General features: G+C 45.9%; 5 protein-coding genes, 1 long non-coding RNA gene and 1 pseudogene across 9 annotated transcripts; 4 read left to right on the forward strand and 3 right to left on the reverse strand.

Moving 5' to 3' along the window:
- The first annotated feature begins 28,483 nt into the window (after positions 1-28,483).
- LOC125551017 (protein ZINC INDUCED FACILITATOR-LIKE 1) lies at positions 28,484-36,042 on the forward strand. Of its 3 annotated transcripts, none has more exons than XM_048714164.2 (17): positions 28,484-28,731; positions 31,140-31,180; positions 31,369-31,429; positions 31,558-31,660; positions 31,786-31,888; positions 31,960-32,013; positions 32,098-32,160; positions 32,234-32,283; positions 32,362-32,437; positions 33,202-33,402; positions 34,003-34,090; positions 34,591-34,676; positions 34,764-34,871; positions 35,037-35,081; positions 35,166-35,254; positions 35,417-35,460; positions 35,580-36,042. In XM_048714164.2, exons 1-17 carry the CDS (start codon positions 28,542-28,544, stop codon positions 35,681-35,683), a joined length of 1,506 nt encoding a protein of 501 aa, XP_048570121.2. In that variant the 5' UTR covers positions 28,484-28,541; the 3' UTR covers positions 35,684-36,042. The 3 variants fall into 3 exon arrangements, with proteins under 3 accessions (XP_048570121.2, XP_048570123.1, XP_048570122.2); XM_048714165.2 differs by lacking the exon at positions 28,484-28,731 and adding an exon at positions 28,943-29,964; XM_048714166.2 differs by lacking the exon at positions 31,558-31,660 and having other exon boundaries at positions 28,582-28,731.
- LOC125551016 (uncharacterized) lies at positions 35,577-47,512 on the reverse strand. The gene is made up of 4 exons (XR_007302158.2): positions 47,184-47,512; positions 46,966-47,067; positions 46,682-46,850; positions 35,577-38,517 (listed from the first exon to the last, which is right to left on the reverse strand). It is a non-coding gene; the product is annotated as an uncharacterized LOC125551016 (long non-coding RNA).
- LOC125551014 (protein ZINC INDUCED FACILITATOR-LIKE 1) lies at positions 40,413-46,411 on the forward strand. 2 transcript variants are annotated; one of them, XM_048714162.2, is made up of 17 exons: positions 40,414-40,707; positions 41,108-41,148; positions 41,864-41,924; positions 42,059-42,161; positions 42,255-42,357; positions 42,452-42,505; positions 42,593-42,655; positions 42,744-42,793; positions 42,873-42,948; positions 43,543-43,719; positions 43,796-43,883; positions 44,732-44,817; positions 44,902-45,009; positions 45,267-45,311; positions 45,393-45,481; positions 45,855-45,898; positions 46,049-46,411. In XM_048714162.2, the coding sequence occupies exons 1-17, from the start codon at positions 40,509-40,511 to the stop codon at positions 46,150-46,152; spliced, it is 1,491 nt and encodes a 496-aa protein (XP_048570119.2). In that variant the 5' UTR covers positions 40,414-40,508; the 3' UTR covers positions 46,153-46,411. The 2 variants fall into 2 exon arrangements, with proteins under 2 accessions (XP_087374139.1, XP_048570119.2); XM_087518013.1 differs by having other exon boundaries at positions 40,413-40,707; positions 42,452-42,655.
- Positions 47,513-47,647: 135 nt separating the features above from the next.
- LOC125551015 (protein HEAT STRESS TOLERANT DWD 1) lies at positions 47,648-51,952 on the forward strand. Its single transcript, XM_048714163.2, has 13 exons — positions 47,648-47,823; positions 47,923-47,985; positions 48,177-48,283; positions 48,383-48,461; positions 49,147-49,323; positions 49,446-49,544; positions 49,778-49,946; positions 50,096-50,199; positions 50,289-50,428; positions 50,513-50,585; positions 51,140-51,255; positions 51,357-51,474; positions 51,601-51,952. The coding sequence occupies exons 1-13, from the start codon at positions 47,773-47,775 to the stop codon at positions 51,751-51,753; spliced, it is 1,449 nt and encodes a 482-aa protein (XP_048570120.1). The 5' UTR covers positions 47,648-47,772; the 3' UTR covers positions 51,754-51,952.
- A 15,674-nt stretch (positions 51,953-67,626) lies between these two features.
- LOC147975133 (uncharacterized) lies at positions 67,627-69,508 on the reverse strand (annotated as a pseudogene).
- Positions 69,509-70,671: 1,163 nt separating this feature from the next.
- LOC125548020 (uncharacterized) lies at positions 70,672-73,877 on the forward strand. Its single transcript, XM_048711732.2, has 4 exons — positions 70,672-70,871; positions 70,988-71,351; positions 71,460-71,573; positions 73,739-73,877. The coding sequence occupies exons 1-4, from the start codon at positions 70,799-70,801 to the stop codon at positions 73,872-73,874; spliced, it is 687 nt and encodes a 228-aa protein (XP_048567689.1). The 5' UTR covers positions 70,672-70,798; the 3' UTR covers positions 73,875-73,877.
- A 58-nt stretch (positions 73,878-73,935) lies between these two features.
- LOC125548011 (CBL-interacting protein kinase 32) lies at positions 73,936-79,288 on the reverse strand. The gene is made up of 15 exons (XM_048711726.2): positions 79,089-79,288; positions 77,715-77,979; positions 77,310-77,372; positions 76,973-77,044; positions 76,732-76,839; positions 76,577-76,657; positions 76,357-76,410; positions 76,142-76,267; positions 75,970-76,059; positions 75,612-75,734; positions 75,386-75,496; positions 74,946-75,059; positions 74,758-74,814; positions 74,602-74,676; positions 73,936-74,413 (listed from the first exon to the last, which is right to left on the reverse strand). Exons 2-15 carry the CDS (start codon positions 77,883-77,885, stop codon positions 74,339-74,341), a joined length of 1,320 nt encoding a protein of 439 aa, XP_048567683.1. The 5' UTR covers positions 77,886-77,979; positions 79,089-79,288; the 3' UTR covers positions 73,936-74,338.
- Positions 79,289-143,541: the final 64,253 nt, after the last annotated feature.

Genomic DNA, 143,541 nt, shown 5'->3' on the forward strand with positions numbered 1-143,541 from the left:
CTGTTTATACTATGCATTGGCCTTTACTATGTGTGCATGAATTGTTCTTTTATGACATGCCGATGCATAGGAAAAGAGTTAGACTTCGTTGTTGCATGATATATGTTACTTTGTGCTCACTACTAAATCAAAAATCATTGTTAATTAAAATTGGCTTTGATATACCTTGGGATCCGGGTGGATCCATTACTTGAGCACTATATGCCTAGCTTAATGGCTTTAAAGAAAGCGCTGCCAGGGAGACAACCCGGAAGTTTTATAGAGTCATTTATTTCTGTTGTGTGCTTTTATAAAATACAAATCCATTGTATTATAAAAATAATGTGCCAAGATTTGCCTTTAGGATGTTTACATTGCTTGTTGGTTTGTTCGGTGCAAAACAGAAACTTTGCCTGTAGTCCGCGATTTTACATTTTTTATTGGAACGTCAAAAGGTTCTAAAACTTTTTGAAATGTTTTACTATAATTTTTTTTATTTTTTCTATTTCAGAATTGTTGGAATACCATAAGCATGGTGAATGTTTAGATTACTACAGACTGTCCTGTTTAAGACAGATTATGTTTTTGATGCATAGTTTGCTTGTTTTGATGAAACTATCAATTTCTATCAGTGGATTAAGCCATGGGAAGTTATATTACAGTAGCTACAATGCAAAAACAAAATATGAATTGGTTTGCACTAGTACTTAGAGTAGTGATTTGCTTTATTATACTAACGGATCTTACCGAACTTTCTATTGAGTTTTGTGTGGATGAAGTGTTTGAAGATCGAGGATGTCTCAATATGAGGATAAGGAGGAGAGGAAAGAGCTCAAGCCTGCGGATGCCCAAGGCACCCCAAGTAAATATTCAAGGAGACTCAAGCGTCTAAGCTTGGGGATGCCCTGAAAGGCATCCTATCTTTCTTCAACAAATATCGATATGTTTTCGGATTCGTTTCGTTCATGTGATATGATCTTGGAGCGTATTTTACATTTAGTTTTCACTTTTCTTTTATGCAACATGCTGGTATGAGATAGTCCTTGGTTGATTTATAGAATGCTCATTGTGAAATAAATATGCCCTAGAGGCAATAATAAAGTTATTATTTATTTCCTTGTATCATGATAAATGTTTATTATTCATGCTAGAATTGTATTAACCAGAAACAGAATACATGTGTGCATACATAGACGAACAGAGTGTCACTAGTATGCCTCTACTTGACTAGCTCGTTGATCAAAGATGGTTATGTTTCCTAACCATAGACATGAGTTGTTATTTGGTTAACGGGATCACATCATTAGGAGAATGATGTGATTGACTTGACCCATTCCATTAGCTTAGCACCTGATCGTTTAGTTTGTTGCTATTGCTTTCTTCATAACTTATATATGTTCCTATGACTATGAGATTATGCAACTCCCGTTTACCAGAGGAACACTTTGTGTGCTACCAAACGTCACAACGTAACTGGGTGATTATAAAGGTGCTCTACAGGTGTCTCCGAAGGTATTTGTTGGGTTGGCGTATTTCGAGATTAGGATTTGTCACTCCGATTGTCGGAGAGGTATCTCTGGGCCCTCTCGGTAATGCACATCACTCAAGCCTTGCAAGCATTGCAACTAATAAGTTAGTTGTGGGATGATGTATTACGGAACGAGTAAAGAGACTTGTCGGTAACGAGATTGAACTAGGTATTGAGACACCGACGATCGAATCTCAGGCAAGTAACATACCGATGACAAAGGGAACAACGTATATTGTTATGCGGTCTGACTGATAAAGATCTTCGTAGAATATGTAGGAGCCAATATGAGCATCCAGGTTCCGCTATTGGTTATTGACCGGAGACGTGTCTCGGTCATGTCTACATAGTTCTCGAACCTGTAGGGTCCGCACGCTTAAAGTTCGGTGACGATCGTAATTAGGGTTTTTGTTTTTTGATGTACCGAAGGTTGTTCGGTGTCCTAGATGTGATCATGGACATGACGAGGAGTCTCGAAATGGTCGAGACATAAAGATTGATATATTGGAAGCCTATATTTGGATATCGGAAACGTTCCGGGTGAAATTGGGATTTTACCAGAGTACCGGGGGGGTTACCGGAACCCCCTCGGGGGTTATTGGGCCTACATGGGCCCTAAGGGAGAAGAGGAGGGCCGGCCAGGGCAGGCCGCGCGCCCCCTCCCCCCTAGTCCGAATAGGACAAGGAAGGGGGGGGCCTTTCCTCTTTCTCCCTTCCCCCTTCCTTTTCCAACAAGGCAAGAGGGGGGAATCCTACTCCCGGTGGGAGTAGGACTCCTCCAGGCGCACCCCTTGGGCCGGCCGCACCTCCCCCTCTCCCTCCTTTATATATGGGGGCAAGGGGGCACCCCATGACACACAAGTTGATCTTCGTGATCGTTCCTTAGCCGTGTGCGGTGCCCCCTTCCACCATATTCCACCTCGGTCATATCGTAGCGGTGCTTAGGCGAAGCCCTGCGTCGGTAGAACATCATCACCGTCATCACGTCGTCGTGCTGACAAAAACTCTCCCTCAACACTTTGCTGGATTGGAGCTCGAGGGGCGTCACTGAGTTGAACGTGTGCAGAACTCGGAGGTGCCGTACGTTCGGTACTTGGATCGGTCGGATCGGGAAGACGTACGACTACTTCCTCTACGTTGTGTCAACGCTTCCGTTGCCGGTCTACGAGGGTACGTAGACAACACTCTCCCCTCACGTTGCTATGCATCACCATGATCTTGCGTGTGCGTAGGAATTTTTTTGAAATTACTACGTTTCCCAACACATTGCACTTCACTTATATTTTTTGAGTATGGCTTTATAGAATGCTTCATGTGCTTCACTTATATCATTTGAAGTTTGGATTGCCTGTTTATCTTCACATAGAAAACCACCATTTGTAGAATGCTATTTTGCTTCACTTATATTTGTTAGAGTGTGGGCATATCTTTTGTAGAAAGAATTAAACTCTCTTGCTTCACTTATATCTATTTAGAGAGATGACAGGAATGAAGGAAATATGCCCTAGAGGCAATAATAAAGTTGTTATTTATATTTCCTTATATCATGGTAAATGTTTATTATTCATGCTAGAATTGTATTAACCGGAAACTTAGTACATGTGTGAATACATAGACAAACAGAGTGTCACTAGTTTGCCTCTACTTGACTAACTCGTTGAATCAATGATGGTTATGTTTCCTAACCATAGACATGAGTTATCATTTGATTAACGGGATCACATCATTAGAGAATGATGTGATTGACTTGACCCATCCGTTAGCTTAGCACGATGATCCTTTAGTTTGTTGCAATTACTTTCTCCATAACTATACATGCTCCTATGACTATGAGATCATGCAACTCCCGTATACCGGAGGAACACTTTGTGTGCTACCAAACGTCACAACGTAACTGGGTGATTATAAAGGTGCTCTATAGGTGTCTCCGATGGTGTTTGTTGAGTTGGCATGGATCAAGATTAGGATTTGTCACTCCGATTGTCGGAGAGGTATCTCGGGGCCCTCTCGGTAATGTACATCACAATAAGCCTTGCAAGCAATGTAGCTAATGAGTTAGTTACGGGATGTATCATTACAGAACGAGTAAAGAGACTTGCCGGTAACGAGATTGAACTAGGTATTGAGATACCAACTGTAAGTGCATCTAGTGCCACCCCTAGTTGGTTTTGGAGTATTGACGACAAACCTAGTTGAGGGACTAATGTGTTTGTGAGAATTGCAGGATAACACAGGTAGAAGTCCCTCATTGATTCGGTTTTACTACCAGAGATGACCCTTAAAAATGTATGAAGACATTGAAGTCAAAGGTGGTATATGAAGATATTCACATTGAAGACTATGACAAGAGAAGACACGATATGAAGCCTATGGAGCTCGAAGACTTAGATCTTTCGTAGTTCTTTTTCTTTTGTGTTGAGTCATAGGAACCACCGTACTGTTAAGTGGGGTCCAAGAGAACCAGTCAGAATGAGTGAAGTGATGCCTAAACCAAAAACCTATGTCTTCGAGTGAAGACTATGAGAGCGAATCTTGTCCAGAGTCGGACAAGTCAGCTTTGCTTGTAGCCCAAGTAAAGTTGCCGTGTGAGTTTGAAATCTGACCGTTGGAACACGTGTCAGTTCCTTAGTGACCCAGGGTCATTTCGGACAAATCAGGTCGGGTTGCCAAGTGGCTATAAATAGCCCACCCCCTACAACCATAAACGGTTGGCTGCTCAGATTGAAAGTACGGCTTTTGTCATTTGAGAGCAACCCACCTCGAAGCCTTTGAGAGAGAATTCCTTGCGAGGATAAAGCCCTAACCACCAGAGCCAGAGAGAATTGGGCATCACTTAAGTCTTCTTGTCTGTGTGATCTGAAGACTTATTACACTTGAGGACTGTGCATCCTCCAGCCGGTTAGGCGTCGCGTTCTGAGCATCCAAGAGACATTGTGGATTGCCGGTGAACGAAGTCTGTGAAGGTTTGGGAGTCTACCTTGAAGACTTACCAGAATGATTGGGCGAGGTCTATGTGACCTTAGCTCAAGGAGAATACGGTGAGGACTGGGTGTCCTGAGCTGCGTGTTCAGGACTGGGTGTCCAGGACTGTGTGTCCTAAGGTTTAAATACCTAGCCGCTCCAACCAGACGTACAGTTGTCACAGCAACTGGAACTGGTCCAACAAGTCATTGTCTTCAACGAGTCACTGGTTTCATCTTCACTTCCCTTTACTTACTATTACTCCTTGTGAAGTCATTGTATGTTTGCACTATCATTTGTCTTCACTGAGTGACTGCGTGTTCTGTTTGGCTTCACAATATCTTCCTACCTGATCCTTACTACCTAGCTGCTATTAGTCTTTGCTTTCACTTCATTGAATACTTGACTATGGTTTGCCTAGTGTAGTCTACCTTCCGCTGCATGGTAATAGGTTTAATTTTATCGTTCGTCTTCAAAACTTCTATGTTCTGAAGACTTTCATAAAAATTGCCTATTCACCCCCCCCCCCTCTAGTCGATATAACGCACTTTCAATTGGTATCAGAGCAAGGTGCTCCCTTGTTCTGTGTGATTCGGTTTAACCACCTGGAGTTTTAGCTATGTCGACTCCAGGGATAACTAAAGTCTCCGTTGCGTGCCCCGTCTTCGATGGAACTGAATATCCCTACTGGAAAATAAGATGCGCATGCATCTTGAAGCCATTGACGTCGACCTATGGTATGTCGTCGAGAACGGCGTTCCCAAGGATGGAGAAGGTGTCACTGCTACTGATGTCAAGAAATTCGTTCAACTGGACTCTACTGCCAAGAATATCATCTGTGGTCATCTAACCAAAGGACAGTATGGCCATGTGAGTGCTTTGAAGACATCCAAGCTGGTCTGGGACTGGCTCTCCAAGGTCAATGAAGGCATCTCAACCCAGAGAGATCAGAGAATCAGTGTCCTTCGCAACCTCTTCAACCGCTTCAAGCGAAATGACAATGAGAATGTCCAGCACACATTTGACCGACTCACTGACGTCACAAATGAGCTTCAAGCCCTCGGCGCCACTAAGATTACCAAACACGAAGTCGTCAAGACGCTGCTGAGATCACTTGATAGTTCGTTTGACATCCTGGCCCTGATGATTCAAGAACGTCCTGATTTCAAGACACTCGATCCGTCTGACATACTTGAGAGGCTCAACACACATGAGTTTCAGCTTTCGGAGAAAAGAGATATCTATGGTCCAAACTATGGGCGAACTCGTGCCTTGAAGGCAAAAGCTGTCTCCTCATCTGAAGAAGAATCTGACAGCAGTTCTGATGATCCTGAAGACATTGGAAGGGAACTTGCTATGCTTGTCAAGAAGTTCCAAAAATTCACCAAGAAGAAAGGCTTCAGAAAGTCTTCCCGATCAAGTTCAAGGAATGATGAAGCTCCTGCTCATGACTACAAGAAGAAAACATGTCACAAGTGCAAGAAACTTGGCCACTTCATCTCTGAGTGTCCACAGTGGGACAATGAGAACAAAAAGAAGAAGAAGAGCAAGGAATATGACTCTGACGACAAGAAGAAGAAGAAGAAATACTCAAAGTCTTCTTCCAAGTCTTCCTCAAAGTCTTCATCACACAAGAAGAGCTCATCTGGCAAGGCACGTGCGTTTGTTGGCAAGGAAATGGATTCAGAGGAGGAGTCTGCTTCTGAGGAGGCGGAGGTGGAGTCTGAGGAGGAATCCGACTCAGGCGTCGCAAGTCTGGCTACAGCATACGTTGCCAAGTCCATCTTCAACACTGAAGACAATGACTTCATCACCGACACCGATGCAAATGACAAGGACTACTCCGCTTCTACCTACTGCTTCATGGCACGCGGTGCCAAGGTAAACACACGCACTACTCACTATCAAACATCTAGTGACGATGACTCTGATTGTGGTTCAAAACCTAGCTACAAAACACTTGCTAAAATTGCAACTGAACAACAGAAAGCTATGGAACATATTCAAAAACTGTTAGACAGAAGCGATGATCTGTTAGGTGCTGAAATGACTCGATCTGAATCCTTAATTGAAGACATAAAAAATCTTCACGTTAAGTATCAGGAACTTGAAAGTCGTCATGAAACTCTCTCAACAACTCATGAAAAGCTTTCCTATGATTATCTTCAAAGGAAGCAAGATCTTGAGAAATTGAGAGCGGTTCATGAAGATCTTCAAACGGAAAATGAGTCACTTCGCGCCAAACAGATCAGTCCCGCTCAGGAAGGATTTGAACCACCATGTCTTAAATGCATTGAGCGTGATAATGCTACTTCTGTTGCTGAGTGTTCTACGGCTACTGCTGTTGCAATATCTTCAACTGTTGATGTGGTAACTAACCCCTCTGCTGAGGATACCACCGCTATTGCTGATGAGAATGCTAGGTTGAAGACATTGCTTGAAACAGGGATGTACAAAAGTCTTAAAGGGCATCAGACGCTATGTGATGTCCTGAAAAAGCAGATTCTGAACCGAAACCCTAGGAAAGAGGGTGTAGGGTTTGTAAGGAAAATGAATGCAGATGGCTCTTACTGGAAACCTGAGCAGTACCCCAAAACCATGTGGGTTGCTGCAAAGGAACCTTCAGCGGATCCATCCAATCTATCTGGCTTCACTTGTGCTAACCCCATTATCATTGATGAATCCTTTGATGCAAACTATATACTGTTTAAGAATCAGAATGGTGAAGTGTTTGCCAGGTACATTGGTACTAACTGCAGGAATGGACCGCCTATGAAGAAGATCTGGGTTCCGAAAAGGTGTCTGGAGAGTCTTCCTGTGAATGTCATCATGACACCTCACGTGAAGAAGACAAACCTCAGACCAAAGGCTTCATATGGTCCAAAGGCTTCATACAGATAGAGGACTCACCTGAGTCGCACTAACGCAAATGTTTTGCAGGGAAACCATACTCAGGCATATGAATATGAGAGCGGTTCATCAAACCGCCATGTTCATAAGACCAAGAACTATTCTGCTTATTCTTATGAGTACTATGGTCCGCCTGCAAGACTGATTGCTAGGGCTTCAAAGCCAAAATTCTCAGATGCTGCACTTAGACTTATTGCTTCTAAGCCACCCTTGAAGATGTGGGTGGCTAAGAAAGCTTAACTCTCTTTTGCAGGGAAAGGTCTCCAGCAGAAAACCAAAATCGTCTGACGCTATTGCTGGGGACCTTAAACATCTTGTAGGGCACAAGATCAAATGCCAAAAATGGTCTTACTATGTACTTCGTACCTGAATCGCTTGCTACTCTCCCTATTAGTCCTAACCTGGATCTAAGCTTTCATAACCCACTGGTTCGTCAAATGTTTTTGCTTCACAATGCTCTTGGTGAAGCCTATCCCCCTAACTGCACTGTAGGGTACGACACCAGCGTCTTCAGAATGGATTATTGACAGTGGGTGTACAAATCACATGACTGGCAAAAGAAGTCTTCTTATGGACTCAACCTTACGTCCATCCGACAAGAGCCACATCACATTTGCTGACACTGGTAAAAGTAAGGATCAACACATGGATAAAGTCATGCTTGTTGAATCCCTTGGCTTCAACTTAATGTCTGTCTCAATGCTTTGCGATTTGAACATGATCGTAATGTTTGGAAAATATCGTTGCCTTGTACTAATGGAATCTGACAAGTCTCTAGTGTTTGAAGGGTATCGAAAAGATGATTTGTACGTGGTAGATTTCTCAGCAGGGCCACAACTTGCAGTATGTCTTCTAGCAAAGGCTTTAGAATGCTGGCTCTGGCATCGGAGGCTTGGACATGCTAGCATGAGGAACCTCCACACCCTTGCGAAGAAGAAGCATGTCATAGGCATCAAGGGCGTCAAGTTCAAGAAAGACCACTCATGCGGTGCCTGTGAAGCAGGGAAGATGACAAGGGCCAAACATCCCTCGAAGACAATCATGACCACTACTCGACCCTTCGAACTGCTTCACATGGATCTTTTTGGTCCCACTCATTACTCAACTCTAACTACTACTGCTTGCCTCTATGGCTTCGTTATTGTTGATGATTATTCTAGATATACTTGGGTGCACATAATCCTTTACAAGACTGAAGTGCAGGATGTATTCAGACGCTTCGCCAATTGAGCTATGAACAATTTTGGCGCCAAGATAAAGCACATCAGAAGTGACAATGGCACTGAATTCAAGAACACTGGCCTTGATACATATCTTGATACCTTGGGCATCACACATGAATTCTCAGCCCCATACATGCCACAGCAGAATGGCGTCATCGAACGCAAGAACAGAACACTAATTGAGATGGCCAGAACGATGCTAGATGAATACAAGACCCCAAGAAAATTCTGGCCCGAAGCCATTGATACTGCATGCCATACAATCAATCGTGTTTATCTTCACAAGCTACTGAACAATACATCTTATGAGCTCCTTACTGGCAAGAAGCCAAATGTCAGTTACTTCAGAGTATTTGGCGCAAGGTGCTGGATCAAGGACCCACATCACACCTCAAAATTTGCACCAAAAGCACATGAGGGTTTTATGCTTGGATATGGAAAGGATTCGCACTCCTACAGAGTCTTCAATCTCTTTCATTACAAAGTGGTTGAAACAGTGGATGTGCGGTTCGATGAGAGCAATGGTTCACAAAGAGAGCAGCTGCCAAATGTGCTAGATGAAGTTCCATCCAGTGAATCAATCAAGCTAATGGGAACTGGAGAAATTATACCTTCTGAAGCTCATCCTGAAGAAGAACTTATCATTTCAGCACCTGATCAACATGAAGACAATGCTCAGCCTGAAGACATTCCTTCCAACAACGACAATGAAAAGCAAGAGCAAAGTCTTCACCCTGTACATCCTCGCGTTGCCAATGAAGTGCAGATTGAAAGAATAATTGATAGCATCAATGCACCTGGTCCACTCACTTGTTCAAGGGCAACTCAACTAGCAAATTTCTGTGGGCACTTCGCATTCGTCTCAATATCAGAACCCAAGAAAGTTGAAGAAGCCTTCATGGAACCTGAATGGATTCAAGCTATGCAAGAAGAGCTTCAACAGTTTGAGCTGAATAATGTATGGGAACTGATTAAGCATCCTGATCCACGGAAGCACAATATAATAGGCACCAAATGGATATACCGCAACAAGCAAGATGAGCACGGTCAAGTTGTCAGAAACAAAGCTCATCTCGTTGCTCAAGGATATACTCAAGTGGAAGGCATTGACTTCGATGAAATATTTGCTCCTGTGGCTAGACTTGAAGCCATACGCATACTGCTGGCCTATGCAAATCATCATAACATACTTCTGTATCAAATGGATGTGAAGAGTGCCTTTCTCAATTGCAAGATTGAAGAAGAAGTGTATGTTGCACAACCACCTGGCTTTGAAGATCCAAAACATCCTGACATGGTATACAAGCTCAACAAGGCACTGTATGGCCTCAAACAAGCCCCTCGGGCCTGGTATGACACACTCAAATACTTCCTGAAGAGCAAAGGCTTCATACCTGGTTCCCTAGATCCCACTCTTTTCACGAAGACATATGATGGTGAACAGTTTGTGTGCCAAATATATATGGATGACATTATCTTCGGCTGCACCAATCAGAAGTACAGTGAAGAGTTTGGATATATGATGCAAGAGCAATATCAGATGTCCATGATGGGGGAGCTGAAGTTCTTCCTTGGTCTTCAAATACGACAACAATGCAATGGCATCTTCATATCTCAAGAGAAGTATCTCAAAGATTGCCTGAAGAAGTTCGGTATGCAAGACTGCAAAGGCTTCACAACACCAATGCCAGCCAAACATCATCTGGGTCCTGACGACAATGGTAAAGAGTTCGATCAAAAGGTATACCGCTCCATGATTGGTTCTTTACTTTATCTATGTGCATCTAGGCCAGATATTATGCTTAGTGTTTGCATGTGTGCTCGATTTCAAGCGGCACCAAAGGAGTCGCATCACTTAGCTGTGAAGCGAATTCTTCGATATTTGGCTCACACCCCAATTCTAGGATTATGGTATCCAAAGGGCTCAGAGTTTGATCTGGTTGGATTCTCGGATGCTGATTATGCTGGTGACAAAGTTGATCGCAAGTCTACATCAGGCACATGTCACTTTCTGGGACGATCACTTGTATGTTGGTCTTCAAAGAAGCAGAACTGTGTATCTCTATCCACTGCTGAATCTGAATACATTGCTGCTGGATCTTGCTGTGCTCAGCTTCTGTGGATGAAGCAAACACTCAAGGACTATGGCATTTATCTGAAGCAAGTGCCACTTTACTGCGACAATGAAAGCGCCATCAAGATTGCCAACAACCCAGTTCAGCACTCGAAGACAAAGCACATTGAAATTCATCATCACTTTCTCAGAGATCATGTTGTGAAGGAAGACATTGATATCATACACGTCAACACTGAAGAGCAATTGGCAGATATCTTCACCAAGCCCTTGGATGAGAAGAGGTTTTGCAAGTTACGGTGTGAGCTAAATATCCTGGAATCCTCAAATGTCCTGTGATCAGGCACACATCCTAACCCTTATGCATATTGATGACTTAGATGTGCAACACACGAAGTAAAGTATATCTTCAATCAATGAAGACATACATTCTAAGTGTGAATACATTAATGTGGAATTTGACTTCGGAGCGCCACGATAATTGTGCGCCGTGTCTGGGTCTAATACTTCCTATACGGTGGGTAACGCCACCACCAAACGTTCTATTTTGAAGTGTTTCACTCATGGCGTTACCTTGCAATGTCTTCACATTTGGTTTGGCTTCGATCTCAACATATTTTCATGATTATCTTCACTATGTTGATTATATATATATATATGCTAGTGTTCTGTCCTCTACAGCATTCACTTATAGCTATGTCTTCGTGTTAAATCTTTTGAACTAAGTGAATGTGATCGAACCCTAACCTCTCTATGCTTTCTATCTCAAACTCTATCTCTCCAAGTCATATGCATTCTATTGAAACTGCCGAATGTCTTCTCTACGTCCTTGTCAGCAGAAGATACAGACACAACCATTAAGTCCGTTTTCAATGCTCATTCCTCCACATGAAATCCGGAGAAGTAGGAACGACCACCCGACAATCCAGGCATGCGTGGGACGTGGAACAAACCCCAAAATTCCGCATAATGGCCACGTGTTCCTCAGATGCGAATCGCCAGGGGCACCTGAGTAATAGCACAGTGCCGCCCATGTACCTATAAATACACACTCACAGCGGTCATTATCTCTTCTTCCACCCTCGCACGAACCCTAGCACCACCACTAGCCCTCGACGACGCCGGCGACGAGGCGCTTCGCTGCCGCAACCTCTCCGACGCCGTCTTCACGCCGACCGCGGACATCGTCCTCTCCGCCGTCGCCATAGGTGTCCTCCGTCGCCAAGTTAGGGCACGGAAGATCGAACTGCTCGGCCTCATCTTACACTCCGTCTAGCAGTTCTTAGTGTGGTAAATAAAACTTCCTCTTTTTACAGCACCATTGATCCTATGGATTTGTCACTTTCTACCACAAGCAGTTTCTGTTCACACAAGCTAGATCTCTCTCATACTGCATCTCATAACATGCCTAGTATATTCACTTGTGCTTCACAAAGTAGTTAGATTCCTCACTTGTATTGATCTGTGGATTCGTACAAATATGGAACCAACTTCTTATCTATGAGTGAATGTCTTCGCACGATGAGGTCAATGTCTTCTAAACTGATTTATCTTCAAAATCTTCTAAGAATGCATATGACCTCTTCCCCTTCCCTCGCACCTTAATGCTATCACAGGTACATGTCCGTGGGAGAATCCTTTGGTTCTCATAGTCTGCATTCATTTGCAGAATTCTTACAGCATCACATAAATTCTCCCGAAGCCAGTTCCTATTGGTCCAGCAAACGAAAACCTTTGAAGCCTTTGAACGTCTTGAAGCCTTTCAAGTTAAAGTTTATGGCTTCAGAGAAAGCAGCAAGGAAGGGTGGCAGAAAGCATCGTGGTGAGACCTCCAGAGATCTGCCAGATGAACTCTCAGAAATGTACAAGACAGATCCTGAAGAGGATTACAGTCAGCGCAAGACCCGAATCCAATGGATTCGAAGATATTGGGCAGAACAATGGTTCAAATACAGATTTGTGACCCAGGAGTATGCTGAGAAAAACGCCATCAAGAGACCGTGGGGAGACATCCTATTCAAGAATCTTCTACCCAGGTCCAGAGATGAAGTCATTGCTCAAGGCTTCTATCCATGCATGGTCCGTGGACCACAGCCTGCTGATGCACACTCGTCGTCACTGCTATGGTGTCATGACGACAATCTGTTCAAGCGCAACTTCCAGTTTGCTCAGAACTTAGTGAAGCAGAACAAGAAGACTTTTGGGTTAGACTTCAACCCTGGTCCCTCATCTCCAAGGGCAGATGGCACACGACATGCAGAACCCAATGTCATCGGTCCTTTCGCCAACCTTGAAGGCCTCATCACCTACATCTTGGTTCAAGGGACTGCAGTGAATGAGCCTGCAGCTGACACTGCGTCTGATGACGCGCCTGCAGTGCCGAAGCCAAAGCAGTTGAAGAAGCCAAATGCTTCAAAGCCGGCCCCTTCACCAAAAATCTCAAGGGCGAAGCCATTGGCAACTGCACCTCCTGAAGACAGTGTGCAGTTTGAAGACTTATCAAGCGTCTCCAAGCCCCAGAAGGCCAAGATGCCTCTGTCTCATACTGGCAAAGAGCTAACAGCTGCTGCCATTCTGCGCAATGATGACATTGATCTGTCAAGTGATGAAGATCTTGCAGATGACGCTCTTGAGCAACTCATCAAGAGCAAAGAAGAAGCAGAAATCTTCAATGGTCTGCCTCTCTTTGATGTCACCATCATCCACAACTTCATTGACGAGTGGTTTGACACGCCAAACATCAGCTTTGAAGATCTGCAGCTACCCATTGGCCTCAGTGTTGCCTTCCAAGGCGCCATTGCTTCAGAACTTGCTATTGCCCAGCGCATTGTTGAACTGAAGCAGAAGATTGACTATGAAAAGGCTCAGTTCAAGAAGCATATGGCCAAGCTCAGCGTGCAAGAAGTGAAGAACTTCAAGACAATGATGCACGAGCTCAAGGAAGCCTTTGTGAAGAAGTGTGCAGAAGCTCAGGGTTCGCGTGAGCGCATGAAGACTCTGGCTGACAGATGTGTGCAAGCCTATAATGAGGCTGAGAAGCGTAAGGCACTCGGGCGTCCTGGCATCGACCCCAGGATGGCCACAAAGAAGAAGAAGAAGCCTGCTATGGCAGAACCTGATGCACCAAGGCAAGAAGCAGTTCCGATTGTCTCCCAACTAGACTGACTGGCTCGAAGCCAAAAAGCCTGTCAACAGCTTCAGAGCTCAAGAAGACAAGGACTGCTGAGGCTGAAGCCAGGAAGAGGAAACACTCTGAAGCCTCTCCTACTGCCCCCTCCAAGAAGAAGAGGAAGACCAAAAAAGCTCGGGCTGCTTCCACAGAGCCCTTGGTAGTTGAACCCATTTCTATGGTCTATCCTGAAGCGGAACGACAACTGACAATTCATGAGCCTGCTTCCACAGAGGCTCATGAAGCTGAAGACATTCCAGCAGCTGATCTCATCGCTGCTGAAGACATTGGTCAACATGACAATGTAGAAGATGATGCAGTCCTTCCTCACCATGAAAACAGTGAACTCATCAGCATTGGTCGTCCACTGACGCCAATTGCACAGGATGCTTCATGGGCGAATCGCCCACAAGAGGAAGAAGACTATAAGGCCCAGCCCACACCAACTCCATAGGCGTCGTCTGCGTTCCGCAGGCTTCGCAAAGGTCCAAGGCCTCAAGTCTCTGCTGAAGACATTCCAGCTGCATCAGTCGCAGAAGAAGGAGTCCCATAAGATCCCACTCCCCTGTCCCACCAAGAAGCAGTTCTCCAGGAGAATGTGCTTGTGACGGACCCTCCAGCTAGTCAAGTGGAGGATGAAAATCGTGAGGCTGCCACAACCACCAATGAAGCTAATGTGGAGCCCTCCCTAGCAAAAGCTTCAGAAGACAGCGAAGCCACTGATCCCGCCACTTCTGTTCCTGAGTCTGCTGCCGGTCCCCAGTTCAACTATCATGTTGAGCACAGGCCTCAGGTCCAGAAGCCAATCCCAAGACTGCCAAGGTTTCCAGGTCCTGCATCAGCACCTGGCTCCTTCAACATCAATGGCTTCAGGGCAGACAACACGTTCTTCACTAGCTCCAGGAACCCCTAATCAAGGGAAAGGATATCATCTGATCGGTTCTGGAGCTATCCTCAGCGAAGCTATTACTCTTGCATTCTTTACAACCAAGGTCGCATCTTCCCACACAAGCGCCTTGACGTTGAAGCTATAGCTGGTCTGCCCTGTCTGGAAGAAGCTTTAGATTGCTTCAAGGAAGTTGGACTATTGCAGTTCATTACTGACGAAGAGCATTGGAATGAGGAGCTGTTGCTTCAATTCTATGCCACACTTCACATCAGAGGGTACAACAGAGATCCGAAGACTTGGGTCCTGGAGTGGATGACTGGCAACGTTCATCACGAAGCCAATGCTTTTGACATCATTGAGCTCACTGGCTTACCCACTCCTGGCGATCTCTTCGAGCAAGGCTGTCAGCTGCATGCTGAAGCTATTGAGAGCATCTTTCAGCGGCCAGAACCTGATATGAGTCAAATGCTCAGGATGATGAAGCCATTGCCCCAAGATGCTGCTTAACCCACAGAGTTCTTCATTGAAGACCTTGAGTACCTTCCCAGAACCATCTATCACATCATCAGGCGAACTCTCTGGCCTATCAAAGGGCACTCTCCAAATGCCAAGCTTCAGGGTGCAATGAAGACTTTGGTCTTCTATATACTTCATAGAAAATGCTTCAATGCACAGGACTTCTTCATACGCCAACTTGCTGCATCAGGCATTGATCTGTTTGGTTTGAAGTTCTACGCCCCTTGGGTCATGCGGCTGATCAAGCTACACTCCGCCATCTCGTATCAGCCCTCAGCCCGCAACCATCGGATCTTCTTGCCTGATGTGGACATGTCTACTGAAGCCATTTATTCTGAGCCTGCCAAGCAACCTCTAAGTCTTCAGAATGCAGAACATCAGAGTTTTACTCAGAACGTTGAAGGCGTTGAAGCAGTTTCTCGGGTGTATCCTTTGGCTGGCACTACACATGCACCACACCCTGCTTCCACTGAAGCCACTGACAGTGCCACTACTCCAAGACCCAAGAAGCGCACTCGTGTTCTCAATGACCGATAGCTTCTTGTGGCTCTACATCAGAAACAGGATAGGCATCATGACTGGCTGAAGCGTCAGATGAAAAGCCTCTTGGTGGATGTTAATCGCACTCGAAATCTTGCCACCAAGAATGCTTTCATTGCCCATGAAACATGTCGCCGCACATGGAAAGGGCTCACGATGATGTGTTCTGAAGCTGATCTTCAAGAGGATGGCTTCACTGAGAGATTCAAGTTTGACTCCACACCTCCTCGAAGGGCTGTGCTGCTAGGAACTCCATCCCTTGAAGACTCTGAGTTCTCTTCCTCTGCTGCCACAGTGACTGCCAGAATTATTGAGGAAGAAGACGATGCTACTTCACCGCCACCTCCTTCAGCACCTCCAAGCTCTTCTGCACCGCCAAACAACACCAACAACCCTGCTACTTCACCTACTCCTCATGGGAACGAGTAGAGGCTCTATGTCTTCAAACCTTTTTGGTCATTACTGACAAAAGGGGGAGAAGCATATGAGATTGATAGTCTTCAAGCAGGTCCATATGGGCGGGTGCCTTATATTTTGCTTCGTGCTTACAACTCTTGTTTTTGCCACATTTGGTTCTTATGAGTTCTAACACTTAAACTAGATGGTCGTCTGCTACTTATTTGCCACCTTGTTTTGCGAAGATAAATTCCTCATGTGCGACGATAAATTCCGCACTTAGCTCATTCTGCAGACGTCCATTTTCCATTATGCATGTCATTATCTTCATATACTTTCACATGCATAGTGGATTGTCATCATAAGTTGAAGTGGATCTCCACAAGCACAAACTGCCATGTGCATTTGCATTCCAAAAGCAAATTAACTTATATGCACATCTTCAGGGGGAGCCCTTGCAACTTATGAAGACAATTCCTTATCCTTTACAATTTCACAGATTATATTCCCCGTTGAAAACATCAACTAGTTTGTCATCAATCACCAAAAAGGGGGAGATTGTAAGTGCATCTAGTGCCACCCCTAGTTGGTTTTGGAGTATTAACGACAAACCTAGTTGAGGGACTAATGTGTTTGTGAGAATTGTAGGATAACACAGGTAGAAGTCCCTCATTGATTCGGTTTTACTACCAGAGATGACCCTTAAAAATGTATGAAGACATTGAAGTCAAAGGTGGTATATGAAGATATTCACATTAAAGACTATGACAAGAGAAGACACGATATGAAGCCTATGGAGCTCGAAGACTTAGATCTTTCGTAGTTCTTTTTCTTTTGTGTTGAGTCATAGGAACCACCGTACTGTTAAGTGGGGTCCAAGAGAACCAGTCAGAATGAGTGAAGTGATGCCTAAACCAAAAACCTATGTCTTCGAGTGAAGACTATGAGAGCGAATCTTGTCCAGAGTCGGACAAGTCAGCTTTGCTTGTAGCCCAAGTAAAGTTGCCGTGTGAGTTTGAAATCTGACCGTTGGAACACATGTCAGTTCCTTAGTGACCCAGGGTCATTTCGGACAAATCAGGTCGGGTTGCCAAGTGGCTATAAATAGCCCACCCCCTACAACCATAAACGGTTGGCTGCTCAGATTGAAAGTACGGCTTTTGTCGTTTGACAGCAACCCACCTCGAAGCCTTTGAGAGAGAATTCCTTGCGAGGATAAAGCCCTAACCACCAGAGCCAGAGAGAATTGGGCATCACTTAAGTCTTCTTGTCTGTGTGATCTGAAGACTTATTGCACTTGAGGACTGTGCATCCTCCAGCCGGTTAGGCGTCGCGTTCTGAGCATCCAAGAGACATTGTGGATTGCCGGTGAACGAAGTCTGTGAAGGTTTGGGAGTCTACCTTGAAGACTTACCAGAGTGATTGGGCGAGGTCTATGTGACCTTAGCTCAAGGAGAATACGGTGAGGACTGGGTGTCCTGAGCTGCGTGTTCAGGACTGGGTGTCCGGGACTGTGTGTCCTAAGGTTTAAATACCTAGCCGCTCCAACCAGACGTACAGTTGTCACAGCAACTGGAACTGGTCCAACAAATCATTGTCTTCAACGAGTCACTGGTTTCATCTTCACTTTCCTTTACTTACTGTTACTCCTTGTGAAGTCATTGTATGTTTGCACTATCATTTGTCTTCACTGAGTGACTGCGTGTTCTGTTTGGCTTCACAATATCTTCCTACTTGATCCTTACTACCTAGCTGCTATTAGTCTTTGCTTTCACTTCATTGAATACTTGACTATGGTTTGCCTAGTGTAGTCTACCTTCCGTTGCATGGTAATAGGTTTAATTTTATCGTTTGTCTTCAAAACTTCTATGTTCTGAAGACTTCAATAAAAATCGCCTATTCACCCCCCCTCTAGTCGATATAACGCACTTTCACCAACGATCGAATCTCGGGCAAGTAACATACCGATGACAAAGGGAACAACGTATATCGTTATGCGGTTTGACCAATAAAGATCTTCATAGAATATGTACAAACCAATATGAGCATCCAGGTTCCGCTATTGGTTATTGACCAGAGACATGTCTCGGTCATGTCTACATAGTTCTCGAACCCGTAGGGTCCGCACGCTTAATGTTCAGTGACGATCGGTATTACGAGTTTATGTGTTTTGATGTACCGAAGGTAGTTAGGAGTCCCAGATTTGATCACGGACATAACGAGGTGTCTCGAAATGGTGAGACGTAAAGATTGATATATTGGAAGCCTATGTTTGGACATCGGAATGGTTCCGGGTGAAAACGGGAGTATACCGGAGCGCCGGGAGGTTACCGGAACCCCCCGAGAAGTATATGGGCCTTATTGGGCCTTAGTGGGAGAGAGGGGAAAGGAGCAAAGAAGGGGACGCCCCCCAAGCCCAATCCGAATTGGGAGGGGGGCCGACCCCCCTTCCTTCCTCCTCCCTCCTCCTTCCTTCTCTTCTAAATCCAACAAGACAAGGGGGGAATCCTACTCCCGGTGGGAGTAGGACTCCCCTTGGGGCGCGCCTAGGAGGCCGTCCCCTCCCCCTCCTCCACTCCTTTATATACGGGGGAGGGGGCACCCCATAGACACACAACTTGATCTTTGATCTTTAGCCGTGTGCGGTACCCCCCCTCCACCATAATTGTAACACCCACGATGCGGCTATATCTCCCACATGTCGGAGCACGACTTAGAGGCATAGCCGCATAGTAGGCATGTCGCAAGAGGGGTAATCTTTACACATCCCATGTACTGAATAAGAAAGGGATAAAGAGTTGGCTTACAATCGCCACTTCACACAATACATAAATATAGCATTACATCAACCAGAATACAATTAAGGTCCGACTACGGAACCAAAATAAAAGAAAGACAACCCCTAATGCAATAGATCCCCGATCGCCCCGACTGGGCTCCACTACTGATCAACTGGAAACGAAACAACACAACGAACACGATCTTCATCGAGCTCCTCCTTGAGCTCGGTTGCGACACCTGCATGGTTATCGTTGGCACCTGCAACTGTTTGAAGTAATCTGTGAGCCACGGGGACTCAGCAATCTCACACCCCGCGAGATCAAGACTATTTAAGCTTATGGGTAGGAAAGGGGTACTAGGGTGGAGCTGTAGCAAGCACTAGCATATATGATGGCTAACAAACGCAAATAAGAGCGACAAGAGAAGCAATGCAACGGTCGTGAACTAGAAGTGATCAAGAAGTGATCCTGAAACTACTTACGTTCAAGCATAACACAAGAACCGTGTTCACTTCCCGGGCTCCGCCGGAAAGAGACCATCACGGCTACACACGCGGTTGATGCATTTTAATTAAGTTAAGTGTCAAGTTCTCTACAACCAGACATTAACAACTTCCCATCTGCCCATAACCACGGGCACGACTTTTGAAAGTTCAAAACCCTGCAGGGGTGTCCCAACTTAGCCTATCACAAGCTCTCACGGTCAATGAAGGATATTCCTTCTCCCAGGAAGACCCGATCAGACTCGGAATCTCGGTTACAAGACATTTCGACAATGGTAAAACAAGACCAGCAAAGCCGCCCGAATGTGCCGACAAATCCCGATAGGAGCTGCACATATCTCGTTCTCAGGGCACAGCGGATTTTCCAAACTTCCGGTAGGCCACTGGTGGCCACCGGCGGCTGACAGGTTGGACCAACACTCAAAGGAGCACTGACCCAGGGGGGTTAAAATAAAGATGACCCTCGGGCTCCGGAAACCCAAGGGAAAAAAAGGCTAGGTGGCAAATGGTAAAACCAAGGTTGAGGCTTGCCGGAGGAGTTTTATTCAAGGCGAACTGTCAAGGGGTTCCCATTATAACCCAACCGCGTAAGGAACGCAAAATCAAGGAACATAACACCGATATGACGGAAACTAGGGCGGCAAGAGTGGAACAAAACACCAGGCATAAGGCCGAGCCTTCCACCCTTTACCAAGTATATAGATGCATTAATTAAAATAAGAGATATTGTGATATCCCAACATATCCATGTTCCAACATGGAACAAACTCCTTCTTCACCTGCAACTAACAACGCTATAAGAGGCGCTGAGCAAAGCGGTAACATAGCCAAACAACGGTTTGCTAGGACAAGGTGGGTTAGAGGCTGGACATGGCAACATGGGAGGCATGATATAGCAAGTGGTAGGTATCGTAGCATAGAAAAAGAGCAAACAACTAGCAAGCAAAGATAGAAGTGATTCGAGGGTATGGTCATCTTGCCTGGGATCCCGCAAGAAAGAAGAACGAGTCCATGACGAAGACAAATGGACGAAGTCAAACGAATCCTCACAAACGCGACATTATCGGAACTAACCCGAAGAAGCAACACCGAAAAGAAGCAAACAACATGGTAAACAACCACCACATGAACATGGCATGATGCACAATCAAGTATGATGCATGTTCGGTTTAATGAGGCATGGCATGGCAAAGTGCACAAACAACACTACAAGTTAAGTGGAGCTCAATATGCATCGGGATGCATATTGACAAAACACCACATTCCATTATTTAGTTCAATCTCGTTATGTACCCAACAATATTAAATGTTCTTAACATGGCAAGGGGTGAAGCAAATGAAAACTACCTATCTAGGCAAGTTTAAATGAGGCCGGAACAACAAGCAACAAGTCCGAAAAAATCCTCATGAGCATATTATAGATTTGGTACTGTTCTGCCCTAAACACAATTTTAGTGTTATTAAACATGCAAAGTAATGACACCATGTCAAACTAGGCATTTTTCTACCCCATTTACATATAAAGTTTATTAAATTCGGAGCTACGGTTAATTAGTTATGAATTAAAACATTTTAGCATGTTATTAGAGAAAATAAATGCAAACAGCATCTTAAACATGTCAAACATGATTGAAGGTTGGATATTATTAAACTAGATGAAATTCTAGTCAAGTTTCATATATAATTCATTTTAAACTGATGCACGGTTATTAAGTTATGATATGCATGATGTTTGAGGGCTAAACTGCAAAACTGGCAAACACTGGATAATCGCAAAATTCACAGATCTGGAAAAAAACACGCGGGCCGAATCTGGCTGGCCCGATAGTGCTTAGAGGGACGACTGCTCACATTGGGCCATGGGCCTTGCTGGAAGAGTGTAGCCCACGCGAGTAGGGAGGCCGCTCGGTCAAACTGGAGGGAGTCAACCCGCTCGTCTTCACCGTAGAGGAAGCAGGGGCGCGGCGGCTGGGAGCAAAACTCCGGCGAGCGGGGCAAAGGGGCGGCGAGGCGAGGGACTACAGGTGCGGCGGCCTGGAGCGGCAAGAGGTGGGGTCCACGGGCTGACAGGGCGCAGACGCGGTCAACGCGGGCAGACGAGCGGGCGAGGCACAGGTTTGCGGGCGCTCCTCTGCTCAAGAAGAAGCAGAGCAGCGGCGGCGTCTTGGCATGGCTGCAGGCGGCGCGGATCCGGGCAAGGACGGCGGATCCGGTCGCAGACGAAGATGAGGCGGACGGGTCTTGCGGTTGGCGGCGCTGAACTCCAATGGGCGGCCATGGATGGGACATGCGAAGCACCGTGGCTGCGGGGTGAGGGAGAGGAACGAGGGGAATTGAAAGAAAAACGGGGAAGGGAGAGGAACGAGGTCACCAGTGGCGAGGTTCGGGCCAAGGCGGGAGAAGGAGGGCCGGGGAGGTCCTGGTGTTGGGTTCACCGGCGGCGACGGCGCCATGGAGGGAGGAACAAACAGGAGGAGGAGAGAAAACAAAGACGGCATGGGAGTTCCTGGCTGGTCGCCGGTGCTGGGTAGGGGCGGTGTCGTGCTCGAGGACGAGCTCGGGCGCTGCTGGGTAGAGGAGCTCGTGCTCCTACGGGATCGAGAGGGGGCTGGTTGGTCTCTGCGATTTGGTGGAGGCGCTGGATGGATCGGGAAAGATCCCAAGGAGGAGGTGGCTGGCGCTGAAATCCATGGAGGAAGAGAGTGGCGATGGCGTGGGAATTTGGAGAAGGTGGAGGCTTGGCTGCGCTGAGATCCCGAGGAAGATCTTGGAGCGGCGGCGGCTGGGAGGATGGGACAAGGTTCCTAATTTTTAGGGTTGGACCTTGTGTATATATAGCAGGTGGATTAATTTAGGGGCTATCGGATCCCTCCGATCATAATCGTACGATCAAGAATAAAAGGTTAGAGGAGTCCAAATAAGAAAATGGAGACGTTTTGTAGATGTTTGGAGATGATCCGGACCCAACGGTGACGACTGTCCGGGTTGGGTTCGGGGAAGTTTCGGACATGCGCGCGAGGGGGTTTGTGCACTGAGCAAAGAGGGGTTTTCGGACCGTGCGATCGCATCGGACGGCTCCAGCCGTGAAGAGGAGTAGGCATGGGCCTAGGTGGACTATGGAGAGCGGGTTGGTCTGAGAGAAGAGGGGAGAGATGCAGCCCGACATAGTTTCCGGAGACCGAAAATGTCCGACGAAAAGACCGGCTATACTGCCTCTATAGTTATCCGTTGGGGCATCAAATAGACTCCAAATGCGATGAAACTTGACAGGCGGTCTATCTACACTATAATAAGACCACACGCCAACTTTCATTCCATTTCGAGAACATTTTCCGGCCACCTATAAAATAATATTTCGGACGTGCCGCGGGCGCGTGCAAGTGTGTCTGGGCTCAGAACGGGCAACGGAAAGAACTGAGAAACCCAGACGAATGCAAGTTTTGAAAAACATGATGATGCAATGCACATGATGACATGGCAAGATGCAACACGCAAGCAAATGACATGGCAATGACAACGAATAACTGGAAGACACCCGGCGCAACGGTCTCGGGGCGTCACAATAATCCACCTCGGTAGTATCGTAGCGGTGCTTAGGCGAAGCCCTGTTCTGGTAGCAACATCATCACCGTCATCACGCCGTCATGCTGACGAAGCTCTCCCTTGAAGCTCTACTGAATCGTGAGTTTGCGGGACATCACTGAGCCGAACGTGTGCAGATCACGAAGGTGCCGTATCTTCGGTACTAGATCGGTCGATCGTGAAGACGTACGACTACATCAATCGCGTTGTCATAACGCTTCCGCTTACGGTCTACGATGGTACGTAGACGATACTCTCCCCTCTCGTTGCTGTGCATCACCATGATCTTGCGTGTGCGTAGGATTTTTTTGAAATGATTGCGTTCCTCAACAAGGAATTGGTCATTCACATGGTTAGTCATAAAATCCTACATAAAACTTGTAGATCACTGAATATTGTTGGGGAACGTAGCAGAAAATAAAAATTTTCCTACGGTTTCACCAAGATCCATCTAGGAGTTCATCTAGCAACGAGTGATTAGATGCATCTACGTACCTTGTAGATCGCAAGCGGAAGCGTTCAAAGAACGGTGATGATGTAGTCGAACACGATGTGATCCAAATCACCGATGATCAAGCACCGAACGGACGGTGCCTCCGCGTTCAACACACGTACGGAACGGATGACGTCTCCTCCTTTCTTGATCCAGCAAGGGGGAAGGAGAGGTTGATGAAGATCCAGCAGCACGACGGCGTGGTGGTGGATGCAGGGCGTCACAGTAGCAGGGCTTCGCCTATACTACGAGAGAGAGAGAGAGAGACGTAACGGGGAGAGAGGGAGGCGCCAGGGGCTGGTGTGTCAAGTCCCTCCTCTCCCCCACTATATATAGGAGGGCCAAGGGGGGTTGGTGCGCAGCCTAGGAGATCCAATCTCCTAGGTGCGGCTGCCAAGGGGAGGTTTCCCTCCCCCCCAAGGCACCTAGAGGTGCCTTCCACCACTTGGACTCTTCCTTTAAGTGGAACCCTAGGCGCATGGGCTTTTGGGGCTGGTGCCCTTGGCCCATGCAGGCCAAGGCGCACCCCCTACAGACCATGTGCCCCCCCGGGACAGGTGGCCCCACCCGGTGGACCCCCGGGACCCCTCCGGTGGTCCCGGTACAATACCGATAACCCCGAAGCTTGTCCCGATGGCCGAAACAGCACTTCCTATATATAATTCTTTACCTCTGGACCATTCCGGAACTCCTCGTGACGTCCGGGATCTCATCCGAGACTCCGAACAATATTCGGGTTACTGCATATACATATCTTCACAACCCTAGCGTCACCGAACCTTAAGTGTGTAGACCCTACGGGTTCGGGAGATATGCAGACATGACCGGGACGACTCTCCGGTCAATAACCAACAGCGGGATCTGGATACCCATGTTGGCTCCCACATGCTCCACGATGATCTCATCGGATGAACCACGATGTCGAGGATTAAACAACCCCGTATGCAATTCCCTTTGTCAATCGGTATGTTACATGCCCGAGACTCGATCGTCGGTATCCCAATACCTTGTTCAGTCTCGTTACCGGCAAGTCACTTTACTCGTACCATAACGCATGATCCCGTGATCAACCACTTGGTCACCTTGAGCTCATAATGATGACGCATTACCGAGTGGGCCCAGTGATACCTCTCCGTTATATGGAGTGACAAATCCCAGTCTCGATCCGTGTCAACCCAACAGACACTTTCGGAGATACCCGTAGTGCACCTTTATAGTCACCCAGTTACGTTGTGACGTTTGATACACCCAAAGCACTCTTACGGTATCCGGGAGTTACACGATCTCATGGTCAAAGGAAAAGATACTTGACATTGGAAAAGCTCTAGCAAACGAACTACACAATCTTGTGCTATGCTTAGGATTAGGTCTTGTCCATCACATCATTCTCCTAATGATGTGATCCCGTTATCGATGACATCCAATCTCCATAGCCAGGAAACCATGACTATCTGTTGATCAACGAGCTAGTCAACTAGAGGCTTACTAGGGACATATTATGGTCTATGTATTCACACGTGTATTACGATTTCCGGATAATACAGTTATAGCATGAATAAAGACAATTATCATGAACAAAGAAATATAATAATAATGCTTTTATTATTGCCTCTAGGGCATATTTCCAACAAATATGATATGCTTGATTTCTTGCAATAGTTTTGCGATATAAAGATGATGATATTAGAGTCATGCTAGTGGGTAGTTGTGGATTGTAGAAATACTTGGTTTGAAGTTTGTGATTCCCGTAGCATGCACGTATGGTGAACCGTTATGTAACGAAGTTGGAGCCTGAGGTATTTATTGATTGTCTTCCTTATGAGTGGCGGTCGGGGACGAGCGTTGGTATTTTCCTATCAATCTACCCCCTTAGGAGCATGCGCGTAGTACTTTGTTTCGATGACTAATAGATTTTTGCAATAAGTATGTGAGTTCTTTATGACTAATGTTGGTTTCATGGATTATATGCACTCTCACCCTTCAATCATTGGTAGCCTCTTCGGTACCGTGCATTGCCCTTTCTCACCTTGAGAGTCGGTGCAAACTTTGCCGGTGCATCCAAACCCCATGATATGATACACTCTATCACACATAAGCCTCCTTATATCTTCCTCAAAACAGCCACCATACCTACCTATCATGTCATTTCCATAGCCATTCCGAGATATATTTCCATGCAACTTCCATCATCATCATATACATGACTTGATCATTTATTATCATGTTGCTTTGCATGATCATAAGATAGCTAGCATGATGTTTTCATGGCTTGTCCGTTTTTTGATGTCATTGCTATGCTAGATCATTGCACATCCCGGTACACCGCTCGAGGCATTCATATAGAGTCATATTCTGTTCTAGTATCGAGTTGTAATATTGATTTGTAAGTAAATAAAAGTGTGATGATCATCATTATTAGAACATTGTCCCATGTGAGGTTATCAAAATAAAAGTGGCCAGAGAAGCCCCCCCACAAAAAAAAGAGAGAGAGAGGCCAAAGAAGCCTACAAAAATAAATAAAGTAAAAAAATAAAAAATGAGAGAAAAGAGAGAAGGGACAATATTACTATCCTTTTACCACACTTGTGCTTCAGAGTAGCACCACGTTCTTCATATAGAGAGTCTCTTGAGTTATCACTTTCATATACTAGTGGAAATTTTCATTATAGAACTTGGCTTGTATATTCCAACGATGGGCTTCCTCAAATGCCCTAGGTCTTCATGAGCAAGCAAGTTGGATGCACACCCACTTAGTTTCAGTTTGAGCTTTTATACACTTATAGCTCTTAGTGCATCCGTTGCATGGCAATCCCTACTCCTCGCATTGACATCAATTGATGGGCATCTCCATAGCCCGTTGATTAGCCGCGTTGATGTGAGACTTTCTCCCTTTTTGTCTTCTCCACACAACCTCCATCATCATATTCTATTCCACCTATAGTGCTATGTTCATGGCTCACGCTCATGTATTGCATGAAAATTGAAAAGGTTTGAGAACGTCAAAAGTATGAAACAATTGCTTCGCTTGTCAGCGGGGTTGTGCATGATTTGAATATTTTGTGTGATGAAGATGGAGCATAGCCAGACCATATGATTTTGTAGGGATAATTTCTTTGGCCATGTTATTTTGAAAAGACATGATTGCTTCATTAGTATGCTTGAAGTATTATTGTCTTAATGTCAAATGATAGACTATTGCTTTGAATCACTCGTGTCTTAATATTCATGTCATGATTAGATTACATGATCAAGATTATGCTAGGTAGCATTCCACACCAAAAATTATCTTTTTTAACATTTACCTATTCGAGGACGAGCAGGAATTAAGCTTGGAGATACTGATACGTCTCCGTCGTATTTATAATTTTTTATTGTTCCATGCCAATATTATACAACTTTCATATACTTTTGGCAACTTTTTATACTATTTTTGGGGACTAACATATTGATCCAGTGCCCAGTGCCAGTTCCTGTTTATTGCATATTTTTTGTTTCATAGAAAATCCATATCAAACGGAGTCCAAATGGGATAAAAACTGGCAGAGATTTTTTTTGGAATATATGTTATTTTTGGAAAGAAGAATCAACGCGAGACGATGCCCGAGGGGGCCACGAGGCAGGGGGCGCGCCCTGGGCCCTCGTGGCCACCCCGTAAGGCGGTTGGTGCCCTTCTTTCGCCGCAAGAAAGCCAATATCCGGATAGAAATCGTGTTAAAATCTCAACCCAATCGGAGTTACGGATCTCCTGAAATATAAGAAACGGTAAAAGGGCAGAATCTAAAACGCAGAAACAGAGATAGACAAAAAGATAGATCCAATCTCGAAGGGGCTCTCGCCCCTCCGCCGTCATGGAGGCCATGGACCAGAGGGGAAATCCTTCTCCCATCTAGGGAGAAGGTCAAGGAAGAAGGTCAAGGAAGAAAAAGAAGAAGGGGGGCTCTCTCCCCCTCTCTCCCGGTGGCGCCGGAACGCCGCCGGGGCCATCATCGTCACCGCAATCTACACCAACACCTCCGTCATCTTCACCAACATCTTCATCACCTTCCCCCATCTATCTACAACGGTCTACTCTCCCGCAACTCGCTGACCATGGCCCTCCGCTCTCCTAGGTTTGGTTTCGGTTTGTAGGAAAAACGGCGGTGCAGACTGCTTCGTGGACCGATGGGGGATGACGTTGGATGGCCTGCAGGGTCCGGACAACTACGTCCGGTCGGATAGAGAAGTGCTATACACACGACGGTTTCTCACCCGATACATGCACGACACCGAGCCGTGTCCTTTGATCGAACACGAGAAGCAAATCTGACGATACATGACAACGTCGGGTTGGCATCGAGCACAGAACATCGTGTGTGAAGCAATTTTAGGTCGGATATGGACGGTTTGGGTTCCGCGTAGGAGACGCCCTTAGTTCCTGTAACGGTAGAATAAGTGAGTCTCCATGATGTTTGGTGCGGAGGTGTTTTGCTTCACCACGACAGAGAGTATACGTATAATGTAAGGTGACGTATATTACGTGTCCGTTGTGTGTTATGTAGTCATGTGGCCTATTGCATTGGGCTATGAACGATGATACCGGTTTGCGTGTATGTTTTGCTTCGCGTTCTTCCTTTGAGAGAGAGAGAGAGAGAGACAGTTGAGCGTACATGCACTGTATGTTTATGGTGTTCCGTTCCAAAAGGAGACGTGGCCGTGCTCCCTCCCTCGCACGTGCGGCAGGCAGGCAGGCATGCTTGTTTTGGTTTATACACTGGTCGATACCGATTTTGTTTCTGTCTTGGCCGTGACGGATCTGGTCGGCATCGGCATCGGCAATTGAAACTTGATTGCCACGGAAGCACAGCGAAATCAATTCTCACCCATCTCAAGCACGTGCAGTATCATTGTTGGGTTCGCATCACTACATATAGCCATAGCTCCAACAACCTCCCTTCCCCAGTCCCCACCCTCCCTCCCTCCCTCCCTCCCTCCCCTCGTTCAGAGACCGCGGCCGTAAATATGGAGGAGCAAGGCCGCAATGGGCGGGCCGCGGCGGCAGAGTCGTCGGTGCCACTGCTGGAGAAGAAGGCGGACGGCGTGCTGTACGTGGAGGGCTGCCCCGGGTGCGCGGTGGACCGGCGGAAGGCGGCGAATCCGGGCATCCCCTACGGCACCTTCATCTACGTCTGGACCGTCACCCTCTGCACCGGTCAGTACTCCACAACCGTTCATCCCCGATCTCCGCCATGATATATTAATATTTTTTTGCGAGGGATTAGTTAATCAATTAATTGGTTGCGCAAATGCATCAACGCTTGGTCGACTGCTTGATTTGATTTGATTTGATTTGATTTAACTCTCCATGCATCACCGTCATACTACTACGAGGGAGGGAGCAGTACTCATGATCCGTCTGTCCTGTCTGGAGAAAGGCGCAAGTAGACAAAACAGGCACGCACCTGCACTGTCCCGATCACATGATCCCGTAGTACTAGTAGCGGACAAGTAACCCAAGCTTGAGATGAGAGCATCACTTGAATCAGAATCAAAGGCGGAAATGCAGGATGCTGCACTGCATAAGATTTGGGACAACCGGACAAGTAACCCATTCTTCTTCCGATTGATTGAATCAGCTGTTTCTGGACGACGACGTGCACGTCTTGGGCCACGAGATCCACGAGTTTTCCTTTTTCTTTTCTTCGGGGGAGTTATTATTATTTTCTGAGGCTGGCAAGGGAGGGGAGGGAGTTCCACGAGTTGGATTTCTCATCCTCTCGGCGTCCACGAGTTGGTTCCAGTTCCGTTTTTCTTTCATCCGAAAATCCAAGCAACCCCCTTGCCGTAATAATTGTGCAACGGAAATTCCAGTCCCTCCCTCCACTTTGTTGTCATCTCTGACCGTCAGGGAGGGGACGCGAGGATGCGACACCGAAACGGACCTGCCTGCTTGGACCCTTCCTTCCTTCCTTGGCTTCCTTTCTTTTTCTCTATCTATTCGCGCCCGCGCGTGTGGCAAGCAAGCAAATTAAAGCGGGAATGGCATTGCCACGCCACGGACGGCAGCCGCTGCGTGCCCGATTTCGCTTTGCCCTTTCTCCATTCGGGTCTCCCCCCGGCCCGCGGAAAGGCGGCGGCATTGCGCTGATTGGCCTCTCGCTTCCCAATCCCACCTCCGCTCCTTTTATCTATCTATCTATCTATCTATCTATCTATTGTGATTTGTGAGGGGTGGGGAGGGTTCCATTCCATTGCCTTGCCTGCCTGCAAACAATGGCGGCGGCCAATGGGGAGGAGGAGGGGACTTCGCCGCTGCTGAGCAAGGAGGAGGAGCGCCGGTACCACCCGGGCTGCCCGGGCTGCGACCACGACCGGAGGAAGGAGCTCCGCACCGGGCTGCCGTACAAGGAATTCTCCTACGTTTGGATGATCTGTCTTACCACCGGTACGTACGCCCTCCTTTCGGCCCCTCAAACCTCAAGCCAGATTCTTCTTCTGGAGACAAACGAAAATGAAATCAGCGGAATTTTCTTGTTCGGTGAGGTCACTGTTGTGCAGTACCAGGATCATTTAATCGCTCCTATCGTTTTTTTGGGTCTGCATATCGCGCCGAGTGCTACCCCCAGCCCCCAGGCCTTCCAGATCATTGCTATCGGGTGGCACTTCAGACACAAGCCTTTAACGATCATGTCCTACCTGTTCCCCGCATGTCCACATCCGTAATCATGAATGGAGCTGTATGAGGAGGCATGAATTTTCCTCGCCCATTCTGCATCATTTCCTTTCTAATCATCTTACTCCACGGTTCCAGTATTACAACATATCACTTCCTGTCTCTTATTGTCATAGCAGCAGCAGTCTGAATTCAACCGCTTCAACTCAAAATAAGTGAACCTAGCTCACTTGGTTGGGGAAGTGGATGTATAATACCACCACCTAGGTTCAACTCCTTGTGGACACGCGTTTTGTTTCCTGTTTCTGCTGCCGGGGCCTCCCTAAAACAAGCCCTGAACTTATGGGCTGATTTATTTGTGGTGCAAATTTTGTTGTTCGATTACAAAAGCACCCGACCTCATGGGCTAGTTGTTTCACTGCTTGTGTTTTTCATTACTACCATTTCGTTCTACCTGAACTCATGTGCTGAAAGTGAATAGATTCTTGTATGAAGCTGGACTATGTAAATTCCGTTTACGTGATATTTATTTGTGAAGATTCACATCACTCAATTCCCTGTGTCAAACAATCATTGTTTACCCAACCTGAAATTACCCATGTTTTTTAGATCACTGTAATTGAGCAGCAGTTCAGGCATAATCTTCTTTTTTAGTACTCCTGCTCTTGCCTACGTGAGTTAGTAGTGTTTAGAGTTTGTTTTTGAGAAGGTTTGGACAAATTTAATTGAGTAATATGAAATGTCTACGAAGTGGCTCCAAGTTGGCATTGTAACCTAATAAATATTTACATCAGCACTTCTGGATCTACAAAATTGTCAAAACATGAATGAAGATTGTTATTAATGTTGTCATGTACCTCGTATCGTCATAAAATTGTTCCTTTTCATGAACATTTCCCATTTCATAATGCAATTGTTCTAATATTTCCTCTGATCTTTCTGTCCAGCTTTACCAATATCGTCACTGTTCCCCTTCTTGTATTTCATGGTATGTATATCCGTTTCTCTTTTTTTCTAATTATTCAGGACACGTAGTTAGATACTTATATGAACAAAATATAAATGTTTTTTTAATATTTCAATCTTCGTCAGTTATCTTTTCATATCCGTGCATACGTCTATCTCTGAAGTATCTGTTGATAATGAGTCTTCATATTATCTCCTTCTCCTTTACAGATAAGAGATTTGCATGTTGCAAAAAGAACAGAAGATATTGGGTTCTATGCTGGGTTTGTAGGTGAGTTCCGTATTAAATGTTGATTTGAAACTGAGATGGTTGAGTACTTTGAGTTTGATGCTTATACCAATGGTGAACACTTTGTGATTGTCTGATGTGATTTTTTCTGTATTTACTGGATTTTTTAGGTGCTTCTTTTATGTTTGGTAGATGTTTGACTTCAACTCTTTGGGGAATAGCAGCAGATCGTATTGGGAGGAAGCCTGTTGTTATGTTTGGCATTCTCTCTGTGTTAGTAACTGTTTGCCTCTTCTTTACATAACACCAGTGCATATTAGTGTGGCTGTACTTACTACTGTATTTCAACCTCTTCTATTTTATCAGGTGACTCAACTTAACTCACGTTAATTTCACAGGGTAATATTTAATACTTTGTTTGGGCTTAGCGTCACATATTGGATGGCAATAGCTACAAGGTTTCTCCTTGGCGCTTTAAATGGCTTACTTGGACCAATGAAGGTATGGCGAACTTGAAAGCTTATTTTTGTTAGATTGTGTATACCTGATGAATTTGTCCCTGACTTCTGCAGGCTTATGCTATTGAAGTTTGCCGACCTGAACATGAACCTCTAGCACTATCACTTGTAAGATAAACACGCCTACCGATGCACTACAAGTTCTCCTCTTTAAGTGATTTTAATTTTTACATCACTTTCATGTGATCTTAGGTCAGCACGGCGTGGGGAATAGGTCTCATCATTGGTCCTGCTCTTGGAGGCTACCTTGCGCTGGTAAGAAAAGAGATTTCTCTTAACAACTTTATGCTATAGTCGGCCTATGCTAACCTTGTTCCTTCGATGGCAGCCTGCAGAAAAATACCCAAATATATTTTCGCCTGACTCATTATTTGGAAGGTATGTGTTATCCAAATAGAGTATCCTAGATAACTCCTCTGTATTACATAATACTTACCTTCGATGGAAACTTGCCAGGTTCCCGTACTTCTTACCATGCTTATGCACATCAGTCTTTGCTGCCATTGTTCTGATAAGCTGCATATGGATGCCGGTATGTGATATTTCAATGGTGTTAGTTTCCTTGATTATGCAACCAGTCTAATTGCCAGTTCATAATTACATTTTTCTACCTATATTTTGCTATTCTGTATGTCCTGTGGGGAACCATATGACATTGGCATGAACAGAAACTTCCTAGATCCATAAATATGCCTGGCTGAACCTTGGCACTTCACAACTTCTCTGTGTAATCTTAGAACCAAACGTTCCACTTCAGAATACTGTTCAGAGTTCATGCATAATTAACCTTAAAATTAGATAGCTCAGGCAGTGGCGGAGTGTGAACCAAATTTTAGGGGGTGCCAAATGAGTGTATACCATAGAAAAAGATATGGTGATCAGAGACGCCGGAGAATTAGTAGATTGATTAACAGAAATACAAGCTTATTTGGCAAAAAAATATCTAGGAAGGGGTGGCCAGGGCCCGGATTTGTCCCGCCAACGCTCCGCCGCTGAGCTCAGGTATACTGTTCAGAGTTAAATAAATACCCCCCTTGTGAAAACGTCTTATATTGTGGGATGGAGGGAGTACATGCTTCGGAAGTTTAGATACAGTCTTTTTTTTGCACAGCTGAAATGCCTTTTTACTTTATTATCTTCAAGTAACTGGCGGCATGAGTAAAAAGAATTAAAATGAAATACTGGGAAAACAAATTGTGTTTAAATTATTCTGTCCTCGTTGATCGACCGTTTATTTTTGTTGGAAGAGTTAGTTCTTCCTCCTTCTATTATTAAATATCTCTAAATGCATCTCAGGAGACGTTACACAAGCATAAAGTCAGTGATGATGGAAATCAAAGTGTTGAAGCTTTGGAGGCCCATCTGATTGATCCAAAAGAGGAGGTTGGACAAAGTAATATTTCGAATACCAAGAAGAGCTTATTCAAGAATTGGCCATTGATGTCATCTATAATTGTTTATTGCATCTTCTCCTTCCACGACATGGCTTATACAGAGGTATTAATTTTCTATTTGTAGGTTATGGCATCAAGTATTCCAGAAAAAAAGCGATGGCTAATTGTACCCAATACTCTTACAGCGAATGGCAAAATGAAAAATAGTTATTAAGAGTAGGAATAGCGAACCTGCTTATTCATAGATAAGAATAGACCTGTTGATCTGGGAAGGTGCTCGCTATGGTATACCCGTTGTATGGGCAGATTCTAGAACTGTGAATATCAATTTTGAGCACTGAGCTAAGCTCTAGAACCATTTTGTTTGACATAAAAAGTGATTTGTCGCGCAAAAACAGATTTTAGAATCAAGAGTTCTGCTTAGAGTAGAGAATATTTGATAACTAGTAATGGTGATCTGGATCAGGAGTTCAGCTTAGAGTAGAGACTAGAGAAGGATAACTGGTAATGGCGATCACTAGAGCAAACTTTGTGGAGAGTTGCTCCAATTCATAAATTGGCTCTACTTTCTGTGTTAGCATATGACTTATATTTGTCGTATTTATCGTATATTTGGTGACAGACAAGTTCCTATGGATTTCTGGTAGCTAATACAATACATGTTTAATATAAACTTTAACTTGTTTTTTTAAATAAACTTCAGGTGTTCTCTCTATGGGCTGAAAGTGAGAGGAAGTATGGTGGACTGAGTTTATCATCTGAAGATGTAGGTCAAACACTTGCAATTACAGGTACCTTTTTGTATGTGTTTTTGCCAGTGTTATTTTATTTTTTAGTGGGAACTGGGGGGGGGGGGGGGGGGGGGGGAGCACAAAATGATCAGAAGTCTGGAATACTGCATGCCTGCATCCTCATTTGTACTTTATGTCTTTGCTCGCAAAACTCATGGATCAACACAATTTGGAAAACCCAGTTTGAATACCCCTAATCCTCTGTGTCCAAATATTCCAACAGCTCAAAGTAGCTGCCAGATTTTCTAGGCAGGCATGCAGTATTCCAGACTTTTGATGTTGGTTCCCTTTGTGAAGCACATATCGTGTGTTGATTAACTTGAGCTGGTTGGGATTTGTAGACTCGAAAACAATTGTTAGCCATAGCCAACATACCCCAGAAGCTGAATAAACTCTGCCAATGATGTCCTTAATCCACTTCCATTGTTTGCAGTTCTTTCGTATTTTGTACACTAGTATTTGTGATAACAACAGACAGTATTCTACCTTCTCAATTTCAGGTGCCAGTCTTCTTGTGTATCAACTATTTATGTACCCATCCATCATTAAAGTTCTTGGACCTATCAAATCTTCTCAGATCGCAGCTGTGCGTGAAAGCTGCTATCCTATTGTTTAATTGCTGAAGTTATTCCGTTCTGTCTGCATGTCTGAACTATTGTGATTGACCTTGCAGGTTCTGTGCATACCTATTCTCTTTGCCTACCCCTATATGACGTACCTGTCAGGACCTGGATTATCGATCGTACTGAATATTGCATCAGTCATAAAAAATAATCTTGGTGTGAGTATTTTTTTTTTAGTTCCATTTTAGAATCCTTGTTACCTAAAGTTTGAAGATTGACCTAGTACATAAATCATGGATGACAACTATGTTACTTTCTAAAATCAGCAGTAGTGTTTTGCCACCACTTAGGAGTTATAGTTTTCTATTTTAATGTTTTATCAGGTTACCATCATCACAGGCACTTTCATCCTTCAAAACAATGCAGTGGTATGTAACCCATAAGTCCATCTCAATGTTAATGTGTTTTATAATAGATCTCGAGTGACTGATGAGCATGTAACGTACTAACAGCCTCAGAACCAAAGAGGAGCAGCAAATGGATTAGCCATGACTGGAATGTCCTTTTTCAAGGCAGTTGCCCCTGCAGGTGCTGGCATTGTGTAAGTATATATACTCCGCTCCTCATAGCTTCTGCAAAAATATTTCATGCGTTACAAGTAAAAACAACTTTAATAGCTCGCACAGCTACTTTGGCAACCACAGTCCATCTAAATGAAATGCTCTTGAAGCTCAGAAGTTGACACGATTTTTCACAAATGCAGGTTCTCGTGGGCGCAGAAACGCCAGCATGCTTTCTTCTTTCCAGGTAAACTTTGTTATCCTTTTCTAAGGAAACTCCTTATTTGATGTCCCAGTTCAGCTAGCTGAGACGTGTTGTGAGTTTCTTGCTGCTGTATAATTGGTCTCCACATTCCACTGATGCAGGTGATCAGATGGTGTTCTTTCTGCTGAACATCATCGAGCTCCTTGGACTTGTCCTCACATTCAGACCCTTCCTGGCCGTGCCAGAGCAGTATGAAAGAAACTAGCCTTTATTATTATAGAATTTTTTTGGATTATTAATGAGACGATGACGAATCATGCGGCCCGGCAGCCGCGAGGAGAAGGGCTCAAGGGCGCCCTTGCACCAGGATAAGAGGTGATTACCTGTGCTTGTGTGTAACATATAGTATGTTGTAGCAGCATCTCAGAGTGGAGGTGGTGCATATATATATATATATATACACACACACATGTTGTCTGGTATATAGATGGTGGTGGCCAGTCAAGTTGGTTGTTTGCCATTAGTTAGGAAGCAGCAACATTTGTAAAACCAGTGTACAATGCAAGACACTGTACTGGCTGGGAAGAAATAATCTGGTGGAAATTGATGGCATTGGCATAGTCAGTTGTCCAGTTTGTCCTCAGATAAGATGCTTTGGTTTCTTTGGTCCATCGCGGGTCGGAGTGAAACTTGTGCCACCTTTATGTCCACGGGGTTGGCCATTGATATGTACGAAGTTAAGTTTAGTGAGCTTACGCACATATTGGCTGCTAGCTACCTGATGATGGTGAATGAAACAAAACGCAGGCACGTCAGCTAAGCTAGCAGGGTTGGCACTGCATGCATACGCAGCAGCAGGCGATGAAACTCTAGTGTAGACTAATCCATTAAGCATGCATGGTAAGCTTCTTTTTTTTGCGAGATGCATGCATGGTAAGCTAGCTAGCTACTCTTGCCGGCAGCCGGCCGGTCGGCCAACGACACACGGATACTATTATGTGCGTATGTATCCATCGAAGATGGTAGTGGATTACGATGGTTGAAAAGGATGGAGTATATATTGATCGGAGATCGTAGATACGGAGTACATAGTTTGGGGTGGCAATGTTCACGCTGCCTGTCCGGAGTATGAGAAAACAAAACACATGCATGCAATGCAACGGCGCCTCAAATCAAACTACTAGTTTGATTTGACCTCTGTCTGTTTCTGACCCTATGCATCAGCGCTGACGTACCTCAATGGTTGGTCACGACGGCACGCACGTTTAGCCGCCCATCTGTCCTAGCGAGCTCCTATTCTCGGAAAAAGAAAAGAACAAACACTGGCTTAAATCTGGTCCATGTGAAGCTCCACATACGTACGTACGTACGTCAATTAACTAATCGCGGCCTAGGTGTCCAAAAAAGAACTAATTGCGACCTATACGTACGTAGGTGATGCATGCACTTTGTCGTCGGGCTTGGTACGTACGTGTATGCTACCAGTACCAGAAGAGCGTAAACCAATCTACTTTTGGCCAGATGGACCGCTAATTGTCATGCTAAATGAGGACGTGGAGGGTGTTCAACCAAGGCAGTTAACGAGATCTGACCATATATATATAGAACTGGCCTCCGTCCAATCAAAGAGATTAATCATAACTAAAGTTGAGGTTTGCTAATCAGAGCTGCGAACCAAACTATATCCATCGCTCACAACTCGGGGTTGCGTCAAAGTTTTCCTATTTTCCTCTCGTCCCTGGCGGCGGCTGGTCGCCAGGGGAGGCCGATCTTCCAATGCCGCTCTCCGGCGGCTTCCCTTCGCCGGCGACATCAGTTGTTGATGGTGAAAGGGGTTATCAGATTCACGCGTGTGGATCGCTTTTACTTTTGCAGTCTAGATTTTTAGATTGTTCATCGTCTTTGCTTCGGCGGCGACGATGACAATGTTGAATAAAGATTCTGAATTTGAAAAACAGTCTGTTCAAGTAAGGATAGCGTGGCAGCGGTAGCATCCTCGTGGTGGACCTGTGTCCTCGGGCTCCGCCGTTGTGACGGCGTTTGCTCCAGCGTCAGCGCGGAGCTTGGGAGGTAGTTCAGGAGCGGATGCAGATTGTGGGTTGCATCGACGACATCTGAAAGACGGAGCATGTGATGGGCTCGTGGTTCGTGGATGGCAGATATGGTTTCCTTCTTCGACGTTTTAATCGTGGTGGGATGCCAGATCTAAAGTTCGATGTCGTGTCCGGGGTGTTGCCTCGGTCTGATTCGTTCAACGGTAAGGGCTTCACTTTTGATGAGCCACCTTAGAGGTCCGTAAAGCTGCATATCAGTGATGAAGTCGCGTCGAGCTCGGGTGAGGAGGTGATTCGTCATTCTTTTCTTCGATGGCTGCTGTGGTGCCGGAGGCAGGTGACGGGCGTTGGTGTCAAGCTTAGAGATGTTCTGATATCTTTTTTGTTTTGTCATGTCGGTGTTTACGTGACTTGTATTTTGTTCTTTATGATATGAATAAGACACGTGTTACAATGTAAAAAAAAATGAGCTGCGAACTAAACAAGCTCCTCATACATGAAAAAAAAATTAGCTGGCTCGTAACGTGCAGGTGCAGCCAGGAAAGAGGAAAGGAATCGCCCGCAGGAGGAAACGGATATACTCCTACCTCCAGCTCCAGCCAAACAACACGCCTCCTACATGCAACTTTTTTCGTCGGTCCTACCGGGTATACATAGAGAATTGTTATTACGCAAAAAAAAAAAACATAGAGAATTGTTACTTTCTAGGTGTTCGTAGGCTAACCTGGTTATCACCGAAAAAGGATTTCGCTTCGCTTTATAAATAAAGCAAACTGCCAGAGCACACATACATGAACTAGTTCAGCACACACACATCCAAGTCAAACAACAAGAAGTACAAAGGTTCTGCTGAGGGCACAGCTCAACAAGCCCAAAAAACAATAAAGAAAAAGAGGCCGTAGCCGGAGAGCAAGCCAGGCGTCTAATCTGGCTCCGGGGGCGGCGGAGGAGGTGGCGGCGATAGGCGGACTGCCATCGAGCGCAGGTCGGCGATGAAGGCGGAGATGGCGTCCCGGTCCTGAGGGCGGCTAAGAGGCCACCAGAGCTGCAAGTAACCAGACAATTTGAAGAGAGCGTCAGTGGCCCGGCGAAGAGGGGTGCGCTGAATCACGAGCTTATTGCGGATCGTCCACAGGGTCCACACGAGGGCCTCGATCTCAAGCCACCTAATGTGACGAGAGGGCGGGGGGAGGGGGGGAGGTCAAGAACTCGGCGTAGAGGTCGGGGAAGTTGGTGTGGCACCAAACACCTCTCTCGAAAACAACCCCACACAAATTGGGCAGACATGCAGGAAAAGAAGATGTGATTCGAGTCTTCTGGGGTGCCACACAGCGGGCAGATGCCGGAGCCCGGGCGGCATTTCGTTTGCGTACCTCCACCCCAAATGGAAGCCGTCCGTAAATCCATTGCCACATGAATATCCGGATTTTCAGTGGTAGGCGGATGGACCACACTGCCGCAAGGGGCGGAGGGGCGAAGGAGGGGGCAATGGCCCGGTAGAGGGACTTGGTGGAGAATTGACCCGAAGGCTCAAGACGCCACCGCATCTCATCCGGGCCAGCGTCCACTATCGGCTCGTGGAGAGCTACGCAATCAAGCAGCTCCTGCCAAGCGGCGGCTTCCGGAGGCACAAATGGCCTTCGGAAAGCAAGGCGCCCTAGGTCAATAAGGGCCCTCTCAACTGAGATTAGGGGGACGACGGCGATGGAGAAGAGGTCGGGGAAGCAAGTCGCGAAGGAGGAGTCTCCCGCCCAACGGTCAAACCAGAACAACGTCACGGCACCCAATCCGACACCGATGGAGCTTCCAATGCGGAGGACGGGGAGCAGTTGGATGACCGACTGCCAAAACTGGGAGCCCCCGGACCGTTGACAGAAGGCCAGGGGTTGTCCGCACAGATACTTGTTCCGGATGATGTCTAACCAGAGGCCACCGTGCCCTTGCGAAATACGCCAGAGCCTACGGGAGAGGAGGGTAATATTCATGCGTTTAGAGCACATGATATCGAGGCCTCCTTGATCACGGGGCTTGCAGATGTCTGGCCAGCTAACCATATGGTACTTCTGTTTATTGTTATCGCCAGCCCAATAGAAGCGAGATTGAACTTTGGCGATCTCGTGGTGAAGAGTCTCATGAAGGCTATAGAAGCTCATTAAGAACAAGAGGCTGGAAAAGGAGGAGTTGATGAGAATCGTCCGGGCCGCCTTCGACAGCCACCTACCCTGCCAAGTTCGATGCGCGTTTGTAGCTTGGCCACAGTAGGGCGCAAGTCCGCAACGGTAAGACGAGAGTCACTAATAGGCGTCCCCAAGTAAGTCGTGGGGAAGGAGCCCAGGCGGCAGTTGAGGCGATTGGCAATGTCGAGGGCCTCTGTCGGGGAGTAACCCGTTACCATCACATCACTCTTGTCGAAGTTGATCTTGAGGCCAGACATTTATTGGAAGAAGAGGAGGAAGAACTTCAGGTTAGCGATGTCTGCATCCAAGCCTTCAACCATGATAATGGTGTCGTCGGCGTATTGGAGCATGAAAATCCCAAAGCCACCGGCCAGATGAGGGGTGATCCCATGAAAAAACCTGATCAGATCAACAATCCACAAATTACAACGATAACCATATCTGCACCAACAATCTCATGACATCACATGAATGATGAGGGTCTTCATACTACTACATACTCCCTCCGTTTCATAATGTAAGACTAGTGTCTTAGAATATTGCAAGTGCATTTTTTGTTATGTTACTTTATTGACCACTCGATCCATCGTGTCAGCCTAGCAAGACTGACAGGCAGCGCGCTGAGAACAAATCTCATCTCACCCAAAAGCAGCAAGCTTTATGCTGCCCATGGCGACAGAGACGCACTGCTATCTAGCTGCACTTGCACCGCATCGCATTGCACTGCATGCACGGCTTCGGCTTGGCTACCTATATAACATCATCACAACATACATATCTAGTGTCTTGTACTCTGAAGGTACTGGCGGTGCAGTCAGTCAATCAATTAAGTTAATTTATTAGCACTAGCGTGGCAGCAATGGGCGACACTACCAGGAACCGGACATTCCCGCATGGTAACGACAATGACGACGCGACGTCGCCGCCCTCACCCTCGCCGCCAGAGACGGTGTACTACGAGGGGTGCCCCGGGTGCGCCATGGAGCGTAAGAAGGAGAACAACACGGGCACACCTTACAAGGAGTTCTTCTACGTCGGGGTCACCACCCTCGCCTCGGGTACTCTACATAGTCGCTCTACCCTAAGTATTAGATTCACTCGTTTCAGCAGCAGTTAATTTAGGGAGTATTATATATGTTTTGCTCTGCATCTCACCTTGCAGATGTATTCTTTTACTGTACATACTGTTTTTTTAACATAAATATTTTATTAACTTAGGAACATTTTACTGTAAAACACTTTTGAAAAGGACGATCATAGCTTTTTTCACATTCTAGATATAGGAAAGATCTGTATACAGTCATTAAACAGTGTATGATAAATAGCATTACTAGTAGGGATATGGAATTTGACGATGTAGCTTTTTTTTTTGCTGATGGTGAGCTCACACGTACTGTATTAGTCATGATAGGCCATGTTTCTTGCAATATATTGACAATATCTTCTTTAAACTTGCAGCTCTACCGATATCATCACTGTTCCCATTCTTGTACTTCATGGTACGTATGTTAACGATCTCACTTCAATTGATTTAATTTAATTGGTACTGCCATATGTCCTTCGCCTGACCCAACTAATTAAAAAATTACGGCCTCAGTTTGCTGAATTTTACTGTTAATGCCGTATTTATTCACACGGATTTTTTTGCGGGTTATTCACACGGAAATTTACTAGAAAGAAATGGCAATCAATATATCCTATATATAAAAATATCTTAGCATAAACATTTCTGACTCATGACACCACCATAGTTGTAACCATTATTAGTCACCGTGGCTCTGACCACTTCACTCTCATATAGGTCTCACTCAGCTCTGAAACATGGGGCATACTCACCAGCATTAATTCCCATAAACATAATCTTGACGTCTCTTAAGATGTAAAACGTCCAACCTGGCAATTGATCCACAGTGGATCACTCCATGGTAGACCTCATAAAAACAATGAACAGAGATACACTGCAAAAGAGATACAGCGTATTCATGCCTTCAGATGAGTCAGACAAGCACTATCTGATGATGCATGGCTTATTCGTATACCATTATCAACCATAAAACTCCGATGGGAGCAAATGATTGAGCTCTACAAACTGGTAACCGCCAAGATCGACACTCTCAAGGGTTTATTTAGTTCCCGGTTTAAAGAGTTGAGCAAATGCTGATAAAACATCACTCATTTTATTTCTTTACTCAGTTTGACCTTCCTTGACAACAGATACAAGATATGCATGTGGCAAAAAACGAACAAGATATCGGTGTGTATGCTGGTCTTCTTGGTAAGAATGCTAAAACTCATTGAATCAACAACATGTGACAGAGTTCCAGTACATTCCTGCAGTTCTTCTTCCAAACACTAACATATATACTCACCCAGATTAAGATATGGTATACTGATGTCGATGTCATATAGGTGCATCGTACATGGTCGGCAGATGTTTCGCCTCGCTCTTCTGGGGTGTGGTGGCAGATCGTATTGGGAGAAAACCTATCATTGCATTCTCCATGTTCTCAGTGTGAGCAAACTTTTCTGCTAGCTGTAACAAAATAAATATGCTAACTTTTACGTGGCAGCTAATTTATAAGCTCGGTAATCAATCCTCTTTCAGGGTCATCTTTAACACTCTATTTGGACTAAGTGTAAAGTACTGGATGGCGATTGCCACAAGAATGCTCCTTGGTTCTATGAATGGCATGCTTGCCCCAATAAAGGTATCCAAGTTTGCCCAATCTAGCATCAGTTATGTCATGGTAGCAACTAATACCATGGCATCAGTTATGTCATACTAATTGTTGACTTTTACAGGCCTATTCAGTTGAAGTTTGTCGACCTGAACATCATGCTCTAGGATTATCAGTTGTAAATGAACATATAACTCTTCTTTTTTACATGCATCACCATTACAATTTACCAGTTGCTCTAGTTGACTTTATTCATTGGGTACAGGTAAGCACGGGCTGGGGCATAGGTCTTGTTGTCGGTCCAGCCATTGGAGGCTACTTAGCACAGGTACCTATCTGTTCAGAAATGCCCATTTCCAAATATTAATAAATGTACTACCTATTCTAACACACTTGTTTTCTTACTTGCTTGTCAGCCTGCAAAGCAATATCCGAACCTATTTTCTGAGAAGTCGATTTTTGGGAGGTAAACTGTAGTGTAAATAAGCTTTTATTTAATTCTAATGAGCCAACTTCATGAAACTAACACTATATGCATTTTTTAGGTTTCCCTATTTGTTGCCATGCCTTTTCATTTCACTGATCGCCTTTGCTGTCCTAATAAGCTGCATATGGCTACCGGTATGTGACATTCCCACTAATACTATGCCCTATGCTTTTCCTTTTCCATTAATAGCTTTGCCAGTATAATCTAATGGAATTTCTCTTATTGGTTAACTCTGAGACATCCATTCCTAGTCTTCAACTTGTAGAGGGTTCTTTTAAGTTTTGTAGTTATAATGTTTGGCACATTTTCAGCCCGAATTGATACCACGACTTCCATTACTATCCAGATCTGAGCCAATAACAGATAGGACACATGTATTTCCTAATCCCATGCATTGCCTGTTACTGAAAAGGCAGCATTTGTACTTCGGACCAAAACTGAAAAACTGAGAACTGCTGAACAGTTAGAGGACTTAATTGGGGTCTAACATCATGCGGGAAATAAATAATTATCCATAATATGTAAATATATATTGGTTTCTACATTAGGCGTAAATTTGGTTTTATTTTTTTAGAGAAAGGGATAAAATTAAAATTAAGACAAGCCAAAGGGCAAACAAATGTGTCAATTGTTGAGCCCCTGTAGTCCATTTGCAATTGGTCTCTAATCAGTTATTGCTTGGTTATCTAGATTTATTTTCTTAATACGTGACTGAACTTTGCTACCAGGAGACACTTCATATGCATAAAAACTTAGAAAGGGAAGTAGAAATGGTTAGTGATTCAAGAGCTGCTCCCCATAGAGAAGTTCCACATCCAGAGAAGAGTCTATACAAGAACTGGCCGTTGATGTCTTCTATAATTGCATATTGTGTTTTCACCCTTCATGATACAGCATACAGTGAGGTAACTACTATTCATGTTCCCCTTACAACATACAAACTAATGAATAAATAAGTAACATATATATTTTTTGCATCAGATATTTTCCTTGTGGGCTGTAAGTGAAAAAAAGTATGGCGGACTAAGCTTTTCATCTAAAGATGTTGGCCAAGTTCTTGCAGTTTCAGGTATAGGTTATAACCAGTGTATATAATCTTATTAAACATCTCTTACATATTAACATTTTAATTTATGCAGTTGATTTCAACTACAATGCTATAAAATGTGCACCACAATATTAAGATTGCCTCTAGGATGTTCATATTTATGGAACATTCATCCATGTAGTGGTGCACTTTGAAACCAGATATAATCAAAAGAAAAAAAATAGATCACTTTTGGCCCTAAAACTTTCAAACAGTCCAAAGGGAACCATAAGCTCACGAAACTATTCCCTTTTGGACAAACCACTGACTTCAATGCGGTTTTCGCTGATGCGGCATGAAATATTTTACCGATGTGATTGCCACATAGATATGAAGAGCAAGTTCAATAACAATGTGAGGTGAGGGACCGACGATGTGAAAGTATGACAGAGAGAGGAGAAGAGAGAAAAATAAATTGTTGGTACAAAATATTGGCCCAAGCCGCCTTTCCTTTTAAATTTCATTTTATTTTTATTTTTGAACTACAGTGCCACAGAGCCATATATGGGCTGTAGGAGTCCGTACGCATACAAATCATGTAGGTAACTGGAACCGCTCGAAAACCAGACAAGGGTTCATAAGTGAACTGTTTTGTAAGTTTCGGGTTCATTTCGGGCTGTTTGAAAGTTATAGGACCAAAATGCACTTGGGGCAAAGTTAAAGGCCCAAAATGTAGACTTCTTTCTAATCAAAACTAGTTCTAATACTACATGCCACCCATTCGGGAACATTGTGTCTCATTGTTATACTGGTTAAATTCTAGTAGTAACTATTTGTGGTGTATTATGATAATAAAGAACTTTGAGTATTAATTTCACATTTGATGTCAGGTGCTGGTCTTCTTTTGTATCAAATATTTGTTTATAGACACGTGCACAAATATCTTGGGTCTATCATTTCATCCCGTATTGCAGCTGTGAGTAACCGAGCTATTTCCCACAAAACTCACATTTCTTATACATATCCTCTTTTTTTTAACAATTCCACATGTCCATTTCAGGCTCTATCCATACCACTTCTTGCTACTTACCCCTTCATGACACACCTATCAGGGACCAAACTCGGACTAGCCATTTATTTCGCTGCCGTTATAAAGGGTGCTTTTGCCGTAAGTGTCAACAATTCCATCTCGTTGTCTCAAACATGACTTTATTTCTTTCAAACAGAATACTATACATGCTGTATCAATTTTGAGCAATAGGGTTATACAGATTGAGAAATCCCATAAGGTTTACATTATAGTCCAGGATATATACAGAATTGACCATAATAGAAGAAATGCCAACATAGAAGTTATTTGCTTTTTTATACAGCACTATCATTCTTTCTAACATTACATTTTACATCTTTGAAAAATTTGATCAGACAACTATCTTAACGGGCACTTGTATTCTGCAAAACAGTGCTGTGGTAAGTATCAAGTCAATTTGTGTGACTTTTATACTCTCAATTGCTTCTCAAGTTAGCTAACTCAGTTTACTGAAACGACAGTCACAAAATCAAAGAGGTGCTGCAAATGGCATATCTACAACTGCAATGTCCCTCTTCAAGGCTATTGCTCCAGCAGGAGCAGGTGTTCTGTGAGTATCGCTGTGAACCATCCAAATCTTCTTTGAACACAATCAATATGCTAACATGTAAAAGTCGTATAGCATGTGAACCCTACTGAACCTTGATGGAGCTTCTCAAAGAACTAGTTCCTTTATCAGATTGGACATAAGACTGGACTCTAAAATTTAGTAACACATGGGCAATTAATACTAAGAATGATAAAGGCCAGAGCTGTGTCTGGTAAAAATAAATAAAGCCCAGAGCTAAATTAAAATCATATGGTCACTAGTAAGCCTACCAGCATCTTCTCTTATACTATTATTACTTGATATTAGGTTCATATGCACATAATGTATGCATATACCATCTATAACATATCATATTTGGAAATTTCAAATGTAGGTTCTCATGGGCCCAAAAGCGCCAACATGCTGCTTTCTTTCCAGGTATGTTTGATAATTTATGGGTTACATTCTTATTTCAGCAACAGCAGTTATTTGTTAAAAAAAAACTTGTCCCGTGCAGTACGCATGTAATTAATCACCATGGGCATGTGCAATTGCAAATAATAACATATGATCTATTTCTTCATGCAGGGGATCAAATGATATTCCTGATTTTGAATCTAGTCGAAGTAATTGGGCTTGTGCTGACCTTCAAGCCATTCCTAGCAGTTCCAAAGCAATATGATTTCAAGTAGCAGCTGGAACCCCCAAAGCAGTGGAACAATGGATGGTGTGAAAAGTTACGACCATGTTTTAGCTTGCAAAAAATGCGTAGAAGTCCCGATCCTCAATCCAGCCCCATGTTGTGCAGAGAGCCAGTGATTATACTTGTACAGTATTAAAATAAGGAAGACACTTAGTATGATATACTGAATATGCATCCTTAATGTAATACCCTGAACTGTGAGATACTGTGTAAACTTTTTTCCATACAGAGGACTATTTTACGACCCAGCATCATGTGCCCTTGTCTGTTGCGACCATTTTGCTTTCTCCCACTAAGCATAAATTGATCGTATTGTCCCTCCTAAGTAAATACGTGAAATCCAAACGCCACCTGCTCATCTTATTTTAACCGTGGCGCAGTTGTGATAATCATGCAAGAAACAAGAATTTTGCATAAGATTACCCAAGTAAACATCCTATGTGGTATGGAAATGGTAATCACCAAACAAGAATGAAGAAAAGTAGTGTTCTGCAAAACATTTAAGATGAAGAAAATACCATGAGTGACGGAGGCCTGCACAAATCATCCATGCTTAGCACGCCCATTCTGATCCTATCAATGCCCCTTTCCGCGAAAAGGAAACTACAACATTGTCTTGTCCATCAGCTCATCTGGAAGATGCCAAGCCTGGTCCAGGCGTGACATCAGCAAAATTAAGTAGGAAAACTGCACAGGTAAGAGTTTATGGAAAATTAACAACGTTCAATCTTTCAATTAGTGAAGTATATCACCAACTATCATGTAAGAACCTCTGCAAAGGAGTAACTGGCAAACATCTGACCTCTGAAGTCTGAAACATAGCTCATGGAAGTTGAGAGCTCTATCATTCTGATCCTCTCTGGGCTTATAATCCAGGAATGACGCGCACTACCAATCATACAACCTCCCGATTGTTAAAGAAACCGATGAATATCAATACCATGAAGAAAGCGAGCACATCCAATTTTGTGTTCGATCTGAATTTGCCTTAAGTAGCAAGTAAAACAGAGACGACCCTACCTTGAGCTTCAGAATGCTAATAATTTTGAGCACCGAAATGTATTTCCACCACGCGGATTCACTCAGTGCAGAGCTTGCATGCCTGGGGGAGAGAGAGAAGCAAGAAAAATCCTCAGAGCTAACCAAGATTTAGTCTCAGAGGTGGTCACCACTGTAGGGTAAGCCGGAGGTAGGCGGAAGATGGCTGGGCTGGTAGTGGTAGGGAAGGTGCCGGGCGAGCAGGGGTGGGTTGGCGAAATAGCCGCGCCGTTCCTGTTGCAGCAGCAGGCGGGGGCGCAGATGGGAGATAGCGGCGAGCACTGCAACTCCGGCAATGTCGTCGGCGCGAGGTTACCACAAATGCGAGGAAGAAGCCCATGTTTCTGACGAGGCTTGCTTGACGGGCCGCGATAAATAAATATCCTCCTCAGAGCCCACGTGGGAGGCGGCCCGGCCCATCTAAGAGGGTGCTCCCGTCCGTCCTTCCTCAAAACCCTGGGGATGGAGCTGAGCGGTGCCGCCGCCAATTAATCTGCTCCTCCGTCTCCTCCAACTCCGACCACCTCCCCCTCCCCTCTCTCCGGCAGACCTCAGCCTTAGCGTCCTCCTGATGGGTCGCACAGTCAAGAAGGCCGGCAAGTCCAAGTCGAAGAAGGGCAAGGCACGCGATTCCGCAGCGGCTCATCTTATCTCCCTTTTTCTCACTATGATAAGCTCTCCCTAATTCTCGTGTTTTCTTGGGCGACGTTGGTCTGGTCAGGGAGCGAAGAAGGCTGATGCTTCATCGTCTGCTACCGCTGCGGTGGCTTCTGGTCCGGCAAAGGTGAGGGGGGCACTAATCTTTCGTTTCAATGCTATTTTATAATTCTTGGATTGGTTCGAGCGTATAGATGACTGCCGTGATTAGTTAGTTACTCCTATGATTAAATTGTTTCCTTCTGTTCTCATGCTAAGAATGATGTGGAAAACTGTATATATGGAATTACATATGTAAATGGTGGATTTTGTTGTTAGGTGTGGCAACCAGGTGTAGATGCACTGGAGGAGGGAGAGGAGCTCCAGTTTGATCCCGAGGCTTACAACTATCTCCGAGGATTTAGTATTGGCTGGCCTTGCTTGAGGTAAAACTATATTCTCCTTATCCGCAGGGAGGCATCCTTCGTGCTGTAATTTCAGACTAAGAAATTCTCTCTTCTCAACGATTTCACTTTGCTTTGTAGCTTTGATGTTGTGCAAGATCAACTTGGGCTTGTCCGATCAGAGTTCCCACACACATTATATGGCGTTGCTGGAACTCAGGTTGCGTCCCGTCTTCACCCTTGTAAAATTTGCACAGAAAGGGCTACTTCATGCTTTGTCTTACAGCAAAACTGAGATTGCAGTTCATTTCTGTTCTGCCACGTAGAGATGAGTTTTATGGTCTCAAATTTATTTGTAAGGGCATATTTGATTATCTTGTTTAACTGCTGGATTGTTGGTGCCTACTCATGTATACTTCTCGAGCATGTGTTAGGGTATTTACCGGTCTGCATCAGTTTCTTATTCTGCTATTTTAGATGGAACGTCATACAATTGCTAATGTTTAGTGCGGATGCTTGCTCCCATTTATAACAATCATGTTGCTTTGGTGCGTGTTTCATTGTTATTGGTGTTATTACAGCTTCAATATGTAAGGCTTGGCCAAGCTATGATTGCTTGCAACCGAGCTTGGCTTGGTATTGTTAAGCTTTAAGAATGAGACTCAACTAACAGGGATTTTTGTGCTCCAAGAAATAATGTTTATATTGGTGGAATGTCAAGTAATTAGTGCATTAAAAGAAAGTTTTGATACTTGTTTACCACTTACTACCTAAACTGCCAAACGTATCCCAAACGTCTTATATTTAGGAATGGAGGAGGTAGTATGTTTCATTTACGTTTCCAACAAATACGTTTCCACACAGTTTGCCTATCTAAATTAAGGGCTATGCTTCATCCTTTACAGGCTGAAAAGGCTCCATGGAATTATATTGGCGTTTTCAAGCTTTCCAACATAAACGGGAAGAAGCGAGAACCTATACCATCTTCAAAAGTTGATGCTGACAGTGATATGGATAGTGACAGCAGCAGTGATGAAGAAGAAGAGGAGGAAACTAATGAGGATACAAAGCCCATCCTACATGTATGTTTTTTCTCTAAATGCACAACTTCATATTTTTCGTTGACATCAATTATTTCACACTTTAGCTTTGCTGCATTGGTACAAACCTTCTGTTGCTAATAGGTCAATTTTGTACGTACCAGCTAAAAAAGGTGGCCCATGCGGGGTGTGTAAACAGGATACGCTCAATGACTCAACAACCACACATATGTGCTACATGGGGAGACACAGGTCATGTTCAGGTAATTCTTTTTGGCTCTCATTTCTCTTTATTTGCTCCTGTGGTTGGCCCACTCAACATTTGGTTAATCTCTGCCGCATCTTCCCAGGAACAGATAGAATAATCTGTGCATAATATTTGTTAGGAATAAAGGGCTCCACACCCCAATTCCATCATTTACATATCATATTTCGTTCTTAGGAACTTGTAAGGAACATAATGTATTGAACTGACTACTTTGTGTGTAATATGCAGGTGTGGGACTTCAAATCCTTCCTTAACTCAGTAGCAGATTCAGGGCCAGTTGCACACAAAGAAGACGACATAATCCATAATCATGTACCTTTGAAAATATTCAATGGCCATAAAGATGAAGGATATGCAATTGATTGGAGTCCACTTGTTACTGGAAGACTTGTTTCTGGTATGTAATAGATCTATTACATGTTACAATGCTTTATCCTCAGATATGTTCTCTCGTGTTCTCTCTGTCATGTATTCATAGATCAGCGTTTTCATTTAATTTGGTATACATTCGTTGGCTTAGACCAGTTTAATGTTTTTTCCACACAGGTGATTGCAACAGTTGCATTCATCTCTGGGAACCATCTTCGAGCACTTGGGACGTAGATACAAAACCATTTGTTGGACACTCCGCAAGCGTTGAAGATCTACAGGCATGCCACTGAATGATGTGTCATATATATACTCCTATGTCCTCTGGATATGTTGATTATCTAAAAAATATTTGATTATATTCTTGCAGTGGAGTCCCACAGAAGGCGACGTATTTGCCTCTTGTTCAGTGGATGGAAAGATATGTATTTGGGATGTTAGGACAGAGAAGAAACCCTGTATGTCTATTAAGGCTCACAATGCTGATGTTAACGTTATCTCCTGGAATCGGTATATTTACTAGGTTTTTTTATTCATGAGCACTACTATTTCTTCTGTATACCGTTGTATTTATGTTGTGACCTCCATTATCAGGCTAGCTAGCTGTATGATAGCTTCAGGATGTGATGATGGCAGTTTCTCAATTCGTGATCTTAGATTTATCAAGGTACTTTCGTCTTGACAAAGTACATTTTTCTATGCTCGTCACTTGCATACTACCCACTTCAAAGGGGTGTTTTCCTCTGGTTTGTGTTTTTCTGATTTGTACTTTAGGCTTCCGTTTGCCTGCCTGCCTATGTACTCTATATTGAGAAAGATAAGTATTAGGTGATCTTAGATTTATCAAGGTACTTTCGTCTTCTAGTTGATGAAAATTTGGCATGTTATTGCTAGTAGAATTGTTAATTTGATACTCCCTCCGTCCCATAATGTAAGAGACATTTTTTGACATGTCGGAAAATGTCTTACATTATGGGACGGAGGGAGTATGTGTTGTTACATGTTATTTTGTTGCCGGTAGTATATATAGTGCACACTTCTGCCAAAATCACTGCAGTTACACTACCGCAATCAGTATGTTGCTTTGCCAATTTTGTTTAAAATATATTTTCCTACGTATGATATGAACTATTGTTTCTTTTCTTACAAGTATGCACAATTGCTTGAAAATGGTATGTTCACGTCAACTCTCTGTTCACTGTGCTTTCTGTGTATTGGCAGGATGACGGCGCAGTGGTAGCGCATTTCGAGTACCACAAGCACCCAATTACATCCGTGGAATGGAGTCCACATGAAGCATCAACTTTGGCTGTATCATCTGCTGATCATCAACTCACGTAGCTGTCCCTCCTATCATTTTGTTTTTGTTTTTGAAGTGCTGATATCCTATGACATGTCGAGTTCTCTTGCTGTAACATGCTGGTTTGTTTTTCTTCAGAATTTGGGATCTTTCATTGGAAAAAGACGCAGAAGAGGAAGCTGAATTCAGAGCAAAGATGAAAGAGCAGGCAAATGCTCCTGAAGATTTGCCCCCGCAACTTCTCTTTGTTCACCAGGTACTTGATCAAATTTCTCCTGAAGATGGCTTTAATTTCCATTCTTTTGCATGTGTTGCGGCCAAAGCCACATGTGTAAAGAGCCGTAAAGAAGCAAGTAGATGTGATGATTTTGTGAATGTGCAGGGCCAGAAAGATCTGAAAGAATTGCACTGGCACCCACAAATACCTGGAATGATCGTGTCGACTGCAGCGGATGGCTTCAACGTGCTGATGCCCAGCAACATAGACACAACCATAGCCGGGGCAGACAAACCTACTTTGGCGCCACTTGGCTAATGCAAGGCTTATGAAATATCTGAATATCCTTCTAGGCTAAGGACAATACTGCGAGTATCTATCTGTTTTCAGTATCCTGTATTTTATGTTTCTCTGTTTTGTGAAGACGACCGTCTCAGTTTCATGTAATAGATAGTGGATAATTAGTCATCCTGGATGATACTCACCAAATTACCTGATCCATATGCTCTACTTTTGACACCCAAGAATTTAGCTGGATGAGCGCATATTTGAGCTTTGTTAGGGCAACTAAAACGCTGATCACCAAATAGCCAGCAATTGTTCCGACCGGTTTGGACGTGCAAAATTCCATAAATCAGAACCAAAGCGGGGGAGGGTTTGGGGGAGTCTGGACCGCCTGTTAGAGCATCTCCGGCCAGGCCCTCAGGCAACTTTTTATGCGCCGGCGCGTTTTTAGGCCCGGCGATCGCAGGCCAAACCCGGTGCTCGGGGGCTTCGGCGCAAGGGAAAAACACGCCTGGCCCACACTGTCAGGCGAAGAGTCAAGCCAACCGCCCAGATTCGTCCCTCGCGCGCTTGGTCGTCACCCTGCTGATTCTGGTACCGTCCACTGCCCACCATCATTAGATAGGTCATTCCCCGTCGGAAAAGAGAGGAGGTTTCGTCGCGGCAGCCTCTCCACCACCGTTCGGGCGATTTTTTCGGCGTTTCGGCCGCGTAGGGCGGTGTACCGGCGGGTGTGCGCCCACCACACCCGCAAGGTGTTCGGCGATAGACTTGGACAACGAGGAGGCGCTCGCCGCGCTACTGGAGGAGGAAGCTGATGCCGACGTCCAGGAAGAGGAGCATCTCATGGTCCTCGCCACCCTCGCCGGCCTGCTCACGAGCAATGAAAGGCCGCGGCGAGGTGGCTCGGCGCCAGGGCGGGTGAAAGGAAAGAACCGGCATCGTCTGGAAGGCTACTGCATGCTCTACTCCGACTACTTCGCCAACGCTCCACTGCACGGTGACAAAGTATTTCGGCGCCGTTATCGGATGAGCCGAAAGCTTTTCCTCAGGATTGTGAATTCCATCTGGGAGTTCAACGGTTACTTCAAGTGCAAGAAGGATTGCATCGGCAAACTTGGATTCACCTCAATCCAGAAGTGCACGACATCGATGAGGATGCTTGCATACGGAGCTCCCAGTGATTCACTCGACGACTATGGGCGCATGGCCGAGTCCACGACCATTGAGTGTTTCTACAAGTTCTGCAAGGCAGTGGTGGCAGTGTTTGGACTGCAGTACTTGCGAACACCCAATGCGGAAAACACTGCTCGGATCCTAGCACAGAATGCAGCAAGAGGATTTCCTGGGATGCTTGGAAGCATCGACTGCATGCATTGGAAATGGAAGAAGTGCCCATTTGCTTGGCAGGGGATGTACAAAGGCGCCAAAGGCGTTTGCAGTGTGATACTTGAGGCGGTGGCCACACAAGACCTCTGGATTTGGCACTCCTTCTTTGGTACGCCAGGAACTCACAATAACATCAACGTGCTGCAGTGCTCCCATGTCTTTGCCAAGCTTGTTGAAGGTCATTCTCCTCCGGTGAACTTCGAGGTCAATGGGTGGCACTACAACAAGGAGTACTACCTAGCTGATGGCATCTATCCGAGATGGTCTACATTTGTGAAGATTATCTCAAACGTTGTGCCAGGAGGCAAGAAGTCCCACTTTGCCAAAGGTGCAGGAGGCTTGCATGAAGGATGTCGAGCGGGCATTTGGTGTGCTTCAATCCCGATTTGCTGTTGTTCGTTACCCTGCTTAGACCTGGTCGAAAGATCAAATGTGGGAGATCATGACTTGCTGTGTCATCTTGCACAACATGGTCATTGAGAGCGAGCAGGAAGAACCAGTGTTTGATACTAAACCATACTACAGGCAGGGTCCTCTAGCCGAAGTTGATCACCAGCTACCGGCAACCTGGACTGCCTACCTCAATATGCGTTAGGAGATCCGAGACACACAGGTGCATCAACAACTGCAGCCGGATCTGGTGGAGCACCTATGGAGGATCAAGGGCGACGCCTAGCTCAACGTGTGATGAAATATGACTTTTTATTTCTAGAACTATATAATTTGTTTAACTATTTGATTTTTATTGATTTTTTGTGATGAACTATGTGATACAAAAATTACTTATGTTGAAAATTTAAGCCGAACCATGCTGAACCACGCTGAATATGGGCCGATTCACGCCGATATCGGGCCATTTGTCGCCGAAAGTGGGCCGAAAAGCGGCCAGAAATGGGTCGATATCGGTGCTTGGGGGCAACCTGGGGGCGACGATTAGGTACCCAACCGCCGCCAGAACCGATTCTACCGCCGGCTGGCCCCCAGGAGGCGATTTTTATGCCTCCTGGGGGCGGGGGGGGGGGCAACGGCTGGAGATGCTCTTAGACTCCACACCCGACACACAAAAGCCACATGACACCCTTGACACACACAAAAGCCCCACTCATGGTGTCTGGTCAAAAACCATGTCCTGTAAGTGCTTGGTCAAAATATCATACTAGAATATTTTGATGTTGTCATTCTTGACTTTGAGATGTGCTTAGCCACAACTGTGGAGCTTATTGCAGGCACGGAGTAAAAGGCCACGACATTTTAGCAACGTGTGCATGTTTGGTTTCATGAGCAAAAGCACTACATGCCCTATAACATTGAGGTGATCAATGATTGCAATGCGAAGTACCCCATTATGATACACCATTCAAACAACCGTCAACAAGTATTGAGGTGCATATGCAAGTGCAAAGATAGTGGCCTAATGAAAAGCTCGTGAGTTTATAATTATGATAAATTTAAGGTTGGAGTAAAAGCATCGTGCTTTCCGTCGGTAACGGTCACACCTACGGGCATCGTTTCCTTCTTAGGGGTGTTGTTGTGGGTCACCTCATGGAGCCTAGGCTCCAGGGTGAAAATCCTAGTCCGTCCTCTAGGGCTCGACGATGGTAGCGCTTGGCGTCCTCACCCTATTAAGGCGTTGTCATGGAGTCCCAGTTCTTTTTGGTTGCACCTATCCAACGGATTTAGGCATGCCTTCCCTGGCGTATAGCCTCCTCGACTCTGTCATAGGGGTGGCCCTGATGATCTTCTATATTTTATATGCTTGCTATCTCCTGGCAGGAGCGACTCTCCACGGTTTGGCGTGAGGGGACAATTTCAACGGTGTGACTTGTCCTCCTCTAGAGATGGCTTGGTGTGTTGATACTACGGTGTCAGGTGGTCTCTCAAGGCTGCGCGGTTTCGGTCCTGTTCGGTAGTTTTGTTTGTCTCATGTTAAGTGTGAAGTCTTTTGTTTTCAAGCTCAATGTTGGGTTGGTACCACTTATGCCACTCGCTCGAACACCGTTTATTTTTATTTTGACCGGCCGGGTGGTTGTACGAGGATTTTCTTTTTTGAAGTGGCCAGCATTGCCGGCATTTCATTGATTTAAGCAGGAGGAAGAGTGACAAATGTGATCAAGTGATCAAGAGAGGAAAATTACAACTGCCCTGCAAAACGGTGGGGGTCTGCCGGGCCAAGGTCGCATGGCAATACTCTCACGTAATTTCCCCGAAGGGTAGCTCAATGCACTTTGCCCCGGCCATTCTCCATTGCTCCATGTCGCGCTTGCAGGCTGCAATGACGTGCTCTGCGTTTGACTGCTTCTGTCTGAAAATGCAGGCGTTGCGCTCTAACCAAAGTTGCCAGCATATGAGTGCGATCACGGTTTTAACACCCTTCCTGTGCCCTGGGGCAGCAGCCGTTATGATCTTTTGAACGCGTCCCGTTGTTGTTCTTCCATTGCCCCAGACAGCCCGATTCAATGAGGCGCACCCGTGCCAGGCTGCCCCGGCCTGCCATACTTAAAGAGCAACCGGGCACTCCCAGCAGAGGTGGACAGAGGTCTCGAGGTTGCGCATGCACATTGGGCAGAAATACCCATTGGCCCAGCCTCTCCTTTGCAGGCGATCATTGCACCATAGCCTATCGAGGTGCAGCAACCATAGGAACATCTTGATCTTGCCTGGCGCCCAGATTTTCCAGATGATAGATTTGAAGGAGGTGCCGTGTCTGTTGCTGAACTGAGCATTGTACGCTGAGTTTGTAGTGTAGCAGCCTGATGCGTTGAGCTTCCAACTAATGGAGTCTTGGGTTCCTGGGGTGGGAGTGGGGGCAGCCAGCCTGATCTCCCTTGCAAGCTGCACCACCTGCAGGGCAATGTCATCCGGGGCGCCACGCCTCAGATCCAAGATCCATCTATCCTCGTGCAGCGCGTCCTTGACCGAGCGGTTCTTCCTAGTCGATCTTGCAAACAGAGTGGGGAAGGCCTGATGAAGTGGACGTCCACCTAGCCATGAACAGAACCAGAAAGATGCCGTCGCTCCATCGCCAATGGTCACCGTCGTGGAGGCAGCGAACAGGGCCCTGTCCGCGGCATCGCAGGGCGTGCCCGTTCCTACCCATGGTTTATCTGGGTACGTCCAGGATTGCCATAGCCATCGCAGCCGTAGCGCCCTAGCGAAGCTAAGAAGATCGTGGATGCCGAGACCACCATACTGCTCCGGCATGGTCACCGTGCTCCAGCTCACCTTGCACTTTCCCCCGGACAGTACCTCGTCGCCCGCCCAAATAAAGCGCCGACGAGATTTGTCAATATCTTTGAAGAGTTCCTTTGGAGCACGAAGGGCGGTGAGAGCAAAAGTGGGCATGGCCGAGAGCACACAGCATACTAAAACGCGCCGCCCAGCCATCGGCAATAGTCTGCCTTTCCAGCCGGCTAGACGAGCACGGATCCTATCCAGAATGACCTGAAGATGCGCTAGCCTAATACGCCCCGTCGTGATTGGTAGGCCTAGATATCTAACCGGGAACGCCGTGATGATGCCGCCAAAATTCTGAAGGACATCCGAGATGTCTACGTCTTTGCACCTAATGGGAGCCGCGAGGGATTTGACAAGATTGACCTGAAGCCCTGTAGCGTCTCCGAAAAACCCCAGCAGTTCAACGAGGCTATCTACTTCGTGCCGGACGGGGTTGATGAAGATGACGGCGTCGTCGGCATATAAGTGTTGGAAATATGCCCTAGAGGCAATAATAAAAGCATTATTATTATATTTCCTTATTCATGATAATTGTCTTTATTCATGCTATAATTGTGTTATCCGGAAATCGTAATACATGTGTGAATAATAGACACCAACATGTCCCTAGTAAGCCTCTAGGTGACTAGCTCGTTGATCAACAGATAGTCATGGTTTCCTTACTATGGACATTGGATGTCATTGATAACGAGATCACATCATTAGGAGAATGATGTGATGGACAAGACCCAATCCTAAACATAGCACAAGATCGTATAGTTCGTTTGCTAGAGTTTTCCAATGTCAAGTATCTTTTCCTTAGACCATGAGATCGTGTAACTCCCGGATACCGTAGGAGTGCTTTGGGTGTACCAAACGTCACAACGTAACTGGGTGACTATAAAGGTATACTACGGGTATCTCCGAAAGTGTCTGTTGGGTTGACACGGATCAAGACTGGGATTTGTCACTCCGTGTGACGGAGAGGTATCACTGGGCCCACTCGGTAATGCATCATCATAATGAGCTCAAAGTGACCAAGTGTCTGGTCACGGGATCATGCATTACGGTACGAGTAAAGTGACTTGCCGGTAACGAGATTGAACGAGGTATTGGGATACCGACGATCGAATCTCGGGCAAGTAACATACCGATTGACGAAGGGAATTGTATACGGGGTTGCTTGAATCCTCGACATCGTGGTTCATCCGATGAGATCATCGAGGAGCATGTGGGAGCCAACATGGGTATCCAGATCCCGCTGTTGGTTATTGACCGGAGGGCGATCTCGGTCATGTCTACATGTCTCCCGAACCCGTAGGGTCTACACACTTAAGGTTCGGTGACGCTAGGGTTGTAGGGATATGTATATGCAGTAACCCGAATGTTGTTCGGAGTCCCGGATGAGATCTCGGACGTCACGAGGAGTTCCGGAATGGTCCGGAGGTAAAGAATTATATATGGGAAGTCTTGTTTTGGTCACCGGAAAGGTTTCGCGCATTATCGGTATTGTACCGGGAGTGCCGAAAGGGGTCCGGGGGTCCACCAAGGGGGTCCACCTGCCCCGGGGGGGCACATGGGCTGTAGGGGTGTGCGCCTTGGCCTATATGGGCCAAGGGCACCAGCCCCAAGAGGCCCATGCGCCAAGAGATGAGGGAAAGGAAGAGTCCTAAAGGGGGAAGGCACCTCCTAGGTGCCTTGGGGAGGATGGACTCCTCCCTGGCCGCACCCTTCCTCAGAGGAAGGGCCAAGGCTGCGCCCCCCCTCTCCCTTGGCCCTATATATAGTGGGGGGAAGGGAGGGCAGCCACACCTAAGCCCTGGCGCCTCCCTCTCCCTCTCCAACACCTCCTCCTCCTCCGTAGAGCTTGGCGAAGCCCTGACGGAGTACTGCAGCTCCACCACCACCACGCCGTCGTGCTGCTGCTGGAGCCATCTTCCCCAACCTCTCCTTCCCCTTGCTGGATCAAGAAGGAGGAGATGTCACGCTGACCGTACATGTGTTGAACACGGAGGTGCCGTCCGTTCGGCGCTAGGATCTCCGGTGATTTGGATCACGTCGAGTACGCCTTCCTCATCCCCGTTCTTTCAACGCTTCCGCGCGTGATCTACAAAGGTATGTAGATGCAATCCGATCACTCGTTGCTAGATGAACTCCTAGATGGATCTTGGTGAAACCGTAGGAAATTTTTTTGTTTTCTGCAACGTTCCCCAACAGTGGCATCATGAGCTAGGTCTATGCGTAGTTCTCTTGCACGAGTAGAACACAATTTGTTGTGGGCGTTGATGTTGTCAACTTTCTTGCCGCTACTAGTCTTATCTTGCTTCAACGGTATTGTGGGATGAAGCGGCCCGGACCAACCTTACACGTACGCTTACGTGAGACCGGTTCCACCGACTAACATGCACAAGTTGCATAAGGTGGCTGGCGGGTGTCTGTCTCTCCCACTTTAGTTGGAGCGGATTCGATGAAAAGGGTCCTTATGAAGGGTAAATAGAAGTTGACAAATCACGTTGTGGCTTTCACGTAGGTAAGAAAACGTTCTTGCTAGAACCCTTTTGCAGCCACGTAAAACTTGCAACAACAATTAGAGGACGTCTAACTTGTTTTTGCAGCAAGTGTTCTGTGATGTGATATGGCCAAAGTTGTGATGAATGATGAATGATATATATGTGATGTATGAGATGTTCATGCTATTGTAATAAGAATCACGACTTGCATGTCGATGAGTATGACAACCGGCAGGAGCCATAGGAGTTGTCTTTATTTTTTGTATGACCTGCGTGTCATTGAGAAACGCCATGTAAATTACTTTACTTTATTGCTAAACGCGTTAGCCGTAGTAGTAGAAGTAATAGTTGGCGAGCAACTTCATGGAGACACGATGATGGAGATCATGATGATGGAGATCATGGTGTCATGCCGGTGACAAGATGATCATGGAGCCCCAAGATGGAGATCAAAGGAGCTATGTGATATTGGCCATATCATGTCACTATTATTGTTTGATTGCATGTGGTGTTTATCATGTTTCTGCATCTTGTTTACTTAGAACGACGGTAGTAAATAAGATGATCCCTCATAATAATTTCAAGAAAGTGTTCCCCCTAACTGTGCACCGTTGCGACAGTTCGTTGTTTCGAAGCACCACGTGATGATCGGGTGTTAGATTCTAACGTTCACATACAACGGGTGTAAGACAGATTTACACATGCAAACACTTAGGTTGACTTGACGAGCCTAGCATGTACAGACATGGCCTCGGAACACAGAAGACCGAAAGGTCGAGCATGAGTCGTATAGAAGATACGATCAACATGAAGATGTTCGCCGATGTTGACTAGTCCGTCTCACGTGATGATCGGACACGGCCTAGTTAACTCAGATCATGTTATACTTAGATTACTGTAGGGATGTCTATCTAAGTGGGAGTTCATTGAATAATTTGATTAGATGAACTTAATTATCATGAACTTAGTCTAAATTTTTTACAATATGTCTTGTAGATCAAATGGCCAACGTAGTCCTCAACTTCAACGCGTTCCTAGAGAAAACCAAGCTGAAAGACGATGGCAGCAACTACACGGACTGGGTCCGGAACCTGAGGATCATCCTCATAGCTGCCAAGAAAGATTATGTCCTACAAGCACCGCTAGGTGACGCACCTGTTCTCCCTGCAGAACAAGACGTTATGAACGCTTGGCAGGCACGTACCGATGACTACTCCCTCGTTCAGTGCGGCATGCTTTACAGCTTAGAGCCGGGGCTCCAAAAGCGTTTTGAGAGACGCGGAGCATATGAGATGTTCGAAGAGCTGAAAATGGTTTTCCAAGCTCATGCCCGGGTCGAGAGATATCAAGTCTCCGACAAGTTCTTCAGCTGTAAGATGGAGGAAAACAGTTCTGTCAGTGAGCACATACTCACTATGTCTGGGTTGCATAACCGCTTGACTCAGCTGGGAGTTAATCTCTCGGATGATGCGGTCATTGACAGAATCCTTCAGTCACTTCCATCGAGCTACAAGAGCTTTGTGATGAACTTCAATATGCAGGGGATGGAAAAGACCATTCCTGAAGTATTTGCAATGCTGAAATCAGCAGAGGTCGAAGTCAAAAAGGAACATCAAGTGTTGATGGTGAATAAAACCACTAAGTTCAAGAAGGGCAAGGGTAAGAAAGCCTTCAAGAAGGACGGCAAGAGAGTTGCCTTGCCCGGCAAGCAAGCTGCTGGGAAGAAGCCAAAGAATGGACCCAAGCCCGAGACTGAGTGCTTTTATTGCAAGGGAAGTGGTCACTGGAAGCGGAACTGCCCCAAATACTTAGCGGACAAGAAGGCCGGCATCGCGAAAGGAGCTGCGAAATAAGCGGAGACTGGCGAAGGACGAGGTGACAATGCGCGTCGGGAATGGTTCCAAGGTCAATGTGATCGCCGTTGGCACGCTACCTCTACATTTACCTTCGGGATTAGTTTTAAACCTTAATAATTGTTATTTAGTGCCAGCTTTGAGCATGAACATTGTATCAGGATCTCGTTTAATTCGAGATGGCTACTCATTTAAATCCGAGAATAATGGTTGTTCTATTTATATGAGAGATATGTTTTATGGTCATGCTCCGATGGTGAATGGTTTATTCTTAATGAATCTCGAGCGTAATGCTACACATGTTCATAGTGTGAGTACCAAAAGATGTAAGATTGATAATGATAGTCCCACATACTTGTGGCACTGCCGCCTTGGTCACATAGGTGTCAAACGCATGAAGAAGCTCCATGCTGATGGACTTTTAGAGTCTCTTGATTACGAATCATTTGACACGTGCGAACCATGCCTCATGGGTAAAATGACCAAGACTCCGTTCTCAGGAACAATGGAGCGAGCAACCAACTTATTGGAAATCATACATACTGATGTGTGCGGTCCAATGAGTGTTGAGGCTCGCGGTGGCTATCGTTATGTTCTCACCCTCACTGATGACTTGAGTAGATATGGGTATGTCTACTTAATGAAACACAAGTCTAAGACCTTTGAAAAGTTCAAGGAATTTCAGAGTGAGGTTGAGAATCAACGTGACAAGAAAATCAAGTTCCTGCGATCAGATCGTGGAGGAGAATACTTGAGTCACGAGTTTGGCACACACTTAAGAAAATATGGAATAGTTTCACAACTCACGCCGCCTGGAACACCTCAGCGTAATGGTGTGTCCGAACGTCGTAATCGCACTCTATTAGATATGGTGCGATCTATGATGTCTCTTACCGATTTACCGCTATCTTTTTGGGGCTATGCTTTAGAGACTGCCGCATTCACTTTAAATAGGGATCCGTCGAAATCCGTTGAGACGACACCGTATGAATTATGGTTTGGGAAGAAACCTAAGCTGTCATTTCTAAAAGTTTGGGGATGCGATGCTTATGTCAAGAAACTTCAACCTGAAAAGCTCGAACCCAAGTCGGAAAAATGCGTCTTCATAGGATACCCTAAAGAAACTATCGGGTATACCTTCTACCTCAGATCCGAAGGCAAGATCTTTGTTGCCAAGAATGGATCCTTTCTAGAGAAGGAGTTTCTCTCGAAAGAAGTAAGTGGGAGGAAAGTAGAACTTGATGAAGTATTACCTCTTGAACCGGAAAATGGCGCAACTCAAGAAAATGTTCCTGAGGTGCCTGCACCGACTAGAGAGGAAGTTAATGATGATGATCAGAATACTTCTGATCAAGCTCCTACTGAAATTCGAAGGTCCACAAGGACACGTTCCGCACCAGATTGGTACGGCAACCCTGTCTTGGAAATCATGTTGTTAGACAACGGTGAACCTTCGAACTATGAAGAAGCGATGGCGGGCCCGGATTACGACAAATGGCTGGAAGCCATGAAATCCGAGATAGGATCCATGTATGAAAACGAAGTATGGACTTTGACTGACTTGCCCGTATAGCGGCGAGCCATAGAAAATAAATGGATTTTTAAGAAGAAGACAGACGCGGATGGTAATGTGACCATCTATAAAGCTCGGCTTGTCGCTAAGGGTTATCGACAAGTTCAAGGGGTTGACTACGAGGAGACTTTCTCACCGGTAGCGAAGCTAAAGTCCGTCCGAATCATGTTAGCAATTGCCGCATTCTACGATTATGGGCTGGTGCAAGCATCTCGGAGTTGGAACATTCGCTTTGATGAGATGATCAAAGCGTTTGGGTTTACGCAGACTTATGGAGAAGCCTGTGTTTACAAGAAAGTGAGTGGGAGCTCTGTAGCATTTCTCATATTATATGTAGATGACATACTTTTGATGGGAAATGATATAGAGATTTTGGACAGCATTAAGGCCTACTTGAATAAGAGTTTTTCAATGAAGGACCTTGGAGGAGCTGCTTATATATTAGGCATCAAGATCTATAGAGATAGATCAAGACGCCTCATAGGTCTTTCACAAAGCACATACCTTGACAAGATATTGAAGAAGTTCAATATGGATCAGTCTAAGAAGGGGTTCTTGCCTGTATTGCAAGGTGTGAAATTGAGCTCAGCTCAATGTCCGACCACGGCAGAAGATATAGAAGAGATGAGTGTCATCCCCTATGCCTCAGCCATAGGGTCTATTATGTATGCCATGCTGTGTACCAGACCTGATGTAAACCTTGCCGTAAATTTGGTAGGAAGGTACCAAAGTAATCCCGGCAAGGAACACTGGACAGCGGTCAAGAATATCCTGAAGTACCTGAAAAGGACTAAGGAAATGTTTCTCGTTTATGGAGGTGACGAAGAGCTTGTCGTAAAAGGATACGTCGACGCTAGCTTCGACACAGATCTGGATGACTCTAAGTCACAAACCGGATACGTGTATATTTTGAATGGTGGGGCAGTAAGCTGGTGCAGTTGCAAGCAGAGCGTCGTGGCGGGATCTACATGTGAAGCGGAGTACATGGCAGCCTCGGAGGCAGCGCATGAAGCAATTTGGGTGAAGGAGTTCATCACCGACCTAGGAGTCATACCCAATGCGTCGGGGCCAATCAAACTCTTCCGTGACAACACTGGAGCTATTGCACTTGCCAAGGAGCCCAGGTTTCACAAGAAGACCAGGCACATCAAGCGTCGCTTCAACTCCATTCGTGAAAATCTTCAAGATGGAGACATAGATATTTGTAAAGTACATACGAACCTGAATGTAGCAGATCCGTTGACTAAACCTCTCCCTAGAGCAAAACATGATCAACACCAGAATTCCATGGGTGTTCCATTCATCACAATGTAACTAGATTATTGACTCTAGTGCAAGTGGGAGACTGTTGGAAATATGCCCTAGAGGCAATAATAAAAGCATTATTATTATATTTCCTTATTCATGATAATTGTCTTTATTCATGCTATAATTGTGTTATCCGGAAATCGTAATACATGTGTGAATAATAGACACCAACATGTCCCTAGTAAGCCTCTAGGTGACTAGCTCGTTGATCAACAGATAGTCATGGTTTCCTTACTATGGACATTGGATGTCATTGATAACGAGATCACATCATTAGGAGAATGATGTGATGGACAAGACCCAATCCTAAACATAGCACAAGATCGTATAGTTCGTTTGCTAGAGTTTTCCAATGTCAAGTATCTTTTCCTTAGACCATGAGATCGTGTAACTCCCGGATACCGTAGGAGTGCTTTGGGTGTACCAAACGTCACAACGTAACTGGGTGACTATAAAGGTATACTACGGGTATCTCCGAAAGTGTCTGTTGGGTTGACACGGATCAAGACTGGGATTTGTCACTCCGTGTGACGGAGAGGTATCACTGGGCCCACTCGGTAATGCATCATCATAATGAGCTCAAAGTGACCAAGTGTCTGGTCACGGGATCATGCATTACGGTACGAGTAAAGTGACTTGCTGGTAACGAGATTGAACGAGGTATTGGGATACCGACGATCGAATCTCGGGCAAGTAACATACCGATTGACGAAGGGAATTGTATACGGGGTTGCTTGAATCCTCGACATCGTGGTTCATCCGATGAGATCATCGAGGAGCATGTGGGAGCCAACATGGGTATCCAGATCCCGCTGTTGGTTATTGACCGGAGAGCGATCTCGGTCATGTCTACATGTCTCCCGAAGCCGTAGGGTCTACACACTTAAGGTTCGGTGACGCTAGGGTTGTAGGGATATGTATATGCAGTAACCCGAATGTTGTTCGGAGTCCCGGATGAGATCTCGGACGTCATGAGGAGTTCCGGAATGGTCCGGAGGTAAAGAATTATATATGGGAAGTCTTGTTTTGGTCACCGAAAAGGTTTCGCGCATTATCGGTATTGTACCGGGAGTGCCGAAAGGGGTCCGAGGGTCCACCAAGGGGGTCCACCTGCCCCGGGGGGGCACATGGGCTGTAGGGGTGTGCGCCTTGGCCTATATGGGCCAAGGGCACCAGCCCCAAGAGGCCCATGCGCCAAGAGATGAGGGAAAGGAAGAGTCCTAAAGGGGGAAGGCACCTCCTAGGTGCCTTGGGGAGGATGGACTCCTCCCTGGCCGCACCCTTCCTTGGAGGAAGGGCCAAGGCTGCGCCCCCCCTCTCCCTTGGCCCTATATATAGTGGGGGGAAGGGAGGGCAGCCACACCTAAGCCCTGGCGCCTCCCTCTCCCTCTCCAACACCTCCTCCTCCTCCGTAGAGCTTGGCGAAGCCCTGACGGAGTACTGCAGCTCCACCACCACCATGCCGTCGTGCTGCTGCTGGAGCCATCTTCCCCAACCTCTCCTTCCCCTTGCTGGATCAAGAAGGAGGAGACGTCACGCTGACCGTACGTGTGTTGAACACGGAGGTGCCGTCCGTTCGGCGCTAGGATCTCCGGTGATTTGGATCACGTCGAGTACGCCTTCCTCATCCCCGTTCTTTCAACGCTTCCGCGCGTGATCTACAAAGGTATGTAGATGCAATCCGATCACTCGTTGCTAGATGAACTCCTAGATGGATCTTGGTGAAACCGTAGGAAATTTTTTTGTTTTCTGCAACGTTCCCCAACAATAAGCTCGTGCGCATCCTCGCCGCCGGGCCCGGGATGGGATTCAGCACGCCCCTCCTAGTGGTAGCATTAAGGAGGCGGTGTAGTGGGTCGATGCAAAGGATGAGGAGAAGCGGCGAGAGGGAATCTCCCTGTCGGAGACCACGGAGGTGGAGGACGATGTCACCAGGATCGCCATTGAGAATGCAGGACGAGTTGGAGGAAGATAGCAGAAGGGCGATCCAATCCCTCCAACGGGCTGAGAACCCCAGCTTCTGCAGCAGTTCTAGCAAGTATTCCCAAGAGATGCTATCAAAGGCCCTAGCTATGTCTAGCTTAAGAAGAAGCGCTGGGGTTTTATTTCTATGAAGAGCTCGGACAGAGTTTTGCACGTAAAGGTAACTGTCATGGATGCATTTCCCGCGTTGAAAGGCCGTTTGAGCAGGTGAGATAATCTTGTCCATAACAGCAGCCAGCCTCATGGATAGCACTTTAGTGATCAGCTTGGCGATGGAATGTATCAGGCTTATAGGTCTGTAGTCGCTCATTCTAGTGGCTCCATCCTTCTTGGGCAAGAGGGCGATCATTGCCGAGTTGATTTCAGCAAAGTTCCCCTCAGCTAGGTTGTAGAAGTGATTGAACACTGCCATGACGTCATTTTTAGTGGTGCCCCAGCAATCTCTGAAGAATGTTCCCGAGAAGCCGTCAGGGCCTGGCGCTTTCTCTGCTGGGGATGCTATGATGGCAGCCCAAACCTCAGGCTCCGAGAAAGGATTATCCAGCCCCTCGTTATGAATACTTGGCATATCCAATTCCTCCCAGTTGATGGTGCATTGCCTATCCTCCTTTTTCCCCAGCAGGTTTGCAAAATGATCGTGAGCAATTTCTTTCTTTTCTTCATGCGCAGTGGATGTCCTTGTTTCTGTTTGCAGTGAGTGAATGAAGTTCTTTCTCCTTCTAGAGTTGATCTTTGCTTGGAAGAAGGCCGTTCTTGCATCTCCCGCCTTGAGCCAGGTAATCCTTGAAGCCTGTCTTTTCCTTGCTCTTTCTACTGCAGCCAGTCCAAGGGTATGAAGTTTCAACTGTTTCCTTAGCCAGAATTCTTGTTGCATCAGACCTCTTTTTTCTTGAGCAATATCGAGTCTTAGGATTACTTCGCAGGCCAAGTGAAACTGAATCTTTGCATCGCTGAAGAGAGACGTTGCCCAAATTTTGAGATCGTGCGCCATCCTCTGCATCTTCTTCTTGAGCCTGACGATCGGACAAGTGTGGTTCACTGGGCGCTGCCAAGCTCTTTCCACTGTTTCCTGAAAGTGAGGGAAACGCGGCCAAAACGACTCAAAACGGAACGCAACTCTTTTGCGAGGTGCCGCAGTGTTTGCAAGAAGCAGAGGGCAGTGGTCTGAACAAGCTGTTGCCGTGGCCATTAGTATGAACGAGGGGAAGAGGGCGTCCCATTCGGAGTTGCAGAACACTTTGTCGATGCTGACCATCATTGGGTTTTGCCGCTCATTTGTCCAGGTGAATCTTCTATTCTTGCATTTAATCTCTTTTAAGCCTGATCTGTCGATCGCTGACCTGAACATGCCCATGGTCCTCCTGTTCAGGTTGAGATTGCTTTTGTCGCGGGCTTCATATATGATGTTGAAATCTCCATTTAGCAGCCAGGGCTCTCCTTGCGGGGGTGCAACGTGCGCCATTTCGGCAAGGAAGTCATCTTTTCGTGTATCATCTACAGGCCCATAGACAGTTGTGAGCCAAAATTCCACTCTGTCCTGGATCAGAGATACTTTTCCGGTGATGGAGAAATTTCCGACTGCGTGTGTCACAAAACTGACTAAGCTCTTGTCCCAGAGAACATCGATTCCCCCTCTAGTGCCGATCGCTGAGAGGACAGCGCATCCTTCCAATCTGCTGCCGCCCAGTTCTGCAACAATGCTGGGCGTCCAAGTTTCTAACTTAGTCTCCTGCAGGCAGAGAATGCTTGCCCGCTGCGCATCTGCTATCTGGCGCACGGCCGTACACCTGGCTGGCATGTTCAGACCTCTAATGTTCCAACTTAAGATTGCACAGCTCGTGTTACTCATCAGGAACATGAAACAGCTCATGGAGAGACGGCAGCATCGACGAATTCCGACAGCTAAAATCCTTAACACAGTAAAGAAGAAACAACTAATACACAGCCTTTCTAGCCCGGGGGCGTCGTCGACCAACAATAGGCCCCAAATTCCGACGACGAGGACTAAGCCACCTACCACTACTGAAACAGAGAAAAACTAAACCTAGCTCGAGCCGGCCTATTGCCGGCCGCTACCGGAGACTACTACATAGAAGGAGGGGCGCTAACATGACTACACACGAGCCTCCTCGGCTTCAGCTTCAGGCCCAGCCATGCCCACGGCCACGCGCAACGCCTCCTTCTCGAGCTTGGTCAGCTTGGCGATGACGTTGATGTCGTCGACGGAGAGCGGTTCGTCGAACCTACGGATGAGGGCTTCGGCAGCCTTGGCAGTCATTTTCTCCTTTGGCCCCAGTAGACCCAGCCCTTTCACCAGGCGTAGCGTGGCGCGCTCGGCGACAGGTGTGGTGTTGTTCTGAGCGGCCTGACGGGCACTCTGGCGCGGTGGTGGCGTGGAAGTTGCCCTGGATTTGCCCGGGGCAGAGTACCTCCTGGACGGAGGCAGCGGCAGCAGGGCTGGAGTAGGGCTGGAGAAGAGGTCACGAGTAGCAGCGCCAGGATCTTGAATCTCCAGGTGGCACACTTGTTCAGTTATCTCCCCGAGCTGCATCTGGACTGTTGCTGCAGCTGTAGGTGTTTTGCAGCTGAAACTTGCAGGGTTGTGACATGGCCCAGAAAGCGTTGGCCCGAAATGATCCGGGCCGTCCTTCTGGGCATCTTCATGCTGCACCTTGTCTCTGTCGGTGAACTCCAGCGGCGCGGCCAGCACCGCTTCAATCTCTGCGTCGAGGTGGACAGCATCAGTGTTGGTCGATTCCATGGTGGCGATCGGCCCCTTAGCTTGGGCGAAGAACTGTGCGAGGTCGTCGTTGAGGGCTTCGGAGGTGAGGTGGGCGGGCGGAGCTGGGTCGGCCTTGGACGCGGCCTGACTTGCACTCTTCTTGGAGTCGTGGCCACTGGTCTTGTGCCTGTTGCTGTTGGACTTGCGGGCCCGTTCCTTGGAGCTGCCAGAGCGGTGGCGCGGCGAGCGGCTACGGACACGGCGGTCCCTGGACGAGACCTCAGCCTGCGCCTGGTGGCTGCGCCCGCGGCCCAGCAACGTATCCTTCCATGATCGTCGGTCGGCCCCGTCGTTGTCAGGGTCACGCCGAGAGCCGCTGAGAGTCATGCCCCGGCAACCGGTGTCCACCACCGGGGCACGGGCCTGGCGTCTGTGTGGCTCCTCACGTTGGCCATCTTCGACGTGCATGGACCAAGTGCCGGGGAAGATGTGCGGCAACGCGTTTTCGTCGTCAGAACCGGATGAAGGCAGCCCACTCTGCAGTGAGTGGGAGGAGCGCGGGGAGCGCGGAGACCAGTCTTCGATGAGGTCCACGTGGATGAGCATGTCGAAGCGCGTCGCGCCCGAAGGAGGCGCCACCCTACGGTCTGGCGGGGAGAAGCCAACCATCTCCTCCACCCGACCGGCGCCCCGCGGGAGCTTCCAGTAGGTGTGCCTGGTGGGGATGAAGGCCATGTCCCACACCCAGACCCAGCAGGCGAAGGTCTTGGTGTGGCCGCGCTCCAGCGTACGGCTATCGAGCCGGTCGACGCACACCTTGTCGCCGAGCACCTCCTGCGCCCCCTCAATGGACCAGTATTGCATGGGCATGTGCTCGATGACGCAGCGCACGTGCAGGTTGCTCGCGCCAGGGCTGGATGGCGAGGTTGATGCCGTCGACGTGCAGAGTGCCGCGACGCACTGCGTTGGTGTGGTGCGCCGGCTGGGTGAAGACGACGAGGAAGTCTTCAGGCTGGTGCGCAGTGACCTGCAGATGGTGAGGCGGGACGCAGAGCTGGGCCTTGAAGGCCCGCCCGACGGCCATCGGGGACGTGGCCGCCACCCCGTCCAGAGCGCGCAGCGTGACCGCATGCTGCGTGAGGAAGAAGACGGACCGCTCCACCTCCACCGAGGAGAACCCCACCTTGTGGCTGGTGCGGGGGCGGCGTGCAGGGTCAGACAGGCTCAGCTCAGCCATCGGCGGAGCGGGGGGGGGGGGGGGGTGGGGTGGGGCGGCTGGGGTGGCGACGGAGATGGGGGTGGCAGCGGAGGGAATTGCAGGCGGGAGTGCACTGGGGGACGAGGAGCAAGCGGACCTAATCTAGCAGCAGCAGAGCCACCCGGGCCATTGCGAGGATTTTGAGGACACTCACGGCCAAAGTGCCCCGGGCGCTCACAGATGATGCAATGGAGCGGGTCCCTACAATCTTTCCGGCGGTGGAGCTTGCTGAGGCACCGGAAGCAGCGGCCGCGGAAGCGGCTTAAGAAGGCCTCCCGCCCACCGGCCGCATTGAACTCAGCCCGGCGATCCTGGGAGCGTTGCGGAGGGGCCCTGCTATTATCCGGCAGATCGGAGGGGCGGCCGCGGTTCTTCTTGGAGGAGACAGCCGTCCATCCACCGTCCAGCCCCAAAGAGGAAGGATTATCGGGGGGCGGGGCGACTATAATGGACTGGAGGCGACGGGCGGGGGGCACCCCAAGATCCACGGGATCTGCAGCAGAGCCATCGGCGACTACTATGGACTGGAGGCGACGGGCGGGGGGGACCCCAAGATCCACGGGATCTGCAGCAGAGCCATCCGCAACTACGATGGATTTAAGGCGCGGAGCCGGAAACTCCGGCGACTCCGGCCCAATAACTGCGCCCGCAACCGCGGAGCACTCACCACGCTGCAGGAGTCGTGGCTGAAACTCCGGATTTGGGGCCGGGGAGACGCCGCAACAATGGAGCGCGCTGGTGGGGGAAGGAGCCGTCTGCGAACTGCGGGGCGAAATCGGGGTCCCGCCGCAGACCCGTAACTGGATCCGGGACGGGGGGAGCGCGGCGCGCCCATGCCGCCGCGGGAGAGGGCGAAAGGGGGGGAGGGGGGGAGGGCTGTGCGCGGTGGCCGCCGCGGCCGGAGTGGCCAGCGTCGTGTGGGACGGGGGCGGGGAGCTCAGCTCAGCTTGCTTGTATGGTCACGAGGATTTTCTCAGCTCGACCAAAGCCTGTTTCTTGGTTTTGAAACATTTCGGCCGTTTTTTAAGACGGCGTACAAATAATACTACCTGCACTTGGATGCACCGGATCTCATGTCGGCCTTCCGATGAAAGGCATCTCGGCAGAGCGACCTTTCCAAGCGCGGGCGCATCCTTCCTTTATCCTCCCAACGCATGCAAGAACCAAGAACAGCGCGCGGATTACGAGGCGGGAGATTTGGCGGCAAACCGCCGCGCGAGTTCATCCATCTCCGCCCCGTAAAAAGAAATTCAGGGTTAAGCTGGATGAATGGATGAGCTGTCCAAGGAGCAGATCGACGAGTTCCGGGCGGCCTTCAACCTCTTCGACAAGGATGGCGACGGTGTGATTCCTTGTTCCTCCATTCGATCGCCATTGGCATGCATCGCTCGATTCGATCGCCATTGGCACGCACGCACGCAACAAGATTTGATTCCGCGCGCGCGCGAAAACCTACAGGGACGATCACGACCAAGGAGCTCGGCACGGTGATGCGGTCGCTGGGGCAGCGCCCGTCGGAGGAGGAGCTGCGGGAGATGATCGCGGAGGTGGACACCGACGGCAACGGCGTCGTGGATTTCTCCGAGTTCCTCACCCTCCTCGACCGCAAGATGCGCGGCGCCGAGGACGAGCTCCGCGAGGCCTTCCGCGTCTTCGACCAGGACAAGGACGGCTTCATCTCGCTCGACGAGTTCCGGCACGTCATGGTCAAGCTCGGCGAGCGCCTCTCCGACGAGGAGCTCGCGGAGATGCTCCGCGAGGCCGACCTCGACGGCGACGGCCAGATCAACTACTCCGAGTTCGCTAGGGTCATGATGGCCAAGTCAGTGCCATTCCGTCTCTCATGCATCTTCTCACGGCAAATCTGCAATGAAATGTTCTTCATTTTCTTTTCCGGCCTAATTCAATCAATGAACCAATCAATCTGCAGGATGGACTCGACGGGATCAAAACCATCGGCGCCGCCGCTCTTCAAGAATGGACTCCGGGTCTGCCGCTACCTTCTGGCCTTCCGGATCATGCAGATTGGCCGGAGTAAACGAGGGTACACTCCATCATGCAACCTTTTTTTTTTGGAACGAAGGCTCAAGAGGATCCCGGCTTTGAATTAACAAAGCCATCAACCGGCCAAAGATTACACAAGGCCATCAATACAACCAACACGGAACAAAGTGTTGCCTAGCAGCTTACAAGCACCAAAGACTACAAGACCTACATAAGAATCCTAAATAAGCTCTAGCTTGTAGTCGACGGAGTCCTCCGAGTGAACTTGTCCCAGAAGAGCGAACAGAGAGGAACATCAGACGGCGGCAGTGCCGAACGACAAAGGACCGCGCCCTCATCTACCCAGGGAGGTGGAACACCGAAATCGCGCCGTTGTTCTCCAAATCCGGAGGGGACCCCTGCCCCTCGCCTTGGCTCGAAAGGCGCCGGACCGTCGGAAGATGGAATCGCTCATCCTAGAGCAAAGAACGGGCACGGTTCCGGCCACCAAGGGAGATACTCAGCCCGACCTATCGCTGCACGAAGGAAACCCGAGGCTATCCACACCGAGGCTCTCTGATACAAGCACGAAGAGGAAAAACTGCACAAGGGACGAAAGTGCCTTTCTGCTCCCGAGCTCATTTGAGCTCGGTGAACGGTAAAATCGAAAAAAAAATCAAAAAAAATTCAAAAAATTCCAATTTTTTTGGGAGAAACATTGACAAAAGTTCTAAGTGCTTGCAAAAATTCATCATGAAATCACATTCCTGTAAAGCGTGGCAAAAAAAATCAGTGCTCCAAAATGCTTTTGAAAGTAGCTTCTTCAGAGTACTGATTTTGTTTTTTTTGCCACGCCTTCTAGAAATGTGATTTCATGGCGAATTTCTGCAAGCACTTAGAACTTTTGTCAATGTTTCTCCTAAAAAAATTGGATTTTTTTTAATTTTTTTTGATTTTACTGTTCACTCGAACTCATTTGAGTTGGGGTGCAGAAACTCCGCGTCCCACAAGGGAGCTGTCATTGAACAAACATACAGAGAAAAGAGATGAAGCACCACAATTAAAATTAGCTCAGGCCCGCAGAAATCAGCCATGTCCATGTCATTGCATCGAGCAGTTGCAAGTGAGGACCCCTATCCCCTCCCTGCCCAAGGCAATGACGCCAATCAAGCAGAAGCTGACCGTCAACCGAACAAATCATAAGGAGTGCCGAGCTGCACTAATTCAGAAACAAAGCACCATGTTCCATCTCCCTCGCCGAAGACGCAGCCACCACGATGCCCCACTGCACACTCCCACCTTGCCCAAGACGACACCTTCAAGAAAGAGGCGACGCACACCGCGCCGTTGCCGTCCAGTCTATGCAAGACAAGGGATTTCTCCCGGGAAAGAAGCGGGAGGGAGAGGAACCGAACCTCGACGACGCCTCCGTGGAGGGGAACGGCACCAGCCGATGTCGCCGCCGCCGTGGCCAGAGAACCAGCCAAGGATTTCTCCCGGTCCAAGTTCGCGACTCTTGGCAGTCCACCTTCATCGGCGCCCGCGACCCAAGGCCTCTGACGACCAGATCCGGCATGAAGCAGCGCTGCGGGGGGGGGGGGGGGGGGGGAGGGAGGGAGGGAGGGAGGCCTCCTTTAAATCCGGACGCGAGCCAGGAGGACGCACCACCCGCTACGACCGGCGACAACTCCCGCCGTCCCTCGCCACCCACGCGGCCGAGGAGACACAGGAGCAACACCTACGACACCGCTCGCTGTAGAAGACGGCGCCGGAAGCCCTCCGCGAGGGAGCAGCCAGATCCTCGCTGCCGCCGCCCTTGGTGGCCACACGGAGTTCGCCGGAGGCCTCCTCAGGCGGCGACGAGGGGGGAAGGAGGAGGGGTGGGAGGACTGGTGGCTAGGGTTTCGTCGCCTCCCGAGTCGCCCCAAGCGGAGCGACGCGGGGGCGGGTCGGTCCTGGGCCGTTCACTCCACTTTCAGTTCTCCACTCCCCCCTCTTTCCCTCTTTGGATCGGTTCCTACTGGGATTCCCACCATGCAACTTGAGTTAACTACTAGTCTTCATAGGCAAAACCTTCTTCATCTTTCTCCTATCTTTTGCACTTGCAAGGCAGCATCTTTAACCGAAACGACGATGAGCATGAACCCAATGTATATATGATACTACTAGAATGCTATGTGTTCCTATCTCACACTGCATGTTGCTCGTGTCATGTGCAAATGGCAGACGGCGGAAGTCACAGGAAAACAGCCGTGAGATGGTAGGAGAGAAGACCGACGGCGATGCAGATCCCCCGCCGGAACAAGGAAACAAGGACAAGGACAAACGAGGAAGCTGCATCCCCTCATGTATCATCCTCTGAAAATTCAGGCTTTTTGTTTCACCCTTCAGTTCTGATTTACAGCTGAAGGAACAAGTGTATGTAACAAGGCAAAAACAAGAAATTAACTTCCATGGTCTCACAATTTACAATGGGAACGAAATGATGACCGGCCGGTGCGAGTTTACAAGCATATTCGGCTAAATGTTTGCGAATTCCTGATTGCATTGTTCCAAAGTGAACTCGATACGACTTGCGAAAACCCACATGCCTAATATACACCAAAACCTACTTGATTGTGCTTGACTTAAAATGCTCCAAGAAGTCTCTCAAAATGCAGCATATACAACACCAGTGGAGGACAAGCACAGCTGACAACAGGGATATCCACCGGTACTTACAAAATGTGGTGAACAATTTATCTTGATCCAGCTCCTGAGAATGGATCAACTCAGGAAGAATGAGATGCTAATAGTTTACCCATTCCCCCTTCTCCCAAGCTGCTGCTAGGAAGGTTGGATCTGAAGATCGTCGGATTTCCAAACAACGTCCTTCAAGGTGTTTGAAAGGTTCTTGTAGAACTGCACCACAATATCAAGATTTATGCATATCAGTACAGATTGGCGAGGGAAAGGCGAAAAGAGGTCAAAACACAATTTACAATCCCGGTAACTCATCGAGTCCAGATTACTGATGTCGTAGAAGCAGGAATAGGTGCACCTCTCAGTTGATAGGCTCTAATTCCAAGCCATATGGCCTGATAGTTTACCTTGTGAAATTCTAGAGTGTCGCCTTTTGCTTTGCGAACTTCAACCATATGAAGAGAAGGTCCGACTCGCAGTATCTAAATGATATTGCGCAGATAAAGTTAAACTGAAGAAGTTAACTTCAAAGTGGATTCAGTTCAGCATATTCTCTGCATTACCTCGGTAGCAACATTGAGGTTCCCCTTCCTTCCTGCTTTTACCTTTTCTAGTCTCAGCTGATCAAACAAAAAAGGATTTAAACATTCAGGAAAAAAATATACTTCAGGCTCATATACAATATCAATAGATCTTTTTTAAGAAAAATAATAGCGTGGACTGTTATTAAACCAAGCTTTGCGTGGCAGACCTTGTAATTTTTCTTCTGAATATCAAATCCTAGAGGCTTTGCAGCTTCTTCGATCTTGCGGAGAATTTCTTTAGGCGAGCTTTTAGATGTAAACCTTGTTTCTCTTTTAAATTCCTGTCGTTATAGTTATTCGATGTTAGAGTATAGAAGAATGAAATTTCGAAATCATAAATGCGTAACAGGAAATGTGCATAAAGCTCTAAGTGAAAAAAGGTCTGAAGATCTTATATTTACATAGGCATATAAATGTAACTGATAGCTTTCCCTGATTCAATGTACTAACTGAGATACCGAATTAGAGATACTTTATAATAAAATCAAGTGCATATTTCACACATGATTAAGGCTATATCAGTAAAAAACTTTAAAACCATGGTGAGTTAAGTAATCGCGCATCGCAAATTCCCAAGTTTTATGTTGCTATTAGGATGTTATCTTACCTGCTCAGAGTCGAATAAATTTCCAAGATTGAGGCCTGCTGACATTGAAATCAGTTCAAATGCATTCAGAGCTACTGGTTCTTCTTCTTTCTTTTCTGTTACATGGTGCTCCTGGAGGAAGTCAAACCAGAGTCATAAAACTGGTTAGTAATACCGAACCCACGAGAGATCTTCTGCATTTGGTAGAAACAGAAATGCAAGAGCTTGCATATAGCCATGGGCTTACTTCTGAATCATTGAAGACAGCATCCACATCATCCAGTGTTGTGTCATACTTCTCATCAAACTCCGCACGCTTATAACCTTTCTTGAACCACTCATCCTCTAACATTTCTTGAACTGTTATTCTCTGCCACAATTTGTCAAAATATTAGCTTGATATTATGGAGCAAGATGTGGGATTATTAGTCCCTGATTGAACACCATCTCTGGTGTGTTTATTAGTAAGCACAACAGAACTTGGAATATTGATAGGCTGATGAATGGAACTGACGGCATGCTATCTGCAACCGTACTGGATGCATTGTGTGAGGAGATTTTCCTATCTAAGTATTGGTTCAATGAGATCTTGTGTTCTACCATACCGTGATCGGATTGGGATCAAGGATTCTTGTTAACAACCTCTTGGCAGGAAAAGACGTCCAAGGCGGAAACGTAAACTCTGCATTTGATATCTGCAAGGAATAATAGAGAAAAATCAAATCAGCATGAACAAGCAAGACCGTAACAGTAAACCAAAAGAAGTTCAATGCTCACTTTCTTATACAAGGCCATAAGATTAGAGTCCTCAAAAGGCAAATACCCTGCTAGCAGAACAAACAGAATTACTCCACATGACCACAAATCTGCCATTGCGCCATCATAGCCTTGATCTTCGAGGACCTGTCGGTAGTTGCATTATTGTGGTACTTGGTTAGAAATTAATGTCAAAAACTATTGGTTGTCCAGTTTCTACAAATTTCTGAAATTACCTCTGGTGCAACATAATTTGGAGTGCCACAAGTCGTGTGCAGTAATCCGTCATCCTGAACAACAATAAATAATAAAATATTCCAAAATATATAGGAAGAATGAATATATGAGAGTGTTTGAACATCAAAGGAACATGATTATCTGCTAATACAGAAAAGTGTGAAGTCCGAAAACTTCCATGATAACTTAGGAGTGCATGAAGCAATAATAAACCCGTACCTTGAGCTGCTGAGATAGCGCGCTCAGCCCAAAATCAGACACCTTTAGATTTCCACATGAATCAAGTAATAAATTTTCTGGCTGCAAGTATTTCGGTTTAGGTTCACATTTCATAACGACAGGGAAACAGGCAGCACAGATAGAGAGGAGCTCACTTTTAAATCGCGGTGGTACACCCCCCTGCTATGGCAATAATCAACAGCATTAATCAGCTGCTGGAAGTATCTCCTTGCCTCATCTTCCCTCATTCTGCCGTGGTTAACCTTTACGACAAGGGACGCAATAACCGTCAGCACATAATTAACAACGGTATATGTTGTAATCCTGTGTTTGCTGAAGATAAGCAAGCTGCATCAGCGCATAAGCAGGAAACTTAGGTTGTAGCACATCACTTACAATTGTGTCAAAGAGCTCGCCCCCGGTGACATATTCCAAAACAATGTAGATTTTTGTTTTGCTTCCCATCACCTGGAAAATCGAGGAGAACATTAATTAATTCGATAATATTAGCAGTTCCCCTGATGAAATTAAAACAGACATGTCAAATAATTGCGTCCAATATTTCTGACAACAACTTTATGGTTGAGGTGCATGATTGGAAAGAGGTAGCTGCCTTTGAGTAGTATTGTACTAGCATGGACCCCAGACATAACATGATGCACATTTCTGAACAATATTACAGGATTAACCTGAATATCGAAAACAAGATAGAAATGGCGATTCCTTGAGCTACCTCGTGTATGCGGACAACATTGGGATGCTTAATCAGCTTCATCGTTGCGATTTCCCGCTTGATCTGCGATTCCACCACATAGTTAGTTACTCATCATCAGCAAAAGACAAACAAAAAAGTGCCGTCAAAAGTTATTCCCTCCGTTCACTTTTATAAGTCGTCTCGGACAATTGAAATTGAGCTGTTTTGCACGCTGTCTGAAATGTCTACAAGGCCTTATAAAAGTGAACGGAGGGAGTACTGAATTCAGGCAAAAGTGGCAGCCTGATTTGTACCGCGAAAATACAGCGATGGGGCAGGAGGACCCATCGTAATCGACTGGATATGAAATATGACCGGAAAGAAGAAGTGATGATTGAGGAGCATGACACAAGGTTAAATGTGAGGTGGGCGCTGGAGAGTGACCTGCTCGACCATCTTGTGCTTGAGAAGCTTCTCCTTGTCCAAGATCTTGATGGCAACGGGGTCCCCGGTCTCGGTGTTCCTGGCGAACCTGACCTTGGCGAAGGTGCCCTCGCCGATGGTCCGCCCTAGCTCATACTTGCCCACACGCCTCTTCACCTTGGTTGTACTCATCCCCTGCCTTATCCCCTTCTCCCAAACCTCTGGTCAGGCGTGTGGCTCCGTTTCCACGCGCCGCCAATTTGTTTCACTGTCCTGTGTGGAAAACCTACAGTTGAGACACGGAAAAGATGAGGACGGGCTCGTGTTTTTTCTCACCTTGGTTGTACTACACGTTAATGAACAGATATATCCAAAGAAAAAGAGAGAGTTATCATCTCGTGGCACTGCAGAAAACGGACCCATGGCCATGGAAGTTTTGAAATGCTGTTGAGCAGTCAGTTATGGGGGAGTGAGGAACCAGCAGACCATGCATTAAGTTGCGTACACAAAACTGCACTTCGCACTTGTGCATTAGGTTGTTACATGCATGGTTCGAAAGAAGAACACCTACCTACCCCTGAACTGAACCCAAAAATAAGATGTGTCAACAAGTCAATCAGAGTAGAGTAGTGGAGTTGTTTAGTACTTCCTCTATAAACAAATGTAAGAGCGTTTAGATCACTAGTACTAGACAAGATCCTGGAGAAAATCCCCGAAAGGCCAAGTTAAACGGGAATAATCAACTGGAGGTCAAAAGGAATAATAAGACCCTCGTGTTTTTGGATCTGGACTGCACAGGATGTCTGTTGTGAATGAAACTGGGCACGCACCACTGCAAACAGACCATTCTTTTTTGAATGAAAGAATACAGTAGAGTTTTTGAAAGAAACAGAGCATTTGAATACTCGCAGGGCGTGGCATATTCCACTCCACACCCACCAAAGGAAGGAAGACGAACTGGTCAGAATTCTCAAGCACCAAGCCCATGTTCTTCTTGCTATTTTTTTGTGGAAAAATAAAACTTTGGAAGATTTGCCAAGAGCAAGAGGGTAACGGAGAGAGAATCTCCCCAGCCTAGGCCCTATAGCCGCCATCAAGAAATTCTTCCTATGCAAAGAATGGCACCGAGTTTATGCATCTGATCCTGATGGGAGCTAGTCGCCAAAGACTCGAGTTCAGTTAGTTAGTGGGGACGGCGCAAGCCAAAATTGGGACATCAAACACTGGGTGAACCGCAATTCACAAGGAAGAAAGAGTAGAAAGCCAATTGAGAAGTACTCCCTCTCCGTAAAGAAATATAAGAGCATTTAGATGGCTGAAGTAGTGATCTAAACGTTCTTATATTTCTTTGCATAGGGAGCAGAGAGGAGAGGAGAGGAAGCTCGGAGAACTTACAGGCGAGGTGGCTGCTGGCTGCTGCTCTACGAGCGGCAAGAAATGGGTGTCTGCGATCAGGAACAGGAAGGAAGGGGGCTCGGGGGGAGGAGAAGAGGGAAGCTTAGCTACTGTAATAAATAGGAGTGAGCGAGAGAGAGGAGGAGGTTGAAGTTGGAACTGCAAGTTTGGAACGACTCGGCTGAGCTGGGAGACGACGACACAGACATGACGGTGGCCTTTAAGAAAGGAGCAGCCGGGGCAGTTGGTGTAAGAGCGTTGGCCCCACGGCGACTCGGACAGCGGCAGCAGGGTGCGAGCGGAGTCACACACCACACAACAACACACCATGCGTGAGTGTGCATGATTGATCCCGGATATCGGATCTGGACCCCCTCCTCGTTAATTCGCCACAGGTGAATTCGGTGTCCAATTATTATGAGCCTGCAAGTTTTCAAACAAAGAAAACTAGAATCGCATCTCCCGCTCGATGTGCGCCTCGTCTCCCCTCTGGTGGCCGTCCTCGTCGTCGTCCCCACCCTCGCCGGCCGTCCTAGTCGCTGGTCCCCATCCTCGCCGGCCGTCCTAGTCGCTGGTCCCCATCCTCGCCGGCCGTCCTCGTTGCTGGTCCCCACCTTCGCTGGTCGTCCTCATCGCCGCCTCGACCCATGAAACAGCCGCACCTGCGGTTGCAGCTCTCAGCAGCGACGGGTGTAGCTCAGGTTGTAGCTCTGCTGGCGCCCCTCACCGCAGCCCTGTTGCCATGGCCACGCCCAACCATCCCTTTCTGCTTCATCATCCACGTGCAGATATATTTTGCTTCAACCATTGTTCATTTTTGCTATGACCGGTGACGGGAATTGCTACAACCATTCATGTCGACTGTCACGGCGGCGACGACGATTTGCTTCAACCTTCGTCAGGTTTTGCCGGGAGTAGCAAGACGTGACACTGGTTGTAGCTTTTCATGCTGTCGGTTGCAGCAAAAAATCACAGCACCGCCGTCGCCACCACAAATTTCATCGTGGCCGTTGCAGCAAATCACGTTTCCGATGGTAGCTTTTTCGTTGCCAGTTGTAGCAAAAATGACCGTCGGTGGTAGCTTTTTCTGCTTCCGGTTGTAGCAAAAATCACAACACCTCAGTCGCCACCACAAAACTTCATCATTGCCGTTGCAGCAAATCATGTCATCGGAGCTAGCTTTTTTGTTGCTGGTTGTAACAAAAATCGCGCACTATCATCGCCGCTGCAATCTCACTGTCACTGGTTGCAGCATATTCGATCGTCGGTTGTAGCACGGTCGACCGCTGGTTGTAGCACGCACCAGTGGGCGTAGTAGCATGGCCAGGAAGCTGGGGATCTAGTAGTGCACCATGAGGCCAAGGGGTAGGTGGCGCACGACCATGGCATGGAGGAGGATGTGCGGATGCTTCGTTGGAACAGCCATGTCCGGTTTCTAGTAGCAGCGGAGGCCGGTGGTCAACAGGAGGAGAGATCCATGGAGGACAAATGAGACCAGGGAGAAGCAGAAAGATAATGAGGGAAGGAGAATGACGGGAGGAAGAGGATAAGGAAGGAAGGAGAAAGAGGGAAAAGAGGGAGGGACAGGCGTGGGTCCCACAAAGAAAATGTGCGGATGCGGTGGAGGCAGCGCGTGCTAGCGAGGACGTGTGGTGACGCAGCGGGCGACCGGCGCAAACTCGGCCGGTGCGTCGTCCCCAAACGTTTCCCTGTTGCAAATTGCATTTATGAAAATTTTGGAACATGTTTTAGAAGTGTACTAAACCCGATCCCATTCTAAAGGTAGAAAAAAATATTCTTGCCTTTTCTTCTATAATATAGAAGATCTTGTTGCACATCTCCATTACAAAATTATACTATATATAAACGATGTAGTACAATATATCTCCTTCATCATGCTTGAAAGTAGCACAAAGTTTCAAAATTAACAAAGTCACTACATACATCTAGCACAGGGACAAGTGCTCTTGATTCAGGTGATCGCGACTTCGCTCGCACAACCACATCGGCTGCTCAAATCCGCCACGGATCCCCTTTAGGGTGTTCTGCTGTCGATGCAACTTGCCCAAATCCGCCACACGATGAGTTGGCGAGCGATGATGGAGCGACAGCTGCTCTCGACTCGGCTTGCTCAGATCTAGGTAGAGGACGGAGGAGCGAGAGGCCAAGAGGATTCGGGATCTATCGTTCGAGGTACTTGGTCGGATCTAGGTTAAGGAGCAGAGGAGGATGTTCGAGGTAGCTTCGCCGCTGTACGAGCATATTCTGGCTTAGGCGATGGCGGAGGCAGTCTCAGGGGATCCGGCACACACACACACACACAAAGAGAGAGAGAGAGAGAGGTGGACGGACTTAAAATCAAAGGAGACGCCAGCATGATTGGTGGCGACGAGAAGGGGAGAATCAGGTTGCAATTCTAGCGGCGCAGCTCTCCAATCAAAGGGGTAGCTCCATCAAAACCACCGCATTTCAGTGCTTCCACAATTGCCACACGATGAGAAGTAGCAAGTGTGCATGTCCTTCATGCTGCGATCTTGTACCATAAGGGATGCAGTCCATGGCAATAGTGTATCAATTGATGATGGTGCCCAATGAGCCCTTCCCCAAGCGTCTAGGATGAAATGCCACACCGATCTCGCGAAAACGCAGGACACCAGGATGTGATCGGTAGTTTCTTGCTCCTGGTCGCAGAGGGGACATGCCAACCTGATGCAGTAATCCATGCAGAGCAAGTCTATCTGATGTCCACACCTATTCTTCATGGCTAGCCAGGCGAGGAACTTACATCTTAGTGGAGCACGACTTCACCATATTACTATGGCAACAAGATTGTGCTCTGGCCAAAGAAGCAAGACGCATAGGCTGAGCATGTCGAGTATTGCCCTGACGACTCCTAGGCCCATCTCACATAGTCTTCCATGCCTTCCGGTAGATCAACCATCGATACGATGTCCCATAGCTGAAAGTATTCATGTATCTCATCTGTATTCAGATCTAGGCCAACATCTTGGGGCCACACTTCATCAAGTGCATATGCCACTATTCTACTTCGCCTGGCAACCGGTCGTATACGGTCATATATGTGTGGTGCAATGTCATGAACCCTCATGCCTTATAACCATCTGCACTCCCAAAATAAAGAGGTCCTACCGTCTCCAACATCCACAAAGACAGCATCCTTATATACCGTGTGCGACTCAGACGGAACCTGGATGTTAAACTCAACCGAAGGCTTTGAGCCATCCACACGATTTAGCCAAAGCCATCTTGCACGTAGGGCAAAGTTTAACCATCTCAAGTTTGGAATTCTGAAGTCTCCAGCCCACTTGGGCATGCACATCACACCCCAAGCCACCAAACATTGTCCACCCTTCGCGTCTGCATGACCAAGCCACAAGAATCCATGGCAGATCTTAATGAGGCTAACAATCACCTTGGGTGGTACATCAAAGCCATCATCATGTGAATCAGCATGTCACACAAGACGAATATAACAAGAATAAGCCGACCTGATTTATCCATAGAAGATGCTTTCCAAGTCGGGAGCTTGCTTGTAATATTGTCGACAATTCCCTATAATTGTGTTATCTTGGATTTCCTAATGGTTAATGGCAACTGATGAGGACATCAATACCATTGTTACACCCACAGCCCCTACTGTTGCATATACTGGACCAATTACTAGAGCTCGCGCACGCTAATTAAATTACCAGGTACTTTCGTTTCTTGGTAATGATTCTAATGTTCATGAGATTATGATGCTGCCTAAATTGGATACATTTGTTTTGCTTACAAATGAAGGGCCTAGCTTGGAGAAGGATGAACATTGGAGCAAGAACACGCATGGAGTTGATGGCATGCGCAAGGGGATCAAGAACGGAGTTACAAGTGATGATTTCAGGACTTTGAAGCCGCCATAAGGAGTGCATGAAACCTTGGACGAAATATACAAGATGCCACTTCATAATATTCGTCCATAGGCTATTCTAGGTGCTGCGTCACCTTATTAATGGGCCAGGCCCATGTAATTTCGAAATACTTAAGTATAGGCTATTTTTAGAGTCCGTATGTGTGGGGAAACAAGAGTTAGGGTTGGTTTCGGACCCCACCCTCAAGGGCCACGAAATTCCCCCCCTCTTCCTCCATATATACAGCCCTTAGGGCATCGTTTAGACTTTGGGTTTTGTTTAGATTAAAAGTTCGCCATAGCTGCAACTTCGCGTACTTCGTTTGTGTCCAACGACCAGACCAAGACGTCACAGAACCCCACCTTGATCAATAAAGCTTTCATCTTATATTTGCAATATCCCGATTGCAATCTTAGTTTCTTGCTTGTTCTTCGTTTGTTCGCAGGAAACAGACCCTCGTGGTCAGGTTGATCGTGCTCCGGCATGGTCAATAACCCTTGGAAGTTGGTTTAGCGATTGCTAAGGCGCGACGTCTCGCACGTTCGTAGTCGGATCGTCAAGGTCGACTCCCACAGAAAACGATAGCCACCATCTCATCGAAACATCGGGACACCTTAGCCTCTATCAAGTGGTATCAGATTTCCAGGTTGCTCGGTGAGATTTTATAGTTTTTCGTAGATTAGATCGAGTTTGTTCTTCATACCTACAGTCCACGAAAAAGCCACAAAAAAAATTAGGGTTAGTTCATCATATCCGAACCAATCTGAGCCTTTGCATAATCTTTTTAGGGTTTTTGCTTTGTTGAATTTGCGGTTGCATCGTCGTGTCAAGTTGCTGGTCTTAGAGTCTAGTCTTTTAGAGTTTCAAGTTCTGGTCATAAGTTGTCACGCCGCCGCCGCACCATCATCATCGCCCATCTACCACTTTTGCTTATCCGCCACCGCTTTGAATCCATATCCATATACCACCACCAATCCGTATCCATATACCACCACCAATCTCTATCCATATACCACCACCGCTACCATATACCACCACCGCTGCCATATACCACAACCATATATCCACCACCAATCCGAGTTCTTCTCATATTAGGTTTGTTCTTGAGATCAATCTAAATTCCAATTCGTGTTTCCTTGCCTGAGTAGGTCTCAGAAAAAAAAGAAAAAAAAGAAAAAAAAGAAAAAAAAGAGCGAAAAAAAAGAGAGTTCCAGAGTGTGCTTTTCCCTTATTTACGTGCAGCACCGTGATTTTGTTAGTGTTCTAGGCTCGCGTCTCTAGCACGGTCTAGCCTAGGACCAGCACAGTACCGTCGTTGAGCGTTTATTCAACTTTGCATCTCTGAATTGATTATTGCTGACCCTTTTTGCTACCATACTATAAGCCTTCCCAGCTCCACATACATCTATGTCATGCATTTGACTCTCCCTGGCAATCGCTCTATCCAAGCTTTTGGGAGTTTTGACTACAACGGTTGCCGATCACCGCCTGCTGCTGGGTAAGAACTGGTAAGAATTTGAGATTTGCTTGACGGATTTGTGACACCCGCCACCACCACCACTTGTTAGTAGTCTGTAGGATCATATTCTTGTGTGTTTCTATTGCTGCTAACCATGCCAGGATCACAAGCCGACGAGACTGACTGGGAGAACTTGACGAACAAGGAGCTTCATGGTACGTTTCAGCAAATGATGAGTGGACAGGTGCAAGATGTGATAAACAGATTTGAAGAGGCCATGGAGAAGATAGATGGCATGGAGAAGACGTTTGAAACAAAGCTCGATAACAAGTTTGCTGAATTGCTTTCGCGTTTTCCACCACCACCGGCTGCTCCTGCCGCACCTCTGCAACAACAGCAACAACACCGACTACCTCCAGTCGGGAAACAGCCCTCCGCCGAGTGAGCCATGTCCCTCTTCAGTCGGGCCAAACTGCTGGTGCTGCTGTTGATACTTCTGTGGCTCCTACTGCTGATGTGGAGGAGGATGATTATGTGGGAGATTATGAGGATGAGGTTGATCAAAATCAGAACTACGTGCCACCACCAGCACAGCAACCACCAGGTCGTCCACATGCAAATAATAGCAATGGTAGGGCTCACCCTCAGGTACGAGATCATGACCATCTCCCTAAACTAAAATTGAATATTCCACCATTTGAGGGTAGATATGTTCCTGATATATATCTTACTTGGGAGTTAGAAACTGAACAACGATTTACATGTTTACAATATCCCGAGGAGAGACGTGTTCCTGCTGCTGTTTGTGCTTTCACTAGTTTTGCATGTGTTTGGTGGTCTGAGCATTGTAGATTATATCCTATTCCGGCTACTTGGGCTGCTTTGAAAACTGCTATGCGTACTCGTTGGGTTCCACCATATTATCAACGTGAATTACTTCAAAAATTGCAGCGCTTAAGACAGGGAAAAAATTCTGTAGAAGAATATTATCAGGAATTACAAACTGGCATGATTAGATGTGGTATTGTTGAGGAGAATGAAGCTATGCTTGCACGTTTTATGGGTGGATTAAATAGAGAGATTCAGACGATTCTAGAGTATAAGGAGTATACTAATATCACTCGTTTATTCCATCTTGCTTGTAAAGCTGAACGTGAAGTGCAGGATCGACAGGCATTGGCGCGGACTAACTTTTCTGCAGGTTGACCTTCATCATGGACACCACGTGCATCATCTACTCCCACACGTTCTGCTACACCGGCGCCTCCGTCGGCTGCCACCTCCAACCGTGATACAATAAAGCAGGCACAATCACCACTATCTGCCAAGAGCACACCTTCTGGGCCTGCAAAGAGCTCTTCTTCATCCATGGCATCAACAGGGCAAACACATGATATTATTTGTCGACGTTGCAAGGGTGGAGGTCATTATGCGAGAGAATGCCCATCTAAGCGTGTGATGATTGTTACTGAGGATGGTGGGTATGAGTCCGCTAGTGACTATGATGAGGAGACTTTGGCTCTTATTACACGTGACGAACACGGTGGAGACGATTCTGATCATGAGACGCAATACATGGCTCCTGAAGATGCTGACAGGTATGAATGTTTAGTTGCTCAACGTGTTTTGAGTGTGCAGGTTACACAAGCTGAGCAAAATCAGAGGCATAATTTGTTCCATACAAAGGGAGTTGTGAAGGAACGTTCTGTTCGCGTGATCATAGATGGAGGGAGCTGCAATAACTTGGCTAGCATGGAGATGGTGGAGAAGCTATCTCTCACCACAAGACCACATCCACATCCTTACTACATCCAATGGTTCAACAACAGCGGCAAGATTAAGGTAACACGTACTGTTCGTGTGCATTTTAGTATCTCTACATATGCTGATTATGTTGATTGTGATGTGGTACCTATGCAAGCATGTTCCTTATTACTTGGTAGACCATGGCAATTTGATAAAATTTCTGTACACCATGGTAGAAACAATCAGTATACTCTTGTTCATAACGATAAAAATATTACTTTGCTTCCTATGACTCCTGATTCCATTTTGAAAGATGATATTAATAGAGCTAATAAAGCAAAACAGGAGACAAATAAGAGTGAAAATCAGATTGTGGCAAAAGAATTTGAGCACCAAATGAAGCCTAATAATAAACCATCTATTGTTGTTTCTGAAATTAAATTGAAAAGTGCATGTTTACTTGCCACCAAATCTGATATTGATGAGCTAGATTTTAGCAAATCTGTTTGCTATGATTTTGTGTGCAAAGAGGCATTATTTTCATTCGAGGACGTGCCTTCCTCTTTGCCCCCTGCTGTCACTAACATTTTGCAGGAGTTCGCTGACGTCTTTCCACAAGACGTGCCACCGGGATTACCACCTATTCGAGGGATTGAGCATCAAATTGACTTAATTCCCGGTGCTTCGCTACCCAACCGTGCACCATACCGTACCAATCCAGAGGAGACGAAGGAGATTATGCGTCAAGTACAAGAACTGCTCGACAAAGGTTATATACGCGAATCCCTTAGTCCTTGTGCTGTTCCTATCATTTTAGTGCCGAAAAAGGATGGTACGTCGCGTATGTGCGTTGATTGTAGAGGCATTAATAATATTACTATTCATTATCGTCATCCTATTCCTAGGTTAGATGATATGCTTGATGAATTGAGTGGCTCTACAATATTCTCCAAAGTTGATTTGCGTAGTGGATACCATCAAATTTGTATGAAATTGGGAGATGAATGGAAAACAGCATTTAAAACTAAGTTTGGATTATATGAGTGGTTAGTCATGCCTTTTGGGTTAACTAATGCACCTAGTACTTTCATGAGGTTAATGAACGAAGTTTTACGTGCTTTCATTGGACGATTTGTGATAGTTTACTTTGATGACATATTGATTTATAGCAAATCTTTGAAGGAACATTTGGAACATTTACGTGCTGTTTTTATTGCTCTACGTGATGCACGTTTGTTTGGAAACCTTGGAAAGTGCACCTTTTGCACCGACCGAGTATCTTTTCTTGGCTATGTTGTTACTCCACAGGGAATTGAAGTTGATAAAGCCAAGATTGAAGCTATTGAGAGTTGGCTGCAGCCCAAAACAGTCACACAAGTGAGGAGTTTCCTTGGCCTCGCTGGTTTCTATAGGCGTTTTGTGAGAGATTTCAGCACCATTGCTGCACCTCTCAACGAGCTTACAAAGAAGGATGTGCCTTTTGTTTGGGGTACCGCACAAGAAGAAGCCTTCACGGTATTGAAAGATAAGTTGACACATGCTCCTTTACTCCAACTTCCTAATTTCAATAAGACTTTTGAGCTTGAATGTGATGCTAGTGGAATTGGATTAGGAGGTGTGTTATTACAAGATGGAAAACCTGTTGCATACTTTTCTGAAAAATTGAGTGGGCCTAGTCTGAACTATTCTACTTATGATAAAGAATTATATGCTCTTGTTCGGACCTTAGAAACATGGCAACATTATTTATGGCCCAAGGAATTTATTATACATTCTGATCATGAATCTTTGAAACACATTAAAAGTCAAGCAAAACTGAACCGTAGACATGCTAAATGGGTTGAATTCATTGAGACTTTCCCTTATGTCATTAAACACAAGAAGGGTAAAGAAAATGTTATTGCTGATGCCTTGTCTCGTCGTTATACTATGCTTTCACAACTTGACTTTAAAATATTTGGTTTGGAGACCATCAAAGATCAATATGTTCATGATGCTGAATTTAAAGATGTATTGCAGAATTGTAAGGAAGGGAGAACTTGGAACAAGTTCGTTCTTAACGATGGATTTGTGTTTCGTGCTAACAAGCTATGCATTCCAGCTAGCTCCGTTCGTCTTTTGTTGTTGCAGGAGGCGCATGGAGGAGGATTAATGGGACACTTTGGCGTCAAGAAGACGGAGGATATACTTGCTACACATTTCTTTTGGCCAAAGATGAGACGGGATGTTGAGCGTTTTGTTGCTCGCTGCACTACATGTCAAAGAGCTAAGTCACGACTCAATCCTCATGGTTTATATATGCCTTTGCCTATACCTAGTGTTCCTTGGGAGGATATATCTATGGACTTTGTTTTAGGTTTACCTCGAACAAAGAAGGGGAGGGATAGCATATTTGTTGTCGTGGATAGGTTCTCGAAAATGGCACACTTTATACCATGTCATAAAAGCGATGATGCTGTTAATGTTGCTGATTTGTTCTTTCGTGAAATTATTCGCTTACATGGTGTGCCAAATACTATTGTTTCAGATCGTGATACTAAATTTCTTAGCCACTTTTGGAGATGTTTATGGGCTAAGTTAGGGACTAAGCTGCTTTTTAGTACTACTTGTCACCCCCAAACTGATGGACAAACTGAAGTAGTCAATAGAACATTGTCTACTATGCTTAGGGCTGTTTTGAAGAATAACAAGAAAATGTGGGAAGAATGCTTGCCTCATATTGAATTTGCTTATAATCGTTCATTGCATTCTACTACTAAGATGTGCCCTTTTGAAATTGTGTATGGTTTCCTACCTCGTGCACCTATTGATTTGTTGCCTCTTCCATCTTCAGAGAAGGTTAATTTTGATGCTAAAGAACGTTCTGAATTGATTTTAAAATGCATGAGTTAACTAAGGAAAACATTGAGTGTATGAATGCTAAATATAAACTTGCTGGAGATAAGGGTAGAAAACATGTTGTGTTTGCGCCTGGAGATCTTGTTTGGTTACATTTGCGTAAAGATAAATTTCCTAATCTGCGCAAATCAAAGCTAATGGCACGTGCTGATGGTCCTTTTAAGGTGTTAGAGAAAATAAATGATAATGCATATAAACTTGAGCTACCTGTAGATTTTGGGGTTAGTCCCACTTTTAACATTGCAGATTTGAAGCCTTATTTGGGTGAGGAAGATGCGCTTCCGTCGAGGACGACTTCATTTCAAGAAGGGGAGGATGATGAGGACATCAATACCATTGTTACACCCACAGCCCCTACTGTTACATATACTGGACCAATTACTAGAGCTCGCGCACGCCAATTAAATTACCAGGTACTTTCGTTTCTTGGTAATGATTCTAATGTTCATGAGATTATGATGCTGCCTAAATTGGATACATTTGTTTTGCTTACAAATGAAGGGCCTAGCTTGGAGAAGGATGAACATTGGAGCAAGAACACGCATGGAGTTGATGGCATGTGCAAGGGGATCAAGAACGGAGTTACAAGTGATGATTTCAGGACTTTGAAGCCACCATAAGGAGTGCATGAAGCCTTGGACGAAATATACAAGATGCCACTTCATAATATTCGTCCATAGGCTATTCTAGGTGCTGCGTCACCTTATTAATGGGCCAGGCCCATGTAATTTCGAAATACTTAAGTATAGGCTATTTTTAGAGTCCGTATGTGTGGGGAAACAAGAGTTAGGGTTGGTTTCGGACCCCACCCTCAAGGGCCACGAAATTCCCCCCTCTTCCTCCATATATACAGCCCTTAGGGAATCGTTTAGGCTTTGGGTTTTGTTTAGATTAAAAGTTCGCCATAGCTGCAACTTCGCGTACTTCGTTTGTGTCCAACGACCAGACCAAGACGTCACAGAACCCCACCTTGATCAATAAAGCTTTCATCTTATATTCGCAATATCCCGATTGCAATCTCAGTTTCTTGCTTGTTCTTCGTTTGTTCGCAGGAAACAGACCCTCGTGGTCAGGTTGATCGTGCTCCGGCGTGGTCAATAACCCTCGGAAGTTGGTTTAGCGATTGCTAAGGCGCGACGTCTCGCACGTTCGTAGTCGGATCGTCAAGGTCGACTCCCACAGAAAACGATAGCCACCATCTCATCGAAACATCGGGACACCTTAGCCTCTATCAGCAACCCAAGGTACTTGCATGGGAATCCCCCAACTAGGCATCCCCATGCCTATTCTAAAAACGTCTTCCGTGAAGTTTCAAGACTTTTGGAGCTGTGCAGAATAGGTCTCTAATATTTGCTTCTTTTCCAGCCCAGAATCCCGGCTGCCGGCATTCTCCCTCTTTATGTAAACCTTGTAAAATAAGAGAGAATAGGCATAAGTATTGTGACATAATGTGTAATAACAACCCATAATGCAATAAATATCGATATAAAAGCATGATGCAAAATGGACGTATCAACTCCCCCAAGCTTAGGCCTCGCTTGTCCTCAAGCGAAAGCCAAAATCGAAAAATATGTCCACATGTTTGGAGATAGAGGTGTCGATAAAAGTAAAATACGGACATGAGGGCATCATGATCATTCTTAGAACAACAACTTACATAATTCTTGTCATATGATTTCTTATGCTAGAGTAATAATTCAATCACAATTTCAATTATGAATCGTAAACTTCATCGAAAACTAACAAACTATAATCTCAGTCATTGGAGCAATTGCAATTTATCATAACATAGGAAAGAGTCAATATATAAGAGCTTTTCAGTAAGTCCACATACTCAACTATCATATAGTCTTTCACAATTGCTGACACTCACGCAATACTTATGGGTATGGAGTTTTAATCGGACACAGAGAAAGATAGGGGCTTATAGTTTTGCCTCCCAACGTTTTACCTCAAGGGTAATGTCAACAATAATAGTTCATGAAGACTCACATCTAATTAGCCATATATACCAGGATCTTTCCAACATACTGTGCTTGCCAAAGGATAAAATGTAAAAAGGAAGGGTGAAGATCACCATGACTCTTATGCAAGGTAGGAGATAAAAGTAAAAGATAGGTCCTTCGCAGAGGAAAGCAGAGGTTGTCATGCGCTTTTATGGTTGGATGCACAAAGTATTAATGCGAAAAAACGTCACTTTATATTGCCACTTGTGATATGGACCTTTATTATGCAGTCTGTCGTTTTTATTTCTTCCATATCACATGATCGTATAAAGCTTATTTTCTCCCACACTAATAAGTCATACATATTTAGAGAGCAATTTTTATTGCTTGCACCGATGACAACTTACTTGGAGGATCTTACTCAATCATAGGTAGGTATGGTGGACTCTCATGGCAAAACTGGTTTAAGGGTATTTGGAAGCACAAGTAGTATCTCTACTTGGTGCGATGAATTTGGCTAGCATGAGGGGGAAAGGAAAGCTCAACCATGTTGGATGATCCATGACAATATAATTTATCTCAGATGTAAGAAAACATAACCCCTTACGTTGTCTTCCTTGTCCAACGTCAACTCTTTAGCATGTCATATTTTAATGAGTGCTCACAATCGTAAAAGATGTCCAAGATAGTATATTTATATGTGAAGACATCTCTTTCTTTATTACTTCTTATTAATTGCAACGATGACCAAAACTATGTTTGTCAACTCTCAACAACTTTTATTCATCATACTTTTTCTATGTGAGCTCATTACTCTCCATAAGATCCATATGATCTCTTTGTTTCCCCCTTTTTTTTATTTCTCTTTTCTTTTATTCACTTAGGATCATGGGAAAATAATCAAGCCCTTGACTCAACACTAATCTTTTTTATATATAGCTCACGGACTCGATTACATAGAGGGATCATAAAGCAAAACTCAAAACTAGATGATGCCATAAACTTTATTCTACTAGATCAAGATATTACCAAAAGGATCGAACTAAGAAAAACGGTAAAGATAAAAGTGATGGTGATACGATACCGGGGCACTCCCCCAAGCTTGGCAGTTGCCAATGGGAGTGCCCATACCCGATGCTCAGTTCTTCTTTGTTGGTGGAGAAGATGGAGATGATGATGGATAGTCACACATCGAGCGTAAGAGGTCCTCCAGCTTGCGGATAATGCCCTTGAGTGCAACAATATGCTCCTTCAACAAAATATTTTCACGTGTGAGATACTTGTTCTGTATACGAGCTAACTCAATCATCTTGAAAGCTTCGATCTCAGTTGGGGTAAGAAGATTGTGATCAAGTTGAAGGATGTCTTCTGCTGCCGGAGCGTGATCCTCTGTGGCCTTCTTGATCCATTCATCCTTGTTGATCTCCATGGGTTCTTCCCTCTTCAGCTCTATCTTCATTAGCCAAGCATCGTTGTCACCATTGTTGGAGGAGGGGGACGACATGATGCCTGGCCTTGACGACCCTGACAGGAAACAACTTGAAACAAGAACAGAGGATATTTGCGTGATACATGAGTCAAAACCTTCGGGAGATTATATAATGAATTTTTACCGACCAAAATACGTGTCGTGTAAGAAAACGGAGTCCGAAAAGCGCATGAGGTGCCCACGAGGTAGGGGGGCGCGCCCAGTAGGGTAGGGCGCACCCTCCACCCTCGTGGAGGCCTTGTGTCCTTCCCGGACTGCTTGTTATTTTTCTATTTTTCTAAATATTCCAAAACGGAGAAATATTGCCTTAAAAACTGTTTTGGAGTCGGTTTACTTACCGTACCACATACCTATTCCTTATGTATTCCTCCGGGGTCTGAAACGTTCCGGAAAGTGTCCCTTATGTATTCCTCCGGGGTTATGGTTTCAATAACATTGGTTTCAACATTTATGGGATTACCTGAGATATAATGTTTGATTCTTTGACCGTTCACCACCTTCGGATTTGAGCCTTCGAAGTTGTTGATTTTTATGGCACCGGAATGATAGACCTCCTCGATAACGTAAGGACCTTCCCATTTAGAGAGAAGTTTTCCTGCAAAAAATCTTAAACGAGAGTTGTATAGAAATACATAATCACCTACATTAAACTCACGCTTTTGTATCCTTTTATCATGCCATCTTTTAACTTTTTCTTTAAACAACTTGGCATTTTCGTAGGCTTGGGTTCTCCATTCATCGAGTGAGTTAATATCAAATAACCTCTTCTCACCGGCAAGTTTAAAATCATAATTGAGCTCTTTAATAGCCCAATATGCCTTGTGTTCTAGTTCGAGAGGTAAGTGACATGCTTTTCCATAAACCATTTTATACGGAGACATACCCATAGGATTTTTATATGCAGTTCTATAGGCCCATAATGCATCATCAAGTTTCTTGGACCAATTCTTTCTAGACCTATTGACAGTCTTTTGCAAAATTAATTTGAGCTCTCTATTACTCAATTCTACTTGACCACTATACTGAGGGTGATAAGGAGATGCAATTCTATGATTAACATCATACTTAGCAAGCATTTTACGGAAAGCACCATGAATAAAATGTGAATCACCATCAGTCATTAAATATCTAGGGACTCCAAATCTTGGAAAAATAACTTCTTTAAGCATTTTAATAGAAGTGTTATGATCAGCACTACTAGCTGGAATAGCTTCTATCCACTTAGTAACGTAATCGACAGCAACTAAAATATGTGTATAACCATTAGAGGCAGGAAAAGGTCCCATATAGTCAAAGCCCCAAACATCAAATGGTTCAATAACGAGTGAATAGTTCATAGGCATTTCTTGACGTCTACTAATATTACCAATTCTTTGACATTCATCACAAGATAAGACAAACTTACGGGCATCCTTGAAGAGAGTAGGCCAATAAAAACTAGATTGCAATACCTTATGTGCAGTTCTATCTCCAGCATGGTGTCCTCCATAAGCTTCGGAGTGACACTTGCGTAGGATCTGTTCCTGTTCATGCTCAGGTACACAACGTCTAATAACACCATCTACTCCTTCTTTATAAAGATGTGGGTCATCCCAAAAGTAATGTCTCAAATCATATAAGAACTTTTTCTTTTGCTGGTATGTGAAACTAGGTGGTATGAATTTGGCAACAATGTAATTAGCATAATCAGCATACCATGGAGCAGTATGAGAAGCATTTATGACATTTAATTGCTCATCAGGAAAGCTATCATCAATAGGTAGTGGGTCATCAAGCACATTTTCTAACCTAGACAAGTTGTCTGCAACGGGGTTCTCAGCTCCCTTTCTATCAACAGTATGTAAGTCAAATTCTTGTAGCAAGAGAACTCATCTAATAAGTCTAGGTTTAGCATCTTTCTTTTCCATAAGATATTTAATAGCAGCATGATCAGTGTGAATAGTTACTTTAGAATCAACAATATAAGGTCTGAACTTATCACAAGCAAATACAACTGCTAAGAATTCCTTTTCAGTAGTAGCATAATTTCTTTGAGCATTGTTTAGGGTTTTACTAGCATATTGAATAACGTTTAATTTCTTATAAACTCTTTGCCCTAGAACAACACCTACAACATAATCACTAGCATCACACATAATTTCAAAGGGTAAATTCCAATCAGGTGGCTGAACAATAGGTGCAGAGATCAATGCTTTCTTAAGTATTTCAAATGCTTCTACACAATCATCATCAAATACAAATGGTATATCTTTTTGTAATAAATTAGTGAGAGTCCGAGAAATTTTTGAGAAGTCCTTAATGAACCTCCTATAAAATTCGGCGTGACCAAGGAAACTTCTTATACCTTTGATGTCCTTGGGGCATGGCATCTTTTCAATAGCATCAACCTTGGCTTTATCAACTTCAATACCTCTTTCAGAAACTTTATGCCCCAAGGCAATACCTTCATTAACCATAAAGTGGCACTTTTCCCAATTCAAGACAAGATTAGTTTCTTCACATCTCTGCAAAACTCGATCAAGGTTGCTCAAGCAATCATCAAAAGAAGATCCATAGACGGAGAAATTGTCCATGAAAACCTCACAAATCTTTTCACAAAAGTGAGAGAATGTAGCCATCATGCATCTTTGAAAAGTAGCAGGTGCATTACATAAACCAAAAGGCATACGTCTATAAGCAAAAGTACCAAAAGGGCAAGTAAAAGTAGTCTTTGATTGATCTTTGGCAGACACAGGTATTTGAGAGAAACCAGAATAACCATCTAGAAAGCAAAAATGTGTATGTTTGGATAATCTTTCTAGCATTTGATCGATAAAAGGTAAGGGGTAATGATCCTTTTTAGTGGCCTTATTTAATTTGCGGAAATCAATTACCATCCTATAACCTGTAATAATTCTTTGAGGAATCAATTCATCTTTATCATTAGGAACGACAGGGAATACCTCCCTTCTTAGGGACACAATGGACAGGACTTACCCACTGACTATCAGCAACGGGATAGATTATACCTGCCTCAAGGAGCTTTAGTATTTCCTTTCTTACCACTTCTTTCATTTTAGGATTCAACCATCGTTGATGATCACGAACTGGTTTAGCATCTTCTTCCAAATTTATTTTATGTTGACATAGAGTGGGACTAATGCCCTTAAGATCATGAAGAGTATACCCAATAGCAGCATGGTGCTTCTTCAGAGTTTTCAATAATCTCTCTTGCTCATGCTCTGAAAGGTTAGCACTAATAATAATAGGATATATCTTTTTCTCATCAAGATAAGCATATTTAAGAGTATCAGGCAACGGTTTAAGCTCAAACACGGGATCACCCTTGGGTGGAGGAGGATCCCCTAGGATTTCAACAGGCAAATTGTGTTTCAGAATAGGTTCCTGTTTAAAGAATACCTCATCTATTTCCCTTCTTTCATTCATAAACATATCATTTTCATGGTCTAGCAAATATTGTTTTAAAGGATCACTAGGAGGTACGACAATAGAAGCAAGACCAATAATTTCATCCTTATTAGGTAATTCTTCTTCACGGTGTTGTCTACTAAATTTAGAGAAATTAAATTCATGAGACATATCATCTAAACCGATACTAACAACATCCTTTTTGCAATCTATCTTAGCATTAACAGTGTTCAAGAAGGGTCTACCAAATATAATGGGACAAAAGCTATCTTGTGGGGAACCAAGAACAGAAAATCAGCAGGATATTTAGTTTTCCCACACAAGACTTCAACATCTCTAACAATTCCAATTGGAGAAATAGTATCTCTATTGGCAAGTTTAATTGTGACATCAATATCTTCTATCTCAGCAGGTGCAATATCATGCATAATTTCTTTGTATAAGTCATGAGGTATAGCACTAGCACTGGCACCCATATCACATAAGCCATGATAACAATGATCTCCTATTTTAACAGAAATAACAGGCATGCCTACCAAAGATCTAGGTTTATCTTTAGCACAAGGTTTAGCAATTCTAGCAGTTTCATCACAGAAATAAATAACATGCCCATCAATATTATCAGCCAAAAGATCTTTAACAATAGCAATATTAGGTTCAACTTTAACTTTCTCAGGAGGTGTATATGTTCTAATATTGCTTTTACGAACCACAGTTGAAGCTTTAGCATGATCCTTTATCCTAACAGGGAAAGGTGGTTTCTCAACATAAGAAGTAGGAACAATAGGATCATTATAAGTGATAGTCTTTTCTTAAACTTTAATAGGTGCAACTACTTTTACTTCTATGGAAGGATGATATTTAAACCACTTCTCCTTGGGGAGATCAACATAAGTAGCAAAAGATTCATAGAAAGAAGCTACTATCTCAGAGTCAAGTCCATATTTAGTGCTAAATTTACAGAAAACATCGGTATCCATAAAAGATTTAACACAATCAAACTTAGGTGTCATACCCGCCTCCTTACCTTCGTCGAGGTCCCAATCTTCAGAGTTGCATTTAATTCTTTCCAATAAATCCCATTTGAATTCAATAGTCTTCGTCATAAAAGAGCCAACACAAGAAGTATCGAGCATGGTGCGATTGTTATCAGAAAGCCGAGCATATAAATTTTGAATAATCATCTCTCTTGAGATCTCATGATTGGGGAATGAATATAACATTGATTTAAGCCTCCCCCAAGCTTGAGCGATGCTTTCTCCTTCGCGAGGCCAAAAATTATATATATAATTGCGATCACGATGAACAAGATGCATAGGATAAAACTTCTGATGAAATTCCAATTTCAATCGTTTGTAGTTCCATGACCCCGTATCATCACATAGCCTATACCATGTCAATGCATCTTCCTTCAAAGATAAAGGGAAGACCTTCTTCTTAATAACATCTCCGGGTACACCTGCAAGCTTAAATAATCCACAAACTTCATCCACATATATTAGGTGCTCATCATGATGCTTTGTTCCATCTCCTGCAAAAGGATTAGCTAGCATTTTTCTATCATACCCGAAGGAATTTCAAAGCAGACATTTTCATTTTCAGTAGGTTCAGTAGGTTGAGGACCAACTCTTTGCTCTACTGGTCGGGGTGAAGATACCCCGAACAAGCCCCTCAGAGGATTACTTTCCTTAGTAACAAGTGATAGTAAATTTCAGCACACTATATAAATTTTTCCTTACCAAATCCCACCTACCAAAGGCGCTTCACTCCCCGGCAACAGCGCCAGAAAAGAGTCTTGATGACCCACAAGTATAGGGGATCTATCGTAGTCCTTTCGATAAGTAAGAGTGTCGAACCCAACGAGGAGTAGAAGGAAATGATAAGCGGTTTCCAGCAAGGTATTCTCTGCAAGTACTGAAATAAGTGGTAACAGATAGTTTTGTGATAGGATAATTTGTGACGAGCAACAAGTAACAAAAGTAAATAAAGTGCAGCAAGGTGGCCCAATCCTTTTTGTAGCAAAGGACAAGCCTGGACAAACTCTTATATAGAGAAAAGCGCTCCCGAGGACACATGGGAATATCGTCAAGCTAGTTTTCATCACGTTCATATGATTCGCGTTCGGTACTTTGATAATTTGGTATGTGGGTGGACCGGTGCTTGGGTACTGTCCTTACTTGGACAAGAATCCCACTTATGATTAACCTCTATTGCAAGCATCCGCAACTACAACAAAAGTATTAAGGTAAACCTAACCATAGCATGAAACATATGGATCCAAATCAGCCCCTTACGAAGCAACGCATAAACTAGGGTTTAAGCTTCTGTCACTCTAGCAACCCATCATCTACTTATTACTTCCCAATGCCTTCCTCTAGGCCCAAATAATGGTGAAGTGTTATGTAGTCGACGTTCACATAACACCACTAGAGAAGAGACAACATACATCTCATCAAAATATCGAACGAATACCAAATTCACATGAATACTAATAGCAAGACTTCTCCCATGTCCTCAGGAACAAACGTAACTACTCACAAAGCATAATCATGTTCATAATTAGAGGGGTATTAATATGCATATATGATCTGAACATATGATCTTCCACCAAATAAACCAACTAGCATCAACTACAAGGAGTAATTAATACTACTAGAAACCTACTAGTACCAATCCCGGACTTGGAGACAAGAATTGGATACAAGAGATGAACTAGGGTTTTGAGAGGAGATGGTGCTGGTGAAGATGTTGATGGAGATTGCCCTCTCCCGATGAGAGGAGCGTTGGTGATGACGATGGCGATGATTTCCCCCTCCCGGAGGAAAGTTTCCCCGGCAGAACAGCTCTGCTGGAGCCCTAGATTGGACCCGCCAAGGTTCCGCCTCGTGGCGGCGGAGTTTCGTCCGAGGAGGTGTCTTATGATTTTTTTCTCATCGAAAAACTCCATATAGCAGAAGATGGCCATCGGAGGGCCACCAGGGGGCCCACGAGGTAGGGGGCACGCCTAGGGGGTAGGGCGCGCCCCCACCCTCGTGGGCAGGGTGTGCCCCCCTGGTGAACTTCTTGCGCGCAGTATTTTTTATATATTCTGAAAATGTCTTCCATGAAGTTTCAGGACTTTTGGAGCTGTGCAGAATAGGTCTCTAATATTTGCTCCTTTTCCAGCCCAGAATCCCAACTGCCGGCATTCTCCCTCTTTATGTAAACCTTGTAAAATAAGAGAGAATAGGCATAAGTATTGTGACATAATGTGTAATAACAGCCCACAATGCAATAAATATCGATATAAAAGCATGATGCAAAATGGACGTATCACCAATCACTTGGCCATTTGCAGTTTGGGGGTTTGACATGGCTGGACCTTTCAAAAGGTCCAAGGATAAAAAGACACATCTTTTAGTGGTAGTTGACAAATTCACAAAATGGGTTGAGGCAGAGCCAGTGAGTAAGTGTGATGCAGCCACGACAGTTCAGTTCATGAAAAAGGTGATTTTTCGTTTTGGTTTTCCACACAGCATTATCACTGACAATGGCACTAATTTTTCCCAAGGTGCTATGGAGGAGTTTTGTCAACATGAGCATATCCGGCTTGATGTTTCTTCCGTAGCTCACCCTCAATCTAATGGTCAGGCTGAGAGAGCAAACCAGGAAATCTTAAAAGGTCTCAAGCCCCGGCTTATGGTTCCCTTACAACGGACGCCGGGTTGTTGGGTAGAGGAATTACCCTCGGTGCCATGGAGTATCAACACCACTCCTAACAGGTCTACATGTTATACACCTTTCTTCATGGTCTATGGAGCAGAAGCGGTGTTGCCTAGTGACACTCGTCATGACTCGCCTCGCGTGGCGGCTTACGTTGAAGCTGATAATGAACGAGCCCGACACGATGCACTTGACTTGTTAGATGAGGAGAGAGACTTGGCGTCAGCTCGATCAGAAATTTATCAACAGGACTTGGGCCATTATCACAGCCGCCGGGTTAAGTCCAGGACCTTTCAAGAAGGTGACCTAGTGCTCCGGCTCATCCAGAATCTGTCAGATGCACACAAACTATCCTCGCCTTGGGAAGGACCCTTTGTGGTCAGCAAGAATTTAAACAATGGGTCATATTACCTCATTGACGTTCGAGAGCACAAAGACTCACGTAAGTCGGAGGAGGAGAACCGCCGGCCGTGGAACATTGCTCAGCTTCGGCCATACTACACCTGATCTACCGGCTCTCGTCATGTACATACTTTGACGTTGTATATATTATGATAAGTAATAAAGCAGGACCTCTGTGTTTTTCCTCTTCAAAGATCACATATCTTTACTATTTTCATTATTTAAATGAATATTAAGGAGTTGATCATATCTGAATCTATCTTAACCTTTCTGGTCCGGCTTATGATCGTATTCGAATCTAGCTGTAAACCTCATGATCACTTGGGGGCTTCTTGTTCAAACATAGGTCGTATTCGAACCAAAGAGAACATAGCTGTCGTAACCCTCTTGATCGGCTCAAAGCCAAACTCACTAGGGGGCTTCTTGATCGTATCCGAATCATAGCTTAACCCCTTTTGGGTCTGACTTGGATCGTATTCGAATCGGGGTCATTAAAAAACTCTCAAGGTCATTTGGGGGCTTCCTATTCAAACATAGGTCGTATTCGAACCAAAGAGAACATAGCTGTCGGTACCCTCTTGATCAGCGCAACGCCAAAGCCACTGGGGGCTATATGATCATATTCGAATCTTAGCTTAACCCCTTTAGTCTGGTTTACTGATCGTATTCGAATCAGAAACCCCCACATTTATGTTGTTTGAAATCTGCTATTTTGTCTTACTGGTTTTTATTGTCTCAAATATAAACTATCCGTATGGTTTTTATTTAACCTGGCTTGACTATTTGACAATAAGCTGCCAAAGCATGATAGTCATCAGGTATATGGAAGCATTGACTTCTCAAAAAGATTGTATCATGAAAACCGGCAGTCCAAAAACACAGATATGACAGTGTTGTTCATGAACAGGTTTTTCAGCCTTGTTTATCTTTTCCAATATGACAATTTCATAAATACATATACCGGGTGTTTTTGACCCGTCCGGTGTTAAACCGCCAGGCCTGCTCTTTCACTTTTTGCAGGAGCAAAGTTAAAACATTGCAGATGTAATCAAAGATGTACTGGCAAAGAGTAGTATGCAACATTTTGTGTGCGACTGCATAAGCAACACATATAGTTTCAAGCTAAATCTATTATAAGGCTTTGAGAGCCCACAAGATGGTTATGACTCTCCCCTCGCCGGTTCACATCTTTCTACCGATTGGAAGCTGGGATTGGACCAGTCAAAGCCGTTCAGAGCAATGAACTCCGCTTCATCATCAATCAGGCCAGCCGGATCAACTTCCGGAGCAAAAGTGTGTTGGCGAACCGGCGGGATAAGATCTGTCACCTTATAAGAGGGAGTCGCCATCTTCTTATTCTCCATATCAAAACCCAGCTGATATTTATCGATGTTGGTCTCATCTCCAAGAATGGTAGCTTGAGGTCGAACTCCTCTCACACAGGCAATGAAGTCATCTTGCTCAAATAGAGTCCCGTCTTCCTTCGCGGTAGGGTACCCCTTAGCTACATCCGCCGGGTCTAGATCTTGCACCCAGGCTTTGGAGCGGCTCAGGGCAGTCAGGGCTCCGGCTCTGGCACAGGATCGTTTGACCTCTTGAAACCTGGCGGGTAAGATTGATAACTTCTTCAAGACATCGCTCAACCGATTGGGTCCTTGGTTGGCAGGGGAGATGGTGGCAAGTGCTCGTTGAGCGCCAGTATACAATTGCTCCACCAAGGTATAGACCGCCTTTAATTTGGTCACACTGTCTTGGCTCAGATTTTTGCTTCGTGGACCTGCGAGTGTTTTAAAACAAAGGCTCAGCAGGCGGCTTATATTCCGGGTCAAAAGAAGGTATAAGTGATTAATACAGATGACTTACCAAATATGGCGGAGACCATTTGAGACACCCGGTTCTTTAAGCTGGTGAGCTCCGTGGTAACCTACTCAAGAGCCGCTTCAGCTATTTCAACACGCTGTATCAGCAACGTCTTTTCTTCGGCCCAGGATTTCTTCTTCGCAGTCAAGCTGGTCTTCAATTTTTCTGTCTCAGAAAGACTCAATTGGAGTTTAGAGTCAGCAGTCTTGATTTCTGCCTCTTGATCCGTCAGCCGGGTCTTTGCATTAGTTAATTGGGAGCCCAATTTAGATAGGGCGTTCTACAAAACATACACAGGTGTGTCAAGGCTTAAACTAAAAGTTATAAGGGTTCAAGTCTCAAGTACTATGTGTTGGGGAACGTAGTAATTTCAAAAAATTTCCTACGCACACTCAAGATCATGTGATGCATAGCAACGAGAGGGGAGAGTGTTGTCTACGTACCAACGCAGACCGACTGCGGAAGCGATCACACAACGTAGAGGAAGTAGTCGTACGTCTTCACGATCCAACCGATCAAGCACCGAAACTACGGCACCTCCGAGTTCGAGCACACGTTCAGCTCGATGACGATCCCCGGACTCCGATCCAGCAAAGTGTCGGGGAAGAGTTCCGTCAGCACGATGGCGTGGTGACGATCTTGATGAACTACAGCAGCAGGGCTTCGCCTAAACTCCGCTACAGTATTATCGAGGAATATGGTGGCAGGGGGCACCGCACACGGCTAAGGAATAGATCACGTGGATCAACTTGTGTGTCTAGAGGTGCCCCCTGCCTCCGTATATAAAGGAGCCAAGGGGGAGGGCTGGCCGGCCAAGGAGGGGAGGCGCAGGAGAGTCCTACTCCCTCTGGGAGTAGGATTCCTCCCCCCAATCCTAGTCCAACTAGGATTCCTCGGAGGGGAAGGGAGAGAGGGGGGCCGGCCACCTTCTCCTAGTCCTAATAGGACTAGGGGAGGGGGAAGTGGCGCAGCCACCTTGGGCTACCCCTTTCTCCTTTCCACTAAGGCCCATGAAGGCCCATATGGCTCCCGGGGGGTTCCGGTAACCCTCCCGGTACTCCGGTAAAATCCCGATTTCACCCGGAACACTTCCGATGTCCAAACATAGGCTTCCAATATATCAATCTTTACGTCTCGACCATTTCGAGACTCCTCGTCATGTCCGTGATCACATCCGGGACTCCGAACAACCTTCGGTACATCAAAATGCATAAACTCATAATATAACTGTCATCGTAACCTTAAGCGTGCGGACCCTACGGGTTCGAGAACAATGTAGACATGACCGAGACATGTCTCCGGTCAATAACCAATAGCGGGACCTGGATGCCCATATTGGCTCCTACATATTCTACGAAGATCTTTATCGGTCAGACCGCATAACAACATACGTTGTTCCTTTTGTCATCGGTATGTTACTTGCCCAAGATTCGATCGTCGGTATCCAATACCTAGTTCAATCTCGTTACCGGCAAGTCTCTTTACTCGTTCCGTAATACATCATATCACAACTAACATATTAGTTGCAGTGCTTGCAAGGCTTATGTGATGTGCATTACCGAGAGGGCCCAGAGATACCTCTCCGACAATCGGAGTGACAAATCCTAATCTCGAAATACGCCAACCCAACATCTACCATTGGAGACACCTGTAGTACTCCTTTATAATCACCCAGTTACGTTGTGACGTTTGGTAGTACCCAAAGTGTTCCTCCGGTAAACATGAGTTGCATAATGTCATAGTCATAGGAACATGTATAAGTCATGAAGAAAGCAATAGCAACATACTAAACGATTGGGTGCTAAGCTAATGGAATGGGTCATGTCAATCAGATCATTCAATTAATGATGTGACCTTGTTAATCAAATAACAACTCATTGTTCATGGTTAGGAAACATAACCATCTTTGATTAACGAGCTAGTCAAGTAGAGGCATACTAGTGACACTTTGTTTGTCTATGTATTCACACATGTATTATGTTTCCGGTTAATACAATTCTAGCATGAATAATAAACATTTATCATGATTATAAGGAAATAAATAATAACTTTATTATTGCCTCTAGGGCATATTTCCTTCACTATGCACCGCAATACCACTTAACACTTGGGGGATAATGCATGCCAAAGCAATTTTTTATGACTATTATATGTTTCAAGTCCCAAGTGTTTTACAAAGTAACAACACTTGGCACTTGGGGGCTAATGCATGATATTCAGAAAGTTTCTCAAGATTAAGCCGGATTGCAATACTTATTGGGACTAGTAAAAGACAGTTATGAACTTAGTACCGGTTCATTTATGATAAATTGAGCCGGCCCTTGGGGACTACAGGTGAAGTTTACGCTACTTTGTTGGACTTTCGAAAAGCTTAGAGAGAAAGTATCAACCTATATCATAAAGTCTACAGATCATTCAGGTTCATCAACTGAAGACTTGGGGGCTGGCAGAGTATAAGTGAACCGGAGAACATACCTCATATTTTAGCTGCAATTGCTTGACCATCTCAATTTTCGACTCACGGCTGGAATGAACATGACTGAGATAGCCGGACAGTATGTCACTAGCATTTAGATGAGTGTCGTGAGAGATATCAAAACACACTTTCTGCTTCTCCAAGGCTTCTTGCTTAGCAGTGTGCCGAGCTAACACAGTGGGGGTCCCCGGTTCAACAAATCGGCTACCAGTAATCAACAAGTTAGTATCAGAAGTTGTTGGTGGGTTAGCTGAACTAGATGGTTCAGTGATAGTCGGGTTAAGGGTGATCTCATTGGCTGACAACTCAGGAAGATCCAATTGAGTATGAACAGCCGGGTCTTTAGGTGCTTCAGTTTTAGAGGGAGGAGTTGGCATGGCCGGCTCAGGTGTAGGAACCTTTGGGTCTTCTGACGGCTTAATCACCTTGGCCTTCTTGGATTTGGCTTGGCCGCTAAGAAAAGTTTTATGAGACAGGTAGTGTAAGAATGCAGTTTTTAAAGATACAAAGGAAAGCTGATTTTTCCTTACCCAGGAGCAGTTTTGAAAGCCGGAAACTGAGTCTGAGATGAGTCGCCAGAAGAGCGAGAAACCTCCTATAAAAGGTAAAATAAAGTCAATGAGGCAAGGGAATAGATTCATTAATGAAAGCAAAAGATGAAGATGAAAGAAACCTCATTCGGGCGTTTTCGAGGAGTTTGTTGTAAAACGGAAGGTGGTTCATCGTCGTCATTATTCTGGGCCTGACGGCGGCTCTCATGTTGCTGCTTTTTCAAAAGAAAATGAGGGTCCAAATAAGCCAAAGGGTGCGAAAACCTTACTTTCTGGGTTACCAGTCGAAGTTTCTCTCTTGGCAAATGGGCTGAGTTGGAGGAAATAGTTACCTCTTCTTCTACGGCCTGGCTGGCCCCCGTGTCGTCCTGGCAATAGTCAGTGTCAATAAGGTTATTAAAAAACTGACCAAGGGAGTCAAGGGCTACCTCTGACTCAGTATCATCGTCAAGCTTTAACAGGTTCGAAGCAGTGCTCCTTTTCTTCTTGGACCTCCGGGTCGTCTTCCGGGCGGCTATGGCGGCGGCTCTAGCCTGCTTGGCAGCTTCATGGTCATACTTGGCCTTCCAGAAGTAGGATTTGGCATGTAAACAAATAAACAGGATAAAAGGTCATGCAAGTATTCAAAACTACTGAGGAAAACACAAAAAGAGAAAGCGGTCAGGGGTTTTTCACCTCTGGTGCCAGGTTAAGTTTGCAAAAGGGGTTTAACCCAACCTTACTGCAATCCTCATATTTTCCGTTCACAAGGATGGTTGACATTGCAACAATGTCTTCTTCAGTTAGTTGTACCGAGCTGTGACGCAAAGAGTCATTTGGGCCTCCGCCATACTCATACATCAATTTGGATCGACGACTTAGAGGGATGACCCACCACAAGATCCAGCAACGGATCAAGTCAACTCCGGTTAAGCCATTCCCCAATAAGGCATTAATCCTTTTAATAGATGGAATGAGCTTCTTGCGTTCAGCAGGAGTAAGTTTATTAGGGAGCACAAACTTGGAATCCAGACGCTCCGCGCGATAACCCGACAGTGGTTTTTCATTGGCTGGAGACGTATCTTGGCAATAGAACCAGGTCTGATTCCAATCTTTGGGATGACTCGGTAACACTATTAAGGGAAAGACGTCGCCATGTCGACGCTGAATTGAGATTCCACCGAGTTCCAAGCTAGGGCCATTGGTACACTCATTCTGGCAGTTTAGATAAAAGTACTCTCTGAAGAGTTCCACAGTCGGCTCTTCTTGAAGATACACCTCACAGAGAACTTGAAAATTGCAGATGTTGGATATGGAATTGGGTCCAAGGTCTTGAGGGTGAAGTTTGAAAAAAATGAAGAACGTCTCCGAAGAACTTTGAGCCAGGTGGTGAAAAACCCCGATTCATGTGGTCAGTGAAGACAATAACTTCACCGTCTTTGGGATTAGGCCGTTCCTCGACCGGGTTAGGAGCACGATAAGACATAACGTTTTTCTCTGGAAAAAATCCAATGGTGACAAACTCTTTCAAGTTATCATCAGTTACTGTGGAGGGGACCCAGTTGCAGACTGTCGGTGCTTTTGATGGCATGATGAAAAAGGGGAAGCTGAAAAGAAAGTAATTTGCCGGTTCAATTTATTTTATGAAGTTACAGGTTCATGATCATGATACAGATGAATCATGGTGGTTTAAATAAGGGCTAATGACATATAAAGGAAAGCCAGAGTCATAAGCCGCCATGACTAAAGATATTCGAAGGATGCAAGAAACAGAAAATGGCTAAGTGTTGGCACAAACAAGTTTACCAAGCTGTCATTATTATTTTGGATCAAATGGCCGTTCCGAAAAGAAAATATTCTAGACTTAAAAATCTAGTACAGATGAGTTCGTGAGTTATAATGAGGCATCTGTACAGAAAAAAGGGATCTACTGGTATAGAAAATGGACGCAAAACAAATACCGCACGAGTTATGTGTTCCTTTCTGGATCAGAAGAGGTTGCGTAGGAAGAACTACAAGAAGATCCGTGATGAACAGCGAAGAACACCTATGAACTCGCAACCCTAATACAGATCTAAGTGCATGAAAAAGAAGGAACTTACGAAATGCAGATCTACTGCGAAGAGTCGCCGCGGTTCTCTGGACGAGCTCAGGGTGATGCAGCGGCCGATGTTGAGGGCAACGGTGAGTGCTATGACAGTGGCGGAGCTCGAGAAGCAGAGAGGTAGCGAGAAGATGGAAGGAAGAAGAAGAAAGAAGAAGGGTTGGCCAAGCCTATTTATAAGGGGATAAGTGAACAGGCAGGCGCGAAAATTGAGGAAGACCAAAATAATGATTATCTAGCTAAACGGATGTCTCGATTCTCAGAAGACATTAAAAGATAAAAGATCCGTTGAAGATGACGTCATAGCATGCTTTCATGTTTTCAGAAGATGACGTCATGGCGGGTTACAGAGTTTTTTCAGACACACGAAGATGGATTTCGTCTAAGTGTTGAAGATTGACAAAGAACAAAGTTCAAGTCAACCTGGGGCCTAATGTTGGGGATATAGCTACCAGGTATGACCCGCCTAGGAGGGGACAGGTCAACCCCAATGGCGGGTTACAAAAGAAGCCCAGTAATATTCAGGGTGATAGTCTATTAAGACTTGTAGAAGGCCTAAGCCTAGAGGCGGCTTAAGGCCCAATATTGTAAACCATCGTATGTAAAGAAAGACTTGTAAAGAAAGGCATATAAAGGAAGTCACCGAGCCGGACACGTTTTATGAGCCGTCCGGGACTCTGTAGGCCGCCAGGCGTCAACTCGTGTATATAAGGGGACGACCCGACAGCGGCTTAGGAAGGGAAAACAAGAGATCGATAGCCAAGCTAGCGGATTCGCTCCTTGGTCATCGAAACCTAGCAATACAACATCAACTAGACTAGGCCTTACCTTCACCGTAAGGGGCCAAACCAGTATAAACCTCTCGTGTCCTTTGTCCCGATTAACCCCTTTAAGCTTCCTAGTTGCGATGGCCCTATGATTAAGTCCTTTTGCTAGGACATCTGCCGTGACAATTCCACGACAAGTTCCATTCAAATCATGCAAGTTAGAGTCCAAAACAAGGGCAAAAGTGTTTGGAAAGGTAGATATGATGGAGACGTATCAACCACCAGTTTGTGTAAACAGGATCAGAAGCTTCACAAGAGAACTGTGAATGCTGTTGAGCCAGCGGTGCCTCGCTATTTACGATGGTCAGAGCAGCCTATTGTGTGGAGTCGTGAGGATCATCCGCCTCGGGTTGATAATCCGGGTCACCTGGCTCTGGTGATAGCACCTTAGGTTGGGGGCTATAAATTTACTAAGGTACTCATGGATGGAGGTAGCAGCATTAACATACTTTATTGTGAGACCTTCCGTCGCATGGGACTAACTGATAAAAATCTTAAACCATCAAACACTGTTTTCCATGGTGTGGTGCTGGGTAAGTCGGCCTACCTGATGGGTAAGATATCTTTAGAGGTTGCTTTTGGAGATGAGTATGATTCCAGGTCTGAGACTTTAACCTCCGAAGTGGTCAAGATCAAGAGCCCTTATCATGCTTTGTTTGGGCGGCCAGCTTATGCTAAGTTCATGGCGAGGCCTTGTTATGTTTACTTGCAGCTTAAAATACCGAGTCATAAGGGCACCATCACAGTGCATGGGAGTCGCAAGGTGGCCTTGGAGTGCGAGGAAGGTGATGCGGCTTATGCTGAATCAGTTTGTGCAACAGAGGAGCTGAAATTTTACAAGGATAATGTTGACCCGACAGATATGAGGTCCTTGAAAAATCCAACCACGGAGCATGATCCTTCGTTAGAGTTTAAATCGGCAGATGATACTAAATTTGTTGACTTCGTCCCTGGCGACTCATCTAAACAATTCAACATCAGCGCTAACCTGGAGCCAAAATAGAAAGCGCGCTCATCAAGTTCATCCGTGAGAACCGGGACATCTTTGCATGGAAGTCTTCAGACATGCTGGGTGTACCGAGGGAACTCGCCGAGCGCACTCTTAATATTGATCCGAAGTTTAAGCCGGTCAAGCAATTTCTTTGCTGATTTAATGAGGAGAGGCGGAAGGCCATTGGTGAGGAGGTGGCCCGGCTCTTAGCGGCTGGGTTTATCGTTGAAGTTTTCCATCCTGAGTGGTTGGCTAACCCGATGCTGGTGCTTAAGAAGAATGGCACTTGGTGGATGTGTGTGGATTACACGGACTTAAACAAGGCTTGTCCGGCTGATCCGTTTGCTCTCCCTTGTATTAGTCAAATCATTGATGCTACAGCGGGTTGTGAGCGCTTGAGTTTTTGGATGCTTATTCATGTTATCATCAGATCAAGATGGCAGTTAAAGACCAGGAGTAAACAACTTTCATTACTCTGTTTGGAGCCTTCTGCTATGTGTCTATGCCTTTTGGGCTCAAGAGTGCGCAGGCGACTGATCAGCGGTGTGTACAGAATTGCCTTCATAAACAGATCGGGTGTAATGTTCATGCCTATGTGGATGACACTGTGGTAAAATCCAGAAAGAAGGAGACCCTGATTGATGATTTGAAGGATACGTTTGATAATCTCCGGGTCTACAAGATGATGCTTAACCCAGCTAAATGTGTCTTTGGTGTACCGGCAGGCAAGCTCTTGGGATTTCTGGTTTCTAATAGAGGCATTGAAGCTAACCCAGAGAAGATCAAAGTCATCACTTCATTGGCTAAACTGGTGTGTGTCAATGATGTACAACGTCTGACAGGTCGTATTGTAGCTCTGAGCCGGTTCATAAGCCGGTTAGGTGAGAAGGCTATTCCCCTTTATCAGATGATGAAGAAGACAGATCACTTTGTTTGGAGTGATGTTGCTAATCAAGCATTTGAGGATCTGAAAAAACAGTTGGCTGAGCCGCCCATGCTTGCTGCCCCTATTGATAAGGATCCTCTGTTGTTGTATGCGGCTGTTAACAGCCGGGCCATCAGTGTAGCTATTGTGGTGGAAAGAAAAGAGGCAGGCAAAGAGTACCCGGTTCAACGACCGGTTTACTACAATAGTGAGGTACTTATTTAATCCAAGCAGAGATATCCACACTGGCAGAAGCTTGTGTATGGGGTTTTCATGGCAAGCCGGAAGCTCAAACAATATTTTCAGGGTCATCCAATTAGTGTGGTTAGCTCTGCTCCTTTAGGAGACATCATTCAAAACAGGGAAGCCACAGGCCGGGTTGCTAAATGGGTCATTGAGCTTGGACCTCATGGTTTAAAATATGTGCCTCGTACAACCATCAAGTCCCAAGTGCTTGTGGATTTCATCAATGACTGGACAGAGTTGCAGGCGCCTGAGGAAAAGCTGGATAACACATATTGGACTATTCATTTTGATGGGTCCAGACCGTTAGAGAGCTCGGGGGCTGGAGTTGTCTTGACTTCCCCACGAGGTGATAAATTTTATTATGTTCTTCGGTTAATGTTCCCTTGTATTAACAATGCAGCTGAGTATGAGGCCTTGCTCCATGGTCTTCGGATGGCTAAAGACATGAATCTAAGCCGGGTGAGGTATTTTGGCGATTCAGATCTGGTAGCTCAGCAAGTTTCCGGTACTTGGGATTCTAAGGATCCACTCATGGCGGCTTATCGCCGAGAGGTTGATGCTATTGTGGGTCATTTCAAGGGGTATCAAGTTGAGCATATTGATCGCAGGAAGAATGAGGCGGCTGATACTTTAAGCCGGCTAGGGTCTCAGCGTAAGCCGGTGTCACCTAACACATTTCTAGATATTTTGCTTGACCCATGTGTTAAATTACCTACCGAGGAGGATCTTGCTGTCCCTAACCCAGAGGCGCAATTGGTGGCAGCTCTTCATGCTATTCATGATTGGACGGTCCCGTATTTGGCTTACATGACCCGGGGTGAGTTGCCGGAGGATGAGGTCTTGGCCAGACAGATAACCCGGCGGTCGAAGTCAATGTCAATTATCAATGGGGAGTTGCACCATCACAGTGTCACAGGGGCGTTTCAACGTTGTATCTCTCCTGAAGAAGGCTGTGAGATTTTACGAGAGATCCACGAAGGAGATTGTGGTCATCATGCTGGCTCTAAATCTCTTGTAGCCAAGGCTTTTCGTCTTGGGTTCTATTGGTTGACGGCTCATGCTGATGCTGAGGATTTGGTAAGCAGATGTGACGGCTGTCAAAAAATTTCACGACGAGCTCATGTGCTGGCTCAAGAATTGAGGATGATTCCAATTACTTGGCCGTTTGCAACTTGGGGGCTGTTCGGCCCTTTAAGAGGTCCAAGGATAAGAAGACCCACCTCTTGGTGGTAGTTGATAAGTTTACTAAGTGGGTTGAAGCAAAGCCGGTTAGTAAATGTGATGTAGCAATGGCGGTTCAATTCATGAAGAAGGTGATCTTCCATTTTGGCTTTCCACACAACATTATAATAAATAATGGTACTAATCTCTCTAAAGGCTCTATGGAAGAGTTTTGTCAATGGGAGCATATCCGGCTTGACGTTTCCTCCGTGGCTCACCCTCAATCCAATGGTCAGGCAGAACGAGCAAATCAGGAGATTCTGCAAGGTATCAAGCCCCGGCTTATGGTTCCTTTGTAGAGAATGCCGGGTTGTTGGGTGGAGGAACTACCCTCAGTGTTATGGAGCATCAATATGACCCCCAACAGGTCTACGGGTTACACACCTTTTTTCATGGTTTATGGCGCAGAGGCGGTTCTCCCTAGTGACATCCGTCACGATGCACCTCGGGTGGCGGCTTATGTTGAGGCTGACAATGAAAGGGCGCGTCAAGATGCACTTGACTTATTGGATGAGGAGCATGATCTCGCGGCAGCTCGTTCGGCGATTTATCAGAAAGACTTACGTCGTTATCACAGCCGCCGGGTCAAGACCCGAACCTTTCAAGAAGGCGATTTAGTGCTCCGGCTCATCCAAGATCAGACAAATATGCACAAGTTATCACCGCCTTGGGAAGGACCTTTCGTGGTCAGCAAGAATTTACATAATGGGCCATACTACCTTATCGACGTTCGAGACAACAAGGACTCACGCACATCAGAGGAGGAGACTCGTCGGCCGTGGAACATTGCTCATCTTCGTCCCTACTATACTTGAGCCACTAGCTCCCATGATGTACATAGTTACCTAATGTATATAATATAAGCAGTATAATAAAGCCGGCATGCCTGACAATTCAGGGCCTCTGTCGTTTCGCTTCCTCAAAGCTGAGTCTTTATCATCATATTCATTTAAGAGGCTCGACGCCCAAGTTTCAGGGACCAAAGAGAGTTGGATGCACAGCACAACTCAAACATAGGTCCCTAACGAGCACGATTTGTAAGCATGTCACTTGGGGGCTTCCTGTTCAAACATAGGCGTATTCGACCAAAGAGAACATAGCGTTACTACCCTCTTAACCAGGTTTGTTCAAACATAGGCGTATTCGACCAAAGAGAACAAACTCTGACCGTGTCATCCTACCTGTAACCAGCTGCTTCAACTCCATCAGGTCATCCTGATTGACCCATCGAACTCTTAACGATCAGTCTTTACAGCGTATTCGACCAAGATCTGAGCTCGATTAAGGTTCAAACGGCGGCTTGTCATGCGAGAGCACGGTTTACAGATAGTCAAGATGAATCCAGGCTTTATAAGCCGCCTTCCTTGGAACTTGGATGAATCGGCCCGTGATGTATGTTGTTACTCTGACCCCGCGTACTCCTGATAAGTCTATAAAGCAAGATACGACTTTATCTAGGTTCAAATGTTGTTTGGGTACTGTGAGTCAGGCTCACGGAACGCGCAAACAATCCAGTGGCTCCGGCTAGTTTCATTGAAGAAGACACTTTGGCTTGGCAGCCTATAGAAGTCTCGAATTTCTTTTGATTTCTTAATTGTATTCTTTATATGGTTTTTCGCTGCCTTCTAGTTTTTTCTAGTCGGGACCAGATGCCCTGTTTACGGCTCATATTTGAAGCATACTTTGGGTTTCTACAACCCGTCAGGAGGACAGACTCTATGTCGCTAGCGTATCGTGTTTAGAGTTATAGCTCTAACACCTCTAACTGCATGAAGCTGATATTCCGGCAGTCTAAGCATATACTACAGGTATGACATCTTATTTCACAATTGTCATATCGGCCCTGGTTATGGACTTTTCGTCCTCAGTGGCTTTAATTGGGTGTCATGACCCGCCTGGCGGTAAGCCACCAGGGCGCTTGTATTTTCTTTACGTGCAGGATAATAATCAATCAGATCTGCATAAGACAAAGGCTATCATACTCATAATGGTTTTTAAACTGGCAAATCAGCAGTATTAAGCAAAAGGAAGAAACATACACGATGGCACAACAGATTCAAGTTTTTGCTACCCTATTACATGGTTTCATGAGCCGAATGAGATCAAGTGTTTTTGCAAAGATCAAAGGTATCAACCGCCCGACGGTTCATTCTTATTGGCCTGGTTTTGGGTCATCCCTTGCCGGTTCTTCGTCCTCCTCTGCCGTCTGGAAGTTTGGTTTTCACCAATGAAAGCTGCGCAAGGCGTAGAATTCAGCTTCGTCATCAATAAGATTGGACGGGTCAATTTCAGGGGCGAAGGTGTGCTTACGAATTGGAGGAATCAAATCTATCACTTTATACGCAGGAGTATGCATCTTCTAGTTCTCTGCATCGTAAGTCGGCTGATATTTGGAGAGATTGGTTTCTTCAGCAATGACTGTCGCATGAGGATGGATTGCTTTAACACAAGCAGTGAAGTCTTGTTGATAAAAAGAAGTCCCATCTCCCTTCAGACTTGGATATCCATTGGCTACGTCGGCCGGGTCTAACTCTAGTACCCATGCCTTAGCATGGCTCAAAGCTGTCACAGCACCGGCTCTCGCACAAGACCGCTTTATCTCTAGAATTCTGGTGGGCAGGATCGACAATTTCTTCAACACATCACTTAACAGATTGGATCCTTGGCTTGTTGGAGAAATGGTAGCTAATGTACGCTGAGCTCCGGTATACAACTGCTCGACAAGAGTATAGACCGCCTTGAGCTTCACAAGCATGTCCTGGTTAAGGTTGCTACTCCTGGGACCTAAGTAAATCACAGAACGGTTAAATGGCGCTTTATATTACTATGAAAAGTAATCACTTTGGATGAATAACAAAGCAACTCACCAAAGATAGCAGAAACCATCTGAGATACACGGTGCTTTAAGCCGGTGAGCTCAGTGGTTACCTCTTCAAGAGTTGCCTCTGCTTTTTCAGCTCGCTGTATTAAGGCAGTCTTTTCTTCAGCCCAAGTCCTTTTCTCCGCCTCAAAATTGGTATTCAGTTTTTCAGACTCAGCCACGCTAAACCGGAACTTTGACTCAGCTTTTTGAGTCTCGGTTTCCTGAGTCGCAAGCCAGGTCTTTGCATCATTTAATTGAGATTCCAGTTCAGCAGTAGCAGCCTGCATAAAGCACAGAACTTGTCAAATACATTCACGGCGGATTACAACAATATAAGTCCCAAGTCCTTTGCAAGCAACAACACTTGGCACTTGGGGGCTAATGTCTGTCAAAGCAATTTTTCAAGGAAACGACTCTTATGAATAAAGTGCCAAGCACTTTGCAAGCAACACTACTTGGCACTTGGGGGCTAATGCATATTGCTTGAAACTTATTAATGATGAGCCGGATATGCTGTAAACAGTCTCAGCCGACTCATGGGGGCTATGCAGTTAAGCTCTACTTTCTTACACAATGATAAATAGGACCGACTTATTCATGCTGATTAAACCGGCCCTTGGGGACTACGGATGCAAAATTAAACTGCTTCAACATCCGGTTTAATTTTAAATCAGACTTGGAGGGAGTCTATGACAGAAGCGTATGAATTCTTCTAAGTCTACAACCTATTCAATCTTATCATAGCCAGTAGACTTGGGGGCTGTCAGGATGTACATAACTTATTTAAAAGCCGGAAGTCATACCTCATATTTGTGGTGCATCTGTTTCACCATATCAATCTCAAGGTCGCGACTGGAATGAACTTGGTTAAGATAACTAGACAATACTTCATTGACGGTCAGTTGAGAGTAGTTAGCAATGTCAAATTTCATTTTTCACCTCTCAATGAACTCATCTTTAGCGGAGTGCTTGGAAAGGACGGTTGGACGTCCCGGTTCTCTGAAGCTGGTGCTAGTGATAATAATATCTTCACCATGTTCTTCTGGTGGCTTAAGTGGATCGGATGGTTCAGTGAACACAGGATTGACATCTGTATGATCACGGGAGAAGTCGGGAATCTTAGGCAGTGTGTCAGTAGCAGGTTCTTCTGGCCGTTTGTTAGAAGCTTCAGGTACAGGGACTTGCTGCTCCGGCTCAGCAACTTCAGGTGCCTCAGTTGGCTTAGTCACCTTCGCCTTCTTGTTAGGCTTTGCTTGACCACTGCATGGGTTATGCCAGGTCAGTATAAATGTAAGAGTGTAAAGAGCTACAGAGTAAAATTAATTGCCATTACCCAGGGCAGTTTTAAAAGCCGGCAACTCGGTTTGCGGTGAGTCGCCAGAGGAAGAATGGGCAAGTTCCTGGTCAATAGTCCTCAATAAGAGTTAAGTGATAGGCAATAAGACCCGCCAGCGGGTTAAATGAGCAAATTAAGAAAGAACCTCGTTTCGCCGTTTTCGAGGAGCGGGAGTGTTTGGTAAGCCGGAGGATAATTCTTCACCTTCGCTATTCTGAGTCTGGCACTGGCTCTCGTGCTGTTGTTGCTTCAAAAGAAAGTGAGGATCCAAATGAGCTAAGGGGTGTGAAACTCTTACTTTCCGGATTACCCATCGAAATTTCTGTCTTGGCAAAGGCTCTGAGTCAGAGGAAACAATCATTACCTCTTCTTCTATGGCTTGGCTGGCCCCCGTATCATCCTGATAATAGTCAGTGTCAATAAGATGATTGAAAAAGGAGCCAAGGGAGTCAAGGGCTACCTCCGACTCAGAACTGTCATCCAGCTCAAACATATTGGAAGCACTTGGCTTCTTCTTGCTTTTCTTGTAGTTTTTCTTGGCGGATTTCTTGGTAGCCCTGGCCTTTTTAGGAGCTTCGTGGTCATATTTTGCCTCCCAAAAATCCAATTTAGCCTGTGAAAGTTAACAAAAGTTGAGGTTAATAAGATATTCAAATGATGAGTTGAAAGCAAAGCAAGTTAGAGACTCACATCTTGCAGCGGGTTAAGTTTGTAGAAAGGGTTTAGACCCACTTTGCTACAGTCCTCAGAATCTTCATTCAGAAGAGTTCTTGTCATTTCAGTAATGGCGTCATCAGACAGACGCAAAGGGCTATGGCGTAATTGATCCTTTATGCCGCCTGTGTATGTACACTTTAAGCCAGGTCGACGTCTCAAGGGTATGATCCGCCAGGCGACCCAACATCGAACTAAGTCAATGCCGGTTAATCCGTTTCCCAGCAGACCTTTAACTTTCGCTATGGTAGGCACAAGTTTTCTATGTTCGGTGGCTGAGAGCTTTCCCGGAAGATCATGTTTCGGGTCAAGACGTTCAACGCGATAACCCGGCAATGGATTCTCGTCAGCCGGAGAAGTATCCTTGCAGTAAAACCACGTCTGATTCCAATCTTTGGGGTGACTAGGCAGGCAGGCATAAGGGAAGATGGCGTCTCTTCTGCGTTGAATCGAAATTCCGCCAAGTTCCAAGCTAGGGCCGATCGTGAACTCATTCTGGTGGTTTAAATAAAAGAATTCTCTAAAAAGTTCAACGCTGGGCTCCTCTTGAAGGTATACTTCGCAGAAGACTTGAAAGTTGCAGATATTCGACACGGAGTTGGGACCAATGTCTTGAGGATGGAGCTGGAAGAAGTGCAGGACATCTCGCAAAAACTTAGACCCGGGTGGTGAGAAGCCTCGGTTCATATGATCAGTGAATACAATGACTTCACCCTCCTTCGGTTGAGGTCTTTATTCGCCTGGCTCAGGGGCACGGTAGTGCATGGCATTCTTTTCTGGCAAATATCAAATTTTGACAAAGTCTTTAAGCGAGCCTTTAGTGACAATCGAGGGAACCCAGTTGCATGCATATAATGTCTTTGGCGGCATTGTGAAGAGAGAAAACCTAAAGAAAGGGAAATTTTGGTCGGTTCAAATCAGATTGGTGAAATCACAGGTGAACAGTTACAACATATATATCAAGAATGGTGGCTTAAGTGACGACTAATGATATATGAGTAATTATAAGCCACCATGGCACGTACTGGTATTCAGGATCTGACAAGAGCAAAATTTTACTAAGTATCGAGACAAACAGGTTTCGCAGATTAAGGATATAAGATTGGATCTGCAGCTATTCAGAAAAAATGGAATAAAATCTAAACCTAAGGTGGCGGCAGTAGAAGAGCAGGGGCATTCAGATGAGATCTATTGTAAGAAAGATATGGGCTGATATAAAAAACAAGTGCTAAAAACTTTTACCACGTAAGGTTTATGTAGTTTTTCGGACCTAAGCCATGAATCTAAGCAAGAAAAAAGAAGGGCGGCGACGAACACCGATGAACACTGAAACCCTAATGATAGATCTATGGCGAGGAAGGGGAAGACTTACTGGTGCTGACGAGACAGCGGAGAGGTGCCGTGCTGCTCTGATCCGTTTAGGGTGATGCAGCGGCCGGAGTCAATGAAGGAGATGAAGGTTGACGGCAACGGATCTCGAGTGCACTGGGACGTCGCGAGGAGGAAGAAGGAGAAAAGGCAAAGGGGGAGAACGACAAGTGAGCTCGTGGCTCTATTTATAAGGCTGGAAGGATAAATGGTATGCGCGGGAATCAAGGAAATAGGAAAACGGATATGTGACAACGTGGGCGCCTCGATTTTCGGAGGATCAGTAAAGAAAAAGATTTAATTAATATTTGGGCCGTGTATTAATTGCAGGTGATGTCATGGAGGGTTGTCGCAATTTCCAGAAATGACGTCATGGCAGGTTACAATGTTTCACAGTAAGATGAAGAAGGATTTTTTCTAAGTGTTGAAGATTGACATGAACGAGTTCAAATCAGCCTGGGGCCTAATTTTGGGGATATGACTATCAGATATGACCCGCCCAGGAGGGGCCGGGTCATCCATTATGGTGGTTCATCTAAATGAAGCCCAATAGTATGCTAAAGATGGTGGTTCATAGATAGGCTTGTTAAAAGGCCCAAATCCGGAGGCGGCTTAAGGCTCGTAAGTATAAACCTCCATGTATATGTAAACTTGTGTTGTAAGGCATGTAAGATAAGTCACCGAGCCGAACACGTTTGTATGAGCCGGCCAGGACTCTGTAGGCCGCAGGGCGTCAACCCATGTATATAAGGGGACGACCCGGCGGTGGTTTAGGGCAAGAAAAAACAAGTCGAAAGCCAGGCAAAGCGTGTTTGCTCCCTGGTAATCGAAACCCTAGAAATACCACCTCAAACTGGAGTAGGCCTTTACCTTCACCGCAAGGGGCCGAACCAGTATAAACTCCCCGTGTCCTTTATCCCGTTTTAACCCCTTTAAGTTTACCTCGTCGCAATGGCTCCACAACTAAGTCCTTCTACGAGGACATCTGCCATGACACTTCCACGACAGTGGGGAAAACCAAAACAAAAAATCACCTTTTTCATGAATTGAACCGCCGTTGCCGCGTCACATTTACTGACCGGCTCTGCTTCAACCCACTTTGTAAACTTATCAACCGCCACCAGGAGGTGCGTCTTTTTGTCCTTGGACCTTTTGAAAGGACCAACTATATCAAGCCCCCAGACTGCAAACGACCAAGTAATTGGAATCATCCTCAGTTCCTGAGCCGGCACATGAGCGCGCCGTGAGAACTGACAACCATCACATCTACTGACTAGATCCTCCGCATCAGCGTACGCTGTCAGCCAATAGAACCCATGGTGAAAAGCATTGGCTATGAGAGATTTAGCCCCAGCATGATGACCGCAATCCCCTTCGTGAATCTCTCGTAGAATCTCACATCCTTCGTCAGGAGAAACACAATGTTGAAACACCCCTATGACACTACAGTGATGCAATTCTCCATCGACAATAGTCATTGACTTAGACCGTCGGGTTATCTATCTGGCCAAAGTCTCATCCTCAGGTAACTCGTCTGGGTCATATAAGCCAAATAGGGAACTGTCCAATCAGGAATAGCATGAAGAGCCGCCACCAGTTGTGCCTCCGGGTCAGGAATAGCAACATCCTCCTCTGTAGGCAATTTGGCAGAAGGGTTATGTAGAATATCCAGGAAAGTGTTAGGTGGCAACGGCTTACGCTGAGACCCTAACCGACTTAAAGCATCAGCCGCCTCATTTTTTCAACGATCAACATGTTCAACTTGATAACCCTTGAAGTGACCTGCAATAGCATCAACCTCTCGATGATAAGCCGCCATGAGTGGATCCTTAGAATACCAAGTGCTAGAAACTTGCTAAGCCACCAGATCTAAGTCGCCGAAACACCTCACCCGGCCTAAGCTCATCTCCTTATCCATATGAAGACCATGGAGCAAGGCCTCATACTCAGCTGCATTGTTAGTACAAGGGAACATCAGCCGGAGAACATAAGAAAATTTATCACCTCGTGGGGAAGTTAATACAACTCCAGCCCCCGAGCCTTCCAACTGCCTAGACCCATGAAAATGAATAGTCCAATATGTGTTATCCGGCTTCTCCTCAGGCATCTGCAATTCTGTCCAATCATTGATAAAATCCACAAGTGCTTGAGACTTGATGGCTGTATGGGGCACATACTTTAAACCATGAGGTCCAAGCTCAATGGCCCACTTGGCTACCCGCCCTGTGGCTTCTCTATTTTGAATGATATCCCCTAAAGGGGAAGAACTAACCACAGTGATAGGATGACCCAGAAAATACTGCTTAAGCTTCCGGCTAGCCATAAAAAACCCATACACAAGCTTCTGCCAATGTGGATACCTCTGTTTGGACTCAGTAAGGACCTCACTGATATAGTAAACCGGCCGTTGAACCGGATATTCTTTGCTTGTTTCCTTCCTTTCCACCACAATGGCAACATTAAGTGCTCGGCTATTGGTAGCCACATATAACAACAAAGGCTCCTTATCAATAGGAGCAGCAAGAACGGGCGGCTCAACCAGCTGTTTCTTTAAGTCCTCAAATGCTTGATTCGCAGCATCACTCCAGACAAAGTGATCTATTTTCTTCATCATCTGGTATAGCGGTATAGCCTTCTCTCCCAACCGGCTTATGAACCGGCTTAAGGTCGCAATACAGCCTGCCAGACGTTGAACATCATTGACGCATGCCGACTTAGCCAAGGAAGTAATGGCCTTGATGTTCTCCGGGTTAGCTTCAATGCCTATGTTGGAAACCAGAAAACCCAAAAGCTTACCAGCTAGTACACCAAAAACACACTTGGCCGGATTAAGCATCATCTTATAAACCCGGAGATTATCAAAGGTCTCCTTTAAATCATCAATCAGGGTCTCCTTCTTCCTGGATTTTACCACAATATCGTCCACATAAGCATGAACATTGCGCCCAATTTGACTATGAAGACAATTTTGCACACACCGTTGGTAAGTCGCCTAGGCGCTCTTGAGCCCAAAAGGCATAGACACATAGCAGAAGGCTCCAAATGGAGTGATGAAAGCTGCCTTCTCCTGGTCCTTAACTGCCATCTTGATCTGATGATAACAAGAGTAAGCATCCAAAAAGCTCAAAAGCTCACAACCCGCCGTAGCCTCAATAATTTGATCAATACGTGGGAGAGCAAAAGGATCAACCGGACAAGCCTTATTTAAGTCCGTGTAATCCACACACATGCGCCAAGTGCCATTCTTCTTAAGCACCAGCACTGGGTTAGCCAACCACTTAGGATGAAAAACTTCAACAATGAACCCGGCCGCCAAGAGCCGGGCCACTTCTTCACCGATGGCCATACACCTCTCTTCATTAAAACGACGAAGGAATTTCTTGACCGGTTTAAACTTCGGATCAATATTAAGAGTGTGCTCAGCGAGTTCCCTCGATACACCTGGCATGTCAGAAGGTTTCCATGCAAAGATGTCCTGGTTCTCACGGATGAACTCGATGAGCGTGCCTTCCTATTTCGGATCCAAATTAGCACTGATGCTAAACTTCTTGGATGAGTCGCCTGGAACGAAATCAACCAGCTTGGTGTCATCTGCCGACTTAAACTTCAAGACCGGATCAATTTTTCAAAGAGGTCATATCTGCCGGGTCAACATTGTCTTTATAAAACTTCAACTCTTCTGTTGCGCAGATAGACTCAGCGTAAGCAGCGTCACCTTCTTCACACTCCAAGGCTATCTTGCAACTCCCATGTACTGTTATAGTGCCCTTGTGACCCGGCATCTTCAGCTACAAGTAAACATGACAATGCCTTGCCATAAACTTAGCATAAGTCGGGCGCCCAAACAGAGCATGATAAGGGCTCTTGATCTTAACCACTTCAAAGGTCAATGTATCAGATCTGGAATCATAATCGTCTCCAAAATCAACCTCCAAGGCTATCTTACCAACTGGGTATGCCGACTTACCAGGCACCACACCGTGAAAGACAGTGTTCGACGGTTTAAGATTTTTATCAGTCAACTCCATGCGACGGAAAGTTTCATAATAAAGGATATTGATACTGCTACCTCTGTCCATGAGTACCTTAGTGAATTTATATCCTCCAACCTGAGGTGCCACCACCAAAGCCAAGTGACCCGGATTATCAACCCGGGGCGGGTGATCCTCATGACTACACACAATGGGCTGACCAGCGCAAGTAACAGGGAACTGCCGGCTCAACAGCATTCACAACCCTTTTATGGAGCTTCTGATCCCGCTTGCTTAAACTTGTGGTGAAAACGTGGTACTGCCCACTATTCAACTGCTTCGGGTTACTCTGATACCCAGATTGCTGTTGTTGATTCCCCTGACTAGATTGTTGATGATAACCACCCTGATTGCCTTGATTGCTTGGGTGACCCTGGAAACCGGAATTAGAACCGCCACCACCATAGATCGGGCCATGAGAACCGCCACCAGCGGAACCTGAGCAGCCGCTCGGCCCATGATTGTTCTGGAATAAATCAGAATTTTTGAACTCCTTCATAATGTAGAGTCCTTCCAAAGGTGACTGGATGGTCTTTCTCGTGAACCATGCTTTGGGCAGGGCAGATTCATCATCTGTTCAAGATTGATACCTGACCCTCCTGCCCGAGGAGGTGGCTTCCCCTTACGACGTTGACCATTATTCTGCGTATTGGTATTGGCCACAAAATCTGAATTATTATCGGCCTTGCGCTTACCATTGCCCCCTTGGCTTGCCGGGTTATGATGTTGACCCTTGGTGTTGCCACTCTTCTTTCCCTTTATCGGCTTTTCATCATCAGACTCGGGGTCCTTGGTACTATCAAAGTCGGCATATTTAATTAGAGCTGCCATCAGCTCCCCCATATCATTGCAGTGGCACTTGAGCTGCCCTAGCTTCTATTTAAGAGGCAAAAAACAACAATTCTTCTCTAACATGAGGACTGCTGAACCGGCATTGATGTTATCTAATGAGTGCAGTATGGCTTTGACCCGGCGCAGACAATGGGTCATTGACTCGCCCTCTTCTTGGGCATAGACATCCAAAACCATAATTGACATGGGCTGCTTGCATGTATCTTTGAAATTCTGGATGAACCGGGCCTTTAACTCGGCCCACGACCCAATAGAGTTGGCAGGCAGTCCCTTTAGCCAAGTACGGGCCGTCCCATCCAGCATCATGGTGAAGTACTTGGCACATGCAACATCGCTAACCTCCAGCAACTCCATGGCCATCTCGTAACTCTCAATCCACGCCTCAGGCGGTAAGTCAGCCGTGTAGTTGGGCACCTTACGAGGTCCTTTGAAATCCTTGGGCAGACGCTCATTACGCAGAGCCGACACTAGACATGGTACACCCGTGCTTCTAGAGGTCACGCATGCCTCCACCGAAGCTGTCGGATAAACCAGAGATGGTTGATGAGCTGCGTACTGAGCCGCCAGCTCAGCCTCCCGATGTGCTCTATCCTGATCCATCAGGGCCTGAGTATTACAGGGCGGGTCATTTCCACGGGGTGGATTACGATGCTGCTCACTGCTTGACACCGCCGGGGAGTCCATGTGTCTTCTATAACTCCGGCTTGGGAGAGGGGTTGAATGGATCCTCTCACGACTGTAAGAATAAGCCTCCTGCTGCACCAATGTTGTCTGAAGAAGCTCTCTAGCCCTCCGCATTTCAACCGCAGCTGGGGACTCGCCTTCAACTGGGAGAGCCGCCAATCGTGATGCCGCAGCGATCATGTTATCCAAAGGGTTAGAATAATGACCCAGTGGTGTCGACACATGTTGAGGTGGGATATTATCCTGACGAGGCGGGTCCATCATGCGTGGTTGAGCTGGCGCTCCTGTCCCAGGCGCGGCTACTGCCCGGTTTACCCCTGGTGGGTCACTGGTCCCTGCACCAGGTGTGTTGAAGAGGTTCCTCGCCTCGTAAACCGGAGGCAGATGACTCTGGTGCCTTGTAACATCCCAAATTTTCAATTTGGAATGTTATACATTAGGTCATTGTCGGTGTCAAAACCGGTGGATCTCGGGTAGGGGGTCCCGAACTGTGCATCTAGGCTGGATGGTAACAGGAGGCAGGGGACACAAAGTTTTACCCAGGTTCGGGCCCTCTCGATGGAGGTAAAACCCTACGTCCTGCTTGATTAATATTGATGGTATGGGTATTACAAGAGTTGATCTACCACGAGATCAGAGAGGCTAAACCCTAGAAGCTAGCCTATGGTATGATTGTTGACGTGTATCTCGTCCTACGGACTAAAACCCTCCGGTTTATATAGACACGGATAGGGTTAGGGTTACATAGAGTCGGTTACAATGGTAGGAGATCTGAATATCCGTATCGCCAAGCTTGCCTTCCACGCCAAGGAAAGTCTCTTTCGGACACGGGACGAAGTCTTCAATCTTGTATCTTCATAGTCCAGGAGTCCGGCTAAAGGTATAGTTCGGCTATCCGAACACCCCCTAATCCAGGACTCCCTCAGTAGCCCCTGAACCAGGCTTCAATGACGACGAGTCCGGCACGCAGATTGTCTTCGGCATTGCAAGGCGGGTTCCTCCTCCAAGTACTTCATAGAAGATTTTGAACACAAAGATAGTGTCCGGCTCTGCAAAATAAGTTTCCACATATTGCCATAGAGAGAATAATATTTACACGAATCTAATCTGCTGACGTATTCCGTAATGTGTCACACCACGGCCAAGCCTTTATCCGAGTCATTTTATTATCCCACCTCAGCGCGTCATGCGAGGCAGTTTCCATGGCACGTCTTGTTAAAGCAGAGATCGTGTCTCCTTATTCCGGGATTCTCATCAATACGGGCATGGGTAACCCAACCGCTTCTAGGACTCCTAGATTATAGGCAAGTCCAAACGGACACGGAGAGGACGCTTGATATTCACCCTCTTTATAAAGGGGACAAGGCTTTTATTTTTCCCTCCTGTGCTCAATCAAATCCTTCCCCCACCTCAAGCTCAAACGCCCAAAGTTCAGGTCAGGTGCTCCGAACCTTCAATCATGTCCGGATCTAGCTTTCAAGGCCAATGGGTTCCTTCCTCCGTCACGGAAGAGGACATCAAAAAGTTGAGGGAGGCCAGATATCTGACCGTCGAGATCTTGCATCGGCTGCCTCCTCGAGGGCAGGCCGTTCCCACCCCCGAACCCAACGAGAACGTCGTGTTCGCCTCCCACTTCCTCCGTGGTCTAGGCCTTGCTCTGGATCCTTTTGTCAGGGGTTTGATGTTTTATTATGGGCTAGACTTCCATGATCTAGCTCCAGACTCCTTTCTTCATATCACGACATTTATCATCGTGTGCGAGGCCTTCCTCCGGGTTACCCCTCACTTTGGCCTCTAGCTCAAGGCCTTTGAAGTGAAGCCGAAGATGATCGAGGGGCAACATGCAGCGTGTGGAGGTGCCCGAATACGCAGGATGACGGGAGCCCCGTGGCCCAAAGGTTCCATCCCAGAGGTGTCTGAATTGTGGCAACGGGAGTGGTTCTACATCACGGCTCCTAGAAGTGCCAAGTGGGCGGCCGCCCCTGTTTTCCGCTCGGGCCCTCCACCACAACTGATGTCATGGATCAGTAGAGGTCTGAGCTGCGGGCCAGCCAAAGACGTGCCCATACTGCAAAGCCGCATTCGAGATCTCTTCAATGGAGATTTCAGTTTGGTTGCGGTAATACAAGTTATGCTGGTTCGTCAAGTCCGGCCTTGCAAAAGCCGGCCTCTTCGCCTATGGGAGTTCAATCCCGAGGGACCGCGTGTCATTCAAGATTTTCTCGGCCTAACGCACGAGGAGATGTACAAGTCATTCTTTGGACCTTAGGTGGAGTGTCCGGAAATCACTGAGGATGTGGGCCTGAGTAGTAACCGCGCCGCCGAACAGGTAAGGTATCCTCCAGCCGAACATACTATCGCTCTCGTTACGAAGTTATTTTTTTAGAGTTCGCTTTTTGACCAGGACTGGCTAACAAAGGCGAAGTTGATTCGGTGTTTGGCCCCCCTCCCTGAGGGTTTGGAAAACCCGGTATTGGAAAAGATGCTCCAGACCGCACCTTGCCCGGAGCCCTTGAAGGAAGATACTGTGGAGGATAATGCGGGCGGATGCAGGCCCCCAACACTGCCCATTCTAACCGAGGGAGCGAGCGTCTCCATGAAGGAAGACGACCTGAAGAGGAAAAGGACTGCGCCCGGGGATTCGGAAGCCGAAGCTTCCAAACGGGAGAAAAAGTCTCCCACAGAGGGTCCTGCCTTGGGGGGCGCTGTTACCGCACAAAGTCCGCGGGGGGATCAATTCTCCCGCGAGTCGTAAGTGACTCGAAATACTTTAATAGTATAGATATGCCATCCTTTTCTTCTGAGAAGATAACCACCGCATATATTTTTGCAGTTCGGGCCTTAGCCCCTCTCAAATGAGCTCGTCTTCGGGGGATCTTCTTCTAGAGATGATGGAGAGAGAAACGCCTCCTCCAGACTCCTCCACTCTGGAAGCGGGCGACCCTGAAGTGTCGTCGCGGAGGGATTCTCCGAGTCCGGTGAGGCCAGAAGATAATCCCATTGACCCCCGAAGCTCCCAGTGTCCGGCTCCCGAAGAGAGCAGACAAAAGAGTCCGACACCGTCTAGTGTGCGATCGGATGTTCTGAGGGAGTTGGTGGGGAGAGCGGCCATCTCAGATGAACACTGTGCTGATGACTACGATGATGGAGAGAATATCGTTTGCCGAAAGCGGATTGCATGAAGCTTTTATGAGTCTACTGACAGGCTTTGAGGTACGTAAAAGAATGTATGATAGTCCTGCACATACTAGGTGTGCCCTGTGTAGATAGTAGCCCCTAAGACTCTGGTTGTCGTTGGAAACGACGACGAACAGAGGATCATATTCCCAGGTAATAACCATACTGCCTCTATGTGCAGGTGATGGAAGCTCCGGTGGCTAGCCGGACTAGCGAGTTTGGCCATTTAGAACGGCAGTTGGATGCGGCAGACGTCGAAATCGAGCTTGTTAACAAAAGGCTTAACGAGGCACAGGGTAAGTGTCATTATCTGATAAACGCCACAATAGGAAGAGCAGTATGATGCCAGCATCTGTAATATGTTGTGACTGCAGATGGAGCTGCCACTGTTGAAGCCTTGCGGGCAGAACTTGCCCGAGCCAAGGAACACGCGAGGTTGGGTAATGCGGCTGCTTTGAAGGCGGCCGAAGAGTTGCAAGCCGAGAAGGCCGCACATGGCGAGAGCCGAGACAAGATGGCCAAGATGGCCAAAGAATTAAAAGCCGCCGCCAACCGTTGCCGGGTTCTTGAAAAGGAAAACCAGGCGAAGGCATTGGACCTTGAGAAGGCTGCTGCGACGAGAAAAGACCACCGCTCTGCTATGAGGGCAAAGAAGGAGGAGCTGCGGGAAGCCAGGGATATTGTAGCTGGAAAATCCTTTATGTTGCAGAGGAGGTTCGGAGATCCACGGTATGCCCCTCTGGATCGGCTGTGGAGTTTGGAGGATGTTTATATGGATTTGGCGTCGAGCGCTGCCGATGCGGCCAAGTACTTCCAGGTTCAGACGGACCGTGAAGTAGATCAGCTGTTTTGTAGACAATTCCATTCTCCCGAGCGTCCGCTGTCATTGACTTACCAATTAGCCGAATGGGCCGAACTAAATAGGTTTTCCGGACTCTCCATGAGGTCTGTTGTGGATCAATTATGGCCGGAAGGGTCAAAACCGAACAACTATTTCAGCTTGGTGCAGCAGTTACTTGATGTGGTGCCGCACATTGATGCGATGAAGAGGTCGGCGTGCATAGAGGGCGCACGGATGGCCTTTGCCCGTGTCAAGGCATACTGGGCGGAGATGGATGCTACCAATGTTGCAGCGCGGGATTCGGCCAGAGGCCGAAAGGCTGCTGAGCACTACTTTGAAGAAGTTCTTGAGGGTGCCCGTTTGGTAGAGGCCCAGTGCTCAAAAAATATTATGTTTGAGTGATATGTAATCTCATTGTAAGCGAGATGCTTTTATAAATTTTTATAAGGCTATTTTTATACTTTTGCCCGAAAGTAATATGATGCCTCCTGGGCGGCCGTTTTTGTATACATGTGTATAACCTGAAAGATTGCAGTCGTGAGCTTCAACCCCCACGCATATAATGCGGAGGTGCTCGCAAAAACACGTGTTCACACTTAACCCAACGTCTCGGTCCTATTAAGGAGGTGATAGCGGAGCGAGCGAGGCAACCGGACTATAATGCTTTAACACTTTCACTTAGCCTTAGGAGTTTGACAGTGGGGCTACTAGATAGCCCCTGGTGGCTCTGCGCTCTCCTGATCTCGGGGTGCGGACATGCCTGGCCGGAAAATGGCCCTTTGTTAAGGCGGAGGAATTCTTACATTCCCACAGGTCATCGAGTGGTTGACCAGTCTCATGCTACATCATGACAGTCAGTTTTCGGCTTTCTCTACTGAGGTGCTCGTCCGGATGAACCAGGGCACAATCGCAGTAGTTCTCCTGGTGCTACCTTAGCCGGTAAAGCGGAACGTAAGGCACCAAAACACAGGAGCCGGGAAAACCCAACATTTTACCAAAGACAATGATTCGGAGCTGATGCATATAGGGCCAAACTCGCGACGCCGAACACTCCCTAAGGTATTCGGTCTTTGTGGTATAAACCGGGCCTAAATAATGGCCTTTGTAAGAAGCCCCTTTTGTCTAGGTACACGCATTGTTCTGGCGTGGCCACATGCCAAGACGTCAGCATCCTTCTCAACGGTGGATATGTATCAACAAGAGACAGTAAAAAAGGTTTACGCAGGGTCTTAATCTAAAAAGTATCCTTGGAGCGGGTCCCAGCTGCACGTCTTGGCCTGTGTCTCCGTTGTGCCATATCCTGGACGGGTGTAGCACGGTGATCGTCTGTAAAAGAGTGGAACTTAGGTGAAAAAGTTGTCGTGCAAAAAGATAGTTTGTTAAAGAAACCATGTATAATTCAAGATGAGAAGAAATTGCCACTTGTCTGCGCGTGTTGAGCCCCTTGTATTGACAAATAGGGGTGTAACCATTTATTCGGTATAAGTAGCGGCGCTGGACTCGATTGGTTGCGTTTGAGGTCTTGATGACCTATTGGATGCTTTCGCTAGTCCGGGCGCCTTTAATGTGCGGCTGCCAAGGCAGCCTCACTCTCTTTGGCGCGCAGAGATCGCTTGATATTTCTGTACACCGTAATGACGCCATGTGGGCCGGGCATCTTGAGTGTAAGGGAGGCATAGTGTGGTATTGCATTAAAGCGAGCGAAAGCTTCGCGTCCGAGCAATGCTTGATAGCCACTTTGAAACGGAGCGATGTGGAAAGTTAAATGCTCACGACGGAAGTTATTGGGGGAGCCGAATATAACTTGTAGTAAGAGGGAGCCCGTACAACGAGCCCCTGGGCCTGGCGTTACTCCTTTAAAGGTAGTATTGCTGTGGCGAATTTGTGTTGGGTCTAACCCCATCCTGCGGATTGTATACTGATATATTAGGTTTAGGCTACTGCCGCCGTGCATCAAGACTCGTGTGAAGTGATATCCGCCAATTACTGGGTCTAATACCAGGGCAGCCCATCCTGCGTGCCGGATACTTGCTGAGTAATCGCGATGGTCGAAAGTGATCGGTTGAGACGACCAGTGGCAGGACTCCGCGGTGACAGGCACTTGGGTATATTTTCCTGGGAGTGCCGTGTTGTGTTTTCCTTTGATCACGTGTAACACATTTACCGTTTTGACTTCGGGTGGAAATTTCTTTTGTTCCCCCGTGTCTTGCTTGGGGGGCTCGTCCTCGTCTTCACTTGGTGTATCCTCCCCCTTGTTTACGGCGTTGAGCTTGCCGGACTGCTTGAAGACCCAACATTCCCTGTGGGTATGATTAGCAGGTTTACCGGGGATACTTTGAATCTGACATATTTGGTCCAGAATTTTTATGAGGCTGGACGGTTCATCCCTGGTGCCTTTAGGGGGCGGCTTTTGACCTGGCGGAGAGCTTTTGAATCCAGCATTTACTGCCGTGCCCTTCGTGCTATCTTCTTTAATCTGGCGTTTGTTATTGCTGTTGTGCCGTGATTTCCCGTTTCCATCTCTAACTTCAGATGTACTGGGGTCGCTGGTGCTGCATCTGGCTAGCCAGCTGTCCTCACCCGCGCAAAAGCGGGTCATGAGGTTTGTTAATGCGGCCATCGTTCTCGGCTTATTTTGGCCGAGGTGTCTGGCGAGCCATTCGTCACGGACGCTATGCTTGAAAGCTGCCAAGGCTTCGACGTCCGGACAGTCGACAATCTGGTTCTTTTTAGTAAGAAACCTGTTCCAAAGCTTTCGGGCTGACTCTCCGGGCTGTTGAGTTATATGACTCAAATCGTCCGCATCCGGAGGTCGGACATAAGTCCCTTGAAAATTTGCCCGAAAGGCGTCTTCGAGCTCTTCCCAACTTCCAATGGAGCTTTCGGGGAGGCCTTTGAGCCAGTGACGAGCTGGCCCTTTGAGCTTGAGGGGTAGGTACTTGATGGCGTGGAGATCATCTCCTCGAGCCATATGGATATGAAGGATGTAGTCCTCAATCCAGACCCCCAGGGTCTGTTGTTCCGTCGTATGCCTCTATGTTTACGGGCTTGAATCCCTCTGGAAATTCATGGTCCAGCACCTCATCGGTGAAACATAGGGGGTGTGCGGCACCCCTGTAGCTGGGTGTACCACGTTGTTCGAGTGTTTGTTGTGTTGCATTGTATGCTGGGGTGCGCTTGCGTGGTCCATAGATGGATCTTGTTGCGCCGTCCTTTAGGTGCGAGCCCTCGTATGGGTCGCGTATTGTATTGTGAGCGGCGTTGTATGCCGCTCTGTGTTGGTATAGGGGTTGTCTATCCGACCAGGTGGCTGCTTTGATATTTGGTTGTGGGGGGTCTGAGGCCTCCTCATCGAATTCGGGTAGCAGCTTCTGCTTTGGGTAGCTCTTGGAGGGGCGATTGTCGCCATACCTCGCTGCTGTGTTGAGTATTTTGCTCCATCTAATGTGGAGTGTGTCTTGCGCAGCCTTGAGCCTTTGCTTCGGCTTTTTCAGACTCCTCGCGGTGGCAACAGGCCTTTTACGGGCAGTCTGCTACTCCGGGTGTCTGTCCGGCATTATGTCGTCCGGACCATTATCCTTGATAGGATTTGTTTGTTCGGTTTGATTATCCGGATTACCGTTGTCCGGAAGCGGTTCGCCCTGCTCCAGCGCTGGCTCTGTGTGATCGCTATTTCTGTTGAGGCGGGATTTGGGGCGGCGCTTGCGTCGCCGCTTTGACTGCTTTTCGAGGGAACAAGCCTTCGGTGCGTCCTTCCGCTCCTCGTTGTCATCTTTTGGCGCGTCCATCATGTATACGTCATATGACGAAGTGGCGTTCCAGGGCCCAATAGGCGCTGGTTCTTCCTCGTCTCCTTCATCGGCGTCTATACCGTCGATGTCTTCGGAGTCGAAGTCAAGCATGTCGGTTAAATCGTCGACAGTGGCAACAAAGTGGGTGGTGGATGGGCTTTGAATTTCTTCATCGTCTGCATCCCAATCTTGCTGATTTTAGTCCGGCTAGGGCTCTCCTGATAAAGAGAGAGACTTCAGTGTCTTCAGAATATCGCCAAAAGGCGAGTGCTGAAAGATGTCCGCGGCAGTAAACTCCATGATCGGCGCCCAATTGGATTCGATTGGTAGGGGCGCGGAGGGTTCGGAGTCCGGAGAGGAGTCCGGCTCCTTGGAGTCACGAGTCTCGCGGAGTGCAGGGCTGGTGTTCGGCTCAATCACCATGGGGATCGCAGCCCCCGAGGCGGCGTCCAATCGCCCATCCTTGATCGGCGCAGTTGGCTCCGAATTAAGGATCGGAGCCGATGCGGGTGCGGCCTCCAGGGCACTGTTCGGCGGCAGAGCTAGATCATGCTCGTCGGGACAGTGCGGCGCGCTCGGCAGTGGCTCGAATCCGTCGAAGATCAAGTCCCCGCGGATGTCAGCCGTGTAGTTTAAACTTCCAAATCTGACCTGACGGCCAGGGGCATAGCTTTCGATCTGCTCTAGATGGCCAAGTGAATCGGCCCGCAGTGCGAAGCCGCCGAAGACGAAGATCTGTCCGGGGACGAAGGTCTCGCCCTGGACTGCATCGCCATTGATGATTTTTGGAGCCATCGAGCCTGACGGCGATGACACAGAGGAACTCTCAATGAAAGCACCAATGTCGGTGTCAAAACCGGTGGATCTCGGGTAGGGGGTCCCGAACTGTGCGTCTAGGCCGGATGGTAACAGGAGGCAGGGGACATGAAGTTTTACCCAGGTTCGGGCCCTCTCGATGGAGGTAAAACCCTACGTCCTGCTTGATTAATATTGATGGTATGGGTATTACAAGAGTTGATCTACCACGAGATCAGAGAGGCTAAACCCTAGAAGCTAGCCTACGGTATGATTGTTGACGTGTATCTCGTCCTACGGACTAAAACCCTCCGGTTTATATAGACACCAGATAGGGTTAGGGTTACATAAAGTCGGTTACAATGATAGGAGATCTGAATATCCGTATCGCCAAGCTTGCCTTCCACGCCAAGGAAAGTCTCTTCCGGACACGGGACGAAGTCTTCAATCTTGTATCTTCATAGTCCAGGAGTCCGGCTGAAGGTATAGTTCGGCTATCCGAACACCCCCTAATCTAGGACTCCCTCAGTCATCATTGCATATCATATTTTATTGCATTTTGGCTCGATCCTCGATATCCTAAGCAACTCAATGACCCTCGGAGAGAGAGTTGGGGATTTCACTGTTTTCATATTTGAATTTTATCAAATATTGAAACGAGGATTTTTGGTTTTAATTATTTTTCTCTCCGAAAATATTTCATGTTAAAATATATGAAGGAGATAATATGACTTCTCCAAAAGAAATGAAATATCGGAGGAAAAATATTCAAATCAAATATTTGCTTTTATTCGGATTTTACTGCAATTTTATTTGCATTAGAAAAATTGCACGTTTTCAGAATTGCACTTTAGGGCCAAGAAAATGTTCATCTTGTTCTAAATATTTTATTTAGACGGTGAAAATTTGTTTTGGCATTTTTAGATTTTTATTTTTTTCTAGGATTTATTTTTGTCGGAATGTTTTTTTAAAGAGAAGCCGCCGGACCGAACTGGGCCGAGGCGCAGTTGGCCCAGCCGTCGCCGGCGCCGCCGTCTCCCTCGTGGAGACCGCGCCCAAGCCGCCGCCGCTCGCCGTGGCCGAGTCGGCCACGCCTCCCCGCCCCCTCCCGCAAGCCACCCCTCCCCTCCCTTTAAAAGCCGACCCGGGGCCCCCCTGGAGCCCCAAGCCGCCCCGCAACCGCTCGCCGCCGCCGCACGTCGCCGCCGCCGCCAAGCCGCCCTCCGCCGCTGCCCCGCTCGTCGGAAGCCGTCGGAGCCGCGCCGGAGTTTGCGATCTCGCCGTCCGGTTTTTTCGGTTTAGGTAAAAATCGTTGGTTTTTTTAAAACCCTAGTTTCGGTTTTCTTTTAGATCGGTTCACCGGTTTTCTCGGTTTAGTTACTTAGTGGACGTTCGTCCGTACGTTCATTTTAACGAACGGTTTTTCACTCATTAGCCACAGATAGAGAATGTTCGTTCGTTAGCTTGTTCGTCCGTTTTTTTCTTTTTCGGATTTTCCGCGATTATTTTCGATCGCAATTTCTGATCCGATTTTCATTTTAGTTTATCTTTTTGCTCGCTTATCGGAATCAGGCGATTCAAGCGCCTAGATCTTCGTCTCGAAGCCCTCTTTCCGTTTAACCAACTTGAACAAGATTTTGATATAGTAAAAATTTGACTTTAGTCTAGATTAGTAATCAGATCTTGTTTCTTTCGCAGTTTGAGTTTCGTTGCTCCGTTTGATTTGATTCTTTTTGCAAACCGGAGTTCTTAAGTTGAACTTTCTGGTTAGATCTTCTTATTCGTGTTTTACCCGTGTGTCTTTGCTTGATTGCTTATGTATGCTATTGTTTGTTTGCGATAGAACACCCGTAGTGCGAAGCGTGCTACTACGAGTCTCTAGGTTTTGTGGATCATCAGCAAGGCAAGTAACACTTTGATCATATCCCTTTATCACCCATTTTTTATGCATTAGTTTCAACCCTCAAACATTGCATGGTTAGGATTTGATAACATGTGGGATTGGGAAGTAGTTGATGAGGTAGAACCTATTACCCTGTTATTATCAAACCCTTGGGAGTTACTTCTACGTATTGCTTATATTGCTATGCTATGCTCGTAGACGTGGTTTGGGTGAGGGAATCCATGACAGATGTGAGATTGTTAATTAATGGTTCAACTTAAGGTGGCAACTTTAATACACATCTGGGTGGATTGCTTGTTGGGCACCTGGAGAATCCAATGTTGTCCTAGGATATCCCGGAGTACCCGTGTGATAATCCTAAGGTCCGCCACCCAGGCTCAAAGGGAATTGAGATATTTCATGCTAGAAACTTCCATGTGCAGCCACAAGCTATTATGGGCTCTAGCATAGTTGAGTAAGTTGCATGACCTCTTCAAGTGGTAGGCTAGCAGATGTAGAGGGATGTAGGTTGGTACTGTCTACCCGGGGTTAGAGCTAATGCGTCTGAAAGACTGTGTCTCGGTCATCTGTTTCTCAAACACCAGGTAGTGAGAGAAATCCAACGGAGGAGATTGGGTCTTTTGGGGAAAAGTGTGCAAACCTCTACAGAGTGTACAAACTAATCATGGTTAGCCGTGTCCCCGGTTATGGACATCTTGAGTATCTAGTACTTGGATTATCATATGTATCTCATCACTCTAAATTAATATTGTTGGGTTGATAATTACTTTTAATTGGGATCGAGTTGGAGGAACCTTCTCAATGATGTTTCAACTACCATGATAGTTAAATAAAATCTATTCCTTTGTTGTAGGGAAAAATTGGCTTTTCGCAAAACTATAACCATAGAGCTTTCCACCAGCCAAATATGCATGTAGTGATAGCATTAGTCAGTTCTTGCTCTACTGTGTTATTTTGCCAGCATATTCCATGTGCTGACCCGTTTTCGGGCTGCAACGTATTATGTTGCAGACTTTTCAGACGAGGAGTAAGGTTCGTTAGGTCATTGTCGTGCAGCTCAGCTATGCTGTTGGAGTTGATGGACTCACTTTATCTTCCAAGCCTTCCGTTGTTATCATATTAGATGGCCTTAAGCCATATTTATTGTAATAAGTTCTATTTTGAGAGATTCTATGTAATAAGTGTGTGATTGCTACTCTGTTATAAATCCTTTGAGTACTGTGTGTGTCAGCATTACTGATCCAGGGATGACACGGAAGCATAGAGACTTGACCGTTTGTGGTCGGGTCACTACAAGATGGTATTAGGGAACACACTGAGTGTAGGACACGACCACTAAGCTAAAGCCCTAGATCACCACTCTCTTCTCATTTCTGACTCCTCTCCATTTTCCACTCTTTAGGATGGCGGATGCAAGGAACAAGTTTGCACAACCGGATGAAGAAGCACCTTTTGGACGACACTTGAAGGAAGTCACTAAGTACCTGAACATTGGAATACCAAGCTTCACCGGTACTTACAACGCCACTTTACCAGAAGAGGAGCGATGGATGATTCAAGTTTAAGTTCCAGGAAGGACATTCGCGCTAGTCACTAAACCCATAGAGTTTTCCTTTGATGCACCAACCTAGAGTCTAGGAAAGAGTATGGCAGCTCACATCACCATGGGACGCATTGGAGAAGTTTACCATAAGGAGCTTAAGGATACTATCTACCAGATTTGTGGGTGCTGAGATGAGCAATGGGAGATGATCAGCACCAGGAAGGATAGATCAATCGCAACATTCATCCAGGAGTTAAACCAACACATTCGTCGCCAGGAGAACCAGATGTGCACAGGCATGATAGATCTGAAGAAGGTGATGACAAGGATCACAGAACTGGAGGAAGAACTCAAGGCTACTCGCGAAGATTATGAGGAGGAAATCGTCGTACTAGTGGAGAAGAATTATGATCTGGAAAGGAAGCTAGGAGTATTCATGGGAGACCTCGCGCCAGGAGGAGAAGACGATGAACCCAAAGAGATTCGTTCTGAGGACTACATCATCATCGATGACATCGACTCGGACCCCGACAATAGCGATGATGACATGTTGATGAAGCTGGAGCGGACATCATGGAGTCTTCGACCGATTAATATTTCTAGTAGACCACCAGATCAGTAGTAGTATTCCACCATGTATATAGTATAGTTCGAGCACTACTATAACGATAGTTAGATCGATTGTATGCCCTTGCTTGCTTGATTGAGTGATATGATTGTGTTTGTCTCATGTGCATATGGGTAGTGTTTCTCTCACTAGACCTCATTCTATTCTATTCTCTTCCCTCTAAACCCTCAGATGCCTCCGAGACGTGACCCCGGATTTACCTTCCCACCAGAGCTCACTCAGTTGATCCAGCAACAGAATACACTGATGCAGTTGTTAGTTCAGAACCAAGGCAACAACAACAACCCACCACCACCACCACCAGTTGAAAACTTAGCCCGTTTTCTGAGGTTGCAACCGCCGGTGTTTTCCAGTAGCACCGAGCCAATAGTGGCAGATGATTGGCTCCGCAGGATTGGAAGGGAGTTAACCACTGCAGGATGTACAGATGCTGAGAAGGTGCGTTTTCGGGCTGCAACATATTATGTTGCAGACTTTTCAGATGAGGAATAAGGTTCGTTAGGTCGTTGCCATGCAGCTCAGCTATGCCGTTGGAGTTGATGGACTCACTTTATCTTCCAAGCCTTCCATTGTTATCATATTAGATGGCCTTAAGCCATATTTATTGTAATAAGTTCTCTTTTGAGACATTCTATGTAATAAGTGTGTGATTGCTACTCTGTTATAAATCCTTCGAGTACTATGTGTGTCAGCATTACCGATCCAGGGATGACACTGAAGCACAGAGACTTGACCGTTTGAGGTCGGGTCGCTACATGCCTTCTCCTCAGGACTTCGTTTGAAGCGTTCTGATCCTGAGAGCCGGAAGGAATCAACCTGGATCCGTTGTGCCTGAGCATCCAAGGCGGCTTGTTCCGCAGTCATCCTTGCATCCTCCGCCACTAGATCTTCCTTGGCTTGATGTAAGTGCATCTAGTGCCACCCCTAGTTGGTTTTGGAGTATTGACGACAAACCTGGTTGAGGGACTAATGTGTTTGTGTGAATTATAGGATAACACAGGTAGTAGTATCTCATTGATTCGGTTTACCAACTAGAGATGACCCCTAAAAATGTGTAAATACATTGAAGAGAATGGTGGTCTATGAAGAGATTCACATGGATGACTATGACATGAGAAGACATCGTATGAAGACTATGGAGTACGAAGACATAGTTGTTTCATAGTTTCCTTTTCTTCTTTGTTGAGTCATAGGAACGACTGCACTGTTAAGTGGGATCCAAGTGAACAAAGTCAGAGTGATTGAAGTGATGCTCAACCAAATCCTATGTCTTCGAGTGAAGACAATAAGAGCAAATCTTATCCAGAGCTGGATGAGTCAGCTTTACTTGTAGCCCAAGTCAAGCTGCCACGTGTGTTTGAAATCTGACCGTTGGACACATGTCAGTTCCTTAGTGACCCAGGGTCATTTCGGACAAATCAGGACGGGTTGCCTCCTGGCTATAAATAGCCCACCCCCTACACCATAAATTGGTGGCTGCTCAGAGTTAGTGCACGGCTTTTGTCATTTGAGAGCAACCCACCTCGGAAGCATTTGAGAGAGAAATCCTTGCGAGGACAAAGCCCAAAACACCCAGAGCCAAAGAGTGTTAGGCATCACTGAAGTCTTTCTGTCTGCGTGACCTGAAGACTTGTTACACTTGAGGACTATGAATCCTCCAGCCGGTTAGACATCGCGTTCTGAGCATCCAAGAGTCATTGTGGATTGCCGGTGAAGGAAGTATGTGAAGGTTTGGAAGTCTACCTTGAAGACTTACCAGAGTGATTGGGCGAGGACTATGTGTCCTTAGCTCAAGCGGAATAAGGTGAAGACGTGGTCTTCTGAGTGAATCTCAGCCTCCCTAACCAGACGTACAGTTGTCATAGCAACTGGAACTGGTCCAACAAATCCTTGTCCTCACCAAGCAACTAGTTCTATCCTTTACCTCTCTTTACTTATAGTTTGTCTTCGTGAAGTCATTGCCTGCTTGCATGATCTCATTGACTTCATTGTGTGAAGACTGTTGTTGTTTGGCTTCATACTATCTTCCATCCTGATCCATACTACCTAGCTGCTGATAGTCTTTGTGCTTTCACTTCATTGCTTACTTGACTATGGCTTGTCTAGTGTAGTCTACCTTCCGCTGCATATCAATAGGTTCATTTCTAATGTTTGTCTTCAAAGCCCCCCATGTTTTGAAGACTTACATAAAAATCGCCTATTCACCCCCCTCTAGTCGATAACTAGCACTTTCAATTGGTATCAGAGCAAGGTGCTCCCTTGTTCTGTGTGATTTGGTTTAACCACCTGGACTTTTAGCTATGTCGACTGCAGGGATAATCAAAGTCTCCACTGTGTGCCCTGTCTTTGATGGCACTGATTATCCATACTGGAAGAATAAGATGCGCATGCATCTTGAAGCCATTGATGTCGACCTCTGGTATGTCGTCAAGAACGGTGTTCCCAAGGCCGGTGAAGGTGTCACCCCTGTTGATGTCAAGAAGTTCATTCAACTGGATTCTACTGCCAAGAACATCATCTGTGGTCATCTGACCAAAGGACAGTATGGTCGTGTGAGTGCTCTGGAAACTGCGAAGGTAGTCTGGGACTGGCTCTCCAAGGTCAACGAAGGCTTCTCAACCCAGAGAGATTCAAGGATCAATGTTCTTCACAACCTCTTCAACCTCTTCAAGAGAAATGACAATGAGAATGTTCAGCTGGCGTTTGATCGCCTCATTGACATAACAAATGAGCTTCATGCACTCGGTGCCACTGAGATCACCAAGCATGAAATCGTCAAGACATTCTTGAGATCACTCGATAGATCATTTGACACCGTGGCCATGATGATTCAAGAACGCCCTGACTTCAAGACTCTCGATCCGTCTGACATACTTGAGAGGCTCAACACACACGAGTTCTAGTTATCTGAGAAAAGAGATATCTATGGTCCCAACTATGGCCGAACTCGTGCTTTGAAGGCAAAGGCTATTTCCTCATCTGAAGAAGAATCTGATTGTAGTTCTGAGGATCCTGAAGACATTGGAAAGGAACTTGCCATGCTAGTGAAGAAGTTCTAGAGGTTCACCAAGAAGAAAGGCTCCAGACAGTCTTCAAGATCCAGCTCAAGAAATGATGAAGCTTCCTCCCATGACTACAAGAAGAGAACATGCCACAAGTGTAAGAAACCTGTTCACTACATCTCTGAATGTCCTCAATGGGACAATGAGAACAACAACAACAAGAAGAGCAAGGAATATGATTCTGATGACAACAACAAGAAGAAGAAATCCTCAAAGTCTTCTTCCAAGTCTTCGTCGAAGTCTTCATCACACAAGAAGAGCTCATACAGCAAGGCTCGTGCGTTTATTGGCAAGGAGATGGATTCAGAGGTGGAGTCTGCATCTGAGGAGGTGGAGATGGAGTCTGAAGAGGAGTCTGATTCAGGCGTGGCAAGCCTGGCTCAAGCTTCAGCATACGTCGCCAAGTCCATCTTCAACACTGAAGATAATGGCCTCATCACCAGCGTTGATGCTAATGATGAGGATGACTCTGTCCTTAATTGAAGACATTAAAAATCTTCATGTTATGTATGAAGAACTTGAAAGTCGTCATGAAACGCTCTCAACTACTCATGAAAAGCTCTCCTATGATTATCTTCAAAGGAAGCAAGAGCTCGAGAACTTGAGATCGGCTCAGGAAGATCTTCAAAAGGAGAACGAGTCACTCCGTGCTCAACAGATCAGTTCCGCTCAGGAAGGATTTGAACCACCATGTCTAAAATGTCTTGAGCGTGATAATGCTGCTTCTGTTGCTAGATGTTCTACTGCTACTACTATTGCAATATCTTCAACTGCTGATGTGGTAACTAACCTCTCTGCTGAGCATACCACTACTATTGCTGATGAGAATGCTAGGTTGAAGAAATTGCTTGAGACAGGAATGTACAAAAGTCTCAAAGGGCATCAGACACTATGTGATGTCCTCAAGAAACAGATTCTGAACCGAAACTCTAGGAAAGAGGGTGTTGGGTTCGAGAGAAAAATGAATGTTGATGGTTCTTACTGGAAGCCTGAGCAGTACCCCAAAACCACATGGGTTGCTGCAAAGGGACCTTCAGTGGATCCATCTACCTTATCTGGCTTCACTTGTGCTAACCCTATTATCATTGATGAATCCTTTGATGCAAACTATAAACTATTTAAGAATCAGAATGGTGAAGTGGTTGCCAGATATATTGGTACTAACTGCAGGAACGAACCACCTTTGAAGAAGATCTGGGTGCCACAGAGTTGTCTTGAAAATCTTCAGGTGAATTTCATCATGACACCACCTGGGAAGAAGACAAACCCCAGACAAAGGATTCATATGGTCTAAAGGCTTCATACAGACAGAGGACTCACCAGAGTCACCCTAACACAAATGTTTTGTAGGGAAACCATACTCATGCCTATGAATATGAGCGTGTTTCATTAAACCGCCATGTTCATAAGACTAAGAACTACTCTTCTTATTCTTATGAGTATTATTCACCTCCCGCAAGACTATTTGCTGGGGCTCCAAAGCCAAAGTTCTCAGATGCTGCACTTAGACTCATTGCTTCGAAGCCACCCCTGAAAATGTGGGTGGTTAAGAAAACTTAACTTTTGTAGGGAAGGGTCTCCAGCCGGAAATCAAAGGCGTCAGATGCTATTGCTGGGGACCTAAAACATCTTGTGGGGCGCAAGATAAAATGCCCAAATGGTCTTACTATGTATTTTGTTCCTGGTTTTCTTGACAGTCATCCTATCTACCCTAACCAGGATCTGAACTTTCATAATCCACTTGTTCGTCAAATGTTTATTCTTCACATTTCCCTTGGTGAAGCCTACCCCCCTAACTGCACTGTAGGGTACGATACCAAAGGCTTCTGAATGGATTATGGACAGTGGATGCACTAACCACATGACTGGTGATCGAAGTCTTCTCATGGACTCAACCTTACGTCCATCTGACAAGAGTCACATCGCATTTGCTGACACTGGTAAAAGCAAGGTATTGGGTCTAGGTAGAGTTGCAATCTCAAAGGATCAGCACATGGATAAAGTGATGCTTGTTGAATCCGTTGGTTTCAACTTAATGTCTGTCTCAATGCTTTGTGATCTGAATATGGTAGTAATATTTGGGAAATATCATTGCCTTGTGCTTATGGAATCTGACAAATCTCTAGTCTTTGAAGGGTAACGAAAAGATGATCTGTACATGGTAGATTTCTCAGCAGGACCACAGTTGGCCGTATGTCTTCTAGCAAAAGCTTCAGAGTGCTGGCTCTGGCATCAGAGGCTAGGGCATGCTGGCATGAGGAACTTATACACTCTCGCGAAGAAGAAACACATCGTAGGCATTGAGGGTGTCAAGTTCAAGAAGGATCATCTATGTGGTGCTTGCGAAGCTGGAAAGATGACAAGGGCCAAACATGTCTCGAAGACAATCATGACGAGTTCTCAACCCTTCGAGCAGCTTCACATGGACTTATTTGGCCCTACTCACTACTCTACTCTCACTACAACTGCTTGCCTCTATGGCTTCGTCATTATTCATGATTATTCAAGATACACATGGGTGCATATAATCCTTTACAAGAATGAAGTGCAGGATGTCTTCAGACGATTCGCCAATCGAGCCATGACGAACTATGGCATCAAGATCAAGCACATCAGAAGTGATAATGGCACAGAGTTCAAGAACACACGCCTCGACACTTATCTTGATACATTGGGAATCACTCATGAGTTCTCAGCTCCATACACACCTCAGCAAAATGGCATCATGGAGCGCAAGAACAGAACACTCATTGAGATGGCTCGAACGATGCTCGATGGATATAAGACTCCAAGGAAGTTCTGGCCTGAAGCCATTGATACTGCATGCCACGTCATCAACCGTGTTTATCTTCACAAGCTTCTAAAGAAGACATCATATGAGCTACTGACTGGTAAGAAGCCAAACGTAAGCTACTTCAGAGTATTTGGTGCTAGGTGCTGGATCAAGGATCCACATCACACTTCAAAATTTGCACCGAAAGCATATGAAGGTTTTATGCTTGGTTACGGGAATGATTCACACTCCTACAGAGTCTTCAACCTCTTTCACTATAAAGTGGTTGAAACTATGGATGTGCGGTTCAATGAAACTAACGGCTCGCAAAGAGAGCACCTGCCAAATGTACTAGATGAAGTCTCACCAAGTGAATCCATCAAGCTTATGGATACTGGAGAAATCATACCTTCAGAGGCACATGCTGAAGAAGAACTCATCATTTCTGCACCGAATCAACCTGAAGACTCTGCTCAGCCTGAAGCTAATGCTGAAGATGAAGACAATGATCAGCAAGGGCAAAATCTTCGTCCAGTTCATCCTCGTGCTGCAAATGAAGTACATATTGAGAAGATAATTGATAGCATCAATGCACCTAGTCCACTCACTCGTTCAAGAGAAACACAACTAGCAATTTTTTGTGGGCACTTTGCATTTGTTTCTATATCTGAACCCAAGAAAGTTGTTGAAGCCTTCATGGAACCTGAATGGATTCAAGCTATGCAAGATAAGCTCAGTTCGAGCTGAACAATGTATGGGAACTGGTCAAGCGTCCTGATCCTCGCAAGCACAATATCATAGGCACAAAATGGATCTATCACAACAAACAAGATGAGCATGGTCAAGTTGTCAGAAACAAGGCTCGTCTTGTTGCTCAAGGATACACTCAAGTTGAAGGGATTGACTTTGATGAAACATTTGCTCCGGTGGCTAGGCTTGAAGCCATTTGCATACTGCTAGCCTATGCCAACCATTACAATATCCTCCTATACCAAATGGATGTGAAGAGTGCCTTCCTTAATGGCAAGATTGAAGAAGAAGTGTATTTTGCACAACCACCTGGCTTTGAAGATCCAAAATATCTTGATATGGTATACAAGCTCAACAAGGCACTGTATGGCCTCAAACAAGCCCCTCCTGCTTGGTATGACAGACTCAAAGACTTCCTGAATAGCAAAGGCTTCAAACCTGGTTCCCTGGATCCCACTCTCTTCACGAAGACATACGATGGTAAACTGTTTGTGTGCCAGATCTATGTGGATGATATTATCTTTGACTGCACCAACAAAACATACAGTGATGAGTTTGGGCACATGATGCAAGAGCAATTTCAGATGTCCATGATGGGTGAGCTGAAGTTCTTCCTTGGTCTTCAAATCCATCAGCAGAGCAACGACATCTTCATATCCCAAGAGAACTACCTCAAAGATTGCCTGAGGAAGTTTGGAATGCAAGACTGCAAAGGATACACGACGCCAATACCAACCAAAAGTCATCTGGGTCCCGACGACAATGGTAGAGTTTGATCAAAAGGTATACCGCTACATGATTGGTTCTTTACTCTACTTGTGCATCTAGGCCAGATATAATGCTTAGGGTTTGCATGTGTGCCCGATTCGAAGCGGCACCAAAGGAGTCGCATCACTTAGACGTGAAGCAAATTCTTCGATATTTGGCTTACACCCCAACACTAGGATTATGGTATCCAAAGGGCTCAGAGTTTGATCTAGTTGGATTCTCAGATGCTGATTATGCTGGTGACAAGGTTGATCGCAAGTCCACATCAAGCACATGTCACTTTCTTGGATGATCTCTTGTATGTTGGTATTCAAAGAAGCAGAACTGTGTGTCTCTCTCCACTGTTGAATCTGAATACATTGCTACTGGATCTTGCTGTGCTCAGCTTCTACGGATGAAGCGAACTCTCAAGGACTATGAGATCCATCTGAAGCAA

This window comes from Triticum urartu, chromosome 4A (assembly GCF_056163025.1).
Source record: "Triticum urartu cultivar PI428250 chromosome 4A, HENAU_Tu73, whole genome shotgun sequence".
Taxonomy (NCBI): Eukaryota; Viridiplantae; Streptophyta; class Magnoliopsida; order Poales; family Poaceae; genus Triticum; species Triticum urartu.

Coding starts and splice junctions, on each gene's coding strand:
- LOC125551017 (XM_048714164.2), top strand. CDS start 28,542: ATGGAGGAGCAAGGCCGCAATGGGCGGGCCGCGGCGGCAGAGTCGTCG. Junction 34,872..35,036: donor TCATAAAAAATAATCTTGGT/GTGAGTATTTTT, acceptor ATGTTTTATCAG/GTTACCATCATCACAGGCAC. Junction 35,461..35,579: donor GCATGCTTTCTTCTTTCCAG/GTAAACTTTGTT, acceptor CCACTGATGCAG/GTGATCAGATGGTGTTCTTT.
- LOC125551014 (XM_087518013.1), top strand. CDS start 40,509: ATGGGCGACACTACCAGGAACCGGACATTCCCGCATGGTAACGACAAT. Junction 41,149..41,863: donor TCCCATTCTTGTACTTCATG/GTACGTATGTTA, acceptor CCTTGACAACAG/ATACAAGATATGCATGTGGC. Junction 42,949..43,542: donor TAAGCTGCATATGGCTACCG/GTATGTGACATT, acceptor CTTTGCTACCAG/GAGACACTTCATATGCATAA.
- LOC125551015 (XM_048714163.2), top strand. CDS start 47,773: ATGGGTCGCACAGTCAAGAAGGCCGGCAAGTCCAAGTCGAAGAAGGGC. Junction 50,586..51,139: donor GTGATCTTAGATTTATCAAG/GTACTTTCGTCT, acceptor GTGTATTGGCAG/GATGACGGCGCAGTGGTAGC. Junction 51,475..51,600: donor AACTTCTCTTTGTTCACCAG/GTACTTGATCAA, acceptor GTGAATGTGCAG/GGCCAGAAAGATCTGAAAGA.
- LOC125548020 (XM_048711732.2), top strand. CDS start 70,799: ATGGATGAGCTGTCCAAGGAGCAGATCGACGAGTTCCGGGCGGCCTTC. Junction 71,352..71,459: donor GCTAGGGTCATGATGGCCAA/GTCAGTGCCATT, acceptor ATCAATCTGCAG/GATGGACTCGACGGGATCAA. Junction 71,574..73,738: donor ATTGGCCGGAGTAAACGAGG/GTACACTCCATC, acceptor TGCAAATGGCAG/ACGGCGGAAGTCACAGGAAA.
- LOC125548011 (XM_048711726.2), bottom strand. CDS start 77,885: ATGAGTACAACCAAGGTGAAGAGGCGTGTGGGCAAGTATGAGCTAGGG. Junction 76,268..76,356: donor CAAATTATGTTGCACCAGAG/GTAATTTCAGAA, acceptor AACTACCGACAG/GTCCTCGAAGATCAAGGCTA. Junction 76,060..76,141: donor TTATGGCCTTGTATAAGAAA/GTGAGCATTGAA, acceptor TATTCCTTGCAG/ATATCAAATGCAGAGTTTAC.